This window comes from Pleurodeles waltl, chromosome 9, assembly GCF_031143425.1.
Source record: "Pleurodeles waltl isolate 20211129_DDA chromosome 9, aPleWal1.hap1.20221129, whole genome shotgun sequence".
Lineage (NCBI taxonomy): Eukaryota > Metazoa > Chordata > Amphibia > Caudata > Salamandridae > Pleurodeles > Pleurodeles waltl.
The window spans coordinates 117,995,429-118,139,607 of NC_090448.1; positions in this window are offsets into that span (position 1 = coordinate 117,995,429).

Here is a 144,179-nt window from a genome sequence, read left to right on the forward strand (position 1 = left end):
GACCTACCTCGTCATTATTCAAGAGGTAGGTCATTTTCTACTCCGTTTTTGAATTGCAAACAGTGTCATTTTAAGTGTACTACCTCAAATCATCCTACTTGCTAATAGCTAGTTGATAAGTCTTGCAATATGTGAATCGCACAACCTGATATAGGTACATATGGACCTGAGTGACAAATTTCAGGTGTAATGACTACACCTGTGCCCATACATTCTGTCAATGATCATCAGCTGAGACACTGTCAGCATACCATATTTCGCAGTTGTGGGACATCAAAGTGGGATATCCATTTTTAGTGCTACATTGTCATCATTACACACGCATGATCCCTGTCATCATGTTGGCATAGGGGGCATATATGGCTTAGGGGACCCTGCCCATGGGGCATTTGTTACCTACATACAACTGTGACACTTCTGTTATGGACCACTGAATGCACAATAATTGCTGACTGAAAATTGACCCACATGTCCATCACACAGTTAATCATTGCCCCTTGATGTACAAACCACAATATCTGTTGATGCGCAGAAGCACGAGGACATCTCCACAAAGACGCACTAGTAACAATAACATTGCCAAAGGCACACAAGGTTGCTGGAGACGTTTACCCCATGGCCCATCACGTACCCCTAGTGTACAATATAAACGCAGCAGATACCGCAGTTGAAGCTCACCTTCTGGAAAGGACAAGCCACCCTAACTCTTGGGCTTGGCAAAGATAAAGCAAGGCTGTGCGCTCAGAGATCCCATAGCAGAAAAGATCTAGAATCCTGCCTGGAGGTGTACTGATGATGTACTGGAGCATAATCTGTATCTGACTGAGACGCGCAGGTTCTATCTTCCTCTGCTGGAGACACAGAGTAGAAGGTTCTCCCTTTATAAAGCACCTGTAAGCTCCGCCCGCTGAGCCACACCCCGTCCACCCTCGAAGTAGGTAAAGAAATTCCCGGCTTTTACCAGGATGATGGATGGATGACTAAGTATTTTTTTACCCATGATTCTAATTATGTATTGTATGTGCATATGTGTGTGTACTCATGTGTGTGTGTGTATAAATATAAATATATATATGTATGTATGTGTATATGTTGTTTCTGTGCCTGGCATGTTTGTGGATCATTGCATGGCTTTTTTTTGGGGGTTGTTATACTAGATATCTATGAATTTCTGCTCTCTTTTTATCACACTTATCTACTCATCACTCTTATGTCATGTCTCTATCAAACTATCCTCCATTCTCCCTCGGACTCATCCCAAATCCCTTCGACCACTTTCATCTCCTAAATATCTCTGCCTAAGCTCTTCCCTCCACCTCCACATCTAACTCACCAAACCTCACTCTACCTCTGTGACCTCCCACACAACCCTACTAAATTCTCCTGCATTCATCTCACCCTGCTACTATGCTCTCCCTAACCCTTCCACATCCTCTTTCCCCTCCGCCCCCCTTTTATTCATCTCAAGCCTTTGGATTGAGTAAATGAAGGATAAACTCCCAACTAACACTTCTGGATTTCTTTCCTCCTCCACCCCTCCATTACTCTAGTCAATCTAACTAACAAACTCTCATATCCGCAACTCAAATTAACTCATAATAATACTAAAACTGTACTCCTTATTAAATTATACTAATCCATCACTAATTCTTGTTGGGTACCGGAGTAGCGTGCTACTCATCGAAAAGCGCTTTGAAGCCTCGTCAGGGGTAGTAAGCGCTATATAAATACGATTACAATACAATACAATAAAATACAAACCACAATATCTGAGTCACTTGTATTGCAGTGCACCAGAGAAGTGCCATTGCAATTATCACCCAATTACAAATCATGACATGGAGTATCATATGAAATGGATTAGCCACAAAATCTTGTAGTCAGGTTTAGCACCACATGATTGTTAGGGCCAGTGCATGTGCACATATGTGTGTCTATCACTCACTGGAGTGTCAGGGCAATGCAAGTTTGCAGTGGTATGACTGTTGGAGTGTCTACATGCAGGATCGGCAGCTCACTCATATAAAATGTCACACACTGTGATATGTTGTCCACACGTTTGTACAGTGATCAGACATTGAGCATATATCTCCTTTCCATGTCTTACAGGTGGACCGGCCCCCTATACCATCGGGGAAGTGGCTCGATTTGGGGACCCATACGTATCCAGTAAGTGTGAAAATGTCTGTTATGTGTTGTGTTTGCAGCTGTTGTGTGATTGTCTCTTGTGTGTTGCACTCATTGCAAGATATGATGAGCTGGCACGTGATCTGATATATGACTTGATTGGAACCAGACTTAGGTGGTCATTACAACCCTGGCGGTCGGTGTTAAAGCGGCGGTAAGACCGCCAACAGGCCGGCGGTAAAAATTTTGCAATTACGACCATGGCGGAAACCACCAACAAAGACAGCCACTTTAACACTCCGACCGCCACGGCGGTACAAACAAACAGCGCAGCGGTTACCGCCAACAGACAGGCGGGAGACAAAGTACCGCCCACAGTATCACAACCTACCAATCCACCACCTTTCCGGGGTGGATTCACCGCGGATAAAAAAACACAGCGGAAACAGGATTCCGAAGGGAAAACGCTCACCTCTGCACACCCCACGAGGAATGAGGACACCATGGATCCAGAACTCCAAATTCTCCCTGCAATAGTCTTCCTGCTCCTCTACCAGGAGCACGAACGCCGGCGGCTAAGACCACGGTGAGTAATGCACCTACGACACAGGGGAGGGGGGAGGGAAAAAACAGGGACACAGGCAACACGCAACACCCTCACCCTCACCCACTACAACACACACCACCCGGAAGAATGCAAAGACCAAAGAAAATGAGTGTAACCATTGTAATATATTAAAAGCAAGTAGGCAAAAATATATATATATATATATATACACCATTAACAAAATATACATCAAGCATAGTAGTCCAGGTAGTGCTCCATTTAAGTCCGTTGAACACTGGGCCCACACGGTATGGGCGAGGCCCACACAAGATCCCCGACCATGATGGAGAGAACACTGCTGGGGTATCGGATAGAAATACAACAGGCACCTCAGGGAGAAGGGAAGGGGGGCACCTCAGCCAGATGAGTGCACCACGCCTGATCCACGAGGGGGCTCCATGCCCATTGATGTATCCTTGGGAGTGCAAAGCCACAGTCTCTTAAGTCTCTACAGTGGGTGGTTTGCCCACTGCCATATCCTGGGGAGTGCAAAGCCACAGTCTCTCAATTCTCTGCATTGGGTGGGTTGCCCACTGTACCATCCTGGGGAGTGCAAAGCCACAGTCTCTAAAGTCTCACAAGTGGGTGGCTTTCCCACTGTTCAATCCTGGGGAGTGCAAAGCCACAGTCTCTCAAGTCTCTACAGTGGGTGGTTTGCCCACTGCCATATCCTGGGGAGTGCAAAGCCACAGTCTCTCAAGTCTCTGCAGTGGGTGGGTTGCCCACTGTACCATCCTGGGGAGTGCAAAGCCACAGTCTCTCAAGTCTCACAAGTGGGTGGCTTGCCCACTGTTCAATCCTGGGGAGTGCAAAGCCACAGTCTCTCAAGTCTCTACAGTGGGTGGTTTGTCCGCTGTTCAATCCTGGGGAGTGCAAAGCCACAGTCTCTCAAGTGGATAACAGTCTCCACTGGTGCTGGAGGGGGACTGGTGCCCAGAGTGCAGCACACACCCCGTGACGGTCCCAGTTGCATCACTGCCCCTGCCCCAAATGGGCTAGCGGTGCATTCCATGGCGGTCTTTGCCCTGTTCAGCAGTCCCTGGCCTGTTCAGCGGTGCTTGAGTTGCCAGTGTCAGACCTGTTCAGCGGTGCATTCCATGGCGGTCTTTGCCCTGTTCAGCGGTACCTGGCCTGTTCAGCGGTGCTTGTGTTGCCAGTGTCAGACCTGTTCAGCGGTGCATTCCATGGCGGTCTTTGCCCTGTTCTGCGGTCCCTGGCCTGTTCAGCGGTGCTTGCGTTGCCAGTGTCAGACCGGTTCAGCGGTGCATTTAATGGCGGTCTTTGCCCTGTTCAGCGGTACCTGGCCTGTTCAGCGGTGCTTGCCAAGGCTGTCCTTCATTGCCCAGCAGGGCTGTGGCTGGCGGTCCTTCATGGGTCAGCTGGGCTGTGGCTTGCGGGGCCTTCCTGGCCAGCAGGCTGTGGCTGGCGGTGGCCTCCTGGCCAGTGACTCTGGGGCTGGCGGTGGCCTCCTGGGCAGTGACTCTGGGGCTGGCGGTGGCCTCCTGGCCACTGACGATGGGGCTGGCGGTGGCATCCTGGTCAGTGACTCTGGGGCTGGCGGTGGCCTCCTGGCCACTGATGATGGGGCTGGCCTCCTGGGCAGTGACTCTGGCGGTGGCCTCCTGGCCAGTGACGATGGGGCTGGCCTCCTGGGCAGTGACTCTGGCGGTGGCCTCCTGGTCACTGATGATGGAGCTGGACTCCTGGCCAGTGACTCTGGCGGTGGCCTCCTGGCCAGTGACGATGGGGCTGGCCTCCTGGGCAGTGACTCTGGCGGTGGCCTCCTGGCCAGTGACGATGGGGCTGGCGGTGGCCTCCTGGGCAGCGGGGATGATGGCCGTGCTGCTCCTCCCAGACTTTGGAGATTTCTTCTGCCCCTTCCCCACCTTGGGAGGAGCCACAGCTGAGTCGACACTCCCCCCGGGACCCTTGTGAGCAGCTTTGCTGGCTGGAGCCTTCCCCCTCTCCCGCCGGGCACTGTCCAACTTCTGGTGCTTCACAAGGGGGGCTGGCTGTGCTGTGGCTCCGTGCCACACTGGCTGGCCTGGTGGCCAGTGCACTCCACATACCTGCAACAACAGGCACCACTGGTCCCGGAGATTTTTTGGCTGAGGTGCTAGTACAGGACCTATGAGTTGGATGGGGTGTGGTGGGAAATAGGTTAAGGGGGGCCAGGAAAAGTTTTTGGGAGACACTGGGACGGGTTGATGGAGGGGGTTTGGGAGTGGAGGAAGAGGTGGTGGTTGTAGAAGGTGTAAGTTTTGTGGATTTGGGTGCAGGTGCATGGGCTGGAGGCTGTCGTGAGGTGGATGGCTGTTGGGTGTGTGTGTGCCTGCGTTTGTGTATCTTCGGAGGGGGCGTCACAGACACACTGGGAGAGGATACAGGGGACGTGGAAATGGTAGTGGGGGTGGTGAGTGCTCGTGAGCGGGTGTGGTGGTGGGTGTGCTGGTGCGGGATATAGTGGCTATAGTGGTAGTGCATGCAAGTGTGAGTGTAGACGAGACTGGGAGGGAGGAGGGAGACGACGAGGAGGGGGACACAGCGGAGGCAGTGGATGTTGGTGTGTCTGTATGTGTGTGATGCTTGCGTGAGTGCCTGTGGGATGTGTGGTGCTTAAGTTTGCCTGAGCTTCCCTTGTGTGTTGTGGTGTGTGCATGCTGGTCTGATGGTGTGCTTGGGATAGGCAGAGGTACAGGGGATTGGGTCTGAGTGGAGGAAGTTGGAGGGGGGAGGCTAGACACAGGGACCATGGCTGCCATCAGTGCTGAGGCCACAGTTTGCAGGGTTCAATGAAGGACAGCCTGACCAGAAGGAATGTCCTCCAGGAATGCATTAGTGTGTTGCAATTCCCTTTCTACACCCTGGATCACATTCAAAATGGTAAACTGCCCAACAGTGAGGGACCTGAGGAGGTCAATGGCCTCCTCACTGAGGGCAGCAGAGGTGACAGGGCAGGGGCTGAGGTGCCACGGGCGAAGGTGATGCCCACCCTCCTGGATGAGCGGGCACGGGGCGAAGGCTGAGGGGCTGCTGGGAGGGTGGTGCTGGTAGGGTGGGTGGCAGCTGTACCTGTAGAAGTGGGGGGTGCAGATTTTGCCACCACCACAAGGGAGCTCCCATCAGAGGACGAGTCCGTGTCACTGGTTGCAGATCCTGTGACCGCCGTGGTGCTCCCCTCGCCCTCCGTCCCACTGGTGTATTCTGAGTCCGTGGTGCGGCCCTCCAAGGCCATGTGGGATGCAGCTCCCTCGTGCTCCGGTGCCACTGTACCTCCGCCTGATGATGCTGATGCACACAAGAAAAGGGAGACCTCAAAAAGGGGGGGACGACGACAGAAGAAAGACAGGTTGAGTGCATGGCTTACCGCTACAGTTGGCGGACAATACAGACACAACAGCCGCCTGCACTACGTCGCGCTGCTGGGCTCTACAGACGCAATTCCTGGGATATGGCCTACATGGCTATGGTCGACATCTGCACACATAGATGACACAGGGGCATGAATACCTGTACTTGCCACTCTACAGAGGTTGGGTGGGGTGCCACATGGCCTGCATTATGGAGGGGCCTAGCCTACGGAACTCGCCTTGGCCTAGGGAAAACCACAGCCCTCCTCCCCCACCCAGACACCTTCACTGCGCGCAAAGTCAGCTGAATGATGTTGTACTCACCCCCGGAGCTACATCGTTTTCCCTCAGGTGGAGGATTTGGCTACAGTGAAAGGTGACTTCTATGCCCTTGGACATATCCCCAACATCATCGGTGCCATTGATGGGACCCATGTAGCTCTGGTCCCCCCCCACAGGAGTGAACAGGTGTACAGGAACCGGAGGAGTTATCATTCGATGAATGTACAGATGGTATGTTTGGCAGACCAGTACATCTCCCAGGTAAATGCTATGTTCCCTGGCTCAGTGCATGACGCCTACATCCTGCAGAATAGCAGCATCCCTTATGTGATGGGTCAACTCCAGAGGCACCGGGTGTGGTTATTAGGGGACTCTGGTTACCCCAACCTGTCATGGCTACTGACCCCAGTGAGGAATCCCAGGACCAGGGCAGAGGAACGCTACAATGAGGCACATGGGCGAACTAGGAGGGTGATCGAACGCACCTTCGGCCTCCTGAAGGCCAGGTTCAGGTGCCTCCATATGACAGGTGGATCCCTATTCTACTCACCAAAGAAGGTGTACCAGATCATCGTGGCCTGCTGTATGCTTCATAATTTGGCTTTGCGACTACAGGTGCCTTTTCTGCAGGAGGATGGTCCAGATGACGGTGTTGTGGCAGCTGTGGAGACTGTGGACAGTGATGAGGAGGAAGCGGAGGAAGAAAACATTGACAACAGGGACTCAGTTATCCAGCAATATTTCCAGTGACACACAGGTGAAAACACATTCCTGCCTACTACAAGTACTTTCACACTTCTACCTCTATCCTGTCTGTCGTTTCAACCAGTATATGGTAACTGAGTTGTACATTTCCCTTACGGTTTCACAGGTGTGGTTTCCAACGTGTGTCATCTACTTAGATTCCTCATGGACTTGAGATGTGTGACATAGGTATGTTGACATTACATTTGAAAGAGCATTTTGACACTGAAATTGCTAATACACATTTTCGAAATCACAGACTGACTCCAGATTGTTTTGTGCTTCAAGGGTGTTTATTGAAGTGCTAAATATTGGAGGGGGGTTGTAACATGGTGAGGGGTGATGATGGAGGAATGTCCATGGCAGAGTCCAGTCTATTAGTCTCACAGGTGCATTGCCCATATGGGCATAGGAAGTGGAGCTGGGGCAGTTTAAATATGGACAGGGCGGCAAAGTGGGACAGTGGGTTTACAATCAGGGTGGTCTCATTTCTTGGCGGGGGTCTTGGCATTGTGCTCTGTCTTGTTCCTGGATCTCAGGGACAGTTTGCGGGGTGGTTCTCCATCTGCAGGGGGTGGGGTGCTGGTGCCTCCTGTCCACTAGTGCCGGCGGAGGTGGTGGGCAGTTCATCGTCCATGCTAGTGTCAGGGGCCCCTTGTAGTGCCACAGTGTCCCTCCTGGTGTTAAGTATTTCCTTCAGCACCCCTACGATGGTGCCCAGGGCGGAGCTGATGGTTCTGAGTTCCTCCCTGAAGCCCAAATACAGTTCCCCCTGCGCTGGGTCTCCTGAAACTTGGCCAGTACCATTGTCATCGTCTCCTGGGAGTGGTGGTATGCTCCCATGATGGAGGAGAGGGCCCCATGGAGAGTGGGTTCCCTAGGCCTGTCCGCCCCCTGTCGCACAGCAGCCCTCCCAGTTCCCCTGTGTTCCTGTGCCTCCGTCCCCTGGACCGTGTGCCCACTACCACTGCCCCCAGGTCCCTGTTGTTGTTGGGGTGGTAGGTTATCCTGGGTTCCCTGTAGTGGTGGACACACAGCTGATTGACGTGTCCTGGGGACGGAGGAATGTGCCCGCTGGGTGGGTACTGTGCTGGTGTTACCAGAGGGTGGAAGGTCTGTGGTGGCCTGTGACTGGGTGTGGGGAACCGACTGTCCTGAGGCCCACGATGGTCCGGGCTGGTCATCTGGATCCAGTTGGACAGAGCTGCTGTCATCACTGTGGGCCTCTTCAGTGGGTGGGGTGGAGATGTCTGGACCCTCCTGTCTGGTGACGTTGGGTAGTGGTCCTGCAGTGGTGTAAAAGCATGATTATTGCATCTGTGTGTGTCATGGTGTGCAATGGGTGGGTGACCGTGTACCCCAGTGCTAGCATTTCTGTGTGGGGGCTTGTGTGATTATGGTTGAGGGGGGTGTTATGGGTATGTGCAGTGGGCATGTTTTAGTGATGGATGTCCATGCTTTGTTGTGTCATGCAGGGCTTGGTGTTGGGATGTGTGGTTTGTGTTATTAGTACATTTGTGAAGAGTTGGAGTGATAGGGGAGGGGGCGAGGGTGGGGGTCTGTGATAGCATGCAGGTAGGGTGGGGGATATGAAAGTTAAGATTTGACTTACCAGAGTCCATTCCTCCACCGACTCCTGCGAGGCCCTCAGGATGCAGAATCTCCAAAGACCTGCTCCTCCCATGTTGTTAGTTGTGGGGGAGGAGGTGGGGGTCCTGCCAGTCCGCTGTACCGCGATGTGGTGTCTTGAGACCACGGAATGCACCTTCCCCCGTAGGTCGTTCCAACTCTTCCTGATGTCGTCCCGATTTCTTGGGTGCTGTCTCACTTCGTTGACCCTGTCGACTATTCTCCATAGCTCCATCTTCCTTGCAATTGAGGTGTGCTGCACCTGTGCTCCAAATAGCTGTGGCTCTACCCGGACGATTTCCTCCACCATGACCCTGAGCTCCTCCTCCGAGAACCTGGGGTGCCTTTGCCGTGCCATGGGGTGGTGTAGGTGATGTGTGGGGTGGTGTATGTGGTGATAAGTGTGGTGATATGTAGTGGTGTGTGGTGTTTTGTGTGTGGAAGTAGTGTGGGTGATTGTGTTGTGTGCCTGTGGATGCTTGGTAGTAGTTTGTAGTGTCTCTCTCTGGCCTTCTTTCTGTGTTTTTGTCGTAGGGGTTTGTGGGTGATATGGGTGTGTGTTTTATATTGTATTGGGTGTGTGGGAATGGTGTGTGTATGTGTATCAGGTGTGTGTATTTTGAATTGTCCAATGTGGTTGTGTTTTTTAAGAGTGTGTGTATTTTGAGCACGGCGGTGTGTACCGCCAATGGAATATCGCGGTTGAAAGACTGCCGCGTGGATTCGTGGGTCGTGATAGTGTGGGCGTATTTCTGTTGGCGTGACGGTGGATGTTTTGTTTTTGCCAGTTTATTACTGACCTTTGGTGTGGCGGACTTGTGTGGGTGTCTGGATTTTGTCAGATTTCGAGATGTGGGTCATAATAGCTGTGGCGGAATTCCGCGGCAGTGTGTTGGCGGTCTTCTGCACGCCGGTAAGCGGCTTTTACCGCCAATGTTGTAATGACCCCTAAAGACTCTCTTGTTTGTAAAATCCTGCCTTGCCCAGGCCAGGCCCCAGACACACACCAGGCGGTTAGAGACTGCATTGTGTGAGGGCAGGCACAGCCCTTTCAGCTGTGAGTGACCACTCGTCCCCTCCCTCCTAGCACAGATGGCTTATCAGGATATGCAGGCTACAACCCAGCTCCCTTTGTGTCACTGTCTAGAGAGAGGTGCAAACAGCCCAGCTGTCAAACTGATCCAGACAGGGAATCCACAAACAGGCAGAGTCACAGAATGGTTTAAGCAAGAACATGCTCACTTTCTAAAAGTGGCATTTTCAAACACACAATCTTAAAATCAACTTCATCCGGAAGTGAGTCCCAACCAAGTAGGGTCTTAGCTTCTTCAGCGCCCAGACCACTGCAAACGCTTCACGTTCTATGGCACTCCACCTACGTTCCCTGGGAAGTAACCTCCTGCTAATGAAGGCTATGGGTTGGTCTAGGCCCTCTTGATTAAGCTGTGAGAGTACTGCTCCAATACCATGCTCTGAGGTGTCTGTTTGCACAACAAACTCCTTGGAGTAGTCAGATGCCTTCAGCAGAGGCGCTGTGCACATGGCAGCCTTCAGGGCATCAAAAGCGGTCTGGCAAGTCTCTGTCTAGATCACGTTCTTGGGTTGCTTCTTAGAAGTAAACTCAATCAGGGGGGTAACAATGGTACCATATCCCTTGACAAACCTCCTGTAGTAACCACTCAGACCTAAAAAGGCTCTCACCTCAGTCTGGGTCTTGGGAGGCTCCGAGGCAAGAATGGTGTTAATTTTTCGGTGTAAGGATGCCACCTGGCCACTTCCTCCTGGTGTCCCAAGTACACCACAGAACCCTGCACTTGCTTGCCTTAATAGTGAGGCCTGCCTTCTGCGGGGCTTCTAATACTCTGCAGAGGTGTTGCAGATGTTCCTCCCATGAGGAACTAAAAACAGCAATGTCATCCAGTTATGCGGCACTGAACTCATCCAGCCCAGCCAACACCTGGTTGGTCAACCCCTGAAAGGTGGCAGGGGCATTCTTCATCCCAAATGGCATCACTTTAAATTAAAAGTGTCCATCTGGGGTAGAAAATGCAGACCTCTCCTTGGCCCCCTCAGTCAAGGCAATCTGCCATTACCCAGATGTTAAGTCAAATGTGCTGAGGTAGGTGGCAGCTCCCAACCGGTCAATGAGCTCATCAGCTCGGGGTATGGGGTGTGCCTCAGGCTTGCTGTCTGCATTGAGTCCCTGGTAGTCCACACAGAATCTGAGTTCTGGAGTGGCACCAGGTGCAGAATCCTTTGGGACCACGACCGCTGGGCTGGCCCAAGGACTACTGGAATGCTAAATAACCCCTAGGGATAACATTTTGGATACCTCATCCTTAATGCTAGCCCTGACCCTGTCATTCACCCTGTAAACATTCTGTTTAATGGGTGGACTGTCCCCTGTGTCCACATCATGTGTGCACAAGTGTGTGATCCCTGGGATCAGGGAAAACAGTGAGGCGAACTGTCCAAACACCTGCCGACAGTCCCTCTGCTGCTCTGCAGTCAGGAAGGGGGAGAGGATCACTCCCTCCACAGACCCATCTTTTTCTCCTGCAGACATGAGGTCAGGAAGAGGGTCACTCTCCTCCTCCACCCCATCATCTGTTGCAAGGAGCATGGACAGATCAGTCTGCTCAAAGTGGGGTTTGAGGCGGTTAACATGCAGGACCCTGAAAGGGTTCCTGGGAGTCTGCAAGTCCACCAGACAGGTGACTTCACTCTTGCACTCCACCACCTCATAAGGCCCAGCCCACTTCTCTTGGAGTGCCCTGGGCTCCACTGGTGCCATCACCCACACTTTTTGACCAGGTTGAAACCCGACCAGAGTGGCATTCTAGTCATACCACTGTTTCTTATTCTCCTGGCTTGCTTCCAGGTTCTCCTGTGCGAGACTCCTAAAGCGGGCAGTCTGGTTTCTCAGAGCCAACATGTAGCTAAATTAATCCAGTGGGGGGTTTACTAGGAGCTTTTTCCAAAGCCTTCTTCAACAGACTTAAAGGTCCCCTCCCAGGGAGGCCATAGATGAGCTCAAAGGGACTAAACCCAAGTCCCTTTTGAGGCATCTTCCTGTTAGCAAACAGAAGGCATGGCAAGAGGACGTCCCACTTCAGCCTCATGAGCTCTGACAGGCCCATGATCATTCCTTTCAAAGTGCAGTTGAACCTCTCAACCAGACCATTACTTTGGAGGTGGTAAGGGGTGGTGAACTTGTAGGTTACCCTACACTCTTTACACAGAGACTTCATATACGTGGATATGAAGTTGGTACCCCTATCAGATACCACTTCCTTGGGGAATCCCATGTGGGTAAAAACCCCCATCAAAGCATGACCCACCACAGGGGAAGTGATTGACCACAGAGGAATGGCTTCTGGGTTCCGGGTGGCATGGTCCACCAAGACCAGGATGACCCTGTTGCCCATGGCTGTCTTGGGATCCAGAGGCCCCACAATGTCAATACCAACCCTTTCAAAGGGGGTACTAACAACAGGAAAAGGTTGAAGGGGAGCCTTACATTTCCCCCCAACTCTTGCCACTTTCCTAACAAATTTGGCAAGACATGCAATGTGCATCTGAGTGCCTGCGCATTAGGGGCCAGTGAACGTGGTGGAGAAGCCTCGCAAAGGTCTTGTCCCACCCCAAAAGTCCGGCTAAAGGTACTTCATGAGCCAACCCCAGTAGGAAGGCCCTGAAGCACTGGGGTACCACCAGCACACAGGCTGACCCAGGCTCAGGAACCATAGGCTCACTATACAGGAGGCCATCCTCCCAATAGATCAGGTGAGATCCTGACTCCTTGCCAGCCTGGTCTACAGCCTGCTGCTGCAAACCCTCTAGAGTGGGGCATGTCTTCTGTGCTACACAGAATGCTTCCCTGGTGGCCCCCCCTTCCTGCTGCCACTGCATCAGCTCAGCGACCTCCCCCAGTTCAGCCACCTGTTCCCCTGTAGGATACAGGGCATCACCCTCAGGCTCCGCCTCCTCCCGGACAATGGGAACTTCTGGTGCCCGTTTCCCATGCTCCCTGCCCTTCCTCTTTTTGACGGTCCCCTGGGCCACTATTTTAGGCTCCAGGGGCTCTTGACCACCCTGAAAGGCTGCCATTGACCTAGTGGAAATGCATACCCACCCAGGCAGATCCAACATTTCCAAGTGTGACCTGTGTTCCACCTCCTTCCAAGGGGAATCCTCCAGGTCATTGCCAAGCAAACAATCTACAGGCATGGTTGGACTCATAGCTACTTTCACGGAACCTGAGAACCACCCCCCCATTCAAAGGGAACCTGCGCCACTCTGCACATGCACTCCGAGTTGTCCACTGCAACTCAGACACCAGGTGACTCCTCACAGTAGTCACACTGGCTCCTGTGTCGCTCGGAGCCTCCACCCTCTGTCCATTGATGGTCACCCACTGCCTGTGCTTCTTAGTGTTTTCAGGCACAAGGGTTCTCTGGACCATCTCACTGTCCCCTAGTAAGACAAGTGTCATCTCAGCTGGTTCCCACCCACCTGGAACCAACTCCTCCCAAAGCGCTACACTAGCCAAACCCTGGGATGGCACACCAGTGGGTGCTGGTCTACTCTTGGGGCATTCGGGGTCCCCCCTCACATAACCCACCTGGTCACATGCAGAACACTTACGTGGGGGTCCCACTGCCACTGGCCTCCCTTTGGAGAACCATGGCTTCTTCTCACTGGGGGGCTGGCAATCTTTACCCTGGGAATCAGTTTGGGGCCCTTTAGAGAACTCCCCCTGTTCACCCTTACCTCCCCTTTCTTCTGTGAGGCACCCTGTCCACCCTTGGCGTGGTCTCCCCTATACCTTTTGAGGACCCTGGTGCTCTCTCAGTGGTCCGCTTCCTGCGCAAGCTTTCTGGGGTCAGTCAGCTTGCTGTCAATCAGTTTCTGGCGCAGCTCTGAAAAACATAAACTGTGCAAGTGCTCCCAAGCAATCAAATTGTAAAGCCCCTCATACATTGTTACCTTACTGCCCCTCACCCAAACATCCAGTGACCTGCAGAAAGAGTCTACACAGTCCAACTAAGTTTAGGATTCCTTGTTCTTCTAGGACCTAAACTTGTCTTTATAATGTTCAGGTGTGAGACCATATCTTGTGAGTAGGGCATCCTTCATGATAGTGTAGGGGAGATTCTGAGCATCCCCTAAGGCTGTCAGTGCATTCCTCCTCTCTACCTCAAAGTACTTCCACAGACCCGCCCCCCCCAATGAGCTTTAGGGACCAGATTAATGTGGAGAGGAGACTCATACCCCTTAAACCACAAGTGTATGTCAATCTCCCTTTTGTAATCTTTCACAAGGTCTTTAGGAATGTGCACCCTCCTCTCAGGCTGCACTGTGCTGTTGCTGCCACCATCTCTACTAGACTGGCTCCTCTGACCTAACTCCTTTAAGCTAAGCTCATTAGTCAGCAGTATCTTCCTTTCCTCAAAGGCCATCCTTCTCTCCTCCATCTCTAGACTTCTTCATCTCCAATTGGTGTTCTTTCTCTGCCCCTCTGTCCTGTAACTCTTCAGGAGTCAGACCCTTGGATGACACACTGCTACCTGCCCTGGAGACTCTCTCCCTGGACATAACAGGCCCACCCACTACATCATTGTGAGTGACTTGCACCCCTTCCTCCCCTTCCTGCTCCTCATCTATGTGCCCCTCAGCTTCTTTGGCTGTCACCCAGGCACTCAGCGCCTTTTGCAGCTCCTCCTTCTTGGATGAGCTCTTAATGGGACAGGCAAAATCCTTACAAAACTGCTTCAACTGAGCCACTGTGCACCTCTCCAATTTCTCCATGTCAAAAGCAGCTCCAGCTGATGCATCTCCAGATTGAGACATGATGAAGAGTTAAAAAGTGCAAAGTTCCAAAGGCAGAAAAACAAGTTCTCAAATGAAGTTTAAAAAAAAAATTAAATCAAGAGATCAGCAAGAAGTAGAACAAAAAAGAAGTCCCAAACAGAAAAGTAAAAATCACAAGTAGTATGTGGTCACGTAGTGGTCTGGACTCAAAACAGTAGTGTACACTTAGTCACTGTATGTCAAGTACAATTACAAGTCCAATCCCATCCGCTTATCACCAATGTTAAAAATGGGGTCTTTGGTTGGCAGTCAGGTTACCCCCTGTCCAAGCAAGGATCCTCACTCTAGTCAGGGTAAAAGAGAATCACCCTCAGCTAACCCCCTCTCACCCCTTGGTAGCCTGGCACGAGCAGGCAGGCTTAACTTCATCCTGCTAGGTGTAATGTATTTGTACCTACACACACAGTAACTTAATGAAAACACTACAAAATGACACAACACAGGTTTAGAAAAATAGAGAATATTTATCTAAACAAAACAAGACCAAAACGTCAAAAATCCACAGCACGCAAGTCATCAATTCAAAACCAAAAATAGTCTTCATGTAATTTTAAACACAACACTAACGCTGTTAGTGTGGAAATGTACCTGGGTGCGTCACAAATAACCGTGCACGGGCGAGTGTGCGTCAAAAGGGGCTTGCGATGCGTCGATATCACTCACGAGCGAGACCGTGCGTCGTTTCTCCTTCGGTCGGGTCGTCGTGAATCATTTCTTCTCTCTGCAGGAGAGCGAAGCGTCCATCCGAACAGCACTCACGGGTCCGGACAGGCCTTGCATAGTTTTTACACGGCTAGCGATGTTTGCTTCGGAAATCCTGCTGAACGATGATTCGAAAAACACACAGCGCAGGTTACAATCTCACTAGCCTCCATCATCGATGCTGCGCGTCGTTTCTCCAGCCGTGTGCGTCGATCTACCAGCTGCGATGCAGGCGAGCGTCCATTTCAGTCACAAAGCCGACGGCGTGTCGATTTTTCAACCGCATCTCCGAGTTGCATCGTTATTTTCCCCGCAGGGCAGTATGTGCGTGGATTTCTTACTCTTGTTCTGTTAGCTTCTCCTTTCAGGTTCCTAGGAACTGGATGGGCACCACTTGGCAGGGTAGGATTCTCAGCAGAGGCTCTAGGTGCTGGCAGAGAGAAGTATTTGCTGTCCCTGAGACTTCAACAACAGGAGGCAAGCTCTATTTCAAGCCCTTGGAGAGTTCTTCACAAGCAAGAAGGCACACAAAGTCTAGTCTTTGTCCGCTTGCACAGACAGAAGCAGCAACTGCAGGATAGCTTCACAAAGCACAGTCACAGGCACGGCAGCTCTTCTTCCTCAGCTCCTCAGCTCTTCTCCAGGCAGAGGTTCCTCTTGGTTTCCAGAAGTGATCTAAAGTCTGTGGTTTTGGGTGCCCCTCTTATACCAATTTTGCCTTTTGAAGTAGGCTTACTTCAAAGAAAAACCTCTCTTGTTTTTTAAATCCTGCTGTGCCCAGGCTAGGCCCCAGACACACACCAGTGAGTTGGAGAGTGCATTGTGTGAGGGCAGGCACAGCCCTTTCAGGTGTGAGTGACCACTCCACCCTCCCTCCTAGCAGAGATGGCTCATCAGGATATGCAGGCTACACCCCAGCTCCCTTTGTGTCACTGTCTAGAGAGAGGTGCAAACAGCCCAACTGTCAAACTGACCCAGACAGGGAATCCACAAACAGGCAGAGTCACAGAATGGTTTACGTAAGAAAATGCTCACTTTCTAAAAGTGGCATTTTCAAACACACAATCTTAAAATCAACTCTACTAAAAGATGTATTTTTAAATTGTGAGCTCAGAGACCACAAACTCCACAGGTCTATCTGCTCCAAAAGGGAATCTACACTTTAATCATATTTAAAGGCAGCCCCCATGTTAACCTATGAAAGGGATAGGCCTTGCAACAGTGAAAAATGAATTTAGCAGTATTTCACTGTTAGAACATATAAAACACATGTGTATATGTCCTACCTTAAACATACACTGCACCTTGCCCATGGGGCTACCTAGGGCCTACCTTAGGGGTGTCTTACATGTAAGAAAAGGGAAGGTTTAGGCCTGGCAAGTGGGTACACTTGCCAAGTCAAATTGGCAGTTTAAAACTGCACACACAGACACTGCAGTGACAGGTCTGAAACATGATTACAAGGCTCCTAATGTGGGTGGCACAACCAGTGCTGTAGGCCCACTAGTAGCATTTGATGTACAGGCCCTGGGCACCTCTAGTGCACTGTACTAGGGACTTACCAGTAAATCAAATATGCCAATTATGGATGAACCAATTACATACACATTTTGTATAGGAGCACTTGCACTTTAGCACTGGTTAGCAGTGGTAAAGTGCCCAGAGTAACAAAAACAGCAAAAGCAGAATACAGCACACATCAACAACCTGGGAAATAGAGGCAAAAAGTGAAGGGAGACCACGCCAAGGATGAAATGTCTAACAAGAAGAGACAGCAGTAATGGGAAAACATGGACAGGCCAGGACATCCCCATTGCAGCGCACTTTGAGGCAGGCACTGGAGAAGAACGTTGGTGAGCCTGAGGGGGAACCTTCAAGGGCAGAGCTGCTGGGTGCTATAAAAGGCTCTAGGGAAGCATTGAAGGGAAATATTGAGTCAGTGGCAATAGAGGTGAACCTCCTGCACGCGGATTTACAAAAGGTCTCTGACAAAGTGTGAATTGCAGAGGGATCCATAGCTGAACTACAGTTGGAGATAGCCATTCTTCAGAGGTAGGTAGAGGTTGTCACATTAAAAAAAGAACCACTTGAGGAGTTAATTGAGGATGCGGAGGGTAGATCCTGCCACAATAATGTCCGTCTTCTTGGTTTTCCGGAGAAGGTGGAGGGGGCGACCACCGAGCAATTTGTAAAAAATGTGATCTATTCTAACTTGAAGCCGAAGCAAGTCTCGTCTATGTTCATCATTGAGAGGGCATATAATGCTCTTGTGGCGCCCCCTAGCCAGGAGTTCCTCCTCGTGCTACTATTGCATGCTTTTTTAATTATAATGATCGTGATTGTGTTCTACGGGCTGCCAGGAAAACTAACTCTACTTGCTTTGAAAGCCACAAGATCTCAATTTATTCCGATTATACCAGCAAGGTGCAAAACTCCGGTTAAGGTTGCCTGGAAGTCAAAGCCAAACTGAGATCCATGGGTATAAGATTTATGCTGTTATATCCTGCCAGGCTTCATGTGCTCTCTGTGGTCAAACCACATTTTTTTTATCTGCCGGAAGATGTCTGGCAGTGGCTCGGGATCTGGGACAAGGTACCCAGGAACAGTAACAGTCCTGGGAGTTTGAGGTCCTCTGAAATGGGGGGATGCAGGATCCACCCGGAGGCACAGAGATGACACTACAGTGGTGGATGGCCCTCTCTCGGCAGAGGACGAGCCACGGAGGGTGGCTTTCAAGATGATGGCACAATGGCGGTCACCTCTTATGGGTGGACGACATCTGTGGAGGAAAGTTTATGCACTCCTGATCAGGAGGGGATGACTAGGCCTCAGCCCTCTTAACTTCCTATTGGTGGTTCACGTTGTAGATTCAGGGAGGTTGTGCTCATGATTGATTTCTGCTTCAAAAAAATTAGACTGTGCTTATCCAGATCAGCCACCTTCAGCATACCAAATGTATATCCTTTTGAAATATAACTGTTGATATTTCTATCATTTTTTTTCCCTACAATCCATCAAGGTACATTACCCTGTAAGGGGATTGGTTTGAGCCACTTCCACATAGGTGGAAGGTATGGTTAAAGACGTTAGGGTTAGGCTGGGCCTCCAGACAGCATCAGTTATATTGGATTTGCAGCTAATATGTTTGTTGTGTTACTGCTCATCTGGGGGTGTGGTTCGGGTGTAAGGATTTTCAGCTATGGTTTGGCAACAGTTAAATCCATGTTTGGGTTTGGTAATACAGTGTGCATGGAGTGCTGCCAATGCAGAGGGCTGGTGTGGAGGATTTCACCTTTGCAGAACAAAATCTCTGAGGGGAAGGTCCTCAGGTGGGTTGGGAGACACGCATGCCTGTGGTAGAATTTTTGAAGGTAATAACTTGGAATGTCAGGGGGCTCAGAAGATCTGCTACACAATATAGCGTACACTCGTTTCTCCATAGACAGGGAGTGCAGTTTGCTTATCTGCAGGAACTAAATCTAATGGACGAAGAAACATGAAAATTGGGGAAGAAATGGAGAGAGCTATTTTTTACATCCATAAATTCTTCCTATGCTCGGGGTGTAGCTCCTATGCTGGGGTTCCATTTTGACACACTTACAGTGAAGCCGATGTGGAGGGTCACTACATACTGAATCAGGATACACTGGATGGGAAACCGGTAACAATCCTAAACACTTATACGCCCAAATCCGATGATCACACATTCTATGACAATGCTAGACTTGCTTGACGATACAGTGGGTGCTCCTTTGATCTGGTCTGGAGACCTTAATTGTGTACTGGATGGTGACAAGGATTGCTGCCCATGCAGGCAGGGTACAAAACCACTCATTGTGCGATCACTTAGGAGGGTAATGGTCTGTCTGGGACTTCTCGATGGTTGGATGGAGTTGCAACCTGAGAAGCTAGAATTTACGTTTCACTCGAAGACACACAACACATACAGTCATTTAGACAATTTTCTCTCTGGGGAAATCACTACCACACAAATGTCTGCAGTTAAGCACATGGATAGATTCCTTTCAGATCACGCACCAGTGTTGTTAATCCTACAGTGGGGACTCAAGAGGGGAGGGTGGTGCACATGGTTAATGCCCCCGGATTTCCTTGGGGACACTGAAGGCCGTGAAGCAATGGCATCCTCATTACAGGATTACTTAGAGCCGAATTGGGGCACCATGCAAAACAGAACAGTGGAATGGGAGACCTTGAAGGTGGTCATTCAGGGTACATGCATAGGTACTACATGTGGAGTGATATGCCAGCTGGAGGCAGAAGTTAAGACACTAGAGAATAAATTGGCAGGTCTACGAGGGGAGGAGACACGCTGTGGCACCACACATGGGGAATTGTTAAAGGCACACAGGGACATAAATGAACACTGGGATATGTTTGATAGGATGACTTTAAGGGCATATCATCAGAAGTTGCATAGGGAGGGGAATAAGTCAGGGCGCCGCCTGGCTTGGATGCTGAAGAGAGAGAGAACAAGCTTACCCCAATGTTATATATCAGAAACACCATGGGGGTTGAGGTGTCTAGTAGAGATGAGATTCTGGCTGTCTTTGCCAAGCACTTCAGGGCAGTATTTAGAGCGGGCCTGCCAGTTTGGAATGGGACCTTGATCATTTTGTGAGAGGGGTGGGTCTTCCCTGACTAAGCACTGAATAGCGACAGGGACTGGAGGAGGCTATGTCACTGGAAGAGCTAGAAGAGGTCAGTAAAGCGATGAATAAAGCTAAAGCGAAGGAAAGAGATGGGTTCCTGGTGGAATTTCTATCAGTCTTTTAAGGCTTCACTTCTGCCCAAGTTGCTGGCGGTATTCCTGGATGCGGGGGACAAGGGAATACTGCCGGACTCAATGTGTGAAGGGATAATATGCCTTGAGTTAAAACCGGGGAGAGATGCAATGGATCCCTCAGCTTACAGACCCTTAAGTATGTTAAATTCAGATGTTAAAATCCTTTGCAAAGTCCTGGTGACCAGATTGAGTGGTGTGATTCTGGACCTGGTCCATGAGGTTCAATTTGGATTCATATCGGTGCACAGCACTACCCTTAATCTGCAGCGTGTCGCACATGTTCTGCATGAGACCTCGGAGATCACCCAGGACTCCGCCTTAGAGTCACTAGATTTGGGAAAGGCATTTGACAATATTGAGTGGAATTACCTTTTGACAGTCTTACACAGTATGAACTTTGGGCAACAGTTTTGTACATGGGTGCGCCTCCTTTACACGGACCCCACTATTCGTATTGGAGTAGGGGGCCAGCTTTCTAAGGCATGGGCAGTGGGCAGTGGTACGAGACAAGGATGTCCCATGTCACTGCTCCTATTTGCCCTGGCGATTGAGCCTCTTGCGTCAAGATATGAACCATGTGGTCTCACTATATGCAGATGATGCACTGATTCATCTTAGGTCTCCAGAGGAATTGGTTCCAGTGATAATGAGACTGCTGACAATGTTTGGTAATTTAGTAGGCCTCAAGATTAATGCCGAATGTCACTGCTATTTTCCCTGGGGGGACTTAGGGGTAGGCGGGTGAATCATCTGCCGGAGATGGGGCTGCAATGTAAGTTGGAGAGTTTTCAATACCAGGGCATGTGGATTACTCATACAGAGGAGGCTCATAACCATCTTAATATAGAGAGAGTGGTTAATGGCCTGGTGAGCTCTGTTGCTTTTTGGAATATACTTCCTTTTTCTGCGATGGGTAGGGCAAGGGTTGCCTAATTGGTGTTTCTTCCCCAGCCTCTTTCATAAGCTGGATGGACTCCTGGTGTTGTTGATTTGGGTGGGACGACGTAGCAGAGACGGAGGACTGACAGATCCCAACCTACAGCTCTATTACAATGCAGCACAGTTACAACATGCTGCCAAATGGATGAAGAACTCAATTGGGTGAGAGGAGAGACTTTTTCGGGGCATGCTGGGTGGGGACACACTGCCACAACTTTTGATGAAGGGGGGAAGGTCAAGGCATCCGATCCCGCACCTGGTGAAAGTCACAGCTTTCTAATGGGAGCAGGTGGTTAAGAAGATTATACAACGAGCACCTTTAAATAAGGACCTAGCACCAATCAAGGGCATTGAGGAATGTGTGACCATGGATCTATGGCGGGAGGGTAGCTGCATTACAGCAGGGGACATTTATCCGGGTGAACGTTTTATTTCCTTTCAAGAGGCACAGAAGCAATTTGGAGTAGGACCGGGGCATTTTTTGCAATGTGTCAAACTGGAAAAGGTGGCACAGGAGATATTGTGTGATTTCCTGGAGGCTTCACAAGCTTCACAAGTATTTGTGGACTCATTAGATGGGGGAAGAGCATCACCTGATTTTGTTGTTCTACAAAGTACTTAGGTCGGACAAGCAAACCATAGAGAGTTTTGCGTGGAGCCTCTGGGAGAAAGACATGAGGGAGGGAATTTCTGATGAGGAATGGAGACAGGCCTTGGAACTGGTGTGCACCATCTCATGCAATAATAGGTTTAAATTAATGCAGTTTAATTACTTGCACTGCACCCACATGAGGCCACACATACTGAATAAAATGACTCAAACCAGGGAAGACCGATGTGGTGGCCACGTTTCTGCATTTGGCCTGGACGTGTGGTGGGTTTCAGGTTTTTTGATAAGAAGTGATCCCTAAAATAACAGCTGCTACTGGGCCGACTCTCACACACTCTCCGAAAACTTGTTTATTGGGGATAATAGCTAGACCTAAGGGGTGGAGGAAACCATGTAAGATGGCCCATCTGGGTCTGCTGTTAGCCAAAAGGAGGGTGGCTATCAGGTGGATGAGAACCTGGAGTCTCCTCCTACATTCATGGATAAAGGATGTGATCGAATGGACGGCTGAGAAGAAACAACATATGTGGTTAGAGGGCACAGATGAGGGGGTGACTGCTGAAATTTTGGCCTGGGGATGGCTACTTGAGAGATTTACAGATGGGGATTACTCTAGCTCAGATTCTCTTGCAGAATTGGAGGGGGGAGGGACAACACAGGATGCGCAACAATTGCACCGACCAAATGAGTATTGTCCTTTCGTGGGGTACTGAGCGGACTGGCTTGGCTAGAAGATTTGGTCCATGTGTGAATAATTTGCCTCATTCATTCCAGATGAAAGTATTGAACCCTAGGAGGACATACTTTTTATAACATAATCCTGAAGGCATGGATGTCTTTGCACTATGGCTCTCTTTGTGTGGCAGAACTATTTCATGGCACTGTCTAATTGCTCTGTTACATTGCATGCTGTGTGTATGGAAAATGAATAAAATAAAGTTTATGAAGAAATGGTAAAACACAGCATATTACACTCTGCACATAGCACATATGGCTTAAGTAATGCTTTTTTGTTATATGTAGCAGTAACAAACAAAGGAACTCAAGTAGATGAAGATGCCATGGGTTAAATTCAGGCATTTACTTAAAATCACAGTGAAACAGCCTGTAGTCTGTTAGCATATTATAATTCTCTGAAACACCAAGCATTGTTTTTTACACTTCACTTAAACTGCACAGTTGTAATAAATATATACAAACAGATATGTATGAGTGGGATAATGTATCCCCTGCAGTATATTGTAAGGATATTGCAAGTCATTGTGTAGTCCTATGACTTTATAGAGAAACCAAGCAACGCAACAAGATGATGGAGGGAGTGCTGAAACATTTCAAGCACTCACCCCTAGTCACAAATCGGGGTTAAATCCATTGTTCTTTTTCTCACCATGCCACCCCAGTTTGGACCCAGCCATATGCAAATTAGTCTTGACCCACTTCCCCATGGGAGCAGTCCAGCCCGAACTGCCAAGTCAAGTCCTCCCTGGACTGAAAACAAGCTTCCTGGGACTATTTTCAGGGTATTACCCCTCATCAGCCAGACTAGCTTGAATTTAGTGGCACAGTGAGTAAGGGACCCACATCTGGCCATACCCTTGCCACTTAGGGCAAACATAGCAACACAATAGGATGATGGACAGAGTACTGAAACTTTTCAAGCACTCACCCCTCTCATAGATCTGGGTTAAATCCAAAGCTTTTGTGTTTATAAAGAACGCCTGGAAAAACAAATTCCTTAATAAGGTTGTGAGATCCCCAGGTGACTTGTAATGTCTTTTTAACATATGGCAGAGGATAATATAGTCCTTATTATACATGATCACACCATCACCCATTCCACAAACCATAAACATTTGGGGCTTGATTCACCAAGTTACATTTGCATGTATACATCTACCAATGTCCTCGGTGCATATCTCCCTTTTTCTGCTATTCACTGTTTCAGAGCAGAGACCTCCACCAAAATCTAGATTTAAGACTCAATTCCTGTAACTGAATTTACAAGTATAAAGTTACAATTAGCAAGTGTTCACCTGTTTGTAGAGATCTCCCACACTTTTGCAGAGCTTTCGCTATAGAAAGAAATGTGAAATGATTTCAAAATTGTTTTTTATTGTGATAAACAAATAACGTAAAATATTTTATAACAAATAATATTAATCTATGACTACATAAAGAAATTGATAGCACTCACTGTCTTCCAAAATTAACTTTGTATTAAAGTGTAACCAACCCCCCCTGCTGGTGGCCAACCCCCAATGCGCTGCCATGCACAACATGGTGTTTGGCAAAGCAGGGTGTGGGGACTCGGGAGCTGGGTGCAGGCCGATGCAGCAGGGAGTTGGGTACAGGACCTGGCCAAGGACCTGCACACAGCTATGTGTAACAATCTAAAGAGTGCCATTTTAAATATGGGCGACACACTGGATTTGTCAAAAAACAATTAATATCTATAGTCAACATCACACATGCAGACTATCGCCCTTATTTTGAGTTTGGTCGGCAGGAAAGCCTGTCTGCAAACTCCTGACAGAGTGGCTGCCGCCGTAGTGGTGACCACTCCGCTGGACCTATTACGTGTTTCCTGCTAGGCTGACGGGCGGAAACGACCTAGCGGGAAACAGGCAGCACCATTGTCTCCAACTCGTAATTGATCCGGCGGCAATGCTGCCACTGCAGGATGCATGAGCACCTTTGTGATGTTCACTGTCTGCTTAGCAGAAAGGGAACATTGTGATGGTGCTGGGCAGAGGGACCCATGCACTGCCCATGACAAGTACATGGGCAGTGCAGGATCCCCCAGTTGCCCCATGCACCTGTTCTCCGCCAGCCTTTTCATGGTGGTAAAACTGCCATGAAAAGGCTGGTGGAGAACGAGGTCGTAATCAGCAGGGCAGCGCTGCATTTAGAGCGCCCTGTCTAATTGCGATCTTCACCACCGCTAGGCCGGTCTAACCTCCAGGGTCTTAATGTGGCAGCGGACCACCACGCCAGCAGTGGTCCCGACTGCCACCACATGGCTGGTGGTCTTAAGACCACCAGCTTCGTAATGACGTCCTATGTAGGCAACGTCCCCACCTCTCCTTTGGAAAGCTTTATGCACCTCAGGCTACATTGTAATTTCAGAGCAGCTGTGATAGGCTTTCTGGCTGAGCCACAAATCTTTATCACACTACACAGCATGCTTCATGCTACTGGTACCAAACACATAATATCCTTTATTTACTGTTCTGCACAAGCTTATTCCTCTGGCCCTTGAGGACAAGCCCATTGGTATGAGAGACAGATCTAGAGCAGGTCCTCTTTGATGAACAATGGTATTACTACTGTGCACAAACTGGTCAGATTTTTTCAAGTAGTAGACTTAGAATTATCCATTAAAAGTTCCTACAGAGGTAGTATTACGTGCAGGTTTGGCTCCACAGGTTTGGCTTCTGAACTGATGACCAATGTGCCCAGTGTGGGAGGTATGACACAGACCTTACACATCTAGTCTGGGATTGTGGTCTGATACATGCCTATTGAATCGAGGTGCAGTCTACACTTTTCCTCATGGTAGGAGAGACTCTGCTGCTGACTCCACTGACTGCCTGTCTGGAGACTTTCAAAAGGTCCAAGTGTATGCGTTCACTATCTCATCTTTCTCTTGGGTGGTGTCCATCATTTTAAACCAATTAACTCTGTCTTGTGGTATCTTTGTCTTTAAGTATTTTATAACATCCTTAAGCTTAGACTCCCCACCCTCTTACGTTCAGGCTCAACCATTGGCCAGGCCACCATGCATTCTTTTCACAAATCTTTAGGCACAATAATGTTGAACACAATATCTAAACCCTTCCAGAGAAGACCTACTCATTACTACCAGGTGGTTAAGTTCTATGCATTACAGTTGGAACCTCCACTGGTGTCACACACTTTTTTGGCTTGTTTGGCTACCATCCTGATACCTTGTCCATCACGATTCCTCAAGAAAGTTCTCTTACACCAGCTGTGTCGGAAACCATTCAACAACTCCACCAAACCCAGAAACTGATTCAACAGCATCTAGAAAAAGCTAAACAAAAATACAAAAAGCACTACGACAAGAAACATTGTGAAGTATGGCTTTCTACAAGACATATTGACTTTACGAAAAAGCACGTGTTTAATCCCAAATTCATAGGTCCTTACCCTGTCCTCCAGCAAATTAATCCAGTGACCTATAAACTGCAGTTGCCCAGGTCACTACATATTCATCCGGTATTCCATACTTCCCTCCTGAAAAAAGCAGTCCAGAAGGTACGCTCCCAACCAGCTCCAGTTCTACTACAGGGGGAATTGGAATACAAAGTTAAACAGGTGTTGGATTCCAAAGTTAGAGGTCGTAACCTGTGGTATCTAATCTCTTGGAAAGGTTACGGTCCTGAAAGTAACTCATGGGTATCTGCATCTGACATTCATGCCCCACGACTAGTGAGACATTTTCATCGTCTTAACCCAGGCAAACCAGGCCCTAGAGCACGTTTGGGAGAGGGGAGTACAGTCAACATCAGGACAGTGCGCGCTCTACGGGCGACAAAAATGCAAAAACCCAGCCTTTATGCAAGAGCATGATTCATGCATTGTGTTTATATGCAATATATTAGCCTTTTGCATTGCAGAGTTTCACCTTGAAAAACACTATTAATGATGTTTGCAATAACTGTTCATTTGCAAGGTATTGCTGCAGGCTTACTGAGTGTGTTAGGGTGTGGTCCCTTTCTAGGACCTTCTAGAAGCTTTCCCTGCAGTATGACGGGGTGTGGTTTGTGGGCTGGGCCAGACTCTATTTAAGGGAGCCAGCCCAGCTCCACATGTTCACTATTCAGAGGTCCCGGTGCAGAGCAGCAGCAACTTCCTGAGCTCCTGTTCCCGAGGCCTACCTTGATGTTCCAGGCCTCCCCTGCATTATATTGGTGATCCTTGAGCAGGGCGGTAAGGCGGAGGTCGGGCTGGGCCCCCTACCCCGTTCTCAAAGACTCTCGAGTTTTGGGTCTACTTGTGAAACTTTCAGAGTGCGCGATTCATTGTTCTCATGTAAACCTTGGCATTCAGATCGGCAACAGCTTTCGTGATCATTTCATGGCATTTGCATATTCTTGTTTGAATCTGCAGTGTGCGCAATTCATTTACCACATGTAAAACCTGATGTTCAGATCGGCAACAGCTTGCGCGATCATTTAATGGCATTTGCAGATTCTTGTTTGAATCAGCAGTGTGCGCGATTCATTTCCCGCATGTAAAACTTGATGTTCAGATCAACAACGGCGTTCACGATCATTTCATGGCATTTGCATATTCTTGTTTGAATCGGCAGTGTGCGCGATTCATTTCCCACATGTAAAACTTGATTTTCAGATCGGCAACAGCTTGCGCAATCATTGCATATTCTTGTTTGAATCGGCCGTGTGCAGGATTAATTTCTTGCATGTAAAACTTGATGTTCAGATCGGCAACAGTGTGCACGATCATTTTATGGCAATTAAAACTTTGGTGTGTTGTGCTTGTTGAGGTGCATACATTTATTCTGAGCTTCTGGATTTTCTTTGAAGATGCTTAATTCAAAATGTGGCATTCTTTGTGCACATTAAGTACCTAGTACAATTTCTATTGTGTTCCAGGGAATGTTTCAGATAACCTTTTGTCCTCATGTAAAAATTCAATGTTTGTTCTGAAACATTATTCTAGAAGGTTCTTGTATTTCTAGACAGTATGTGATATTTCATGAAAAGCTCATATGAAACATTGTAATTACCCATTCTTGATTTTTTCCAGGGACCTAGATTTCTTGAGGTCTAGTTATAGTCACTTCTTACGTTATACATGGTTACAGTATGAGAACGCTTAGAACCATATCCTATTGAAAGTCAATGTGACTATATCTTGATATTGTGGTGTTTAACCTTTTGCTTCCTACAGGTCTCCTTCCCAGCTGTTCCCTACCTAATCCCCCTTGCCCCCACTTGTACTCTCTCAGGCTCTGTGATATTTCTATCGGAGCTTTGGAGCTGTCTAGTGGTGGACATGTTGGGAACGTGGGCAGGCCCCGAGGATCTGGTCTCCCTCACAACCGCCAGTTCATCACGGACCTTTGGGCGGTGGACTTGTGTGTGTGGCTGTATAGTGACGAATTGCTATGTGTGTGTCATAATATGGGTAGCGGTAAACCACCGCGACCGCGGTATGTTGGTGGCAGTCGGCATGGCGGTAAGCCGCACTTACCGCCAATGTCATAATGAGGGCCTCTGTCTTCTAAATCATGGCACGTTTTACTACAGAAAAATGATTCCACATTGAGATAGAAAAATAGATCTTAATTTAATAAATTAACAAAGCCCGAAATGATACAAATCCAATTAGTAGAACTTGAGTTAAACATTTTCAAAGACTAACTGAAGAATAGCGCTTAAGAGCAAAAAGTACCAACTGGGGATACCTGGTCGCATGGATCTAGGACAAAGTCAAAAGTTCAAGCCAATAGGGTTGGAGTGCAGGATGGCTACAGGGTCCCAGTTAGACCAGCTGAAAAAAGTACCTTAATTCTGGTTGTGGAGCATTGTGTTGAAGATATTTTGCACAGCTGATGCACTGCATTGGTTCCGAGGTGCACCAAGACTGCGGTGCAAGGTCATCTTGTGTCATCGTTGAGGATCCCGAATACGAGGCTTGTGATGCAAAGGCTAATGTCGGGGGATGCATTGCACAGCTGAGGCAATGCATCAGTTCCAATGAGCGCTGCACTGAGATGCGATGTGGAGCATTAGCATTGTCAACTGGGCTTCTGTGGACAAGAAATGTGAGGATCTGTTTGGGGGAAACATCACCCAGCGGTGGTTCTGAAAGTGATGGATCGAACCAAAGATGTGGGATGCAGTGGCAGGGTGAGTCTGTTGCGCCGGGTGCAATACACATAGCTACGGCAGTTGAAAATTGCACCCACAGGGTCTGCAATGGAAGGTCTGAGACATGTTTAAAGGGTTGGTTAAGTGGGTGGCACAATCAGTACTGCAGGCCTACTACTAGCATTTAATTTAAAGGGCCTGGGCACATGTAGTGAATTTTACTAGAGACACATAGGCAAATTAAATATGCCAATTGGGAATAAGCCAATGTCACCATGTTTTAGGGATAGAGCCCAAGCACTTTAGAGCTGGTCAGCAGTGGTAAATCGTGCAGAATCCTAAGGCCCGCAAAAACGAAGTTAGCAAAACAGGAGGACCAAAGGCAAACATTTAGGGGAAACCACACCAAGAAAGTCAAGTCTAACAACACACTTGATAAAATAAAACTTTGAATTATTAATTGGGTTTTGTGGAATTTATTTTTGCCAGTAGAGGTATGCAAGGTTCTTTGTACCTTAGTGAAGATGTTAATTTGGATGTTTTTGCAAAGCTTTGTCGGTGGGATAGATTTGAATTCACCAAAAAGCTAAATGTAATGTAACTGAATTCTCTACCCATTTGCCTCCCCAGTGACAAAATAATATATGATGTCACATTAACTTTGCCCATAAACATCACAGAAAATTACATCATGTAACCTATGTCCTGCATGGCATCAGAGAAGGTAACTTTAATGAAAGAAATACATTATTAAGTAAATTAATAAATAAAAAACAAAGCAGATAAAGGAGATGTTTGGGTGCGCTTTGTGTGTCATCAATGGAGTTGCCATTTACTGTCAGGGTACACTCATCACCTACCTTGAATGTTGAATGACTGATTAAAGTGTGAAATTCCTAGGTTCTGTCTCAAATGTAAAGTGTGCGGAATCACATGCACAGTCACAATCTCCAATGGCCACACAAACAGAAAGGTCCAGTTACATTCTCCAAATGCCTATTCACACTCTCCAAGTGTCCAACTGCAGTCTTCAAATGCCCAATTGTAGTATTCAAATTGCAGATAGTGTCTCCCTCATTCAAGGCAAATTCTCATTTTTTCCAGAACAATAGCCTTACTTCCTGAAGAAAACAATTCATACATTTGCTTGCACAATGCACTGATATGATAATTTTAAGCAATTGACACACCTCTGCATTGCACATCTCTTCTGACCTTCAAATAGCAGCTATCTCACCACTAAGACCTTTATGAAATGTGTGCACCACATTGCTCCTCCATACTTATTCACACCTTACATTAGAATGTCATCACTAAGACATACACAGAGCTGTAGCAAAATACATATCCTGAATTGCTCCAAGCACTGGTCTCAAACTACTAACATATCCAAAGCCGCATAGTCCAATACCTCTCTGCTGGCTGACAGTTGTGTACAAGTAAGGAGGTCTGTAGAGATCTCTCACACAGCCCCTGAATAATTTGATTTGCAGTGCACCCTAATAAAACAGTTTCAAGAGTCCCTAAGTGTTCTTATGGAATACCCCATCTTAATTTGATTCTTTTCATTCTTTGATCAGTTGATCAGCTTGAAGATATTCATGCATCATTTTAAGCTGAGCTTTGCACCTACTTGTAGCCTTCACTTGTATCATTTTATTGAATATCAGCAGTTTTTGCAATACGCTTCTAAACCTAACATGCAGTATGTCATGACATCCCAGTAAAGATAGTATCACTAAGACCTCGCATAGCACCTTGTTTGTGTCTGTCTGCATGTCTGATTGAGTAACCTGCAGTTCATAGTCTACAATCCCAATATAACAGCTCGGAGGGTTAACACACCCGCCGAGTTTCAGTGTGTGACTACGTGTGTGTATGAGACTGAGAGATAAAGATGGTGGGGCTGAAGAGGTAGATTAAGTTGTCAACCCTTCTCAATTTTACTACTGGGATAGAATTTGCACGTTGGGCAGTTCCATGAAACATACGTTGATAGATCTTTATTTGCATGATTAATTAAAACTGTTGCAGTAACAAAAAAAAAACAGAAAAGAGAAAATCAGTTACACAAATGAGTCATCTATAAATAAAAACACTTTACACATACAGCCTTTTAGTAAAGTCAGTCATGATTGCAACAATCGTGCCATTAAAATGAATAGAAACTGAGTTATTGAGATAAAATCTAATTTAGGCAATTTAGTAAGTTTAGAGTGTCTTAAGACCGTGATATCCACGTGGACACAAGCCACAGATAAGAGACTGTGAACATTGTGCTGCCAGCAAGTAAAGACAGTCTGAGATATTTTAAAGGTAGTCGGGGATAATTTGGCACACTCCTTCTTCCCTGCAGAGTATCCACAGGTCCAGACATGTAGTGAAGTGGTGGTGCCTGGGGTCCACTTCTTATAGCTACTAGTGACTTTGAGGTGAAGGAGACTTCAGAGACATGTTTTTGAAGTGCACAGATGTGCTTCCCTTCCACCCTGGGCCCAGACTCTCTACAAGGGGGTATGCAGCATTTTGTGTTTAGACAGCACACAGCCTATTTGTGTGTAAGTGAGGCTGTGTCCAGCTCCTCCCTCCCCTCCTGGCCAGGATGGCCCACCAAGACACAGATGGCCCATCAAGTCAGACCAAGGGTTGATGATGTTAGATTACCAATAAACATTGTAACGCTTTATGTGCTAATGGGAGACTATCATGCACAGTTATCAGTATTTTTAACTTCTCCTGCAATAAATGGTGCCTGATATATGAAACCAGACATTTTATAAGTTGTGGAAGCCTGTGCAGTTTAGCAAATGGACATGGCACTGTTAGACTGAAATTTATGTTCCACAATGCTTAAAAAGCATATAATACAGCAGGCCAGCAGAACGTCCTCACCAGCGAAGCATGCCTTCACTGCTTGCCTACACTTTCTTAGTCCCTTAGCAATAAAGAGGGGCCTTAGTGGTGAGTTGAGTAGAGTGTTGAGTTTTCTAAGATATAACCAGCTTACCTTGTGTAGCTCCCTGAGTTCTAACACCATCATCGGCCTAAGCAATGGTCATTAACACCTTGGGTGTTTAACCTTACTCTTCTGTGGTGCCAAGTGCTCTAATAGCAAGGTTCATGTCCAGTTCTACAGTCCTCATTTTAGATAACTTAGGAGGTTGAATGGTGTGTAATCCAGCCTGTATTTCTGCATGTCAGGATACCTAATAGATTCTAAAGCAGGTGCAAAATGACTTCTTCACTATTTATTCTAATGGTATGCTTCTAAAGGGATATGCAGGCAAGAAATAAGAAAGCTGAGAGAAACTGTATTGAAGGTCAGAAAGGAATATTAAATATTTTGTGCAAGATTGCAAAATGAAAATAAATGTAAATAGTTAAGCAGTAGAGGGGCACTAGGCTGCGAGAGACAACATGGAAAATGTAGCAAGAGGGACAGATCCAGGCTTCTTTTCATTGTGTTCCTGTTCCAAATGGAGCTTTCCTCCAGCATTCACGGGTTGCAATGTTGTGGTACCCTAAAGCTGTGATGGTGTGATCAGTAAAGGTTAGTCATTTTTTGAATCCTGCATCTGTGGGGAAGACAAACTTACCTAGGGCACGTTTTACAGGACTTCCCAGCTACTTGCTGCTGCTGGCTGTCTTCCCATGGGTTTGACTCCAAAAGGGCAGTCACCTGCATAAAAAGTTGCAAGTGAGCTTTAAAGGGGATCCACCTTTATTCTGGTTGTGGGTTACTTTTTTCTTTTCTTCCCTTTTCCATATCACTATTTCTTCCTTTAGTTTCTAAATTCATCATGTCAATTGTGACATGAGGAGTTCTTCATTTCCTGTTCCTGTTTTCTCCAAATATAGGTGCTCCAGTATGAATGAAGAGTGTATCACAACACAGCTGTGTTCCTTCAGCAGTTCTTTGCTCTTGCCAACTGTTGTTTCTTTTATCTTATACTAGGAGGTATTTATCATGGAATCTTTCCTGCGCTCTGGAATCCTCCTTTTGCCCTTTAGAGTTTTGAAAGAAAATCCACAAATATAGGGGCATATTTAGGAGCCCCTAGCGCCATCGTAGCATCACTTTTCATGACGCTCCGGTGGTGCTCTGCCCTGCGTTGTATTTACAAGGTTGCATTAAGCCACTTTTGTGGCTTAACGCCACTTTCTAAATGCGGCCCCTTTACACGCAGCACTTTGCGTGGAAGGGGAGTGCAATGGGTGTTGCTATGGGCATGTCACATCAACACCTATTGCATTTTGATGCTGCCTCAGATTAACCTGTTTTTGTAAACCTGAGGCAGCACCAAAATCTAATGGCACCCCAGGGGTGACATTAGCATGGTGTAATGAGGAGAAACGCTTTCATTTTTCATGCTTTCATTTCTCCTCATTTTGCTCTTTCTATGTGTGCTGCATTCTGCAGCACACATAGAAAGAGCAAATCGACATTTAAGATTGTTTTTGTGCAGGAAGGTGTTCCTTCCTGCACAAAAACAATCTCCCCCTCAACACAGCCATCCCTGCACTATGGTGCAAGGGTTGCTGCATTGGCGCATGGCAGCAAATTTAGTGCCGGCACAGGGGGAAACACAGGGATGCACCGTACTCTAGTAAATACAGTGCATCCCTGCATTTTGAAAATGACGGTGCATGACATTGCCAAATTTGGTGCCGTGCACCATCATTTGCTAATAAATCTGGCCGATAGTGCTTAGAAACAAAGACTGCCAACTGGGGCTGTCTTGTTGTACTGGACAAGGTCAAATCTGATACGTCAGGCCCAGCAAGATGGGGCACAGATCAGATACAGGCCCCAACCTTGTACTGCTGAAAAAGTACCTTTGGTTTGAGGATGCTTTGATATCGAAGACCTTATACAAGGAGCAAAGGAGGTACTGGGCAGGTGATGCATCAGTTCTTATCCACGCAGTCGAGGATGCGTGGTCAGTGAACCCTTGGCAAATAAGATAATGCATCATTGTTGTGCTGCCCAGCTGACGTTGCGAAAACCATGAGTTGTGGCTGATAGTGATAGGTCGATTCTGAACCACACAGTTGGTGCTGCAATGACCTCATCCTCAGTTGCAGTGGAGGTGCATTGGCATTGAGCGTAGATGTGTCAGTCCTGACAGCGGTGCATGGGTTTTTGTAGGAACAGCTGCAGAACGCACATCCAAGGGCCCCGTACTGGAATGGCGCCATTTGGCAGGACAGGACTCTCAGTTGTCAGAGTCCAGAGGCTGTAGCAGGGGAGAGTGAAGTAGTTGATGTCCCGGAGACTTCAGAACAGAAGGCAAGCCAGCAAGCCCTTGGAGTCACTTTGGTTCTGGGAATATGGAGATGTAGGCCCAATCCTTCTCACTCCCAGACAAGAAGGACAACAGGCAGCACGGCAGGCACAGCAAAGAAAACTCCAGCAGAGACCAACAGAGTGACAGTCCCTTCAGCAGCACAGCAGTCCTTCTTCCTGGCAGAATGTTCTTAGGCCCAGAAGTGTACTGATTTGATGGGTCAGAAGTCCAATTCTTGTTCCCAGCCGTGCCATTGTAGTGGGGGGGCAGACTTCAAAGAGAGACCATTCAAGTGCACGAAGTCCCTGCCCCTCTTGTCCTTGTTCCAGACACACTACAGGGGGTTATGCAATCCTTTGTGAAGGCTCAGGACACAGCACATTCAGATGTAAGTATCTGCTCCTCCCTCCTACCCTGTCAAAGATGGGCCATCAGGATGTTGATGATCCATCAGTCATTTAAGGTCCCTTTCTGTGTGGGTGTCTGAAGGGAATGCACAAGAGCCCAGCTGTCACCCACTCAGACATGTATTCAGAAACAGGCAGAAGGCACTAGATGATCTAAGATCTTTCAGAATTATAATGTAAAATTCTACTTCACCATAAGTTGTGATTTTAAACTGTGATTACAGAGACACCAAACTTGGAGAAACCATCTCTTCTGAACAGGAAATTACACCTATGAAATGTAAAATGGCAAGGCCAATGTTATCCTAGGGGAGAGATAGACCTTGCAGTAGTGAAAATCAAATGTAAGAGTTGTTCACTACCTGGACACTTAAAAGTACATGTCCAACCTTTTAAATACACTGCACCCTGCCCTTAGGGTTGTACAGGACCTACCTTAGAGGTAACATATGTATTGAAAAAGAAAGTTTAGACCTGTTGAGAGGGTCAACTTTCTAGGTCAACATGGCAGCTTAAAACTGCACAGATAGGCTCTGCAATGGCAGGCCTGAGCCAATTTTAAAGGGCTACTAAAGTGTGTGGTACAATATGTGCTGCAGGGCCACCAGTAGCATTTAATGTACAGGCCCTGGGCACATGTAGTGCACTTTACTAGAGACTTAGAAGAAAGTTAAATATGTTGATTGGGGATAAGCCAGTGTTATCGTGTTTTAGGACAAGAGCACATGCACTTTAGCACTAGGTAGCAGTGGTAAAGTGTCTAGAGTCCTAAAGCCAGCAAAAGGAAGGCCAGAAAAACAGGAGGTCAAAAGGCAAAAAGTTAGGGGAAAGAAGAATGTTGGGTCTAACAACCTGTTTATTACAAGTTGATTACATTGTGTCTTCAGGAAGAAGTCACCTGTAACTCATGTAGCTCTGAAAGTTAGCTTTGAACAGTGTCTCCAAGGATTTTATGGTGGGCATAGTCAATGATTTATGCCTTGGTTATGGCAATAGATACTACATTTGAGTCGTCAAACAATATGTGTCTCAGATTGTATCACAGATCCACTCACAGTACACATCTGGTGCTAGAGAGTATGTGAACGCAATCCAAACTTTCTTAGCACGCAAATTAAAAATATATTCACTAGACATGAATGTGTAAAATTACAATGCAATGAGTATTTTAAGTCCTCAATCACTCTCATTTTCTACTTGAGTCCGCTAAGTCAGAAATACATTGAATGTCTGCTTTAAATGCCTAGTAATATTATGGCCCAGATTTAAGAGGGCCTAACACCATCTAACAACACATGGGCATAATTTTTTTTCTGCGAATGTTTCAGTAGCTGGCCAAAAACGCTGCACCAAAATTACGAAGTGGCGCAATACATGCAATGCGCCTCCTTGTCACCCCTTGCACCACATTATACCTTCGCCAGGCATAATGTATGCAAGGGGGGCGTTTCTCCGTTGGGGGGGGGCTGAAAAAATGGTGCAAAGAAATCCAAAAGATTTCCTTGTATTTTTTTCCGGTATTTTTAATTCCTGCTCAGAGCAGGCGTTAAAAGAGGGCACACTATTTTTTATAATGGGTCATTATTTACTGTTCAGAGTTAGTGCCAAAATGTTGGTGCTAACCCTGAACAGTACATCAAAAGCGTAAGAAATTCTCACGTTATTGCCCACTATCCTGCGCCATGGTGCGCCATATTTTAAAAGTGGTGCACACATGGTGGCGGTAGTGGGGCGATAAGGGGTGCAAGGAAAGTGGTGCTTCACTGGGTGCAGCACAACTTTTCTTAACCCTTTGGGTGCCCAGGACGTAATGGTTACGTGCTTGTTTGCACCGCTCGGGTGCCGAGGATGTAACCATTATGTCCTGCTAAGGGCCCTTGGGAAGAGCGCTTGCGCTCCCCCGATGGCCAAACACCCCCTCCCCTGTGCAGGGATGGAAGAGGAATCACTTCCCCTTCCACCCCCGCCCCCCGGAACCCCATGTGGCATATGATGATGTCAGCCAGCAAAAACCTCATCAGAGGCTGCCCCCATCGTGCTGGAAGCTCAGCTTCCAGTGCAGATCAGAGGAGAAATGCAAAAGCATTTCTCTGCCGATTAAGTGGAGGGGGCAAGAGAGGAATCAAAGGAAAGGAAAGGCATTTCCTTTCCTTTGATGTCTCTCTCAGCATTTCTGCTGTCAGATCACGATCCGATCGGACAGCAGAAATGCCCATTAGATACCAGGGATTTTTTTATTTTTTTATAACTGCATAAGGGGAGCGGACCCTGGGGCAAGGCCCGTTCCCCAGGGGGGCAAATTGTTTTTAGGCTTTTTCTGGTCCCCCGGGGGCAAATCGGCCTATTCTAATATGGCCGATCCGCCCCTGGGGGGGAAGGAACCACTAGGCACCAGGGATTTTTTTTTTGTTCTTTTAGTTTTTTAGATGTGGGTAGTGACCCCTTAGGCAAGGGTTGCTCCCCTGGGAGGAAAAGTATTTTTAGGCCATTTCTATGGGCCGATCTGCCCCCAAGGGGGACCAAAACCACTTTGCACCAGGGTTTTTTTTTTTTTGCGCCAATTCATGCAATGGGAGCAACCCCTTAAGCAAGGGTCGCCACCCGGGGGGGATTTATTTTAGGTAACTTATAGCCCCCCGGGGGGCAGAAACCACTTAGGCACCAAGGATTGGTGTGTGCATGTGTGTGTTTTGTTTGGGAGGCTAGCCCCTTGGGCAAGGGTCGCTCCCCATGGGGGCACATTACTGCTGGCCGGGGCAGATCGGCCTTTTTTTGGAAGGCCCGTCTGCTTCCAAGGGGTGCAGAAAGCCCACCAGAGGCCAGGGAAGATTTTTTCCAAAAATGAGGGGGCTATGGCCATACCCCTACCCCAAATAAATGGGGCCAAAGCTGTTCTGCCCACCAGTTGGTAGATGGGGCAATTAGCCCCGATCCACTCCCCGGGGTGGCAGAAAGCCTACTAGATGCAAGGGAATTTAAAAAAAATAAAAAATAATGGGACGGTGGCTACCAACCAGTATGGACATGGTTATGCCCCCACCCCAACTGAATGGGGTAACAGTCTTTCAGCTCTTCCCCGCACACTAAAACACATTATCCCATGGCAAGCAAGAGAACTTTTTATTATTTTGGGTTTTGGTTTTGCATTTGGGCCATGAGAGCTTGTCTAACTCTCAAAACCGTCCCACTTGGAATGGTGAGGGCTGCACTTTTTTGAGTTTGGGACACTGCCATTTAGAAAAATCCACAAGACCAAGACACATCTGAAAACTAAACATCTGGGTGAGTCCAGGGTGGTGTGCTTCACATGCACCCCACACCATGTTCTTACCCACAATGCCCTGCAAACCTCCAACTTTGCTGGAAATCACACATTTTTCCCACATTTTTGTGATGGAACCTTCTGGAATCTGCAGGAATTCACAAAATTCCTACCACTCAGCATTCTTACTCCATACTGATAAAAAATATGCCCCACTTGTCAGCCTAAAAACTTTTTTTTCAAACTGCCCTTATGGACCCGCTTGGGTTCCCCCTCATTTTGACATGTTTTTGGCTCTTCCCTGTCACAGGTACTTGACCACCTACACAAGTGAGGTATCATTTTTACCGGGAAACTGAGGGGAACGCTGGGTGGTAGGAAATTTGTGCTGTTATGGTGATCCCATACAAAAATGTGGGAAAAATATAATTTGTTTGCTAAATTTAAGGTTTGCTGAGGATTCTGGGTAAGAAAACACTAGGGGATCTACACACGTCACACCTCCCTGGATTCCCTCCGTTGTCTAGTTTTTAGAAATGTTTAGGTTTGGTAGGTTTCCCTAGATGGGTGCTCAGCCCAGGACCAAAAACAGAGGTACCCTCCCGGCAAAAAAAGGTAGTTTTGTATTTGATCATTTTGATGTGTCCACATAGTGTTTTTGGGCATTTCCTGTCACGGGCTCTAGGCCTACCCACAAAAGTGAGGTACCATTTTTATTGGGAGATGTGGGGGAACACTGGGTAGAAGGAAGTTTGTGGCTCCCCTCAGATTCCAGAACTTTGCAGCACCGAAATGTGAGGAAAAAGTGTTTTTTAGGCACATTTTGAGGTTTGCTAAGGTTTCTGGGTAACAGAACCTGGTGAGAGCACCACCAGTCACCCCATCCTGGGTTCCACTAGGTGTCTAGTTTTCAGAAATGTCCAGGTTTGCTAGGTTTTCTTAGGTGCCGGATGAGCTAGAGGCCAAAATCTACAGCTAGGCACTTTGCAAAAATCAGGTCAGTTTTCTTTGAGGAAATGTGATGTGGCCACATTGTGTTTTGGGGCATTTCCTGTTGTGGGCACTAATCCTACCCACACAAGTAAGGTACCACTGTTATTGGGAGACCTGGGGGAACGCTGGGTGGAAGGAAATTTGTGGCTCTTCTCAGATTCCAGAACTTTCTGTCACTGAAATGTGAGGAAAAAGTGTTTTTTGCCAAATTGTGAGGTTTTCAAAGGATTCTGGGTAACAGAGCCTGCTGAGAGCGCCACAAGCCATCCCATCTTGGATTCCCCTAGTGTTGGAAAATGGGTTATAGGTAGGGGCAGGTATGTACCTACACTTAGCAATAGGCCACTAACCTCCACTTAGGTCCAGTCAGGTCTCAGTAAATTAAACCCAGCTCAACACTTGGTAGCTTGGCAACGAGCGACAAGGCTTGACTTAGGAGACAGAGTGTAAAACATTTAAATATCACAAAAAAGTAATTAAATCAAACACAGGAAACAGTTTAAAAATCCAAAACCAATTTATAAAAATAGTTTATATTTTTATCTTTAAAATGACACAAAAACGAATAAAATCGGATAAGGGGATATGAATTCTTAAAAAATAATTGTTTTCTAGCGCCTAGAAACAAAAAGGGCCAATCTGGTCATCTGGTTGCACCTCGACTGAGGCAAATTCAAAGTTTAAGGCCGACTGCGAAGCAGCCCGGCTCGGCTACAGCCCGCGGGAGGCCCAGGCCAAAAGTTTACCTTCGGACTTAGTCGTTTTTCTGAATATTTTCTTCAGCGGGACTAACCTGCCAGTCCAATCCGACCACCTAGAACTCTTCTCTGGATACGCGTCGCGGGAGCCCTCAGTGGAGATTTTTACCTTCGGACTTAGTCGTTTTTTCGAGGTGAAAATCCTTCGACCAGGGCAAACTTGAATCTTGATCCGACGTCTTTGGAGCCCTCATCGGATACGCTGGCTGGGAGGTCCCGGTCAACTTCCTACGTTCGGACTTGATCTCTTTTTTGGAGATTTTCTTCACTGGGACGAACCTGCAAGTCAGGCCGGGTCGCGGTTGAGGCAAGCTGGCTAGAGTTGCTGCAGCGGGTTGTTCCATCTATGGAGCTTTTCCAAACTTCTCCAAACTTCTGGATCTTCTTCCAGATGTTCCTTTAAGGTTCTTTTGGGGTCCACAGCTCACCCCAAGGTTCCAGAAGCTCTGAGATGATCGTTGGGGGTGTGGACTATAACTCCCAGAATGCAGCTAGCGCAAACTCCTTTTTGGCCACTGGACAGTGGTCAGCTGGTTGGTTTCTTCAGGAGTTGGTGCAGGGGACTCTGGTTAGCAATGTTTCACCTGTAGCAAACAGGGAGTCCCTCCTTGAACCAGTTGAAGCCAGGCAAAGTCCTTCTTGCGGTGAAGCCCAAGTGTGTAGCTGGTGCAGTCCTTCAGAGTGTAGGATCCAGGTGCAGGCCAGGGGTCCGGCAGGGCAGTCCTTCTTCTCCTGTAGTTCTTCCTCGTTGGAATCTGATGGGGATCTGAGGTGTGGCAGGTCTGCCAGTTTTATCCCTGCTCCTGGGTGAAAACTGGGGGGGTCCTGGTTCTCCAGTCAGGTGCAGGGTTCTTCCCCCTGTGGTGACCACTTCCTGGGAAGTAAGGCAAAAATCAATCGCAGGGAGCATGATACCTCAAAAATCCATCATAGCTGAAAGTGATTTTTGGAGGTTACATCTGGCTGAGCCCATCCACTGGTGTGTCTAAAAATCATAAACACACCCCTCTCCTGCCCTCTCCTAATCTAATCAAGGGGGCACCTAATTGTCTAGGTTTGCAGGATGTGGGGGTGTTGCTGGGTTGCTCCAAATGTCCATCTCTGCCTTTGAAGACCAGTTTGGCAGCCCTCCCCCTTCCTGCCTGACCATCTGCTGAGGGGAGATCTCCTCCCACGGGTACATCTCTTTGTGAAGCCAGGCCACTCACACCTCATCAAGGCAGCCTGGCCAGGCTGCCAGAGGCTGGCCAATCAGAGCACAGCAGCAAAAACACGGCAGGGCTGAAGTTGGCAACTTTTCAGGTAAAGTTTAAAACTCTTTACCTGAACAAGTTATATTAAATACCACAACTGGAAGTTGTGGGATTTATTATAAAAATTAATTTGATACCAAACTCTTTGTATCAGTTACTTAAGAAGACTTTTACAATTAAAATAAAGTCTCCCCATTCTAGCCTATGGAGGCCATTGCCTACAATGAGGGAAAAACGAATTTGGCTGTTTTACCTCACCAGGGCTTATAAAACTATTTTTATAAGGTCCCTGCTTATAGTTACATGGTACCCAGCCTTAGGGGCACATAGGGCACACCTTAGGGGTGACTTATATGTACAAATAAGGTAGTTTAAGACTTTGGAACTACTTTTAATTCCAAAGTCGAATTTGCATGTAACTTTAATTTAAAAGCAGCCAGCAAGGCAGGCCTGCTTTTAAAATGACAATGGGCACCTCAGCAGTGCACCTATGGGGGCACTACCTATGCTGGGGTCCCTAAACCTCCATGCCCTACCATAAACTAGGGACTTATAGGTAGGTTAACTTTGCCAATTATAATTAGCCTAATTTGCATATCCACCTTACACAGAGCACTGGCCCTGGGACTGGTAAGCAGCACCTAAGGGGCATCCAAGAGTCAGTAACCACCAGTACCTGTTCAAAACATGTGGGGGTGACCAGGGCAAAAAGGAGGACTTTCCTACACCTAGGTGTCTAGTTTTAAAAAATGCACAGGTTTGGTAGGTTTCCCTAGATGCCGGCTGAACTAGAGGCCAAAATCCACAGATAGGCACTTTGCAAAAAACACGTCAGATTTCAATGTAAAAATGTGATGTGTCCATGTTGCATTTCCTGTTGCAGGCACTAGCCCTACCCACACAAGTGAGGTACCATTTGTGTCAAGAGACTTGGGGGAAAACAGAATAGAAGAACAAGTGTTATTGCCCCTTGTCTTTCTCAACATGTTTTCCTTTCAAATGTAAGACAGTGTGTAAAAAAGATGACTATTTGAGAAATGCACTGTAATTCACATGCTAATATGGGGACCCCTGAATTCAGAGATGTGCAAATAACCACTGCTCCTCAACACCTTTCTTGTGCCCATTTTGGAAATACAAAGGTTTTCATTATACCTATTTTTCACTCTTTATATTTCAGAAAATGAATTGCTATATACCCGGTATAGAATGAAAACCCATTGCAAGGTGCAGCTCATTTATTGGCTTGGGGACCCAGGGTAACGGTATATTGCTTTCAAAAGTCTGACATTGCAGAAAAAAGTTACAGAGTAAAACGTGGAGAAAAATGGCTGTTTTTTTCACCTCAATTTCAATATTTTTTTATTTCAGCTGTTATTTTCTGTAGGAAAACCTTGTAGGATCTACACAAATGACCCTTTGGGGAATTCAGAATTTTGTTTATTTTTTAGAAATGTTTAGCATTCCGGGATCCAGCACTGGTTTCACACCCATTTCTGTCACTTACAAGAAGGAGGGTAAAAGCATAAAAATAGTAAAAATGATGTATGTCCCAGTAAAATGTGAACATTTTGTTGAAGATGTGGTTTTCTGATTCAAGTCTGCCTGTTCCTGAAAGCTGGGAAGATGGTGATTTTAGGACCGAAAACCCTTTGTTGATGCCTGTTAGAAATGGGGTCTTTGGTTGACAGTCAGGTTAACCCCTGTTCAAGCAAGGACCCTCACTCTAGTCAGGGTAAAAGAGAATCACCCTCAGCTAACCCCCGCTTATCCCCTTGGTAGCTTGGCAGAGCAGCAGGCTTAATTTCAGAGTGCTAGGTATAAAGTATTTGTACCAACACACAGAGTGACTCAATGAAAACACTACAAAATGACACAACACCAGTTTAGAAAAATAGGAAATATTTATCTAAACAAAACAAAACCAAAACAACAAAAATCCGACATACACCAGTCAAGTTATGAATTTTTAAAGATTAAACTCAAAAATAGCACTTAGAAACAAAAAATGCTTTGATGAGGTGTTAATACGACGTCGTGACGGAGTCGTTCCCATCAAGCCGACACCAGCGGCGCCGGACACGGAGTCGCGTAGACCCCCAAGTACAGTACCTTTGGTGAAGAGTGAAAACAAGTTGACGCGCGAAGTCGGGGATCGCAACATCTGTGCGAAACGTTAAATCCGCACACTTCAAGCAGCGTCGGCTACGACGTTGTGCGGCGACTCCCACGGAGCCGCGGACTTCAGCTGGGCTGCAGCCAGTGCCAGGCCTGCGAAGGTCGTCGCGTTTCAGCGAAGATCACAGAGTCAGTTGCAGGCGGCGTCACCGGATTCAGCAGCGGAGTCGGTCCGAAGTCGTCCAAAGTTGATTTCCTTGGATTTCCACCAGCTTTCCTTTCAAGGTCCTAGGGACTGGATAGGGCTCCACTTGTCATAGCAGGAGTCTCTCCAGAGACTCCAGGTGCTGGCAGAGAGAAGTCTTTGCTGTCCCTGAGACTTCAAACAACAGGAGGCAAGCTCTAAATTAAGCCCTTGGAGATTTATTCACAAGATGGAAGGTACACAAAGTTCAGTCTTTGCCCTCTTACTCTGGCAGAAGCAGCAACTGCAGGTTAGCTCCACAAAGCACAGTCACAGGCAGGGCAGCACTTGTCCTCAGCTCTTCAGCTCTTCTCCAGGCAGAGGTTCCTATTGATGTCCAGAAGTGATCTAAAGTCTGTGGTTTTGGGTGCCCTTCTTAAACCCAATTTCTCCTTTGAAGTAGACCTACTTTAAAGTAAAGTCTCTTTTGAATGTGAAATCCTGCCTTTCCCAGGCTAGGCCCCAGACACTCAACAGGGGGTCGGAGACGGCATTGTGTGAGGACAGACACAGCCCTTTCAGGTGTAAGTGATCACTCCTCTCCTCCCTCCAAGCACAGATGGCTCATCAGGAAATGCAGACTACACCCCAGCTCCCTTTGTGTCACTGTCTAGTGTGAGGTGCAACCAGCCCAACTGTCAAAATGACCCAGACAGGGAATCCACAAACAGGCAGAGTCACAGAAATCGTATCAACAAGAAAATGCCCACTTTCTACAAGTGGCATTTTCAAACACACAGTCTTAAAATCAACTTTACTAAGAGATGTATTTTTAAATTGTGAGTTCAGAGACCCCAAACTCCACATGTCCATCCACCCCCAAAGGGAATCTACACTTTAATCAGATTTAAAGGTAGCCCCCATGTTAACCTATGAGAGGGACAGGCCTTTCAACAGTGAAAAACTAATTTAGCAATATTTCACTGTCAGGACACATAAAACACATTATTATGGGCCAGATGTATGAAACTTTTTTGCATTCACAAACGGTGCAAATCGCAAAAATCGGCCATTTGCAAATGCAAAAACGTGGTCTGCGATGCATGAAAGGCATTTGCAGACCAAAAATAAGAAATCGCAAAAATTGTGATTTTTTGTGTTGCAACCTGTTTTTGCGAGTTGCATTTTGTGATTCGGTATTTCAGTAGGAAATTGCGAGGCGCAAAATGTGATTCGCAAAATCCAAATCGCAAATTAATGCACCCAAAACTCACAAATTGCGATTTTTTGCATAATGCCATTTTGCACATGCAAAATACCACTAAGTGAAACCAGGTGGTAACCAGGTGCAACCTATATAAAGAGGCCCAGAATGCCTCAGACTCTTTTCCTCAATGGCTGCACTCTGCGTAATGGCGAGGAGGATGAGGATCTTGGCAGGTTTGAGGAGAGGGAGGAGGAGACAGGAGCGCATTTTCAGAGTGCGCATTACACTTTTTGACCAGACTGAGGAGGGAATATTTGAGAGGCATAGGTTGAACTCAGCCATGACACTTGATCTGATAGCTGAGCTACAACCCATACTGCAGCGCAGAACACATAGGACTCATAGTATCCCCACCCATGTGCAGGTATTATGCTCCCTCCACCTACTTGCCTCAGGGAGCTATCAAGGGGTCATAGCAGCAGCTGGAGGGGTCTCACAGAGTACCCTCTCTAGATTCTTCAGTGCATTTATTAACGCCATGCTGAGCAGGATACACCAGTACATCAGCTTCCCCCACACCCCACAGGAAATACAGTAGACAAAAATAGATTTTTACCAGATAGCACAGTTCCCCCATGTCCTAGGTGCCATAGATGGTACATATGTTGCAATCTGTCCACCATCAGCCACAGAGTATGTGTACCGCAACCGTAAATACCAACATTGCATGAATATACAGGTGATATGCAATGCCTCCTACATCATTACTGATCTCGTGGCCAGGTACCCAGGGAGCACCCATGATTCATACATCTTTCGCCATAGCGGCATTCACACAAGACTGCTAGCTGGGGAGTTTGGAGAAGGATATCTACTAGGTATTGTCCCTCTGTACACTGGCGCATTGATGGCGGGCTGATGTCAGATGGCTCAGTTACTCAATATACCCTCTGTCCCTTCCAGGGGACAGTGCCTACGCAGTGCACACCTACATGATGACACCCTATCTAACTCCTGCAACACCAGCAGAACGGAGATACAATGCAGCACACAGGGCGACCGGCAACGTGGTGGAGCGCACCATTGGACTGTTGAAGAGTCGCTTCCGGTGCCTCCACAAAAGTGGAGGGGCACTACAGTACAGCCCAGAGACGACATGTAGAATAGTGGCTACTTGTGCAATCTTGCACAATATAGCTACCACCAGGGGCATATCTGTAGAAATATGTGATTCTGAATTTGATGAGGATGATGATCCCATACCACCCCTACAGCCAGCAGACCGGACCAGTGCAGCAGAGGGAAGGCAAAGGCGTGCTGACATCACACACAACCATTTCAGATGTAAGTATGAATATGACAAATGCACTGACAAATGTACCTGTAGTGAGTAAATTTATTACCTTAATGTCAGGTAATGTTAGTCCAACAAATACCAACAAAAGTGAGTTAAAAAAACAAAAAATAGAAGTTCAGAGTAAAGCACTATTGCTTCATAGTGTACACATTACCCCTCTGGCCACTACAGTCACTTCTTGTGACCATGCACACCACTCGGGTGCCCAGTTGCCTCACTGGCACCTCGATTGTCTGCCTCAGTGGCAGTGCTGTGCCTGGCACTGTGCCGTCTGGTGTCCATTGCGGGCACAGCTAGGCTGCTGAGGCTGGAAGTGTCCTCCGTGTCCCCCAGTCCAAACTCGCTAGGTGTGGCTGACCTGTGTACCATGATGTTGTCAATCACATTTGTGATTTGGACTAGTCCGTGAGCCACATCCCTGCTGCTGTTTGCTGCCTCCACCTGTGCAGCCACTGCACAACTTGAAATTTGGGAGGTGGAATTGGCCAGCCTAGTGACAGCGTGACAAAATCCCCTGAACATGTTCATGAAGCGTCGCTTCTGCCTGCGGTGTCTCACCCTGTCATGGCGCAGCTCCTGACATAGTTCCCGCACAGCAGAAGTGAGCTCCCTTGTGTCCTGTGATGCCTGGACCTGTCCCTCATGCAGCTGTTCAATATTTGCATTCAGGCACTCCAGCTGGCAATGCAGGCCCCCCATGTTGGCATTATGTTGCTGCATCTGTTTGTGTAAAGCAGTGATCTTTTTATTCTGCAGGCTCTGCTGCTGCAACATAGCCGATTCCAGCCCACCAAAGAAGGAGGTTCCCTCACCTGCCTCATACACCTGTGCACCTGTGAGGTGCTGTGGTCTGCTACGAACTGGGCTCCTGCATCTGGGTACATCTGCCAGTTGGGGATGGTGTATGTTGGCCTTCCTGCTGCTCATCGGAGTCCTGACTGAGCTATGGCAGTGGCAGTGCCCTGGGCCTGCGTCGGAGTGGCGCAATGGTCAGAGACCCACTCGTGTTGGAGTCTGAAGCTGGATGGGTGTCAGTCTCCCCTACGCTGCCACATGCTGTGGCTGCTGGGCCTGGCCCACCTGCAACGACATTATGCAGCATGTCAGTTATGTTTGTTACAATTAAGGTCACACAATGGTAATAAAGGTACAGGTACTTATCTTCAATGTGTTTTGGGTTTTGTGTTCTTCTGGGTGTCGCTCTACTTAATTACATTGTATGTGCTACTTTCAGCTCTGGGTTGTGGACTGCCACTCCCATAATGCATTGTTGTGCTGCTTCTAAGATGTGGAATGGACTATATCTCACAATGTTTTACATTACTTGCTAATTCCTAAGGGGCTTTTGTGCATACACATATGGGGTTACAAATCAATATTGCACTTACCTTTGTTGGTACATGGTGTGCCGGAGGTGTCTATCTCTGTGACCCCACTGACTGCTTCAGGGAGGAGTGTGGACTCCACTAGGTCCTCTAACGGGGTGGAGGGTGACTCTGTGGGTGTGCCGCCTCCTGTGCTCCTGGCCTCCTGCAGTCGTCTTGCCACCCTCTCCTTGGCACCACCTCTTCTTAATTTCTTCTACTGAGCGCTGTGCCACTCCAACAGCGCAGATCTTTGTTTGTATGTCTGCCCAGAGTCTCCTTTTCTCACTCTCAGGCACCTGGAGTGAGCTTTTGCCAAAAAGCCGGTCATGGCTCCTGACCACCTCCTCTATCAGCACCTCCAGTTCTTGCTCGCTAAATTTGAGCTTGCGCTTTCTTTCTCCCTTCTCCTTTTCTTGGGCTGAGGTGTCCATGGTTGTTCTGGTGTGCTGCCTCCTTCAGAGTGTTGCTCAGTGTGGCTGGGCTGACTCTCTCTGGATGCTGGTTTGGGTGTGGCACCTGAAACTGCCTGGGATGACTCACTTCCTGCTTGTGATGTCATCAGGCTCCTCCAGTTGTGCTTTCTCGCAATTTCTCGCAATTTGCGATTTTCAATTACCAAATCGCGATTTGCGAAAATGCAAATTGCGATTTGGTCAATCGGCCTCGCAAACCACAAATAGCGATTTTTAAGAAATCGCTAATTCCGAATTGCATTTATGATACATGGCCTATTGCGATTCGGAAATAGTGATTTCTTAAAAATCGCTATTTGCGATTCACAAAGCCATTTCTTCATACATCTGGCCCTATATGTCCTACCTTGACCATACACTGCACCCTGCCCTTGGGGCTACCTAAGGCCTACCTTAGGGGTGTCTGACATGTAAGAAAAGGGAAGCTTTAGGCCTGGCAAGTGCGCACACTTGCCAAGTCGAATTTACAGTTAAAACTGCACACACAGACACTGCAGTGGCAGGTCTGTTACATGATTACAGAGCTACTTATGTGAGTGTCTCAACCAGTGCTGCAGGCCCACTAGTAGCTTTTGATTTACAGGCCCTGGCACCTCCAGTGCACTTTACTAGGGACTTACTAGTAAATCAAATATGCCAATCATGGATAAGCCAATTACATTACAATTTGGACAGAAATCATGTGCACTTTAGCACTGGTTAGCAGTGGTAAAGTACTCAGAGTTCAAAAGCCAACAGCAACAGGTCAGAAAAAAAGAGGCAGGAGGTAAAAAGATTGGGGATGACCCTGCATAAGCAAAAAAGTCCAACAATGCAATTTTCATGGAAAAAAAACACAAGCTGCCTTTTTTTGCTGTATTTTGGCTAATTTCTTGGTCTCCTTCAGGGCAACGCACAAACTCTGGGTACCTCTAGAATCCCTAGGATGTTGGAAAAAAAGGACAAAAATTTGGCGTGGGTAGCTTATGTGGACAAAAGGTTATGAGGGACTATGCGCCAACTGCCCCAAATGGCCAAAAAAAGGCCGGACACCTGAGGAGGAAAAGGCCTGACAGCAAAAGGGTTAAATCTGCCCCTATGTATTTCCAAAACAACACTCGAATCCAATCCAAAATAAAAAGCCCTCACTTGACCAATGCGACCACTCTCCTCGGCAGCCGCATGGCCCTACGAAGGCTTCAGGAGGACAGGATAGTTGTATTGTTCACCTTAGGTCCTCTCTTCATCCTTCTATCTTCTGCGTGGTTTTCCAGGAAACGTCTTTGCTAATTTTGTAAACATGGTAGGTGTTTTGGTATTTTTTTTACCTTTAAGCTGTGACTGTCAATTACAACTTTTCATTGTGTTTGGTAAGCAAAAATAAAATCTGTTTTGTTTACTTTAAGGACCAGCCCCACCTGTGTATCGCCTCCCTTAGCAAATCACAGTCAGGTGGGGGGTGCTGGCTCCTCTTCCTACAGCACTGCTTCTTGGATATATTCACAGTGCTGCCGTGCTTGAGGTGTGTGTGATGAATGCACAGACACACTGAGAAGATTACTGCAGGTCTCAGCTATATATAGTTAATAGTGTGCGTGTCCCGGGCACATCACTATTTAAAGCAAGAATTTACAAACCACAACCTCTCACTTGTGGCACAAGAACTGAGACCGATTGACTTTGGCAATGCTTTTCTCCCTGGGGCGTAGCTTGGTCTGTATGACTGGGAGGGTTGTGAGCTTCAGATTTGCTAACAATCACCATGGGGCATCTTGTTAAAACGCATTATATGAGAATGACGACATGAGGGGAAGTTAAGGGGCAATGGCAAGTGAAAGGAGGACAGATTGTTAGGAACATTCAAAAAACAACATTTTTCAAACTAATCAACATTTTCTAAGGTCTTCAAAACAGAGACGAGTGTTTTCGTCAGTTTGGGCATGTAAAAATCCCAGATGAAATCCGACAGACACCCCACCATTCCCGACTGAAAGCACCTGCACCCAACTATTTACTAAAGAGTAATTTTATTAAGGGGGGTGTAACATCCCAAACATCCTCCTATGAAGCTACGCCTTAGTTTTCTCCCCCAGGTACGAGATCATGCTTGGTGGACATCTTAGAATGCGTTTTCTTAATGCAAAAATACACATTCCAAGATGCCTGCACAGCATGTATGTACCTGCCTGACAGACACTTTAAAATTATTTTTCACCAATCGTAAGAAAAGCCAAAGCTTGATACTAGTCTTGTTTGCTCACATGCATGTGTATGAGCAGCCATCTTCCAATTGTTTATAAATCATCTAAAAATGCTGCATAGCAATTCAGCTGTGGGCAGAGGTCTGACTGAGGATGCTGAAGGGGCACGTGTCCGCTTCACGGAGTTACATATTTTATATGGAAAACTGGGGGTGGCAAAGGCGTGGATAGGAAGAGACAAAAAGCGAGCGAAAATATTCCCTTATGCATTGCAGTGCAGGATTTTGATGACGGAAGTGGAATGATGAAACCAATCCACTGGAAATAAAGTGAGATCAAAATGCTTATTGGGTGCAACAAACACACGTATATTGTGGAAAGGCATTAAATCAGGAGAAGAAATTGAGACAAGCCAACTGTTGACTCATGAGTAAGGGACATACACAAAGCCCTCTCTCAACCTGTGCTAGGTACAATAGATCTGTTTCCATCAGACAGCTAAATCAGTCTGTAGGCGAGACGTAAACAGAGAATGGTACCCACAAAGCAGAGTGGGAGGTGGTTAGATTGAGAGAAGGGTTACAGCCGCCACCAACGAGGGTTGCTTCTTTTTTAAAACACAACTTTCTATACTTTCAGCCATTTGTAGTTTGCGTAGTCTTTTCCTTCTGCTTTTTGTTCTTAAGGCCAGGGTATCTTCTTCTGAGGCGCAGCAAGGCTAGCTAAGGACAAGCAAGGGGAAGTCACCACCTGCTTTGGCCATTGCTACTTGATGTATGTGATCAGTGGGAAAATATTTCACACGTAAAAATATTATATTTAGAATGCGAGAAATTAAAAAGTCACACAATTTACAACTCCACTTTTTTTTTATTTCTCCAACTTTGCATCATACTAAGTTGATCAAGTCTAAAAAAAAACTGAAATATTGTGCCTGCTGCCCCTCTGGATCACTATAAGGCCACCACCTATTGCTAGTGGCTCCTCCATTGTTTCCTCACTGCCTCCTAGAATACTCTCAAATTACAGTGAGAAACTACTTCCATTTGGCACCTGTTCTCTTCAGGTTGAAAATCCCTCTATCTTGGACAACGCCCCTACTTTTAGCAGGATAATGTTAGCACTACCTCTGAAAAAAAGCTTTGTGTTGTCCCTCTAAAAGTATAATTTATTTGGTTTTCCCCCAAAAAACCTTCATTTTACATGATTTTTCACTCGCATTTAAAAAAAAATAATAATAATCATAAAACTAGAGCCTTTTCAGTGCATAGTACTGACTTGAACTCTTACTTCATGTAATTTTCAATTTCGACGCTGACTGGAAATTAACTTCTGCGTTACATTTCAACACTTCGCAATCACTGCTTGATCTGTTTTTCTGAAATCTTTTAAAGAGTTGAACTGCTGTACTGCCGAGAATAACAAGGGAATTCGCTTTCCGATCTGCTGCGAGCAGAACATTCCAGGAAACAAAAACATGCCCCTCTAATGAGCCCTTTCAAGGTCAGTGGGAGACCTGTAATAACCTTGTTAATACTGACAGCTGAACGACAAATGCCCAAGTCTCTTGGCAGAGCTGGCATTCTTCAACATCTCTTTCATTTCTCACACTTCTCAAATCCTTCTATTTGATTATACGCCTCGCTTTGTATAGGAAAGACATATTCAATCTGTTTTAATTAATACATTCCCGGTCAAGCAAGGCCACCTTTACACAGAGCTAAGAAAGGCAGACGATTTGAGGGAAGTCAGAAGACACACATTCATTTCTAATACAATTACTATTGGATTGCATTCATGGGGCTGAAGGCCATTGCACCACAGCCAAGAACAATGTTTCCACTGCTGACCTCTATCGTGACAAGACCTCTGATGTGGCTCAGCAGCTCTATCTTTTGACAAGATTAGAAACCTGTATTATAAAAAGTGCAAAATAAGTGTTTTCAGAGACATTGCCTCTTGACTGTTGAAAGCTGCCTGTCTTTTTAATAAGATTTCCTTCCTTCGTTGGTCAAGTGTTAACATCTTGCTCAGTGCCCCATGCCCATCTTCAACTCTGATACTACCTTTGAACCCTTTTCTGCTCTGTTGACCAGCCCCTTCATCACTGTTATTTACCCTGTAGTGTATAGTGTGATGGGGAAGAAGTGGAGTAACAAGTTTCTGATGGACAGTCCTACCTCTGAGAACATAGCAGTTATCTCCGAATTGTGAGTTTGTATTTGTATCTTTAAAAAACACACAGCTAGAAAGTATTTTAAATGAGGAGGGCATCAAGGAACAACTGTTTAAAAAGTGCTACATCACTGCAGGGCAAAACATTGTATAGGAAAAGCAAAATAACATGTAAGAAAGAAAATTACCCTTCTATTCCCTGCACAGCAAATGCCCAGCATATTTATTTATTTATTTACGTATTCATTTATTTATTTTGGCATATTGCATTTCAACATCCTTCTGATTTTTGGCCACATCATACAGACATGCATGCAGAGAATGTAAAGGTGACACAGATATTTAAGTTTCAATGTGCAGTTGGTCCAAATCTGTCAGCGCTCACAAGAGTTCGACGTGACTGGTTTTTGATAAAAGTTATTAGCTGGGGGATAAAGCCAACTTTGAAAATCTAAGGACATAGGGTCTCATTTAGTAGAAAGTTGCATGGCACTGCAACAAATTTGGCAGGACTGCACTGCGTTACTTCAGAAAAGCAGGTATGCTACATATTTAAGACAACACATCGCACCTAAGGTGCAAGGGTGCTTGCGTTGGCGCTAGGCAGTTCAATTTTGTGCCTGCATTGTAGGGAATTATTGTTTATGTGCAAGAAGGTGTCCATACCTGCACATAAACAATCAACAATGGCAATTTGTTACTTGCAGCACACATAGAAAAAGCAAAAACGAGGAGAAATAAAAGTATTTCTCCTTGTTGCGCCATTCTGAAACAGAAAATGGTACAGAAAAGGCTGTACCCTCCAATCAGAACAGAAGGAGGTGCTGAGGAGGGTCGCCAGGACAATATAGGATGTGGAGCCAGTGTCAAGAAAGTTGGAGGTGGGTAGGCTGCAATCAGTCCCACAGAACACTGGGAGCACGCATAGACTGCACTACACATGCTATACCAGCAAACATTTTGAGTATTGTATTGTACAGTATTGGTATTACAGCATTTATATAGAGCTTTCCACCACTATGTGGGGCGTGAAGCATTTGACTACATGGGTAGCGTGCTTCATTCTATTGGGTATGTGGTTGGAAGGATGGTGTCCTATGTGGAAAGTGTTTCCAGGTCATGCATGATGACCAGAGAGGTGCACTTATTGTATTATGGGACGCTGCTCATAGCATGCACGGTGAATGATGAAGTGTGAGCCAGATGCACAGTTTTGTGATTTTCAGTATGGTGGTAGACTTGAACAGCTCTGCATGTTCCTTTAAGTTATTTCATATGATATAGTCTGCTTAGTTGGTTACTGCACTAGATTGTCCAATCTGAGATTGTGGGTATAATTGTGGTCCAGAGCTGGCATGGATGGAGGAAGAGGGAAGTGGAGAGGTTTGTTGGAATGGGCATTTTTATTATCATTTCATGTCTTGGTTGACTTTGTGAAAGAAGCAGTCAGCTTGTATAGATACTATGTGGGTCCTGCATTGGTTGGACTATACTAAAGACCCAGCATTGTCCAGCAATGTGTGATAGATTTCTTAATTCCATGCCTTTTCATTTGGAAATGCTTGTTGTTTGGCTGTCCTATGCTGGTGATGGTAACCCTACTAGGAGATATGTTTTATGTGTATTTAAGAGGTAAACAATTCAATTTGCTGCTGACTGCTTAGTATTATTTTGGGCCGTAACTCTTATACATGCAAGTATATACCGATATAATGACATAGCAAAACATAGGTCAGTGCTTCTTAGACTAACCTCTCGCGCAGGATATAGGCCCCCGAGTAGGTTATTAGATATGCCGACTCACTGAGGGTGGCATAAGGCAAGAGGATAGATCCCATGGGGCAGTCGCATGGTTCCATGCAGCCCTGGATCTGTGGAAAACTTGCAGGGTATCTGCACTGTTTCCTCTCTGGGGAAGTGAGACAGCGTTAGCAAGGTCCCCATCGCTTCCAGGCTCAAGTCTGGCAGCAGGCTGGTGGTTGGAGGTGGCGCGGTGCTACGCCAGGAACCGCCCGGAAAAGGGAATGGATGGCAGCAAAAGGTGGACTCTTCGCTTGAGGGCAGAAAAAAGCCAGGGCAGATGGAGACTGGCACGGTCAACAGGGAGGAGGAAGGAAGAGCAGGGAGCGGTCGAGGATCAGGTACTTCTCTGATGTCATATTGGGAGAGGACCCTAAGCAGTAGCAAAGGAACTAAAAGTCAACCAATCAAGTTGTGCGAGGTGGGGAAGAGAGCAGTTGTTATTCCCAATAACAAATTAAAAATAACCCCCTCGCTAAGATCTTATTTCAGGGTCTTTCCCTCACTTGCTGGTAGCAGCATGACTCGAGGTACAGGTGAAGAGGATGTCGAAGAGAAATCCCCTCCCCCATTCCCTATTGAGAAAGAGAAAGAAGCAAAGGTGGACAAAGGGGCAGGGGAGAAGGCAGAGGCAGCGAGAACGGAGGAAGCTGGAGGGGTTGATAGGAGTGGGGGAACCCCTAACCATGATTTTCATGGTCATAAGGAAGAGGTTTTAAGTAGGGTTATCCAGGAGGAGCGGCAGGTATCTATCTAGGTCTCTTTGGAACACACAATGGGTCCAGCCTCCACAAATGCCACCCTGGAGTCAATGATATTGGGTCTCTTGGAGGAGTTTAAGAAATGTTTCACAGTTTCTGAGGCAAATCAGATAGAAATTAGAGAAACTTGGGATACCCTCTAAAATAAATTTGATTTATATCCACAAGGATTAATGCGTTTGAAGACTTGTGGAAGCTGTGAAAAAGGATCTTATAATAAATAAAAAGGAAATAACGGCTGCTGAAGAACAGGGATCAAGAAGTTCAGGATAATCTGAAACGGCTAGAGAACTCCACACGAAGGAACAACTTGTGAGTCTTAAAAGTCCTGGAGGGGGCAGAAGGAGAGAGTCTAAAGGTGTCTGTGGCCTCTCTGATTAAGGATGCAGTGCAAATAGAGAAAAGTGTGCCTGTTTTAATGAAAGATATCCAGAGGGTGCACAGGGACCCCTTCCAGATAAATCCTAGCAATTAGAAGCTGAGGAAAATTGTGTTGAACATCCAGACATATGCTCTAAAGGAGAAGATTTTGGGGCATCCCTTATAAAGGAAATTGTTGAAAATAAAGGATTTCTCCTTTGAAATTAGGTCTGATTTGTCTAGAGCAAACCTTAAACAAACAGTGGGAACTAGGGAGAAGGCTGGAGGAAGTTTACAAATTGAGCCTTTCTGCACAGCTTCAATTCCCAGCCATATTGCGAGTAATGTGCAGTAATAAAATATATAATCTGAGGGACTGTAGGGTGGTGAATGAGCTATTAGGTGAGATAAAGGTGAAAAACTCGGAAGGATGAGAGACTGCTCCCTGGTAGGTTGGGTCCCCTTACAGGTGCACTAAAATTCAGTCAACATTCAGCCCAAGCAGGGAAGAGTTCTCCAAGGGAGGGAGGGGGTTTTCACAAATGTTTGGGGTAGGGAGGCCCAGGGTGGGGAGCATGTGGGAAATAAATATTAAAATCCTCATTCATCTTGTTGGATATAGTAGGGGCAGGTGTGGCAGGGAGTATGGGTATGGGTAGTGTGGACGAGAACCAGGGGACGGGCAATACTAGGCTCAGGTGTATGTCATGGAATGTCAATGGGTTACACACTAAAGGTAGGAGAGATAGGATTCTGCAGTATATAAGAGATTACCCAACTCAGATAATAATTTTGCAGGAAACACATCTATCCAGATCAGAATGTGAAGAGCAGTTTAAATTTCAGAAATTGGTCCAATTATGTGTATGCATGAACCATGATTGTCACACAAAAGGGATAGGTACTCTAGTTAATCAGTAATTAAGAGCGATTGTGTTGGGAGCACTATCAAATAACCTAGGGAGGTGGGTCACAGCTAAGCTCCAAGTAGAAAATAGGGCATTTTAGGTAGTTGGATTTTATGGCCCCGATTGCAATGATACTGACCCCCTATGTTCGGTGTTTCAGGGTCTGCTAGATTTCTCTGACCCAGTAATCATGGCAAGAGATATATCTGGACAATATATTGGATAGAACAGTGAAGAGTAGAATAGCAGGTCACAGGCATAGCTGAAAAAGATGATGAAAGTTTTGGGGCTGTGTGATATTTGGAGACACAAAATGGGAAACAGCATGTTTTCTCATTCAAGAATAAAAAACACGGGCATGCTTCCCAGATAGACTACTTTTTGGTGGACCAGGTACTAACGGTGTTAGTGGATGAGGTATTGTATTGTCCAGCTCACCTATCAGATGATTCAGTGGTGGTGTTAACAATTAGCCTACTCCTGTAGGAGGAAGAGAGTAGATGGACGTTAGACCAGTCACTGTTGTGATGTAGTTTTGCAGTTTGGAAGGCGGCAGATGATATCTTTCAAATTAATGTGGGATCAGCCCATATCACGCTGGCTTGGGACTGCTTTAAAACTTTTATAAGATGCAAAGTTATGAGTCTCACAAGCTTTAGGAATTGGAAGTACAGGGCTGAAGAGAATGTGATAGACTAATAAGAGCTGGAGAGGGAAAAAAGAGCAATTAGACTAAATGTTGAGGCAACTGAGGTTGCAGCTTGAGGAAGTATTGCAAGGCAGATTGAGAAGGAGGTGGGAAGCAAGAAGATTTGCTAACTTCGAATATGGGGAGAGTGCAAGGAAGCTGCTTGCATGGAAATCTAAGATGGATCAGGTTCATAACGCTATAAGGAACATCACTTATGGACAACAAGGGGAGAGGTGGACTAGTGCTGCGAACATTAGGAAGGCTTTTCAGAATCATTTCGCAGAATTGTATATGGAGGAGAAAATAGTTACAGAGGAAGGGGTGTGGGAGTGGTTAGGAAGGGATGCTATACCCAGGTAAGGGTTGGAAGAGCAAGTTTATTTGAATGAAAAGGTTTCACAGGGTGGAATGGGGGTTATAAAATGAGTAAGAACGGGAAGGCCGCAGGGCCGGATGGCATCCAGATGGAGTCGAATAACGTATTAGGGGAATTTGTAACCCCGGTTATGGCGGCTTTGTTTGCAGAGATTTTTGATAAGGGGGAGCAAGTACCTTTATCCTGGAACGAGGCTGTTATCACCCTGAATTTGAAACCAGACAAGAGCCCATTGCGCTGTGAATCATATAGGCCACTTTCTCTGCTGAACAGCGATTATAAAATATTTGCATAGGTAATGGCAGACAGACTGACTGTGGTGATTACAGGGCTTCTACTCTAAGATCAAAAAGGTTTTACTAAAGGTGCATGTATTCATGAACTAACCTTTAATCTAATAGGGGTGATCGACTTTGCTACTACACACAAGGTACCCTGGCAGTTATCACATTGGATGCTATGATTTCTTTCAATAGGGTTTACTGGGTCTATTTGGGCACAGTTTTAAAACAGTTTAACCTAGGAGAAAATATTGCAGGTCAATCAATCAGATATATCAGGCCCCGTCTGCAAGTACTGATAAATGGGAAACTAACTGCACCTTTTCAAGATAACTAAAGGGACAAGGCAGGGACCCCCATTATCTCCATTGTTGTTCAACATTTAAATCAAACCTTTAGCCGCAAGGATAAGACAGGATTTGTTTATCTCCCCTTTCAACTGCTGTGGTTGGGAGGAAAAAGTCTCTCTCTATGTGGACGACCTGATGGTGTATACATCGGATGTCCACACACCTCTCCCGGTTGTCTTGGGCATTGCAAATATGTTTGGGGAAGGGTTAGGATATCACGTAATTGCAGGAAACACTGAGGTTATCGTATGGAATCAGGGGAAGGAGGGAATGCAATGCAAACACGAAATTAGGTACATAGGTATTAACATTTTACAAGATATCAATCAGATCCCTGTGGTTAACATGGAAAAAGCTGTCATGGATTGCAATAATTTGATGCAGGGGTGGATTCATCTTCCTTTGTAAATTTTGGGGAGAGTTAGCTTGGTTAAAACAATGACCCTACCCAAAGTGAGTCTTTTGTTCAACGCAATTCCACTCTGAATGAGGAATAGTCAGGTAGGGAAGCTGCAACAAGCTATCAATTCTTTCATATGGGCTTGTAGGGGGCCCAGGATATCATGGAAGAAATTGCGTAAAAGGAGAAAAAAGCGGGGTCTAGCACTACCAGATATACAATATTACTCTTGGGCTTTTCAGCAAAAGAATGTGAGGGTACTTCCTTATTTGCGATTTCTTAACCACATGTATCAAGCATTTCCTAAATGCGAATTGGGCATTTAGGAAATGCAATTACCACCAACAAAAGTTTGGTGGTAACCATGTGCAAATTTTAAAAATGCATTTTAAATGCATTTTTTAAATTGACATGTAGCGCACACATGCCCCTAAGGCATGTGTGTGCTTCACATGTCCGTAAACATATTTTTGGGGTGCAGCATAGGGGGCCTTAGGCCCCCACCACCCTGGGATTTGCACTTCCTAAATTGCGAAGTCCTAACTGGAATTCGCAATTTAGGAAATGCAAAACCATTCGCAGCAGGCCCATAGGTGCAAATAGATTTGGATTCTCTATTTGCGATTCGGTAATAGCATTTGCGAATTTTAAGAAATCTCTATTACCGAATCACAAAAATCATGCATACCATTTTGCATTTCTTAAATAGCGATTTCTTAAAATTTGCTATTTAAGAAATGCAATTTGGTTTTTTGATACATCTGGCCCATAGAGTACTATAGTTTTTGGGCACCAATTTGAGATTCCCCAGGAACCCCGAATTGTCATCGAGATAAGCTGGCTGTCTCAATCAGGAAGGTGGGTATAGAGTTCTGAGGGAAGCTCTTTAGGGATGGGTGCTTAGGGCCATATGTACCAACGCATTTTCCCATAGACACAGAATGGGTAAAATCCTTTGATACATCTGGCCCTTAGTCCCTTGGGAGGAAATGGACAAGAAGACTCAAGTGGCATTGTCCAGGATTGCATATATACACCTGAAAGGGTGGTCACAGAGGAGTCATGTGAAAATAGGTCTGTCAAATCATCTGGAAGAGAAAATCATGTGGAGCCAACCCCCAACAAAGGCGGTGTCTACCTGGTATTGGGATATTCCGGAGTCAGTAGAGAGCGATTTTAATTTGGCGCAAGATCTCTGGGGAGCTTGCATACCAAAGGTGGAACTTCAGGAAAGGTGGATAAACTCGATGCGCATGCTGTATCTGGTGGTTAAACCCACTGTGCTAAGAAGAAATCACATTTTTGTTATTCATAGAGCATTTATTTCACAGTATAAGCTGCTAAAATGAGGAAAGGACAGATGGTGTTGTACACTAATTGTGGGTTTGAAAACGCAACTGATATTCACATGTTTATGGAATGCCCAGTAATATACTCGTTTTGGCAGGAAGTGACAAGGTCACTAACAGCTGTTGTGGGGGAAGAGATTAGGATAAGCCTCCCGCTAATCACTTTCAGCATGAAGGAAAGGTCTGGGACATTGGATACAGATAGGCAGAAGTTCATTTTCTACTGCATACTTATAGCAAGAAGGGAGATTTGTTGGAAGTGGAAGGGAGAATCACCCCCATCATATACTGAATGGTTGGGAGCCCTTAGACATTTCATGAAAATGGACACAGCGGTCAGAACTTTAAGAGCTAAAAAAGTTTGGACACCATTAGACGAGTGGCTGGTCAAACAGTAAATCCTTGTCCAATGATTACAACTATCTTCCTCTTGCTGCAATGATGTAGCAGCGTTCCAATGGGGTTGGTTCAGGGAGGAAAGGTCTCCCTGGCTATCATCCATCTACGCTAATGAGAGGATGCCCAGGTGGTGATTTAAGATGATTAAGATGATTTGGAGGCTGAGGTGAATGAGGGGCAAAAAAAAAAGAAATCAATAGTTGCGTTGTTTTAGCACAAAGTACCTGGTATGTGTGAAAAATGAAGCCGCACAGGCGAGCATGCATCGGAATGGCAAGCGATGGGCTGATTCTTTCTCCACCGGGTAAGCGTTGGGTCAGGTTCCATACAAGCAGCCATGTGCCTGTGTGGTGATGTTGAAGATTTTGATGCCCAGGGACCATGCATGCAAATTCCAGATGCATGGCAGTGATGAATCCGCACTGAACTGGCGATGAGTCCATTTCATCGGTGCTCTGTTGATTTTTTAGTAACTGTGCAGACACATTAGCGATTTTTCAGCTGCTCAGCTCCGGTGCATGGATTTTCTCTCTGGTTCTGCCTCTCCTTCCAGGGGCCCAGGTACTGGATGTGGCACCACTTGGCAAGTCAGGAGGTCTCAGCAAGAAAGCCCAGTTGCTGGCAGATGAAGTCATTGATGTCCCTGTGACTTCATAACAGGAGGCAAGCTCAGTCCAAGCCCCTGGAGAATCTTCACAAGCAGGATTCACAGCAAAGTCCAGTCTTTGTCCTTTTTAAGGCAGAAGCAGCAATTACAGGCCAACCAAGCAAAGCACACACAGCAAAGGGGCAGTAGTCCTCCTCTAGCTCTTTAGGTCTTCTCTTGGCAGAGGGTCCTTTTGATCCAGAATTGTTCTAAACGTCTGGGGCTTATGGGTCCACTACTTGTACTCCTTTCTGCCTTTGAAGCTGGCATACTTCAAAGGAAAGTGTCTGTTGTTTACAACATCCTGCCTTGCCCAGGCCTGGCCCAAGACACACTCTAGGGGGCTGGAGACTGCATTGTGTGAGGAGAGGCACAGCCCTTTCAGGTAAAGGTGTTAGGTCTTCCCTCCCTAGTCGGGAAGACTCACCAGAATATGCTGGACAAACCTCAGCTCCCTTTGTGTCACTGTCTAGAGGGAATTCACAAACAGCCCAACTGTCAGTCTGACTCAGACGTGAATTCCACCGGAAGGCAGAGACATGGAATGGTTAAGCAAGAAAATGTCCACTTTCTAAAAGTGGCATTTCCAAACAGGTAATCTAAAAAACAACTCTACCACAAGATGTATTTTTCAATTGTGAGTTCAGCAACCCCAAATTCCATATCTCTCTCTGCTCCCCATGGGAAACTGTGCTTAGAAGATATTAAAGGCAGTCCCATGATAACCTATGTGAGAGATGGGCTTTACAATACTGATAACTCAAATTTGGCAGTAGTTCACTGTCAGGACATATAAAACACACCAGTCCATGTTCTACCTTTTAAATACACTGCTGCCCATTGTGCTACCTAGGGCTCACCTTAGGGTGAATTTCATGTCATAAAAGGGAAGGTTTGGGCCTAACAAGTGGGTACACTTGCCAGGTTGAATTGTCAGTGCAAAACTGCACAGACAGACACTGCAGTGGCAGGTCTGAGACATATTTACAGGGCTACTCATTTGGGTGGCACAATCAGTGCTGCAGGTCCACTAGTAGCATTTGGTTTACAGGCTCAGGGCACCTCTAGTGCACATTACTAGGGACATACTAGTAAAACAAATATGCCAATCAGGGATAACCAATCATAATTACAATTTACACTCTAGCACTGGTCAGGAGTGGTAGAGTGCTCAGAGTACCAAAAACCAGCAAAAACATAGTCAAGCACACAGTCAAAAATAAAGGAAGCAGAGGCAAAAAGACAAGGGAAACCATGCCAGGGATGCCAGGCCTAACATGTCTTCTCGTCCAGCTGAAAGTGGGGAGAACTACCCAACCTCATTGGAGTTCTTTTCAATAAGGTGGAAGAATCTGGACAGACAATCAGCATTAGTGTGTTCTGTACCAGGGTGGTATTCCACCATAAAGTCCATTCTCTCTAGGGAAATGGACTACCTCAACAATTTTTGGTTGTTACCCCTCATCTACATTAACTATCTGAGGGGCCTGTGGTCTGTCTAAACCTGGAAAAGAGTCCCAAAGAATTAGGGTCCTAGCTTCTTCAGTGCCCGTACCACAGCAAAAGCTTCTCTCTCAATTGTGCTCCATTTATTTTCCTGGGGAGTAACCTCCTGCTAATGAAGGCTACAGGCTGATCTAGGCACTTTTTGTTTAGCTCTGAAGCGTCAGTCTGAACAACGGATTCCTTGGAGAAGTCCTTCCCTTCAGCACTGGTGCTGTGCACATGGCTGCCTTTAGGGCATCAAAAGCGGTCTGACAAGCCTCAGTCCAGGTCAGTTTCTTGGGTTTCTTCCTGGAAGTCAGATCTGTCAAGGAGGCAACATTGGTGTCATACCCCTTGACAAACCTCCTGTAGCAACCTGTGAGACCTAAGAATGTTTGCACCTTTGTCGGCGTCTTGGGGGTGTTCCCAATCCAGAACGGCATAAATTTTGGTTTATAGAGGGGCCACCTGACCACTACCCACCTGGTGTCACAGGTTAACCACAGATCCCTTCCGTATTTGACACTGACTAGCCTTAATAATAAGGCCTGTCTTCTGCAGGGCCTTCAACACTTCACAGAGGTGATACAGGTTTTCCTCCCAGCTTCAGCTGAAGACTGCAATGTCATCCAGGTAGGTGGCGCTGAAATCTTCTAGAACAGCAAAGTCTTGGTTGACCAACCTCTGAAAGGTGGCAAGGGCATTTTCCAAACCAAAGGGCATAACCCGGAACTGGTAGTGCCCCTCTGGTGTTGAAAAAGCTGACCTATCTTTGGCCCCATCAGTCAAAGCAATCTGCCAGTACCCAGGTGTTAAGCCAAATGTGCTGAGGAACTTGGCAGCTCCTAGCCGATTTATGAGCTCATCAGTTCGGTGGATTGGGTGTGCGTCTGTCTTAGTGATGGAGTTGAGTCCAATGTAGTCCACCCAGAACCTAAGTTCAGGAGTGGCACCGGGGGCAACAGTCTTTGAAACCAAGACCACTGGGCTGGACCCAGGACTGCTAGCGAACTCTATCACCCCTAATACTAGCATATTGGAAAACTCATCCTTGGTACTGGCTCTAACCTTGTCAGTCACCTGATAGCTCTTATGCTTCACAGGTAGACTGTCCCCAGCGTCCACATCATGTGTACATCATTTGTAAAACAAATGAGTGACCCCAAGGGTCGAGTTAAAAACAGCGAGGCAATCTGTCCCAGCAACTGATGACAGTCCCTCTGCTTTTCCAGTGTCAGTGTTGAGGAGAGGTTCAACCCCTCCACAGACCCATCTTTGTCTTGGGCAGACAAAATGTCAGGAAGAGGTTCACTCTCCTCCTTATATCATCATCCGTTGCCAAGAGCATGGTCAATTCGGACCTCTCAAAATGTGGTTTGAGGTGTTTCACATGTAGGACCCTTCAAGGGTTCCTAGGAGTTTGCAAGATCGCCAGATAGATGGCATTACTCTTGTGCTCTACCATATCAAAAGGCCCAGTCTACTTGTACTGAAGAGAACGAGGCTCCACTGGGGCCATGACCCACACTTTCTGGACAGGTTGAAACTCAACCAAAGTGAAATTCTGGTAGTACCACCATTTAATGTCCTCCTGGCTGGCTCCTGGGTTCACCTGAATGAGTTTCCTGAAGAGGGTAGCCTGGTTCCTAAAGGCCAGCACGTAGCAAAATATGTCCTGGGGGTCCTAATGGGAGCTTTCTCCCAATCCTTCTTCACCAGACTCAGAGGTCCTCTCACATACAGCAGCTAATAGGGGCTAAAACCAAGTCCCTTCTGCAGTACCTCCCTTGATGCAAAGTGAAGGCATGGCAAGAGGACTTCCCACTTATACCTCATTAGTTTTGACACACCCATAATCATGACTTTCACTGTGTGGGTGAGCCTTTCGACCAACTCGTTTCCTTGGGGGTGATAAGGAGTGGTGAACTTGTAGGTCATCCCACACTCCTTCCTCAGAGACTTCATATTGGTAAATATGAATTTGGTACCCCGGTCAGATACCACCTCCTTGGGGAACTCCATGTGGGTATAAATCCCCATCAATGCCCGGCCCACCACGGGGGCTGTCACTGACCTCGGAGAGATGGCCTCTGGGTACCGGGTGGCATGGTCCACCAAGACCAGGATAAACCTGTTGCCCATGGCTGTCTTGGGGTTAAGGGGCCGTACGATGTCAATTCCCATCCACTCAAAAGGGGTGCTGACAATAGGAAATGGTTGGAGGGGAGCCATACATCTTCCCCCACTCTTGTCACTTGCCTGGCAAGTCTGACAAGACCTAAAATAGGTGTCAGAGTGAGCCTTTAGGGCCAGTAGAAGTGGGCAACAATCCTTTCAAAAGTTTTGTCCTGCCCCAAATGTCCTGCCAAAGGTACATCATACGTCAGCCCCAGCAGAAAGGTTCTGAAGTGCACAGGTACCACCAGCACAGGGTCTGCCCCAGGCTCAGCAACCTTAGACTCACTATACAGCAGGCCATCCTGTCAGCTTGGGCACCTCCCCAGTTCAGCCATGTGTTCCCCTGTATGCTCTGCGGCATCCCCCTCAGGTTCAGCCTTCTCCTGGATCGTGGGAGCTACTGGGTGGGTTTCCTGTGCCCCTTGCCTTCCTCTTCCTGGCAGGCACCCTGGCCACTCTTTCAGGCTCGAGGGCCTTCTGATCAGCCTGACTGCCTGCAATAGAGCAGGCGGTCATGCATGCCCACCCAGGCAGACCCAACATCTCGAAGTGTGACTGGCATTCCACCTCAATCAAAGGGGTATCCTCTAGGTTGTTACCTAGCACAGAATCAACAGGCATGGTTGGACTCACAGCTACCCTAAAGGAACCTGAGACCCTCACCATTCAAAGGGAACCTGCGTCACCTGACACAGGTGCTCTGAGTTGTCTACAGCAACTACTTGGTGAGCCACGTTGGGAACCACTTGCTTTTCAGACACCAGATGACACCTGACAGTAGTCAAACTGACTCCAGTGTGTCTTAGAGCCTTCACCCTCTGTCCATTGATGGTCACCCACTGCCTGTACTTCTTAGTGTTCTGAGGCACGAGGGTCCTATGCACCATCTAACTCTCCCCTAGTGAGACAAGGGCCATCTCAGCTGGCTCCCAGCCTTCTCCTGGAACCAACTCCTCCCCAATCGATACACTGGCCAAACCCTGTAAGTGTGTACCAGTGGGTGCCAGTGCCAGGGACCCTTGGGATCTCCCCTCATGTGATTCTCCTGATCACATGCATATCACTTATGGAGACCCTTCTCTGCAGGTTTCCCTGTCGAGATCCATGGCTTCTTCTCACCTGTGGTATGGCGATCCTTACCCTGCGAACTAGGTTGAGGTCCTTTTGAGAACTCCTCCTGTTTACCTCCCCACTTCTTCTGATGGAGACCCTACCCACCCTTGGTGGAGTCTTCCCCATACCGCTTTTGGCCCCTGGTGCTCTCCCACCAGTCTGCCTCCTGGGCAAGCTTTCTGGGGTCAGTCAGCTTTATTTCGATTAGGTTCTGGTGCTGCTCTAGAAAACAAAGATTATACAAGTGCTCCCATGCAATCAAATTGTACACCCCGTAATAAATTGTTACCCTTCCCCCATCCATCCAGTGCCCTTCAAAAAGAATCAACACATCCCAACCAAGTTTGAGAATCCCCCTTCTTGTAAGACCAGAATCTTTCCTTGTTCTGCTGTGGAGTGAATCCATATCTAGGGTGTAGGGCATCATTCATTGTAGAGTAGGTGAGCCCCTGTGGATCCCCCAGGGCTGTCAAGGTGTCTCTCCTTTTTGCCTCAAAGTGCTTCCACAGACCGGCCCCCCAGTGTACCTCATGGACCAGGTTCATGTTAAAGGCTGACTCATACCCCTTAAACCACAAGTGCATGTCATCCTCCCTCTTATAATTTTGGAATGTACACTCTCTTCTTAGTAGTGGGGTACTACTGCCACCATCTGTGCTGGACCTGCCCTTCAGATCCAGCTCCTTTAAGCTCAGCTCAAGAGCTAAGAACATTTTTCTCTCCTCCAGGGTCAGTGGTAATTTCTGTGCCTCTGCCACTCTATCCAGTCTGGACAATTCCAGCTTTAGCTTCTCAAGAAGCTCCAAATTATGCTTTCTCTCTACTTGTCTGTCCCCCAGTTCCTCTGTTTCAGACCTTTAGAAGAAACAATGCTGCCTGCCCTTGAGGCTCTCAATCCAGGCAGGTCCAGGTTATCCACCAAATCACCATGCATGCTCTGTACCTCCTCATCCACAGCCATATTCTCCTCTGCTGTGTTCCCCTCAGCCTCCTCTGCTGCCAACCAGGCACTCAGCACCTTTTCCAGCATATCCTTCTTGGTGGAGCCATTGTTTGGACATTGGAATTCCTTACAAAATTGCTTAAGCTGATCCACTGTGTAATCCTCCAATTTCTCCGTCTCAAACACCACTTTTGCAACAATTGCTGATGGCTGAGACATGTTTGTGGACACCGTTCAAAAAATGATGCAAAGTTTCGAAATGTAGAGAGATTCCAAAATGGACAAAAAGAAAAAGCAAAAGAAATCCAAGAGAAAAAAAAAGTATGTGATTGCATAATTGTCTGCAATAAAACAGTAGTGTACACCAATCACTGTATGTCAAGTCCAAATACAAGTCCTATCCTCACCGCTGATCACTAGGGTTAGAAATGGGTTCTCTAGTCGGCAGTCAGTTTACACCCTGTCCAAGTAGGGATCCTCACTCTAGTCAGGGTAAGGGAGATACACAGCTCAGATAACCCTAGCTCACCCCCTTGGTAGTTTGGCACAAGCAGTCAGGCTTATATCAGAGGCAATGTTGAAAGTATTTGTACACCAGTTTAGAAAAATAGCCAATATTCATCTAAATCAAACTAGACAAAAATAACATAAATCAAACAAACACAAGCAAAGATATGATTTTTTAAAGTAAAAAGAGTCTTAATCCATATAAATCAATAGATGCATTGTTTTAGAACAAAGTACATGGTATGCGTGCGTTCGTTGGAAAAGTAAGCGCTGCCTTAATTGGAAGTGAGGACTTGCGTCGATTCTTTCACTACCGGGTAAGCAATGCGTCATTTTCTGGACCATCAGCCTCGGGTCAGTGCAGTGATGTTGAAGATTTGGATGCCCAGGGATGATGTGTGGAAAATCCGTATGCATGGGAGCGATGAATCTGCGCTAAGCTGGTGATGTGTTGATTTCAACAGTGCTACGTCTATTTTTCAGCCGCATTGCAGGTGCTGTGTCGATTTTTCTGCCACTCGGCTCCAGTGCGATTTTCACTCTGATTCTGCCAGTTTTAACTTCCAGGGACTGAATGTGGCATCACTTGGCAAGTCATGGGGGTCTCAGCAGGAGAGCCCAGGTGCTGGCAGATGAAGACTTTGATGTCCCTGAGACTTCTTAACAGGAGGCAAGCTCAGTCCAAGCTCTTGGAGAATCTTCAAAAGCAGGATACACAGCAATCAAGTCCAGTCTTTGTCTTGCTTAAGGCGGAAAGCAGCAACTGCAAGCCAACCCAGCCAAGCACACACAGCAAAGCGGTAGTACCCCTCCTCCAGCTCCTCAGCCCTTCTCCTTGGTAGAGGTTCCTCTTGATCTAGAAGTGTTCTAAAAGTCTGAGGTTTTGGGTCCACTACTTATACTCAGTTCTGCTTTGAAGTAGGCAAACTTCAAAGGGAAGTCTCTCTTGTTCACAAGATCCTGACTTGGGCAGGCCTGGCCCCAGACACACACCAGGGGGTTAGAGATTGCATTATGTGAGGACAGACATAGCCCGTTCAGGTGCAGGTGTCAGCTCCTCCCGCCCCACTCTGACCTAGGAAGACTCATGAGGACACCAGTACATGTCCTACCTTTTAAATACACTGCTGCCCATGGGGCTACCTAGGGCTCGACCTTAGGGTGACTTACATGTCATAAAAGGAAAAGTTTGGGCTTAACAAGTGGGTACACTTGCCAAGTCGAATTGGCAGTGTAAGACTTCACACACAGACACTGCAGTGCCAGGTCTGAGACATATTTCAGGGATACTCCTGTAGGTGGCACAATCAGTGCTGCAGGCCTCTATTAGCTTTTGATTTATAGGCCCTGGGCCTGATCAGGTGTTTGCCAGAGACATCACCAGTTGCCGGGGCTTTGGCATGATACCACCGACCCAAATGAATAGGGCATTCCCTCTGCTCCTTGTAGAACGCCTCCCTGGTGGGACCGTCTTCCTGTAGCCACTTGTATAGCTCAGGAAGATTCCCCATTTGGGCCACATCCTCTTCTGTAGGCTCCTGGTCAACCCCCTCAGGGTCAGCCTCCTCCCAGACCAGGAGCAGGGTTTTTCATGCCTGTTGTCCTCCCTCCTCTTGGCATGTTGCTGGGCCATTCTTCCAGGCTCCAGGTACTCTGACCCCCCTTTTGGGCTGCCATGGACTGCGTGGTCAGACACACCCACTCAGGCAACCCTAATATCTCCAAGGTGGACCTGAGCTTCACCTCCTTCCAGGCTGTAAGCTCCAGGTCACTGCGAAAAAGACATCCACAGGCATGGATGGACTCACAGCTACCCTCAAGGAACCTGAGACACCCCCCCATACAAAGGGAACCAGAGCCACTGGCTAGTGGCTCTCACGGTTGTTTATTGCAAGCACTAGGTGGAACCCATTAGTGACTACCTGCTCTGACGAAGCCAGGTGACACCCTATAGTTGTCATGCTGGCTCCAGTGTCTCTCAGAGCCTCCACCCTATGCCCATTAATGGTGGCCCACTGCTGGCACTTCCTAGTATTACTAGGCATGTGGGTTCTTTTCACCAATTTTCCATCACCCAGGGACATTGGGGCAACCTCAACTCTCAAACCCCACCCGACTGTGACAGTCTTCTCCCCGAGCACTACACTAGCCAGCCCCAGTGACTGCCCACTAGTGGGTGACTATTCCCGCTTGGGGCACTTGGCATCTCCCTTGAAGTGTCTTTCCTGTTGGTGCGCAAAGCACTTATGGGGTGCCTTCCCTGCAGACCTACTGTCAGGAAACCATCTCTTTTTCTTCTAAGTAGAGGGATGGGAGTTCTCATAGGATGAACAATTGTGGGTCCTTTCAGAGAACTCTTTTGTTTTTGTCCCCCCTTCTCCTTCTGGTGAGGACCCCTGACCACCTTGGTGGTGATCACCCCTAGATACCTTCCTGATGACCTTGGTGCTGACTTAGTGGTCTGTCTCCTTAGCAAGCTCTCTGGGGTTATAGAGATTACTGTCAGTAAGACTGAACATGCTCTATTTTACAGTCATGTTATCCAGCCCCTAATAGCCCTTGACTTCACCTTGCCCTTCACCCAACCATCCAGTGTCTTGCATAAAGAATCAACACAATCTGCCACGGTCTATTTGGATAGCTTTTGACTGTCTCTGACCTTCTGCCTGTACTCCTCTGGGGTCAAACCATATTTTATTATCAGAGTTTCTTTCATGGGAGGATACCTCAATCTGTCACCTGCATCTAAGACCAGTAGCATGTCCCTTTTCTCACTAGGGATATGCCTCCACAGACTAGCCCCCTTATCCTCACAGGGATCATGTGCATCGGCAGGGCAATCATATAAACCTCAAACCATCTCCCTGTCTCCTTTCCCACCAGAAAGTCAGACACTAGACCTTTGGGAATGTGGACCCTCTTGTCTCTAGCCGATACTGCTGGACAGAGCCTGGCTGGCCTTAATGTCGACTACGACCACAGCTAATTGGGGCTATTATTGTAAAACTATTATGTGAATGATATAGCATTGATTTTTGCTCATGTCTTTAAATTGTTCATTACCATCGAAGCACATCAGCTGTTTTGTATATATTTCACCACTGCACCATTCATGAGCACTTTCTTCATCTACACATTAAGGGGCATATTTATACTCTGTTTGCGCCGAATGTGCGTCAAAAATTTTGACGCACAATCGGCGCAAACCCTGCACCATATTTATACTTTGACTTTCGACCCCGCGGGCATCAAAATTCCACCATGTGCGTCATTTTTTGGAAGGGGGAACCAGCCTTGCGTTAATCATATGCAAGGTAGGCGTTCCCTTCCAAAAAATGACTTTAAGGCCTGTGCCCCTTATTTATACTCTGGTGTCATTTTGACGCACATGGGGGGGGTGGGCCTTAAAAAACGGCGCACAGCCTGATGGGCGCCGTTTTTTAACACCTGGGTCAGGGCAGGCGTTAAGGGACCTGTGGGCTCGGAAGGAGCCCAGAGGTACCCTCCCCTGCCCCCAGGGACACCCCCTGCCACCATTGCCCACCCCAGGAGGACACCCAAGGATGGAGGGACCCATCCCAGGGAAGTAAAGGTAAGTTTGTGTAAGTATTTTTTTCCGATTTTTTTTGTGGCATAGGGGGGTTTGATTTGGGCCCCCCTACATGCCACTATGCCCACTATGCCCAATGACCATGCCCAGGGGACATAAGTCCCCATTGGGCAAGTATGGCCATTGGGCAAGGGGGCATGACTCCTGTCTTTGCTAAGACAGGAGTCATGTCAATGGAGATTGGGCGCAAAAAAAAATGGCGCAAATCTGGTTTGATGCCTGAATTTTGCCTCAGACCTGACTTGCACCATTTTTTGACACACAACCCCCATTTTCCCATACGCCAGCTAACGTCATTCCATAAATAAGGCGCCCGCATGGTGCGTTGGAATGGCGTTAGCCGTTGGTAACATTTTTGACATACAACTGCGTTGGCGCAGTTGTGCGTCAAAAAGTATAAATATGGGCCTAAGTTCATTTACCCCATTTTGTACTTTGAGAAATGTTGCTGCTGTTGTCTAATTTTAAACATTAATATAAATATGCATATGGGTTCTCCCTTTCTGTGCATTTTATTCTTTTTGTTTTTTTCAAATATGTTGATGAATGATCCCTGTTGAGACATTGTTGTAGATACTTGGTCGTAATGTCAAATACCTTCAGACTCATGAGCCAACATAAGTTTTTCTTTAATCTATAGCCAGTTTGTTCTGCTCTGCTTCCAGTTCTTTCTTTCTGTTTTCATTGCCAGCTTTTTTCCTCTAAGGCTTTCTCCTTCTCCAATTCCAACTTAGCCAGCTCCAACTTGAACGTCCTCTCTTCCTGCCTGTCTTCCAGCTCCCCTGTGGACTAGCCCCTGGAAGAGATCCAGGTCTCTGCCCTGAGAAAAATATATCCAAACTTGGTAGTATGTTACCCCCTACGCAACAGGTCGCAGTCCAAGACCCTCCTGTGGGCCTTGGACTCCAGCTCCTACTTATAATACAACTCTGCCTCCTCATCTGCTGGGGACTGGAGGACCTCTCCCCATGCTTTCAAGGCTTTTTTGAGCTCTGCTTTTTTAATGCTCCTCTTAGCAGGCAACCCCTTATCCTGACAAACTCCTTGAGCTATGCCATGGTGTAGCTCTCCAGGTTGGCCAACTCAAACTCCATCTTTGCGGGAAGAGGTCACAAACACACAGCCAATAGAGTAAAAATTACTCTGGAGAAAACAAAAATGCCAATTAGGAAGAATTGACTCAAATTGGTTTTAGATGTGGAACAGTGGTGACCTCTTTATGAGCTAGTTAGCATTACATTTGCACCACGCAATGTGGTGCAAGAGCAACACAAACCTTTGGATTTATGAAGCCATGCAAGTCCACTTTGCATGGCCTTGAATGGCTCCATAAAGTCTGGACTAAGGCAACACAGCTTAATTCGCTGCATTGCCTTACTCTGCCATGGGAAGGTATTCCATGAGCTTTGTGTCGGTATTCCAATGCAAGTCTCATGTTTTTTTACATATTCTCAGTTTTATCAGAACTGCTAAACCTGGGAATGCGCCAGAAAGGTACACCTTCCCCAAGGAAGTGTAATGAGAAGAAATATCTTTATTTATCCTTGTTACTTCCTCTTTCTATGTGTGCTGCATTCTGCAGCACATATAGAAAGAGGAATATGCCTCAGGAATATTTATGTGCAGGACGGTGCCCCTTCCTGCACAAAACAATCCTGCTTGCATTGCTGGGACCCTGACACCAGCAATAGTGTAAGGGTGCCTCTGTTGGCGCTAGCCTGTCAAAAGGACACCAGTAAGGAGACAGAGGTAGGAGTGTACCATATTGTATTAATTAACTGCTTGTTTACACCTAATGTAAAGATTTTCAAGGCCTGGGACAAGGAAAATGTTTTTAGTCCGTTCTTCAGGAAGTGGACATATTTGATACTTTTTAGGACACGTTGATGCTTCCTTGCTTGAGGCACCCTATACAATGTCATAACAGTGCATTGTTGTGGGATCAGCAATGTGCCTGTTCAACGATCTCTTTCAGCTGGTTGGCTGAAGATATAGGACCATATTTATACTTTTTGACGCAAAACTGCGCCAACGCAGTTTTGCGGCAAAAAAATTAGCGCCGGCTAACGCCATTCTGAAGCGCCATGCGGGCGCCGTATTTATTGAATGACGTTAGCCGGCGTTAGCCGCCGGCGCCGTCTGGTGTGCGTTAAAAAAAACGACGTACACCAGGCAGCGCCGGCGTAGGGGGATATGGAGCTTGGGCGTCAAGAAATGGGGCAAGTCAGGTTGAGGCAATTTTTTCGCCTCAACCCGATTTGCGCCATTTTTTTTCACTCCCAACCCCCATAGAAATGACTCCTGTCTTAGCAAAGACAGGAGTCATGCCCCCTTGCCCAATGGCCATGCCCAGGGGACTTCTGTCCCCTGGGCATGGTCATTGGGCATAGTGGCATGTAGGGGGGCACAAATCAGGCCCCCCTATGCCACAAAAAAAAAAAAAAAAAACACTTACCTGAACTTACCTTAATGTCCCTGGGATGGGTCCCTCCAGCCTAGGGTGTCCTCCTGGGGTGGGCATGGGTGACAGGGGGTGTCCCTGGAGGCATGGGGGGGCACCTCTGGGCTCCTTCAGAGCCCACAGGTCCCTTAACGCCTGCCTTTTGCAGGTGCTAAAAAAAGTCGCAAAAGCGGCCGTACGTCATTTTTTTTGACCCGCCCACTCCCGGGCGTGATTTTTGCCCGGGAGTATAAATCCCACGAACATGCCTCAGAGTCGATTTTTTAGACAGGAACGCCTACCCTGCATATAATTAACGCAAAGTAGGTGTCCATGCTAAAAAATTACGCTAACTCCATGGACTTTGGCGTTAGACGGGTCTAACGCCAAAGTATAAATATGGAGTTAGTTTTGCGTCGAAATTGCTTCAAAAAAAACGACGCAATTTCGGCGCAAACGGAGTATAAATATGCCCCATAATTTCTTCACTTAAAAAAGAGGCAATTGAAAGAGTGAAAGGATTACTTTGCTTGTGGCCTATGCCCTGCAATATGGTAGTGTATGCGTCCATGTGAAATATGCATCTCAGTGAGACTATTTCAGTGTTTGGCAGACGCATGTACTCCGCATTAAACGGTATGCTTGGCTGCTATTGCTGACCACCTGTGGCTGATTCAAACGTGTGATTATGCAATTCCACATCCATTAAATGCATCCACTCAGGAGCCTGTGCTCTTTCACTCCTTTGACCATACATGTCCTTTTGCTCATGTGCAAAACAATAGACTGGAATGAGGCTCAACTGAGATGGCATGCTGTGCAAATAGCAATGGACTGGGATTTGTCCAGATTAATTACCTGTACCTGAGATTAATTTAAACATCTGGCCCATTAGTTTTGTTTTTTTGAGTGAGGCACTCTAAGTGTAACAGACGTACCACGTTGCAGGTTTTATTCTCACTATGCCATTGGACTCAAGCTGCCTTCCCCTAATGAGGCCCAAAAGTCCTAAATAGATCTCCCATTTGGAGGGGTTTCATCCTAGTAGTTTAAGCTGGAATTTTCCTATTGGGGCAGGGCCAACACTAATTTTCATATTGCAGTTCTCTGGCTAGCGTGGCATATTTGTCAAAGGAATGATGGACTGGAATGTTGCCCATAGAAATTATGATTGGCTAAGATTAATGCAAGCATTCCACCCATCATGTTTTTCTGTTTGAGCAGGGCCACTGCCATTGTGGGGGCTATCTGATTCTATGTGTCTGTGCCACTCAAGGTAGCAGGTCCCCACATATGGATTAACCCCCATGAAGCTACACACCAACCAATGTCATGTCACATTTCAGCTGGAAAGTGTGTGCTTGCCTGTCTGTTTGCTCGCTGCAGATGAAGCAAAAGAGATATCTATTGCAGAAGAATTAACCTTGTAGTCTGATTCAACATTGTGGATACAATGAAAACTTTAAAATATCAAAGGAATAAAAAATGTGTTTGTATGTATTAGGTACAATGCAGGGTCTACTGTAGGAGAAACCATGAAACACAGCCTTTTAGGTGAGAATTGGGAGAAGTTGTTGACTGCCAGTTGCCCCAGTTGTCAGTCATAGGGGCAAGATCTATAGGGCACCTTATTCTGCCCCTTCCATGTAGATTGTAAGTCATAACAACTGCCTAAGAATGATGGAAAAAGGAAAAGAAACCGAGGGGTAAATGTATCATTCTTTCATGCAACACAACGCAGCAAGCCATCTTACTGCGCTGCGTAAAAGAGAAAGGGCATAAATGCACTGTAGCACCATTAAACGGGTCATTACTGTCCCTTCCTATCGCTGGCGCAAGTTTCGCTGCCTAGCATCAATGCAAGCACCCTTGTGCCTTGGTGCAACTGTGCTACATTAGAGGTAGGATTATTGTTGCTCAGGAAAGTACACCTTCCTGCACAAAAACAATCCTGACTGGCAGTTTGCTCTTTCTACGTGTGATGCAAAAATGAGGAGAAATAAACATACTTCTCCTTGTTACACCTCAACTGGGGAGGCAAAGCATTTTGACACATTCCCAGGTCTGCTTCTGACGGTAATTCTGGGAATGCGTCAAAATACATGGGTGGATACATGGGAGCACTAACGCTCAACCTGTGGAATGCCTCTCTGTGGCATAGTAATGTATTTGCGCTGCCTTATATTACTCTAGATTTATCAAGCCAAGCAGGGCCACACAAGGTAACCTTGGGTGGCTTGATTAATCTCACTTAGGTTTTGCGTCACTCTTGCTCCCCTGTACGTGGCACAAAGGTGACGCAATACCTTGATAAATCTGGCCCTGAATTTAGAAGGGAAAAGAGTTGCTATGTACATTTAGAAAAGTCTGAAATCTCATAAGCAGATTTTTATAACTTATTGCAATGTTCATAGCTTTTTATTGGCCAATAAAATCCACCATCCATGCAACAACATGAAAGTGATGGATTATTATGTTTGTTCCTTATTGAATCCTTGTACTTTTAAGCAATCTAGACAATAATTGTGCTTTGAAAAGTAATATTATTTTCTGGCTTTTCACATTTTTAATAAAATATTAATTTAGGGACTTATCAATTTACAACTTCTCACATTAAAAGATAGGCCGATCCTATTTTTTTATGTGCAGAGTTTTCCACCCCAAATTTGGGGTTTCTGTAGTAGTAAATGTACTATTATCTTGTTCTTTGTGAATAGCAAAAAACTACGAAAAAAATGTAAGTGTAAGTTTCCCTTTGTGAATCACACCCCAAGAGTCTTACTCTAAAATTTGATTAGGGAAGTAAAGCTCACTTGCTTCACTCACTTGTTCTATTCAATTTGAGGTAGATATTATTTTTCTGCTTTTATAGCCAACACCTCTAGGTAGAAGTAGATGTGTCTGCCCATTAGTGACAAGCATTACTAAGCTAATATTGGAAAAAATCTATGTTCATGTGCACCATTATACGTTCACAGATAAAAATGAAATTGCATCACTTTTGTCCAATTCACCCGTTATGAACTCTAGATCAACCCTGTTATAAATCGGATCTTTGGCTGGCAGTAAGGTTACTCCCTGTCCAAGCAAGGACCCTCACTTTGGTCAGTGTAAAGAAGAATCACACTCAGTAAACCCCTGCTCACACCCTTGGTAGTTTGGCACGAGAAGGCAGGCTTAACTTCAGAAGCAATGTGTAAAGCATTTGTACCAACACACACAGTAATACAGTGAAAGCACTACAAAATGGACACGACACCAGTTTAGAAAAATAGGTAATATTTATCTAAATCAAACAAGACCAAAACAACTAAAATCCAACATAGACAAGTTAAGATATTAATTTCTCAAAAGAATAAGGCCCTCATTACAACCCTGGCAGTCAGTCTTAAAGCGGTGGTAACACAGCCAACAGGCCGATGGTAAAAAAAATGGGATTACGGCCACGGTGGAAACCGGCAACATAGACAGCCACTTTAAAGCGGTAGCAACAAACACCGCAGCGGTCACCACCAATAGACAGGGGGAAGACAATGTACCGCCCACCCTATTATGACAGGCCACCTTTTCCGGGGCGGTTCCAACGACATCAAAAGTATGGCAGAAACAGTACACTGAAGGGGAACCACTCACCTCCTGACACTCCACGAAGAATCAGGACGCCATGTAGCCCGAACTGCAGGTACTCCCCATGTTGGTGTATCTACTAATACACCAGGAAGTAGAAAGAAGACGACGATGACGGTGAGTACTGCACCTAGCACACAGTGGACGGGGAGGAAAAAGAGAGTGACACACACGTGCAACACCCTCACTCCCACCCTCACCCACAACACCATACACACTAACACATCCAACAACATTACAGATACACCCGTCACCCCTTGGAAGAACACAAGGACAAAAGGAAATGAGGTTAACCAGTGATATTTTGGAACATCGAATTAAAAATCCTAGTATATACAAATATTTACATTATGTACAGAAGGCCGTACACTGTCCCTTGTAAATGTCTGTGGACCAGTGGGCCAAAAAATCACGGGTGAAGCCCACGCATGACACCTGCCTCAAAACGGAGAGAACACTGCAGGAGCATCAGGTCAAAAAAACACAGGCACTCAATGGGAAGGGGAGGTGGGACACCTCAGCCGGTGGATGGTACTATGCCACTGCTCCTCGAGGGGGCTCCACACCCACTGGTTGGTCCTGGGGAGTGTAAAGCCACAGTCTGTCAAGTGGGTGGTTTGCCCACTGCTTGGCCCTGAGGAGTACAAAGCCACAGTCTCTCAAGTGGGTGGTTTGCCACTTCATGGTCCTGGGGAGTACAGAGCCACAGCCTCTCAAGTGGGTAGTTTGCCCACTGCTTGGTCCTGGGGAGTGCAAAGCCACAGTCTCTCAAGTGGATGGCTTCTCCACTGGTTCTGGAAGGGGCTTTGTGCCCAGTGTTCTTCATCCTGCCAAGGATTGGGGGAGTGGATGTATCTCTCCACTGGTTCTGCAGGGGGCTTTGTGCCCAGTGTGCTTCATCCTGCCAAGGATTGGAGGATTGAATGCATCTCTCCACTGGTTCTGGAGGGGGCTCTGTGCCCAGTGTGCTTCATCCTGCCAAGGATTGGGGCTGAGTGGATGCCTTTTTCCACTGGTTCTGGAGGGGGCTTTGTGCCCAGTGTGCTTCATCCTGCCAAGGACTGGGGCTGAGTGGATGCCTTTTTCCACTGGTTCTGGAGAAGGATTTGTGCCCAGTGTGCTTCATCCTGCCAAGGATTGGGGGAGTGGATACATCTCTCCACTGGTTCTGGAGGGGGCTTTGTGCCCAGTGTGCTTCATCCTGCCAAGGATCAGGGGAGTAGATGCATCTCTCCACTGGTTCTGGAGGGGGCTTTGTTCCCGGTGTGCTTCATCCTGCCAAGGACTGGGGCTGAGTGGATGCCTTCTTCCACTGGTTCTGGAGGGGGATTTGTGCCCAGTCTGCTTCATCCTGCCAAGGATTATGGCTGAGTGGATGCCTTCTTCCACTGGTTCTGGAGGAGGCTTTATGTGCTGCACCTGGGTGTCTGAGCCACAAGATGCGAAGGGAACAGGTAGCATGATATTCCATGGAGGCAGAGCCACACTCCATCCTGCGGCAACTTAGGCTGCAAACTGCTTGTAGTGCCAGTGCTGGTGGTGGTGCCTCATGTGGTGTGTGCAGGGTGCCCACTGGGGATGGTGCTGATGTCCAATGTAGTGGCACCGGCTGGGCACGTGGCAGTGCAGGTGGCGGTGGCTACAGTGGTGGCTGCGGCGGAGATGCTGCCGGTGCTGCCCGTGGTGCAAGTGGCTGTAGTAGTAGAGGGAGACACCAGACCATCTCCAGCAGCCTCATATGGTTGATCGCTGTGGTGCATGCTGGTGACTGTCATTATGGCATCAGTGGTGCAGGGGGTGGTGGAAATGGTGGGCCAGGTGGTGGTGCAGGTGACAGTTGTTGCGGTGGTGCTGACAGTGGTACAGGTTGGTGGCAAATCTGGGGAAATGGTGGTCACCAGCCCCTCACCAGGAGGCTTCGTGCCCTGAGGTGACTTGCCCTCGCTTTTGTGTCCATTCCCCACCTTGGTAGTCGCTGCTGGGACCTTGGCACTGTCCTCTTTGGGTTTGGATGAGGCCTTGCTGGGTGGATGGTGCGACTTTTTCCTGCGGCATGCCGACCCCTTCTTGATCTTGGCAGGTGGCGGACGCGAGTGGTCTTTACCATCTGGAGGTGGCACACTGGCAGCCCTGACGGGTGCCCCCTTCGATCCTTCCGGACTTGCAGGGACTACAGCAGACACTGATTTGGTGGCTGAGGTGCTGGCCTGAGATCTAGACATCCTTGCCCTAGGGGAAGGATGGGGGGAGGTGAAGGGAAGAGGTCAACGTTAGCTTGGAAAAGTTTTTTAGACACCCTGGGACGGGAAGATGCAGTGGGTGTGGGAGTGGAGGAAGAGGTTGTGGTTGTAGGAGATGGAAGCCTGCTGAGTTTGGGTGAAGGTGCATGGGCTAGAGGCTGTTGTGAGGTTGATGACTGTTGATTGGGTGTGTGCCTGCATTTTTTTACTTTGGGAGCAGGGCTCACAGACACACAGGGAGAGGACACAGGGGACGTGTGAATGGTTGTGGGGGTGGTGATTGCTCATGAGGGGTGTGTTGTGATGGGCGTGCTGGTGATGGAGGCAGTGGCTGATGATGTAGTGCATGCAGGTGTGAGTGGAGATGATACTGGGAGGGAGGTGGAGGAAGAGGAGGAGGGAGACACAGTGGAGGAAGTGGATGTTGGTATGTGTGCATGGGTATGGTGCTTGTGTGAGTGCCTGTGTGATGATGTGTGGTGCTTCTGTTTTCCTGAGCCACTTTTGTGTGTTGATGTGTATGCATGCTGGTCTAAAGGTATGCTTGAGATAGACTGAGGTCGAAGGGATTGGGTCTGGGTAGTGAAAGTTGGAGGAGGGAGGCTGGACACAGAGACAATGGCTGCCATCGGTGCTGAGGCCAGAGCCTGAAATGCTCTCTGTTGGGCCGCCATGCCAAAATGAATGCCCTCCAGGTATGCATTTGTTTGCTGCAAATGCCTCTCGATACCCTGGATGGCATTCAGAATGGTTGACTGCCCAACAGTGAGGGATCTCAGGAGGTCAATAGCCTCCTCACTGAGGGCAGTAGGGCTGACTGGGGCAGGACCTGAGATGCCTGGGGCGAAGGAGATCCCCACCCTCCTGGGTGAGCGGGCACGGGAAACACGCTGAGGGGCTGCGGGGAGGACGGTGCTGGTAGGGGGGGTGGGGGCTGTACCTGTTGTTGGGGTGGGCACAGAGGTGTCCGCCACCGCCAGGGAGTTTTCATCAGATGAGGTGTCGCTGTCACTGGTCTCCCCTCCTGTCCCCGTCACGGATCCCCCTTGCCCTCCGTCTCACTGGTGGCTTCACCCTCCGTGGATTTACCCTCATGGGCCATGTGGGATGCAGCTCCCTCCGTCACCGGTGCCTCTGCTCCTCCGCCAGATGATGCTAATGCACAGAAGAACAGGGTGACAAAACAAGAAGGGGGGATAGACACACATGGTCAATGCCAGCCACATGGTCAATGCCAGCAACCGTTGGCGTACATGACACACACTGAGCTGCCCTATGCACTAGGCCATGCCCAACCACTCACTAAGGTAGTCACCAGCCCATGGGGTACAATGCCTAACACCAGCACCTGCACACCTGACACCCACAGGACCCTGCACAGTAGTAGTTGGACACTTGTCCCATTGGGGTAGGGGTGCTAAAGAAGCCTTCAAACAAGGGATCTACCCTGGCATGATCACCCTGGCCTAGGGGCACCTACAGCCCACCTCCCCCAGCCATCTGGTTCCTAAAGCACGGAAAGTCAGCTTTCTGAAACTGTACTCACTCCCTTGTGGCTGCTGTGATGCCCTCAAGCACCCATCCAAGTCCGGATAGGCCACCCCCAGGATGCAGAACATTAGGGGGGTCATGGTGCGACGGGTACCCCCTCCACATTGGGAGGCCAGCACCAGCTGGGCCTCCGCCATCTTCTTGGTACAGTGGCGCAGGTCCTCCCATCTCTTGCGGCAGTGGGTGCTCTGCCTGTGATAGACCCCCAGGGTCCGCACCTCCTTGGTGATGGCACACCAAATACCCTTCTTCTGTTGGGCACAGACCTAGAGGGTAAAGACAGTGGAAAATGTAATTACTCACCCGTCCGGACCGTCATACTCATTGACCACCAGTACCCACCCATGCCCAGATGCACATACACTGACCACCTCTCATGCAACAGTCAGGCTAGGACACCTTAGCACCCCCCAACATGTGGCTTAAATCCACACCATTACAACCAGGCATTGCCCACGCATCATGCTCACAGTGTACTCACCTGTTTGTCTGGAGGACTGTAAAGTAGCGTGTACTGGGGAGGACCCCATCCACCAGTTTCTCCAACTCCTCCGCAGTGAAGGCAGGGGCCCTTTCCCCAGACACATGAGCCATTGTCGCTTCCAGACACAGGTCACAGCAGCACTTGCATTGTAGGTCCTCTCCTGTTGAAGGTCAGGTATCAAGTGAGTGAATGGGTAGAAAATGGCAGTGACATCCACTGGTGTGTATACCGTCACCACCGGCATACATTGCCATTGGCACCTGGAACCCATATGGCCCAATGATAACTAATGGGGAGTTGTGCGGCGGACTTTGACCGCCTACCGCAACACTGCACAACACCAGCACAGTTACCTCATTTCCCCTTGTCACCCCTCCTCACAGGTCAGGCAGCCGCAATTTCAGGGGGGCACATGGCATGGCACCTAACTGCATCACAGCACATATTTGCACATATACTGACTCTCGACTTCACACACTGCTTCTGTAACATTAATTCAGACACAGTTGTGCTATCTAGGTGGTAAATGACCTTCTGCTCACCGTCCTCCTCCATAGGCTACAACCGCTGAGGTAGATGATGAGATGGCGGCATCCTCCGGTGTACAGACCCCTGGCAGTTCTGTCGACAATGGAGGACAGACACATTATAATCACATGCAGACTTGATCGTGCCACAATCCAAAAATTGTGTGACCAATTGGAGCCAGACCTGATGTCAGCTATCTGCCAGCCCACAGGTATCCCCCCTCTAGTGCAGGTCCCGTCAGTGCTCCATTTCCTGGAAAGTGGCTCCTTCCAAACTACAGTGGCCATGGCTTCAGGGATGTTTCAGCCAATGCTCTCAAATGTGTTGCCTGCCCTGCTGAAACATATGCACAGCTACATCGTGTTCCCCCAGGTGGAGGATTTGGCCACAGTGAAAGCTGACTTCTATGCCCTGGGACATATCCCCAACATCATTGGTGCCATCGATGGTACACATGTGGCATTTGTCTCCCCCCCCCCACAGAAAAGAACAGCAGGAATAGAAAAAGTTATCATTTAATGAATGTGCAAATGGTGTGTTTGGTGGACCAGTACATCTCCCATGTGAACGCCAAATATCCTGGCTCTGTGCATGACGCCTATATCTTGAGGAATTGCAGCATCCCTTATGTGATGGGCCAACTTCAGAGGCACTGGGTGTGGCTAATAGGTGAGGTCAAGGTCCCCACACAGTATGAGTAGGTGTCTGGGTATGGGGTTGTCCCTAAGGGTTAGTTTGTGTCTCACAATTGTCCCTCAATATTTGCAGGTGACTCTGGTTACCCCAACCTGTCATGGCTACTGACACCAGTGAGGAATCCCAGGACAAGGGTAGAGGAACGTTACAATGAGGAACATGGGCGAACTAGGAGGATTATTGAGAGGACGTTCGGCTTCCTGAAGCCCAGATTCCGGTGCCTCCATCTGACAGGTGGCTCCCTGTACTACTCACCCAAGAAGGTGTGCCAGATCATTGTGGCATGCTGTATGTTGCACAACCTGGCACTGAGACGCCAGGTGCTTTTTCTGCTGGAGGATGAGCCTAGTGATGGTCTTGTGGCAGCGATGGAGCCTGCGGACAGTGATGAAGAGGAGGCAGAGGAAGAAGATGTTGACAATAGAACAAAACATTATCCTGCAGTACTTCCAGTGACACACAGGAAAGAGATTGTAACTCTTCACATTTCAGTATACTTTAGGACATTGTACATGGCAGCCTCTTACCCTCAGTCAATGGACACTGTCTGTTCCCTTTGGGTTTCCTTTTTTCAGATCTGTGTACCCCATTCAGGCTTCTGCTATGTGTACTGCTGCCCAACAACGGTCATACATTGGTATAAGTTAATGAACATATACCTTGCAATGCTTTGCTAATGTTGTACCACTACATGTTTGAATCATCAGACTGACTCCTGATTGGTATTTGTTTCAAGGGTGTTTATTTAGGTACTAATAAGTATAGGGGTATGTGCAAGGGGCTGGGGTAATAGTGGAGGAAGGTCCATGGTAGAGTCGAGTCTCATGGGATCACAGGTGCATTGTCCGAGGGGGCATAGGAAGGGGAGCAATAAAAGTTCAAGTTGGATAGGGTAACTGAGTGGGACAGCAGGGTGACAATCAGGTGGGTCCTATTTCCTGGCAGGGGTTTTGAAAATGTTCTCTGTCTCCTGCCTGGACCGCAGGGACCGTTTGCAGGGTGGTTCTCCTTCTGCAGTTGTGGGGTGCTGGTGGCCTGTTGGTCCTGTGGCAGGGCCTCATGTCCACTAGCGCCGGCGGAGGTGGAAGGCTTTTCCTCGGTTTGGCTAGTGTCAGGGACCCTTTGTTTTGCCACTGCCTCCCTCGTGACCTTGCCCATACCAGCCAGCACCCCTGCTATGGTGACCAGGATGGTGTAGATTTTTGTGAGGTGATCCCTGATCCCCATGTACTGTCCCTCCTGCAGCCGCTGGATCTCCTGAAATTTGGCCAGTACTGTGCCCATGGTCTCCTGGGAATGGTGGTATGCTCCCATGATGTTTGAGACTGCCTCATGGAGGGTTGGTTCCCTGGGCCTGTCCTCCCCCTGTCGCACAGCAGTCCTCCCAGCTTCCCTGTTGTCCTGTGCCTCTGTCCCCTGAACCCTGAACCGTGTGCCAACTGCCACTGACCCCCGTTCCTGATCGTCCTGGGTTTATGGGGTTGCCTGGGGTCCCTGTAGTGTCAGACACACTGCTGATTGATGTGTCCTGGGGACAGTGGCATGGGCCCGATGGGTGGGTGCTGTGGTGGTGTTTCCTGAGGGGGAAGGCTCTTTGGTGGTTTGGGACTGGGGCAGGGTAACCGACTGTCCAGAGGTCCCAGATGGGCCAGGTTGGTCATCGTGATCCAGGTGTGCAGATCTGCTGTCATCACTGTGGGCCTCTTCTGGGTGGGGGACTGGCTGTAGTTGGCACCTCCTGTCCGGTGACGTTGGGTAGGGGTCCTGTTGGGATGCAAATGCATTGTTATTGTATCTGTGTGTGCCATCCTGTGCAGTGGGTGTGTTTCTCTTATAGAATTGTGCTTTCCCTGTCGCCTTGGCCTTGTGTGATTGCTGATTGTGAGGGTTGGTTGAGTCTCTCTACTGGGCATGCTGTGGTGATGGTTGTCCATGCAGAGCTGTGATGGGTGTCCATGCATTGTTGTTGCATGCAGGGCTTGGAATTGGAATGTGTGGGTTGTGATGGTGGGGTGGATGTGAGGTAATGGAGTGATGGGAGTGAGGGTACGGTGGGAGTATGTGATAGCATGCAGGTAGGGTGGGGTGATAAAGTAGTAAATATTTGACTTACCAGAGTCCAGTCCTCCTGCTACTGCTGCGAGGCCCTCAGGATGCATTATTGCCAAGACTTGCTCCTCCCATGTTAGTAGTTGTGGGGTAGGATGTGGGGGTCCACTGCCAGTCCTCTGTACTGCTATCTGGTGTCTTGATACCACGGAACGCACCTTCCCCCGTAGGTCGTTCCACCTCTTCCTGATGTCATCCCTGGTTCTTGGATGCTGTCCCATGGCATTGACCCTGTCGATGATTCTCCGCCATAGCACCATCTCCCTTGCAATGGACATCTGCTGCACCTCTGATCTGAATTGCTGTGGCTCTACCCGGATGCTTTCCTCCACCATGACCCTTAGCTCCTCCTCAGAAAATCTGGGGTGTCTTTGAGGTGCCATGATGTGGTGTGAGTGATATTTGTGAGGTGATGTGTGGGGTGATGTGATGGGTGTATGATGTGATGTGTGGGGTGATGTGTTGGGGTGGATGATGTGATGTGCGTGAATGGTGTATGAGTGATGGTGACTGTGCCTCTGAGTGAGTGTGTGCTCTTTGATTGTCTCTCTGTGCTTGGTCCCTTTTTTTTGTTGTAAGGGGTTGTGGGTAATGTGGGGGTGTGTTTTATAGTGGTATGAGTGTGTGGGTGTGGTGTGTGTATGTGTGTGTATTTTGAATTGTCCACTGTTGTGTGGTTTTGTAAGTGTGTGTGTATTTTGAGCACGGCGGTGTGTACTGCCAATGGTTTATCGTGGTTGAAAGACCGACGCGTTGATTCGTGGGTCATGATACTGTGGACGTATTCCTGTCGGTGTCGTAGTGTGGGTTTTGCAATCGCCAGTTTATCACTGACCTTTGGTCTGGTGGACTTGTGGGGGTGTCTGTATTGTGGCGGGATTCTCTGTGTGGATCATAATTCCCGTGGCGGTTTACCGCCATGGTCAGTGTATGGTGATGGCCGTCAGCACGGCAATAGGCGGCATTTACCGCCAGGGTTGTAATGAGGGCCTAAGAGTCTTAATACTTAGAAAACAGTGAGAATGCTGATGTTACAGAAAGTACCTAGTTAGTGTCAGAAATAATGCAGCACAGGCGAGTGTGTGTCAGAAAAGGCAACAAGGCGTTGATTTCTTCCTCATCAGGGAGGCCTTGCATCATTTTCTTTTCTGGTCGCATTGACAATGCATCATTTTTCTTTCTCTCAAGAGAGCGATGCATTGATTTCTGGATGTGGCATCTCAGATACGCGTAGTCGGGTTGTCTTCGACACCCAGGGACGATGCGTGGAAAATCTGGTGGGACGCATCAGGAAACCATGCTGCGTGGGGTTTGCGGTGTTATCTGCCTCCATAAGTGGGAGCTGCACATTGTTTCTCCAGCCACAATGCATTGATCTCCCAGCCGCGATGCAGGTGGAGCGTCGAGTTCAGCTGCAAACCCAGCGGTGTGTCGTTTATCAGCCGCTTTGCAGAAGGTGCATCGAAAATTTCCCCGCAGTGCCCTGTGCGTGGATTTTCAGTTCTTGCCTGTCAACTTCACTTTTTGAGGGCCCATGGACTGGATAGGGCACCACTTGGCAGGGCAGGAGTTTCAGCAGAGAGACCAGGTGCTGACAGAGGAAGTCTTTGCTGGCCCTAAGACTTCAACAAGAGGAGGCAAGCTCAGTTCAAGCCCTTGGAGATTCTTCTCAAGTAGGAATGCACAACAAAGTCCCCTTTCACGGGCAGAAGCAGCAACTGCAGGACACCCAACAAACCACAGTCACAGGCAGAGGCAGCACTTCTCCTCAGCTCTTCAGCTCTACTCCTTGGCAGAGGTTCCTCTTGAATCCAAAAGTGATCTAATTTTCAGGGGGTTTGGGTCCACTACTTATATCCTTTTCTGCCTTTGAAGTAAGCAAACTTCAAAGGAAAGTCTCTCTTGTTTGAGAGATCCTGCCTTCCCTAGGTCAGGCCCCAGGCCCCAGACACACACCAGGGGGTTGGAGACTGCATTGTGTGAGGGCAGGCATAGCTCTTTCTGGTGTGAGTGACCACTCCTCCTCTCCCTCCCAGCACAGATGGCTCATCAGGATATGCAGGCTACAACCCAGCTCCCTTTGTGTCACTGTCTACAGGAGAGGTGCAAGCAGCCCAACTGTCAAACTGACCCAGACAGGGAATCCACAAACAGGCAGAATCACAGAATGGTTTAAGCAAGAAAATGCCTACTTTCTAAATGTGGCATTTTCAAACACACAGTCTAAAAACAACTGAAGGAAAGTGCCACTGTTGGCATTGTTACCCCCCACTTTTTGCCTAGTTTTGATGCCAACTTTGATTGAAAGTGTGCTGGGATCCTGCTAACCAGGCCCTGGCACCAGTGTTCTTTCCCAAAAACTGTACCTTTGTTTCCACATTTGCACAACCTTGACATACAGTTAAGTCCCTTGTAATATATACCCCTGGTATCAAGGGCCTTGTGGCCAGGGAATGTCCCTAAGGACTGCAGAAATTATTATACCACCACCCCTCACCAAAGAGGTGTACACTGTCTTGCAGCTTGTTGGTGCTGGTGGGGAGAAAAAGACAAAGTCGACATGGCACCCCTCTCAGGGTGCCATGCCCATAAACCACTGACTGTGGTGTAGGTAAGTCACCCCTCTAGCAGGCCTTACAGTCCTATGGCAGGGTGCACTGTATCATAGGTGAGGGCATAGTTGCATGAGCAATATACCCCTACAGTGTCCATGTCCATTCTTAGACTTTGTAAGTGCAGTATGGCCATATTGAGTATTTGGTCTGGGAGTTTGTCATTACGAACTCCACAGCACAGACAGGTTTCTGACCACATGGGGTGAGAGCCTTTGTGTACTCTGTGTCAGAAATAAAGCCTGTCCTGGGTTGAGGTGCTTCACACCTCCCCCCTAAAGGAACTGTAACACCTGCCTGTAAGCCTCAAGGGCTCAAGCCTCAGAATACAGTGCTCCAGGGTACTCCAGTTAGTGGAGCTGCCCGCCCCCGGACAAAGCCCCACTTTTGGCAGCAAGTCCGGTGGGAAAATTAGGGAAAACAGGGATGAGTAACCACCAGCCAGGACCACCCCTTAGGTGTCCAGATCTGAGGTGACCCCCTCCATGCAGAATCCTCCGTCTTGGTTTGGAGGATAGGGACCCATAGGATTAGGTGTGTGCCCCCCTCCCCAAAGAGAGTGGGCACAAGAAGGGTCTGCCCTCTGACCCCTAAAATGCCCCTATATCTAGGATTTAAGGGCCTCCCTGAACCCAGCTCACTAGATTCCTGGGGCCCTGACAAGAAGAAGGAAGACTGCTTAGCTGAAACCCCCAGCAGAGAAGAAGGAAGATGACAACTGCTTTGGCCCCAGCCCTACCGGCCTGTCTCCTGCTTCAAGGAACCTGCAAAAGACCAGTGACGCATCCAATGGGACCAGCAACCTCTGCCCAACTCCAGAGGACTGCCCTGCACCCAAAAGTACCAAGACCTCCTGAGGCCAGCGGCTCTGTCTAAGAAAAACCAACAACAAAGGACTCCGACCTCACTCCGGATGCATGAGTCTTTACCCCTGTGCACCCGACGCCCAAGGCCCCTTTCCAGGTGATCCACCCAGCAAAAGAGGGTCCCCAGGTGGTTGCGAGCAAGTTCCCACCCTGGGTTGACCTCTCCACTCCTCCATAATGAAGCCTGCAGAGGGAATCTCGAGGACCCCCTTCACCGCGAAGCTCCGGATAAAGATATCCGACGCCTAAAGACACACTGCACCCACAGCCCCCAGGCCTTGAAGAAACCAACACCCAGTGCAGCCACATTCAGCAGGTGACCATCCAACCTGTCCGACCAGTGGTGTGCCTGAGACACCCCCCTGTAACTCACCTGCAGCCTCTGAGTGACCCCCGAGATCTCCTCATAGACCAGCTTTGGAAACCCGACATCCTGTTTGCACCTTGCACCTGGCCGCCCCTGTACTGTTGAGGGTGTGTGTTTGGTGCCTTCTTGTAGCCCCTCCAGTGCTCCTTCAATTACCCCTGGTCTGCCCTCCGAGCCACGGGTATTTACCTGCAGGCAGGCCTGATTCCGAGTACCCCCTGTTTCCATAGGAGCCCACGTTAAAATTGCTCATCTTTGACCTCTGCACGACCCCGTGTTGCTGGTGGTGGGTGTTTGGGGTTGACTTGAACTCCAACCAGTGGACTTCCTAAGATGGGGAGACTGAAACTGTAAGTGTTGCACTTACCTGTAAACCAATCTAACTTTTCTTCCCCCCCCAGGAACTGTTTCTGGAAATTGCAGTGTCCATTTTTAAAATAGACAACTGCCAATCTTTCAAGAACTATATTACTTACCTCTTTCAAGTACTGTTGATACCTGTTTAAAATAAAAATCTTTTAAGGTACTTACCTGCTACTTGAATCTTGTTGTTCTAAAAATAAATTAAGAAAATGTATTTTGCTAAATACAAAACATTAGTCTGGAGTACAGTCATTGAGTGTGTGCTTCTTCTATTGTCTCTGTGTGTACAACAAATGCTTTTCACTATCCTCTGATAAGACTAACTACTTGACCACACTACCACCAAAGAAAGCATTAGTATTATCTACTTTAGCCTTTGTTAAGCCTCTGGGGAACCCTTGGACTCTCAATACATGACATTTTGATATAGAATATACAGCACCAGCTTCCCACAACAACCTTTATCAAAAGATGCATTTTTAAATTCTGAGTTCAAAGACCCTAAATTCCACCTTTCTATCTGCTCCCAAAGGTAACCTGCACTTTGATAATATTTAAAGGCAGCCCCCATGTTAACCTAAGAGAGAGATAGGCCTTGCACAGTGAAAACCGAATTTGCAGAATTTCACTGTTAGGACACATAAAACACATTAGTATATTTCCTACTTAAAACATACACTGCACCCTTCCCATGGGGGCTACCTGGGGCCTACCTTAGGGGTGCCTTGCATGTATGAAAAGGGATGGTTTAGGCCTGGCAAGTGGGTACACTAGCCAAGGTGAATTGGCGGTTTAAAACTTCACACACAGAGACTGCAGTGGCAGGTCTGAGCTATGTTTACAGGGCTACTCATATGGTTGGCATAACCAGTGCTGCAGGCCCACTAGTAGCATTTGATTTACAGGCCCTGGGCACCTCTAGTGCACTGTACTAAGGACTTACTAGTAAATCAAATATAGCAATCAATGAAAGCCATTTACACATACATTTTACATAGGAGCACTTGCACTTTAGCACTGAATAGCAGTGGTAAAGTGCCCAGAGTATCAAAAGCAGCAAAAACAGAGTCCAGAACACATCAAAAACCTGGGAAACAGAGACAAAAAGTTAGGGGAGACCACGCCAAGGATGCCAAGTCTAACGAACCCCGCCACAGTAATGTGTGGTCAGGCAGGCTTAAAGATTTAGGTCTGAGGTTACTGATTGACAGGTCACAGGTGGGGCAGCACTCTGAACAATCCCACTGATAGGCGCAGTAACACCACAATGGTCCCAGGAGGCTGGCCACAATAAAGCACATATGGCTGGAGGGGTAGGCACAGGCCCAAAACACCATAAAGTAAGATGTTGCATGTAGTTAGAAACATATCCAATCAGAACACTGCGTGTGCCTTTCATGCCGGACATCTGGACTGGCCCTCATTTTGCCCACACTAGGTCGAGTCCCACCTGCATTTGTTATCAGAACCTCATTTAAGACTTCAAGACAACTGCTTACACTCTTGACCAAAAAAGGAATGGTTACATTGTTTTTGTTACTCAGAAAAATGTATAAAACACCACTCAGAACAATTTTACATTGAGACAGTCCTCAAACACTGTTTCTGTAACTGTTCTCCTGGCTGAAGTGTTTAATTAAACCAACTGTTCCTCTTTTGCCAAACGCCTCTTGTCTTTTGCTTTTTTCAAGGTAAATTTACATTTGAGCAAAATGTATGTAATGCAAGAGCTGCTTGCAACTGTGGTGCCTGGCTAGGTGTTGTTACACTCAATGTATAAAGAGCGATACGAGGAAGACTTTGATTTGAAATGTGGCCTTATATTAATCACACATGTGAAATCCAGCAATATACTGGCAGATGTTGCACTGCGGCACTCCTACAAATGGAAATGTATTAGTACCACTTTTAAACATTTCCCATTAAAGGTATTTAAACAGCTGGAATTTGGATACATAGAAATTATTCTCATATGCAGTTCAGAAAAGAGAAGCAGAGTATATTGCTAGAAGTAGCCACCTGAAGATTAACATCTTGTCACAGAAGGAATATATTCTGCCCAGTATGGAAACTTGAAAATTAGAAAATGGGCACTTATTTCATCTGGAGTGATACTGATTGATGGGTGGAGGTGGGGAGGGCAGGGGCCAGTTTAGTCACTAACATTATCAGGAGAAGTCACTTGTTCTGTGGAATACTATCACAGAGTGATGCAGAGAATAGAGGTTGGTGGGGAAGTGGAAAGCAGAATGTCACTGTCAGAGAGGCTAATCTGTATTACCCATCAGCTTCAGATGCTTTCAAACAACCTTTGCCTCTTTAGTTGAACTGCAAGAACCATCCTAAGAAGTCTATGCTTACAAAGACTGCTTAATGGCAGACTGACATTTGCTAAGAGTTATTTTATGTTATAATTAGGAAATTCTCTGTTGTCCATACCTCCTTGTTTGCAGTTTTGTTTGACCAGGTGTCCGGCAGACATTTTGCACCTGCAGCCAGTGATCCTTTGCCATAGGTTTGAATGTGTTCTTTCTTTGTCCCCCATGCCTCCTTGCTGTTGCTGCTGCTGATTGACCATGTGGCTGGCAGCCATTTTGTCCATCCAGCCAGTGTCCATTTGCCATAAGCTTGTATATGTTCCTAGTTTGCCAAGCCTTCTTGTTTCTTGTTTATTGTTTGACCATGGGGCTGGCAGCCATTTTGTGCATCCAGCCACTGTGTCTTTGCCATAGGAATGCAAACAAACAGCCTTTATTAATAATCATTTATTTTCAGTTTCTATTTTAATTTTAATTTTTATTTTCTAGATTTTTATTCTATCTTTTGTTGTTGCAATTGTTTATTTTGTTTTTTATTTTAATTCTTTATTTTATGTTTTTATTTTAATTGTTTATTTTAGTATTTATTTTATTTTTTAATTTTCAATTTTAATCTTTTTAATGTCTCTCTGTTATTTCTTTTAGTTGTTTCACATTGTTTTTTATTTTTAATTTTTAATTTTACTTTTAATTAATTCTGAATTTTGCCTTGATCCATCGAGCAACATCCATTCCTCCATCTATCCGCCAGAGATTCACAGCCACACTACAGCATTCGGTTTCTTTAGGTGCATAATAATTCCATTTCCTTCTGGACACCCTGGCTGCTGAGCACAGCAGACAAATCAGCATAATTCATTTTTTTTAATGATTATTCTATTTTCCCCTGGCCCACCTTGCTGATATATGTTTTTTAAAGGAATATTCTCTTTACCCATACACCTCATTATAACTACTACAAGTGTCCCCTCTGAATTAAAACAGATGAAGATAAAGCAAAGAGCTATATCTGCATGTTGTGCTTCCTGGTCTGAAAATAAATTTTATGGTGTGGTGGTGTGGTTTGACTTTACAATTTTTGATAAAATTGGTATTTATTACATAAGTAACCAACCACACTAAGATTGTATTTGCCTGTACTATTTCAACCTGCAACAATGCCATGTTTCACTAACTACATGCTTTTCTTGCTTGGTTGCTTTTAGGTATGCAAGAGAAGAGACCTCACATCACCGGCAGTACTGCCAAAAGGAAGACCTTGCAGGTACTTTGGACTTCCAAAATATTCCGCTTGTGCACCTAAGTACCACTGCCAACTTATATCTCAAGATGGCCCCAAGGAAAGCTTTCCACCAGTGGTGTGCCAACCACAGCCTTTTTTGGGAGGCGTGTGCCTGCCACACTGGCCTCAAGGAGGAACCTGGGAGAAGCACTCCCGTATCAACAGCACCACCCCAACCTGAGTCCAAGACTAAGGCTCTCAATATGACATTGGCTATAAATACTGAATATTGCTGCGGTGACTGCTGCCAACATACTGCTGCGGAGGTGAACATCCATCAGCCAGATTATGACAAATACACAAAAACCGACAGGAACCAGCCACAACCACAAATCCGCCAGACCCACTGAATACGATAAACTGTCGCAACTACCACCCATACCGTTATGCCACCAAAACAACGCCCTCCAAATAAAGACCCACGAACCACCACAGCGGATATTCAACGTCGGAAAACCATTGGCGGTGCACACAGCCAAGGCAGGAATGGCCACCTGTAGGAAGGTAGCCTCTTTCTAGCCTTGTTACCCCCACTTTTGGCCTGTTTGTGAGTATATGTCAGGGTGTTTTTACTATCTCACTGGGATCCTGCTAGCCGAGGCCCAGTGCTCATAGTGAAAACCTTATGTTGTCAGTATGTCTGATAAGTGTCACTGGGATCCTGCTATCCAGGACCCCAGTGCCTCTGAGGGCTATTTAGGGTCTCTCCTGTGGGTATCTCACTAGATAACGAATGCAAGAGCTCACCAGAGTTCCTCTACACTTCCCTCTTTGACTTCTGCCAAGGATCGACCGCTGACTGCTCCAGGACGCCTGCAAAACTGCAACAAAGTAGCAAGAAGGCTACCAGCAACATTGTACCACCTCATCCTGCCGGCTTTCTCAAATGTTTCCTGGTGGTGCATGCTCTGAGGGCTGTCTGCCTTCACCTTGCACTGGAATCCAAGAAGAAATCTCCCGTGGGTCAACGGAATCTTGCACCTGCCAACGCAGGCATCAAACTTCTGCATCACCAATCATCTGGGTACCCTCTCATCCTGGCGAGCCTGGTCCCTGGAACACAGGAGCTGGGTCCAAGTGTCCCCGACAGTCCAGTGGCCCTTCTGTCCAAATTTGGTGGAGGTAAGTCCTTGCCTCCCCACACCAGACAGTAATCATGTGTACTGCTTGACCTGCAGCTGCTAGGGCTTCTGTGCACTTTTGCAATACTTCCTTTGTGCACAGCCTAGCCCAGTTCCCCAGCGCTCCGTCCTGCATTGCCCAACTCGCTGAGTTGGACTCCGACGTCGTGGGACCCTCTTTTGTTGCTCTGAGTTGACCATTGTCCTCAGTGCCTGTTCAGGTGCTTATGTGGGTGCTTCTTGCTTCTGCATGGGTCTCTCTGTTGCTGAGTGCCCCCTCTGTCTCCTCCTCAAAGGGGTGACCTCCTGGTCCTTCCTGGGCCCTGGCAGCACCCAAAATCCTTAACCACAACTCTTACAGCTAGCAAGGCTTGTTTGAGGTCTTTCTGCATGGAAACAACTCTGCATCCTCCAGCACGCCGTGCAACATCTTCTGACCAAAGGAGAAGTTCCTGGCACTTTCTGTTGTTGCAGAATCTTTGGCTGCTTCCACCCAGAGGCAGCCCTTTTGCACCTTCATCCGATGTTTAGTGGGTTCCTGCCCCCCCAGACACTTGCGGGACTCTTTAACTTGGTCCCCTTCCTTTACAGGTGCTCAGGTCCAGGAATCCATCTTCAGTGCTTTGCAATCAGTTGTTGTCCTTGCAGAATCCCCTATCTCGACTTTACTGTCTTTCTGGGGTAGTAGGGTAACTTTACTCCTACTTTTCAGGGTCTTGGGGTGGGGTATCTTCGACACCCTTAGTGTTTTCTTACACTCCAAGTGACCCTCTACACACTATACTAGGCCTGGGGTCCATTCGTGATTCGCATTCCACTTTTGGAGTATATGGTTTGTGTTGCCCCAGGCCTATGTCTCCCTATTGCATTCTATTGTGTTCTACAGTGTTTGCACTACTTTTCTAACTGTTACTTACCTGATTTTGGTTTGTGTGTGTATATTTTGTGTATATTAGTTACCTCCTGAGGGAGTATATCTTCTCAGATACTTTTGGCATATTGTCACTAAAATAAAGTACCTTTATTTTTAGTAACTCTGAGTATTGTGTTTTCTTATGATATAGTGTTAAGTGATATAAGTGGTATGGTAGGAGCTTTGCATGTCTCCTAGTTCAGCCTAAGCTGCTCTGCTATAGCTACCTCTATCAGCCTAAGATGTTAGAACACCTCTAATCTACTAATAAGGGATAACTGGACCTGGCACAAAGTGTAAGTACCACAAGTTACCCACTAAAAGTCAGGCCAGCCTCCTACACCACCCAAATACAAAAAAAGACAACATTGGCCAGAACAAAAAAAACAAGCCTGACCCAGTTATACACACCCCACACACCCTCCAACGGCACTATAAAACACACACCCAGAATACCCACAAACATGAGAAGACCTCCACAGTTTGCCACGTCACTCCCAGAGACAACTGTACACAAATACCACAACTACCCATTCATCCATCATGCACCACACACCCCACCACATCACACATTACCCTCTGCACACACACCACACAACACCCACGTCCCCAGAAAGGCACCCCGTTCCACTGATGAGGAGTCGCGGGTCATGGTGTAGGAAATAGTTAGGGTAGAGCCACAGCTGTTAGGAGCACAGGTACAGCAGATCTCCATTGCCAGGAAGATGGAGCTATGGTGGAGAATCATGGACAGGGTGAACGCCATTGGACAACATCCACGCACAAGGGACGTCATTCAGAAGAGGTGGAATGACCTACCGGGGAAGTTGCATTCCATTGCAGCAAGGCACCAGCTCGCCATCAGGAGGACTGGAGGTGGACCCTCACCTCCCCCCCCACAGCTGACAGCATGGGAGGAGCATGTCTTGGCAATACTGCATCGTGAGGGACTCACTGGAGTAGCCGGAGGACTGGAAACCTGTGAGTCACCATTTACAATCTATCACCCTCCATACCAGCATGCGATCTCACCCCCTCACCCTGACTCCCTACATCCCACTTCATCTCACACAGTGCACCACCACAATTACCACACATAAATGGCAACCCCTGCATGCCATACACACTGCAGGCCCATCCCTTCCAGCTCTGCATGCACACCCACCACCAATGCATGCACAGCATGTAGAACTACCAATCACACAATCCATCACCACACACTACCAAAGGTGGGAGGATAACACCAATATCATTGGGAAAGCTAGGAATGCAGAATCTGTCACAGACAAGTACCCTAATACATCACTTACATCCCCACAGGTGCCACAGCCAATGTCAGCAGCAAGGAGGTGCCATGGCTACCCAGTACCCCACCTGAAGATGCCACTGATGACAGCAACGTAGGAGGTCTGGATATGGATTACCTCTCTAGCCCATCTGGGAACACTGGTCTGTCGGCTACCCCATCCCACAGCCAGTCCACTACAGAGCCCCCCTCTAAATCTAGCACTACAGCAGGCAGCCAACGCCCCCAGACCTCTGTCCCCAGGACAGGTCAATCAATAGTGTGCCCACCTGTAGAGGGACCTGAGTCGAGACCACACAGGCAAGACAATGAGGGTCCTGGTGTCAGTGGGAGTGGGCACACCGTTCAGGGGGCCAGGGACAGTCGGAGGACAGCTGTGTGCCACGGGGAGGACAGGCCAAGGGAAAAGACTGCCCAGGAGGCACTCACTAATGTACTGGGGGCATACCAACAATACCAGGACAGGATGGGTCAGGTTTTAAACATCATGCAGGAGAACCAGCAGCTGCAGGAAGAACACCACCTGGAAGTCATGCAACAATTGCAGGCCTTGAATCCCACCATGGCCTCCATTGCAGGGGGGCTGGGTGACATGGCCAACATCATGCAGGAGTATACAGCACACCACCGGGCCCCTACCTTTAGCCAGTGTACTGACCAGCCCTCCACATTTGCTGCAGCTAGTGGACTGGAAGCTCTGCCACAGGACCCTCAGGCCACCAGCACCCCGCTGCAGAAGGTGAACCACCCCCAAACATTCCCTGCGACTCAGAAAGACACCATAGACAGTTGCAAAGACCAACCCCACCGCCAGCCCCTCCTGAATGTCCCCCTTGTGTTCCACTGCAACACCATGTCCACTTTGAACTGCCATTGCTTCTCTTCATATGCCCTTTGGACTCTGGACCTGGGTACAAACAGACTGGGCCACTACACTGGACATTTCCCAACCATCACCCCACCCTATTGCACTTTGCATTGTATACCTAATTTAATAATAAACACCCTTGGACACAACTTGAGCAACAGTGCTTTATCTGAAGGAAATGTACAATGTATTGAACCTTAGTGAACTGCATGATCCTGTGCAAATGTCCTGTAATGTGTTTGTCCATCCTACATATGTGTCTCAACAGTCTGTACACATCACAGCATTACACGGTTGTAACCACACCAACATCTGCAAAAAGGGAAGGCATAGGCGGTATTCATTTGGAATGCATATATACTATAGCCACATAGCACAACACTAAAATGGAGAAATGTATAGCCTGAGTGTCATTGGAAGTACTGCTGTATGATATGCGTCCTGTTGCCCTCCTCCTCACTATCCTCAGTGTCCACTGCTGCCACAGCTGCATTGTCAGCCCTCTCCTCCTCAAGATAGGGCACATGGCGTCTGAGGGCCAAATTGTGCAGCATGCAGCACACTACAACAATCTTGCAGAACTTCTCAGGGGAGTAGCATAGGGATCCACCTGTCAGATCAAGGCACCTAAATCTGGACCTCAGGAGACCGAAGGTGTGTTCAACAAACCTCCTGGTATGCCCATGAGCATCACTGTACCTATTCTCATCCCTGTTCTCAGATTCCTAACAGGGGTCAAGAGCCAGGTCACGTTTGGGTAGCTGGAGACACCTGGAAAAAGTGAGGGACACACATTAGCCTTGAGCAAAGGCACGGGGTATGACTCCGGTAGGCATACAATGACAATCATTGGGAGGGGACTCAGGCGCACCTATTAGCCACACTCTGTGCCTCTGTAGTCATGCCATCAGCTGTGGGACGCTGCAATTTCTCAGTACAAAGGCATCATGCACGACCCAGGATACTTGGCAGTGACGTGGGAGATATACTGGTCAGCAAGGCACACCATCTGGACATTGAGTGAGAGGAAACTCTTCCTATTCCTGTACACCTGTTCATTGGCCCTGGGGGGCGACTAAGGCAATATTGGTGTTGTCAATGGCCCCAATCACGTGTGGTATGTGCCCCATAGTGTAGAATCCAGCCTTCGCAGTGGGCAAATCATCAACCTGGGGGACTGCAATGTAGTTGCACATGTGTTTGAGCAAGGCAGCCAAAACACTTGCAAATACAATCGTAAACATTGACTGTGACATTCCTGCAGCCAAGCCCACAGTCACCTGGAAAGAACCTGTTGCCAGGAAATGGAGCACTGACAGTACCTGCACAAGAGGGGGAATAACTGTAGTGCAGCGGACAGCAGGTAGCACATCAGGCTCCAATTGTGCACACAGCTCTGTGATTGTGGCCCTGTCCAGACAATAGGTGAGTATGATGTGCCTGTTCTCCTGTGTAGCCATGTCCACAAGGGGTCTGCACACGGGTGCTTGCCTCCTCCTCCTATTCCTCCGCAGTTGTTGGTACCGAAGTGATCCAAAAGTAAAAAAGAAGTGACAACAGGACCTATGGACCCACAACCTCAGAGTACACAGAGCATATATGTATGTTGGACACTAGAATTGTCTAGCTGTGTACAGTCGACACCAATGACGCACTTTTAAATCTAGTACATGAGTACTAGCAGTAGGAAATGGCAACTGCCTGTCTTGTATGCAGGGACAGGTGGAAGTGACCTCACTCCGCGGGCGTTAGGCGTCATAGCGGAAGGCGGTCTACACTGCCATGCAATTCCTCATTGGCTAACATGGGGATCTACGGAGTACAGGAACCATTGATGATCAACACCAGCAGTGATCACCACCGCAAATGTGACTGCCATTTTCTTCCCACTACTTCACTCGATTCCTGACTCTCCACTGGACAACATCTCCACTACGTGTGTTGCTGTGACCTGTGTCTGCTGCCTGTCATGGCCCATGCTACAGGGGAAAGGGTCCCACCCTTCACGTCGGAGGAGATGGAGAGGCTCGTAGATAGGGTCCTACCCCTGTATGGGCAGTTGTATGGGCCTCCAGACCAATAGGTGAGTACATCATGGGTATGTTGCAAGCCACAGGCTGCATGTAGATGTATGTGTGTGCTGGCAGTGTGTCATTTGGGGGGTATGGCTGCAGGCAATGTGAATGAAGAGGTGCAGGTCATGTGTGTGACTGATAAGGGGCAAACGGTGTGCGTAGGCCATATGTGTGACAGGCTGGATTGTATGATTCATGGTGTCCCTCTGTCTGTCTTAGGGTCCATAGCTGGCGGAGCACCCACTGCAGGAAACGGTGGGAGGACCTGAGACGCTGGGCCCGGAAGACTGCAGAAGCCCAGCTGGGGACATCCTCCCAACGAGGGAGGGGTGCCCGTCTGAGCCTGACCCCCCCTAATGGCCCGCACACTGGCAGTGGCATACCCAGAGCTGGATGGGCACTTGAGCACAGCAGCCACAAGGGGGTGAGTACAGTGAGTGTGACATTCGTCATTTTTTTACTGGCATGGGATTTGGATGCAAGGTTCTAGTCAGTGGATGACCCAATATGGTAGTTTAGACATTGCTGCATGGTCCAGCTTAGGTATGTTGGGTGGTATGCATATTTTAAATTGCTAGGTAGCTAGATTTCCATGGCAGATAAGGCTTAGTTGGTCCCAGTAGGTAGCAGATGTCAGTGTTTGGCTCCTACCTGCTGTAGTACCTAGCCAATGGTATGCCAGTGTGGTCCATAGTGCCCATTCTTAGTCCCAGTGAGTGATAGTGATGTGTATGTCATCTGTGCTATTGGTGCTGTGATTGACCCTGTGCTCCCTTTCTTTCTCCCCCCTCTCTCCTTTTGTCATCCTGTCCATGTGTGCATTAGCATCACCTGCCAAAGGAGCAAGGGCACCGGCAAGTGAGGGAGATGCAGCCCACAGGACCAAGGAGGCTGAGTCCACCGACTCCGAGGGCACCAGTGAGGGTGAGGGGAGCACCAAGGGGGGCAGGAACTGATACAACTGACTCTGATTCCTCCTCCGATGGTAGCTCCCTGGTGGTGGTGGACCTCTATGAGACCACCCCAGCTACAGGATCTTCCGCCAACCCCCGTACCAGTACAGCCCTCCCAGTAGCCACCCACCCAATTGCCCGTGCCCGCTTGTGAGAAAGTAGCCTCTTTCTAGCATGGTTACCCCCACATTTGGCCTGTTTGTGAGTGTGTGTCAGTGTGTTTTTACTGTGTCACTGGGATCCTGCTAGCCAGGACCGCAGTGCTCATAGTGAAAACTCTATATGTCATTGTGTTTTGCCTGTCTCACTGGGATCCTGCTTCTCAGGACCCCAGTGCTCATAGTTTATGGCCTAATGGGAGTGTTGTCTGTAGTGCTTAACTGTGTCACAGAGGCTCTGCTAACTAGAACCTCAGTGTGTATGCTCTCTCTGCTTCCAAATTAGTCACTATAGTTTAGTGACTTCATTTACCAATTCCAATTGGCACATTGGACCCCCCTTATAAGTCCCTAGTATATGGAACCTGGTACCCAGGGCATTGGGGATCCAGGAGATCCTTATGGGCTGCAATATTTCTTTTTCCACCCACAAGGAGCTCAGACAAACCCTTTCACAGGACTGTCATTGCAGCCTGTGTGAAATAGTGCACACACTATTTCTCAGCCTTTTTCACTGCACTTTAGTAACTTATAAGTCACCTATATGTCAAACCTTCATTCACTGAAGGCTAGGTGCAAAGTTACTAAGTGTGAGGGCACCCTTGCACTAGCAAAGGTGCCCCCACACTGTCCAGGGCCAAATTCCCGGACTTGGTGAGTGCAGGGACACCATTACATGTATGCACTGCTTATAGGTTAATTCCTATGTGTAGCTTTACAATGGTAACTCCGAATATGGCCATGTAAGGTGTCTAACATCATGGAATTGTCCCCCCATTACAAATTTGGTATTTGGGAGCCAATTCCATGCATCATGGGGGCTCCACCATGGACCCCCAGTACTGCCAAACCAGCTCTCTGAGGCTTCCACTGCAGCTACAGCTGCTGCCACCTAACAGACAGGGTTCTGCCCTCCTGGGGTCTGAGCAGCTCAATCCCAGGAAGGCAGAACAAAGCATTTCCTTTGGGAGGACAGTGTTACACCCTCTCCCGTTGGAAATAGGTGTTACAGGCTTAGGGGGGTAGCCTCTCAGAGCCTCTGGAAATGTTTTGAAGGGCACAGATGGTGCCCTCCTCCATAAGCCAGTCTACACCGGTTCAGGGACCCCGAGTCCCTGCTCTGGCATGAGAATGGACAAAGAAAAGGGGAGTGACCACTCCCCTGTCCATCACCACCCCAGGGGTGTTGCCCAGAGCTCCTCCAGTGTGTCCCAGACTTCAGCTATCTTGTTTTCCAAAGTGTGGGGACACTCTGGAGGCCTCTGAGCGGCCAGTGCCAGCAGGTGATGTCAGAGGCCCCTCCTGATAGGTCCGTACCTGGTTAGGAAGCCAATCCCCCTCTCAGGGCTATTTAGAGTCTCTCCAGTGGGTTTCTCTTCAGATTCTGCTTGCAAGTTTCCATCAGGAATCCTCTGCAACTACTGCTTCATCCTTTGACCTCGGATCACCCGCAGACTGCTCCAGGAACCGCTGTAACTGCAACAAAGTATCCAGAAGGGCTAATTCGACTCTGCAACTTGAGCTCCAGCCAGCAACTGCAACAGTTTCCATGTGTGCACACTCAGGGGACTCCTGTCTTCACCCTGCACCAGAAGGACCGAAGAAATCTCCCATCGAGTGATGGAGTCACTTCCCTGCTTCAGCAGGCACCTTCTAAGACGACAACCGGTTCTCTTGGACTCCTCTCCTGGCAACGAGCATGCTCCTTGGAACATAGGTGGTGGACCCCTTCGACACAGAGGGGGTCATTCCAACATTGGCAGTAAAATCAGCTTACCGCTGTCAGAAGACCGCCAACATACCGCCGCGGCCGCGGTAAACCGCCACGGTCATTCTGACCCACAACAGGCAAACCGCCAAAATACAGACATCCACAAAACTCCGCAACACCAAAGGGCAGCGAGAAACTGGCGATGACCAAACCTACACCGTCACGCCAACAGAAATACGCCCACACTATCACGACACACAAATCCACGCGGCGGTCTTTCAACCGCGGTATACCGTTGGCGGTACACACCGGCGCGCTCATAATACACACACACACTTACAAAACACAGCCACATTGGACAATTCCAAATACACACACCTGAGTCACATACACACACCACTCCCACACACCCAACACAATATAAAACACCCACCCACATCACACACAAACCCCCACTGCTACAGAATCGGGACCACGCACTGAGAAATAGAGATCTGAGCACCCTGACGCGCATTTTACTTTCACCCAGAAATATTTCCACGCACAACACACCAATACACATCACCACAAAATCCACCCCACACATCACCCACACCACCACATGGCACCACAAAGACACCCCAGGTTCTTGGAGGATGAACTCAGGGTCATGGTGGAGGAAATTGTACGGGTAGAGCCACAGCTCTTCGGGACACAGGTGCAGCACACCACCATTGCCAGGAAGATGGAGCTATGGAACAGAATAGTCGATAGGGTCAACGCTGTGGGACAGCACCCAAGAAATAGGGACGACATCAGGAAGCGGTGGAACGACCTACGGGGGAAAGTGCGTTCAATGGTATCCAAGCACAACATCGCGGTGCAGCGGACTGGCGGCGGACCCCCACCTCCTCCCCCAGAATTCACAACATGGGAGGAGCAGGTCTTGGCAATCCTGCATCCTGAGGGCCTCGCAGGAGTATCTGGAGGAATGGACTCTGGTAAGTCAAATCTTAACTACTTCATCCCCCCCACCCCACCAGCATGCCAACTCATACCCCCACCCTCACCCCCATCACATCCTGCTGCTTGCAAATGTCTCCCCATCACAGCCCACCCATCCTAACCCCAAGCCCTGCATGCGACCACAAAGCATGGACACCCATCAACAAAGCATGCCCACTGCACATACCCATCCCCCCCAAACCACCGTCACAAAAGCCCCCACACGGGAATGCCAGCACTGGGGTACACGGGCACCCACCCATTACACGCAATGGCACACATAAATGCAATAACCATACTTTTATACCTCTGCAGGACCCGAACGCCACGTCACCGCGCAGGAGGGTCCACAACTGTCCACTCCACCCCCAGAAGAGGCCCACAGTGAGGACAGCACCTCTGTCGACCTGGATCTAGATGACCAGCCCGGCCCATCGGGGACCTCTGGACAGTCGGTTCCCCTCAGACAGCCACAGCCCATAGCAGACCTTCCCCCATCTGGTAACACCAGCACAGCACCCACCCAGCGGGCCCATCCCTCTGTCCCCAGGACACGTCAAGCAGCGGTATCTCCACCACTACAGGGCACCCAGGTTAACCCACCACCCCAACAACAACAGGGACCTGGGGGCAGTGGTAGTGGGCACACGGTCCAGGGGACAGAGGCACAGGGAAACAGGGGAACTGGGAGGGCTGCTGTGCGACAGGGGGGGACAGGCCCAGGGAACCCACTCTCCACGAGGCCCTCTCCTCCATCATGGGAGCCTACCACCACTCCCAGAAGACGATGGCGACGGTCCTGGCCAGGTTTCAGGAGATCCAGCTTCTGCAGGAGGAACAGTATTTGGGCTTCAGGGAGGAACTACGAAACATCAGTTCCGCCCTGGGCACCATTGTAGGGGCTCTGAATCAGGTAGTCACCACATTGCCGGACACTGTGGCCCCACAAAGGGCCCCTGACACCAGCATGGACCAAGAACTGCCTACCACCTCTGCCGGCGCTAGTGGACAGGAGGCCCCGCCACAGGACCAACAGGCCACCAGCACCCCACCCCCTGCAGAAGGAGAACCACCCCCCAAGCGGGCCCTGAGATCCAGGAAGAAGACAGAGTAAGATGCCAAGACCCCCGCCAGGAAAGGATACCTCCCTGATTGTCATCCCACTGTCCCACATTGACACCCTCCCCATCCTTATACTGCCCATGCTTCACTTTCAACAGGCATTTGGACAATACACCTGTGATACTAATAGTCTGGACTCTGCCATGGACAATCCTCCACCATCACCCCTCACAGATTTGCAATCATCCACCAATATAGAGCACTGAAATAAACGCAGTTATTGCACAAAACAATCAGGAGTCTGGCTGTGAGTTTGTACAAATGTATTAGACAGTACCGTGCCAAAAATGCATATTTACATTGTGATGCCAACATACCACTGTCACACAGCTGTAGTCCATGGGGAAACAAAGCAGATGTCACGCAGTGGGGCCCACATCTCTGAAATTGGAAGGGAAAGTCACAACTCAGTTACCATACACTGGGGGAAAAGGTCAGACAGGAGAGAGGTAGTAGGGGTTAAGTATATGTAATATGCCGGGTTGGAATCTTACCTGTGTGTCATTGAAAATACTGCTGTTTTACTGCGTCCCTGTTGTCTATGTCGTCCTCTTCGGCTTCCTCGTATTCACTCTCCACAGGCTCCACAGCTGCTACAACACCACCATCTGGACCATCCTCCTGCAGAAAAGGCACCTGGCGTCGCAAAGCCAGGTTGTGAAGCATACAACAGGCCACGATGATCTGGCACACCTTCTTTGGTGAGTAGAATAGGGATCCACCTGTCATATGGAGGCACCTGAACCTGGCCTTCAGGAGGCCGAAGGTCCGATCAATCGCCCTCCTAGTTCGCCCATGGGCCTCATTGTACCGTTCCTATGCCCTTGTCCTGGGATTCCTCACTGGGGTCAGTAGCCATGACAGGTTGGGGTAACCAGAGTCAGCAATTAGCCACACACGTTGCCTCTGGAGTTGACCCATCACATAAGGGATGCTGCTATTCCGCATGATGTACGAGTCATGCACTGAGCCAGGAAACTTATCATTAACATGGGAGATGCACTGGTCTGCCAAACACACCATCTGTACATTCATAGAATGATAACTCTTCCTGTTTCTGTACACTTGTTCACTCCTGCTGGGGGGTACTAAAGCCACATGGGTCCCATCAATGGCACCTATGATGTTGGGGATATGTCCAAGGGCATAGAAATCACCCTTCACTGTAGGCAAATCCCCCACCTCAGGGAAAACGATGTAGCTCCGCATGTGTTTCAGCAGGGCAGACAACACTCTGGACAACACCTTGGAAAACATAGGCTGGGACATCCCTGATGATATGGCCACTGTTGTTTGAAATGACCCACTTGCAAAGAAATGGAGCACTGACAGCACCTGCACTAGACGGGGGATTTCGGTGGGTTGGCGGATTGGTGACATCAGGTCTGGCTCCAGCTGGGCACGCAGTTCATGAATAGTGGCTCGGTCAAGCCTGTATGTCAGTATGACATGTCTTTCCTCCATTGTCGACAGGTCCACCAGCGGTCTGTACATGGGAAGATTCCTCCATCTCCTCCCATGTCCCAGCGGACGGTGCCTATGAAGGACAACAGCGAGCACAGAGTCAATCAACCCACAGGTACGTAACCACAGCTTGCACTAAACACGATTCCCAATGCATTGAATGGCTTGTATGAGTGTTGATGCAAGGCCTAAGTATGTGTGACACAGTAAAAAGTAAGCCATGTGGGACCTTGAAATGGCGGATGCCTGACCTGTGAAGTGCGACAATGGAATGTGAGGTAAATGCGCTGGCGTGGCACACCGTGGCGGTAGGCGGTCAAAGACCATGGCGCAAAGCAGCATTGGTTAACATTGAGCCCTATGGGTCTCAGGAGCCAATGACGATGTGCGCCGGCGGTCGCGGTACGCGCCGCCGCGGCCGTGACCGCCATTTTCTATCAGCTTAATCACTCGATACCTGATCTTCGACAGGAGAGGACCTACACTGCAAGTGCTGTTGTGACCTCGGTCTGGAAGCGACGATGGCTCATGCGACTGGGGAAAGGGCCCCTGCCTTCACAGCTCAGGAGTTGGAGAAACTTGTGGATGGGGTCCTCCCCCAGTATGCGCTACTCTACGGTCCTCCAGACCAACAGGTAAGTACACTGAGGCCATGCTTAGTGGCCAATGCCTATGTTGAGTGGGGTGGATGAAAGATGGTGGGGAGGGGAGCGATTGAGGCATGCATCAAACGACGGATGAGAGCATGTGCCACATGGCAAGGGTAGGGATGGGGGGCCAGTCACATTGAGGGTGCAGAAGGTGATGACTCTTTTTCTTCCCCTGTACATTTCACATAGGTCAGCGCCCACCAGAAGATTGATATTTGGCGTGCCATCGCCAAGGACGTCCGGACCCTGGGGGTCCACCAGAGACAGGGCACCCACTGCCGGAAGAGATGGGAGGACATCCGACGCTGGAGCAGGAAGACGGTGGAGGCTCAGCTGGGGATGGCCTCCCAACGTGGGAGGGGTGCCAGTCGGACTTTGACCCCCCTGATGTTCCGGATCCTGGCGGTGGCCTACCCCGATTTGGATGGGCGCGTGAGGACATCACAGCAGACACAAGGGGGTGAGTACACTTTTATTCTGGTGACTTTGCGTGCAGTGGAGGTGTCTGGGTGGGGGAGGAGGGCTGTGGGTCTCCCTAGGCCAGGGCGAGTTCTGTAGGCTAGGCCCCTCCATAAGGCATGGCCCTTTGCCACCACCCCCCACCTGTGTAGGGTGCCAAGTACAGCTATTCATGGCCCTGTGTCATCTATGTGTGCAGATGTCATCCATAGGCTTGTAGGCCATGTCCCACGGATTGAGTAGTGGACCCCAAGTGCGCGGCGTAGTGCAGGGGGCTTCTGTGTCTGTCCTGTCCGCCAACAGTGTCGCCAATGCATGCACTCAACATGTCTTTATTTTCTTCCCCTCCCCTTTTTTGTATTTTTCCTGTTCATGTGTGCATTAGCATCATCAGGCGGAGGAGAAGTGGCATCGGAGCACGAGGGAGCTGCATCCCACATGGCCATGGAGGGCCATGCAACGGATTCCGATTTCACCAGTGGGACGGAGGGCGAGGGGAGCTCCACAGCGGGGACTCAGGCAGACATTAGTGACACAGACTCGTCCTCTGAAGGGAGCTCCCTTGTGGTGGCGGCAACATCTGTGCCCCCCGCAACAACAGGTACAGCCGCCACCCAGCGCACCAGCACCGCCCTCCTAGCAGCCCCTCAGTGTTTACCCCGTGCCTGCTCACCCAGGAAGATGGGCATCTCCTTCACCCTAGGCACCTCAGGCCCTGTCCCAGTCACCCCTGCTGCCCACAGTGAGGAGATCATTGACCTCCTGAGGACGCTCACTGTTGGGCAGTCTACCATATTGAATGCCATCCAGGGGGTCGAAAGAGAGGTGCACCAGAGTAATGCATACCTGGAGGGCATTCATTCTGGTCAGGCTGCCCTTCAGCGATCGTTCAACACTCTGGCCTCAGCACTGATGGCAGCCATTGTCCCTGTCTCTAGCCTCCCCCCTCCAACTTCCTCCACCCAGATCCTATCACCTGTACCTCTGCCTATCCCAGACACACCATCAGACCAGCCTGCACGCACCTCAACACCCAAGGGAAGCTCAGGCAGACATAAGCACCACACATCACACAGGCATTCACACAAGCAACATCCACATACAGACATAACAACACCCACTGCCTCCACTGTGTCCCCCTCCTCCTCGTCTCCCTCCTCCCTCCCTGTCACGTCTCCACTCACACCTGCATGCACTACATCTTCAGCCACTACGTCCATCACCAGCACACACACCAGCACCCCCGCACACGTGCAGTCACCACCCCCACTGCCATTTACACGTCCCCTGTGACCCCCTCTTCCAAGATACACAAACGCAGACAGCCACCCACCCAACAGCCATCCACCTCACGACAGCCTCCAGCCCAAGCACCTGCACCCAAAGACACCAGAATTCAAACTCCTACAACCACATCCTCTTCCTCCACTCCCATACCCACTACACCTAACCCTGCCATTGCTCCTAAAAAGCTTTTCCTGTCCAAACTTAACCTCTTTCCACCAACTCCCCCACCCCGTCCATGTCATAGTACTCCAGTAAGCACCTCAGCCACCACAAAACCGGGCCCTGTCATGACAGTCTGCCATGGACTATGGAGTCCCCCACCCTCCAGGGCAGCCAGTTCAGTACGGAGCCAAGGCACGGGTAGCCCACCCCCGGAGAAACAATCAAAGATAGGCAGTGGCCGGCGCAAGAGGGTCAAGACACCAGGCACAAAAACCCCTACCATGGCTCCGGCAGGAGGTGTGGAGACAGCAGTCACACCGCCCAAGGTGGGGAAGGGCCACAGGCGATCAGGGAAGGCTGGGAAGGTCAGCACGCCCGACAAGACCGCCATCAGCCCAGCTGGCCAGGAGGGCCCCACCAGCCCCATCCCAGGTGGGCAGGAGGCCACCAAAATGCCCGGCACTGCAGCCCAGGAGGGCCCCGCCAGCCACAGGACAGATGGGCAGGAAGGCACCGCCAGCCACAGGAGAGGTGGCAAATGAGCTCAATGCCATGGCCAGATCCGCTGATCTGGGCCCTTCATGTCAAGCACCACTGAACTGGGCACCGCTGGCTCAAGCACAGCTGAACTGGGCCCTTCATCTCAAGCACCGCTGAACTGGGCCCTTTATCTCAAGCACCGCTGAACAGGGCACCGCCGTCTCAAGCACCGCTGAACTGGGCCCTTCATCTCAAGCACCGCTGAACTGGGCACCGCTGAACAGGACACCACCGTCTCAAGCACCGCTGAACTGGGCCCTTCATCTCAAGCACCGCTGAACTGGGCTCTTCATCTCAAGCGCCGCTGAACTGGGCACCGCCGTCTTAAGCACCGCTGAACAGGGCACCACCGTCTCAAGCACCGCTGAACTGGGCACCGCCGTCTCAAGCACCGCTGAACTGGGCCCTTCATCTCAAGCACCGCTGAACTGGGCCCTTCATCTCAAGCACCGCTGAACAGGGCACCGCCATCTCAAGCACCGCTGAACTGGGCCTTTCATCTCAAGCACCGCTGAACTGGGCCCTTCATCTCAAGCAACGCTGAACAGGGCACCGCCGTATCAAGCAGCGCTGAACTGGGCCCTTCATCTCAAGCACCGCTGAACTGGGCACCGCCGTCTCAAGCACTGCTGAACAGGGCACCGCCGTCTCAAGCACCGCTGAACTGGGCACCGCCGTCTCAAGCACCGCTGAACTGGGCCCTTCATCTCAAGCACCGCTGAACTGGGCCCTTCATCTCAAGCACCGCTGAACAGGGCACCGCCGTCTCAAGCACCGCTGAACTGGGCCCTTCATCTCAAGCACCGCTGATATGGGCCCTTCATCTCAAGCACAGCTGAACAGGGCACCACCGTCTCAAGCACCGCTGAACTGGGCCCTTCATCTCAAGCACCGCTGAACTGGGCACCGCCGTCTCAAGCACCGCTGAACAGGGCACCTCCGTCTCAAGCACCGCTGAACTGGGCACCACCGTCTCAAGCACCGCTGAACTGGGACCTTCATCTCAAGCACAGCTGAACTGGGCCCTTCATCTCAAGCACCGCTGAACAGGGCACCGCGGTCTCAAGCACCGCTGAACTGGGCCCTTCATCTCAAGCACCGCTGAACTGGGCCCTTCATCTCAAGCACCGCTGAACAGGGCACCGCCGTCTCAAGCACCGCTGAACTGGGCCCTTCATCTCAAGCACCGCTGAACTGGGCACCGCCGTCTCAAGCACTGCTGAACAGGGCCCTTCATCTCAAGCACCGCTGAACTGGGCCCTTCATCTCAAGCACCGCTGAACAGGGCACCGCCGTCTCAAGCACCGCTGAACTGGGCCCTTCATCTCAAGCACCGCTGAACAGGGCACCGCCGTCTCAAGCACCGCTGAACTGGGCCCTTCATCTCAAGCACCGCTGAACTGGGCCCTTCATCTCAAGCACCGCTGAACAGGGCACCGCCGTCTCAAGCACCGCTGAACTGGGCCCTTCATCTCAAGCACCGCTGAACTGGGCCCTTCATCTCAAGCACCGCTGAACAGGGCACCGCCGTCTCAAGCACCGCTGAACTGGGCCCTTCATCTCAAGCACCGCTGAACAGGGCACCGCCGTCTCAAGCACCGCTGAACTGGGCCCTTCATCTCAAGCACCGCTGAACAGGGCACCGCCGTCTCAAGCACCGCTGAACTGGGCCCTTCATCTCAAGCACCGCTGAACTGGGCCCTTCATCTCAAGCACCGCTGAACAGGGCACCGCCGTCTCAAGCACTGCTGAACTGGGCCCTTCATCTCAAGCACCGCTGAACTGAGCACCGCCGTCTCAAGCACCGCTGAACAGGGCCCTTCATCTCAAGCACCACTGAACTGGGCCCTTCATCTCAAGCACCGCTGAACAGGGCACCGCCGTCTCAAGCACCGCTGAACTGGGCCCTTCATCTCAAGCACCGCTGAACTGGGCACCGCCGTCTCAAGCACTGCTGAACAGGGCCCTTCATCTCAAGCACCGCTGAACTGGGCCCTTCATCTCAAGCACCGCTGAACAGGGCACCGCCGTCTCAAGCACCGCTGAAGTGGGCCCTTCATCTCAAGCACCGCTGAACAGGGCACCGCCGTCTCAAGCACCGCTGAACTGGGCCCTTCATCTCAAGCACCGCTGAACAGGGCACCGCCGTCTCAAGCACCGCTGAACTGGGCCCTTCATCTCAAGCACCGCTGAACTGGGCCCTTCATCTCAAGCACCGCTGACCAGGGCACCGCCGTCTCAAGCACCGCTGAACTGGGCCCTTCATCTCAAGCACCGCTGAACAGGGCACCGCCGTCTCAAGCACCGCTGAACTGGGCCCTTCATCTCAAGCACCGCTGAACTGGGCCCTTCATCTCAAGCACCGCTGAACAGGGCACCGCCGTCTCAAGCACCGCTGAACTGGGCCCTTCATCTCAAGCACCGCTGAACTGGGCCCTTCATCTCAAGCACCGCTGAACAGGGCACCGCCGTCTCAAGCACTGCTGAACTGGGCCCTTCATCTCAAGCACCGCTGAACTGAGCGCCGCCGTCTCAAGCACCGCTGAACAGGGCCCTTCATCTCAAGCACCGCTGAACTGGGCCCTTCATCTCAAGCACCGCTGAACAGGGCACCGCCGTCTCAAGCACAGCTGAACTGGGCCCTTCATCTCAAGCACCGCTGAATTGGGCACCGCCGTCTCAAGCACAGCTGAACAGGGCCCTTCATCTCAAGCACCGCTGAACCATGGGCGCCAGGGGCTGGACCGCATCTTAGTCGGGCAGGGCTGCACGTACCAGTCTGGGCACCAGGCCCCACCCAGAACCAGTGGAGACTGTTATCCACTTGTGAGACTGTGGCTTTGCACTCGCCAGGATTGAACAGTGGGCAACCCACCCACTTGTGAAACTTGAGAGACTGTGGCTTTGTACTTCCCAGGATTGCACAGTGGGCAACCCACCCACTGTAGAGACTTGAGAGACTGTGGCTTTGCACTCGCCAGGATGTAACAGTGGGCAAGCCACCCACTGTAGAGACTTGAGAGACTGTGGCTTTGCACTCCCAGGATGGCACTGTGGGCAAGCCACCCACTGTAGAGACTTGAGAGACTGTGGCTTTGCACTCCCCAGGATTGAACAGTGGCCATGGAGGCCCCTCGTGGATCTGGCGTCGTGGACTCATCTGGCTGAGGTGCCCCCCCTTCCCTTCCCCCTGAGGTGCCTGTAGTTTTGCTATCTGATGCCCCTGCAGTGTTCTCTCCATTGGAGTCAGGTATCTTGTGTGGGCTTTGCCCATGTGATTTGGGCCCAGTGGCCCACGGACAATACATGCTACAATGCTCAGACTTGTACATTTATGTATATAACAGTTTTTGACGTAGAATTATATTTTTAAGCCAGTAATACAATATATTCCTATGTTTAGAGTCATTTGATTTTGTGTTTGCATTCTTCCGGGGGGTTTAGGGGGTGTCACTCTGATGCGTTGATACGCATTGATGTGTGTGTTGTAGTGGGTGAAGGTGAGGGTGGGTGTGTCGCGTATGTGTGTACCCGTAATATTTTCTCCACCCCCCTCCCCTGTGTCGTAGGTGCAGTACTCACCGTTGTCTTCTGCGCCGGCGTTCGTGCTCCTGGTAGAGGAGTAGGAACACAATCGCTGGGAGTATGTGGAGTTCGGGTTCCATGCTGTCCTGATTCCTCGTGGGCTGTATGGAGGTGAGCGTTTTCCCTTCGAAGTCCTGTTTCTGCCGTGTTTTTATCAGAGGGGCTACCGCCCCGGAAAAGGTGGCGGATTGGTAGGTTGTGATAGGGTGGGCGGTACATTGTCTTCCGCCTGTCTGTTGGCGGTGACCGCCACGCTGTTTGTTTGTGCCGCCGTGGCGGGCGGTGTGGTAATGTGGCGGTCTCTGTTGGCAGTTTCCGCCAGGGTCGGAATTCCATTTTTTTACGCGCCAGCCTGTTGCGGTTTGGCCGCTGGTTTAACACGGACCGCCAGGGTTGGAATGACCCCCAGACTGTCTTAAGGTCCTGCTGCCAAAATGTGGAGGAGGTAAGAGCTTGCCTTCCCCGTTTGCGACAACACCCGTATGCACAGCGTCATCTTCACCTCCTGAGGCCTCTGTGCACTATTTGCAAGAATCCTTCATGCACAGCCTGGCCTGGCACAGGTCCCCATAACTCTATCCTGTGACACTCAACTTGCTGAGTTGTTCTCCAGCCGCGTGGGACCTTTCTTTGTAGTGCTGCAGCAACCGCAATTTGCACCTTCTTTGTCCCGGTGTCCTGGGACCTCTGTGGGTGCTGCCTGGTCATCTGTGGGTTCTCTCCAGTGTTGGGAGCCCCCTATGCCTGTGAGTTGAGGCCCCCAGGTCCCTCCTGGGTCCAGGCAGCGCCATTTTGACGCAATCCGCAACATTGCTTGAACCAAGGCTTATTGGATGAATCCAGCTCTGCAACTTGCCTGCATCCAACATCTCCACGTGGGACTTCCTTTGCATCATGCAGGAACCCTCAGTCATCTTCTTTGGTGCTCTTCTGCAGACTTCTTAGAGAATCCTATTTTGCACCATCTTCTAGGTTGGCAGGGGCTCCTGTCCTCCCTGGAATCTTCTGCGACTTCTGGACTTGTTCTCCTCTCTTTGCCGGTCTTCAGGTACAGGAATCCACCTTTTGTTGCTTGCAGTCTTGCCTGGTTCTTGCAATAACTCTAATTACGACTTGTAGTGTGTCATAAGGAAACTTGCTGTATTTTACTTCTACTTTTCTGGGCTCTGGGTTGGGGTATTTTACTCACCTTTGCGGTTTTCTTACTGTTCCAGTGAGTCTCTACACACTAGGGGGAATTCGTGATTCGCATTCCACTTTCTTAGTATATGGTTTGTGTTGACCCTAGACCTATTTCTTCCTATTGCATTCTATGGTATTTTCTATTGTTTGCACTATCCTATGACAGTTTACTTACCTAATTTTGGTGTCTAGTGTATCTATTGTGTATAATACTTACCTCCAGAAGGTGTATTGCCTCTAAGATATTTTCAGCCTTGTGTCACTAAAATAAAGTACCTTTATTTTTGGTAACACTGAGTATTGTCTTTTATTGTGTGTTAGTACTGTGTAATCATAGTGGTATTGCAGGAGCTTTGCATGTTTCCTAGTTCGGCCTAAGCTGCTCTGCTACAGCTACCTCTAACAGCCTAAGCTGCTAGAACACTACTACATTTCACTAATAAGGGATAACTGGACCTGGTATAAGGTGTAAGTACCCAAGCCAGGCCAGCTTTCCACACCGTTTCCCCAGGAGGGTGGGCCTTTCCTTTGCCCCAGGCACCTCAGATCCTGCCCTAGTCAGCTCTGCTGCCCTCAGTGAGGAGGCTATTAACCTCCTGCGATCCATCTCTGCAGTGCAGACAACCATAGTGAATGCCATCCATTGGCTGGCATCCCAGATGCAGCAATGCAATGGCATCTTGGAGGGCATTCACGGTGGCTTGGTGGCCCTACAGAGATCGTTTCAGGCTCTGGGCTCCTCTCTTATGGCAGCCAGTGTCCCTGTTTCTTCCGTCCCTCCTCCAACTAGCTCTTCCCAGTCTCCTCTACCCAACCCATCCCAAGCACACATTCTTATAAGCATGCAAAAAAAACAATAGACAAGATGTGCACATACAAACACAGGCAGCACACTTTAGTCCACAAGCACGCACACGGCCAACATAAAGCTGCACACACAACAGCAGACACTGCCTCCACTGTTTCCCCCTCCTCCCTCACAGTCACATCAGCACTCACACCTGCATGCACAGTATCAACAGTCCCAGATCCTGCCACCTGCACAGCCTTGCTGACAGTCACCACAGAAGCAGACCTGCAGACATGCACCCCACACACCACATACGCAGACACCACCACATCATCCATCCACACGTCCTGTTTGACCTTCCCCACCCAGTCTGCCCCCTCCAAAGACACACAAATGCTCCCACTCAGACCTCCAACAGCCATCCACCTCACACACGCACACTGTCCATGCACCTGCACCCAAGTCCAGCACACTACATCCTCCGACAACCACTCCCTCCACCTCCACTCCCATACCTCCTCTCACAACCTGCCCCATTGGTCCTAAGAAGCTTTTCCTTTCCCGCCTTGACCTCTTCCCTTCCCCCATCCTGCCTATAAGAGAAAAGTCCCACCCCCCAGCCTAGCACCTCCATCACAAAATCGAGCCCTGTTCCTCCCCCTGAAACTTCAGCTACCACTAAGGGGCACAAGAGTGGCACTCCGGCCCCCTTCCCCAAGCCCACACCTCTACCCCCTAAAGGCAAGGGCAAGGACCCGCCCCTCCAAAAACCAAGCACAAGGACCCCCTGCAAAAAAGAAACCCCCACCCCCTGAGGCGCCTGCGTACTGTTACCATGATGCCCCTGCCCAGTGGAGTGACTGGGCTGTCGAGAGTCAAGTTGGGGCTTGGACGTTGCCTTGTGGCATTGTGCTTCACTTGGACTGGCCCATGGCCCTATCTAAATATTTACATTTCAAAACTTGAGTTCACCATACCCAACGTATTGCAGTGGTTGGACCAAAGGTATGTGTCCTGGCATTCTTTCCTCTAATTTCTCTACAGATGATTCTGGGTGTGTGATATGTGTGTAGAATGTGTGATGTGTGTGTGTCACTTTCCCCTCCCTACCTTGTGTGCTAGACGGCTGTACTCACCGTCATCGTCTTCGGCAGTGTTGGTGCTTCTGGATGAGAATTGCGTGGTACAGCATCGGGAAGACTTCCGGGTCTGGTTCCATGGTGGCGGCGGATTCCTCTGTGTCGCTGGAGGTGAGTAACTCCTTTTATATGATGGGTTTCTGCCAGGCTTTTGGTGGCGTTGCTAATGCCCTGGAAATCCTTGCGGTCTGCTATGTCATAATATGGTGGACGGATCCTTGTCTCCTGCCTGCCTGGAGTTTGCTACTGTTGTGTTCAATGGTTGTACCGCACTGGCGATTGCGGTGGTACATTGTCTGTCTATGGGAGGGATCACCGATATGGTCATAATTTACTGCTGGCCTTGTGGCAGTGCTACCGCCGCATGGCATTCAGATGACGGCCAATGTCATAAAGACCACCCAAGTCTGTTGTTGAGGCAGCCACTGCAATCATGGTGACGCTGTGATGTAGAATTGGATTTGTCCCTTTAGCAAAGCAGTGCCCAATCGTTTCAGGAAACAGAGCAAAGTGGACAGCAGCCAGTCAACAATAGCAGATCTTACCAAAGTTGGAGCAGGACAGGAGGTCAAGCTTCCTGTTGAGCAAGAACCTCCTCTTTTAGAATGAATGGCTCCCAGATTTCCAGCAAAGGAAGGGTACTACTCCACCATCTTCTCTAAGCACCACTTCTGATGATGATGATAGGGACATGGAGTGAACCCAGGCAGAGTCCAGGAGACCCCAGGAGAGACAAGGGAAAATAAAAGTTCCAGAAAGTCTTGGACTCATAGAAGGGGATGATGATAATGAGGATGATGGTGATAAGCTAGTCATTGTGGAAGCTGGCACAGAGGTGTCCAACATTACTATTAGGGGTGGGTGGTGAACTCCGCTCCACTCTGCCAACTGGCAGCGGAGCAGAGTTCGCTGACACTCCATGCTCATGTGTCTCTTCTCAGCTTGATGTCAACTTCAGCAATTACAGTGCTTACTCTTGTTCGGCTGGACCAAAATTTCTGGGGCAGCATAGATGTTTTTCCGGCACTGCTAGCTAATGAGGAATGGAGAACAGTAGGTGGCTCAGAACGGTATGTTTTGTATCCAGCTCAGAGGGGGAGGTAGACTTAGTCCCTCATTGAAGGAAGAGAATTACCTCTGGTCCTGCTCTATAGGGGAAGTGTGTTACATAGTCATTCAAGCTTTGCAAAATGCCGAAATTGTAAACCCTGTAGGTGGTGGACAGGGGGGCAACCCAGACTTTAGGGGACTGGGCCTGGGTGCTGCTCCAGGCAAAGTGGATGAGAGTACTGGGAGCAAAGGGGTAAATCTGTATATGTGAATGACCCTGGGCTCTACTTAAGGACTGACTCTTGGGCACAGCTCAGGTGAGGGACGGTACTCCAGCTCAGTGAAACTGGCATAAACGAACATCCCCTGGGACCTTATCACCTTAGCCACAGAAAAGGATGAACAGAGGGGGTGGCCTTGCGAGAATTCTGGCCAGTGATCATGGACAAGAGGAGATGTCTGCTGTCAACAACCCTCTTTCTGGTTGTAAAACTGGAACCTCTGCATTCCGCGCACCTCCAGGGGACAGGGATTTTCACCACAGCTTCATAGAACCGGCAACATATATTATTCTTTAGTTTTGATTTCCATGAGCAGCAAGGCTTTGTGCAGGGAAAGAAAGGGTGACCTCCACCCAAACTAGGCAGATTATGTAAAATTTTCAAGTGGAACATATAGAACCTGTCTGCTCTGGTGAAGGGGGCAGAAGGAAGATGCCCCCTCGTAAAAGCAGCCTGAAAATATGGTAGTGCATTCTTTTCTCTGGAAGGTGAAGCCAAGACTAACCCGGACAAAGCATGAATAAGGGGTGTTCTGGCAAGTGGGCATCCTGAAAGCCTTTCAGGGAAGCAGAAACATCAAAGTATGAATTCCCCACCACACTCCTCTGTCTCACAGGCTGCCCTACGTCCATGTCAGCAGACTTGTGTGTGAAAGGTAAGGTGCCCCCGCTGAAGCCTTCTTGGTGTCAGATCTGTGAGCCTCAGCAGTCTAATCTGAAGACTCACAGCTCTGGTGTGCAATGTCACCTATGCGAACCACTTGAAGCACTTGTTATCATCCCCCATGCCTTCAAGATGAAACTGCTTGAAATCAATTGCTAGGACCATGCGGCAATGGCATTCCACAGCACATGGAGCCCAGGAGAATTTTTCTGAGATTTTACATAACTCAGTGGAATTCCGCAAAGTAGAACTCTGCGAGCTTCGCCCACCACCAATTACTATCCAACCTGCTCTGAGGGATGTGGCACAGGCAGCTCTGCCAGCTCCCATATTTGTAAGGCACCTGCAGAGATCTGCACCAACCCATAACTCAGTAGAAATATGCACTGGAGAGAGGCAATCAACACACCCACCTACCTCCAGTCCTTCTTCTGGCATTGGCACTGGCCCAATAAGAAAGAACTTCTCCCCAGTTTGGGACTTTTTTACGATTAGCAAACAGGATGAGAAAATTGCAATATGCTTCATTTTCCACGTGAGTGTTCATTGAGGTAAGCTTGGTTCACATTATGGCACTGGAAGCCAGACCACCCATGTGAAAAATCATTACACAATCCAGTGGAAGGACCACATTATAAAAAACTGCTTAATGTGGTTGCAGTGGTGAAGTTGAGGAGAGTCAGTAAACATCAACTGCAACTGGTCAAATCATGGTGGAAGGGGAGGAAGAAAAGGATGACATCTCACACAAAGCAGCCCTTTCCCCAGCGGTGCACCAGAGTCACCCGCCTCAGTGACCTCTCAATGGCACAGGAAGACTCAGAGTCAGATGGAGACACCATGGCATACGGTGACTGTACCACAAAGCACATTGAGTCTACCATCACCTACATCTCAAAAATGTCACCTGTGTCAGTGGCCCTACAAAAGAAGAAAATCCATGCTAAAATCATGGGCATGTTTAGACAGGAGGGGCCCTAGAACCGCAACCACCCAATAGTACGTTTCTACAATTGGAATCTGGCAAAAATGTTAGAGCTAGACCTCCTCCCATTTTTCTTTTGTGGAAGGAGTGGGATTCCTAGAGTTTGTGACAGCAATCTGCCTGAAATGAAAGGTTCCTAGACGGATCTATTTCGCCAGAGTTGCTGTTCCAGTGCTGCATCACGATGTGCTGCAATTGGTTGGGCAAGCTTTGCGGCAAAGTGTTGTCCACACTATCCACCTGATGACAGACATGTGGACCAGATGTCAGGAAACGGATTACATGTGCATCACTGCACACTGGATCTCTTTTGTGGGAGTAAAAAACAAGCTATCTAGAGGTCTTGGCCCTGAAGAAAGATTTTAGAGCATTTGGTGGCATGCAACCGCAGGCATGTTCGCCATGAAGGAATCACACACAGCTGCAAACAACTTGGATGAATTTAATAGCAAGGTGTCTGAATGGCTGCTACCCAGAGGTCTCTAAATTGGATTTGTTACCATAGAAAATGTCAGTAACATTGTCAAGGCCATGGCAGATGGTGGTTATTTCAGGGTCTTGAATTTGGGGCACTGAATCAACCTGGTTGTGTAAGACTTTCTCAAAAAAGAAGACGTAGGTGGTCATTATAACCCTGGCGGTCGGTGTTAAAGCGGCGGTAAAACAGCCAACAGGTCGGCGGAAAAAAAAAATGGAATCACGACCGTGGCAAAAACTGCCAACATAGACAGCCACTTTAACACTCAGACCGCCACGGTGGTACAAACAAACACTGCGGCGGTAACCGCCAACAGACAGGCGGAGGACAGTGTACCGCCCACACTTTTACAACCCACCAATCCGCCACCTTTTCAGGGGTGGATTCACCACGAACAAAAACACGGCGGAAACAGGACTTCGAAGAGAAAACGCTCACCTCTACACACCCCACGAGGAATCAGGACGCCATGGAACCCGAGCTCCAGATTCTGACAGCCTTTATCTTCCTGCTCCTCTACCAGGAGCATGAAAGCCGGCGGCAAAGACCACGGTGAGTACTGCACCTACGATACAGGGGAGGGGGCAGGGAAAAAACAGTGACACACACACGCAACACCCCCACCCCCATCTTCACCCACTACAACACACATGCTAATACATATTGATACATAACAGTTACACCCCCACCACCTCCTGGAAGAATGCAAGGACAAAAGGAAATTAGTTGAATAATTGTGATATATTCAATTACATACATCAAAAATATTTACAAATACATACATTTATACTATGTACAATTATATACACCAAGAACACAAGTCCAAGGGATCCCACCATTATAGTCTGTGGATCACTGGGCCCAAAAGGAATGGGCGAGGCCCACACTCAATACCCGAACAAGACAGAGAGAACACTGCAGGGACATCAGTTAGAAATAAAACAGGCATCTCAGTGGGAAGGGAAGGGGGGGCACCTCAGCCGGTTGAGTGCACGACACCAGATCCATGAGGGGGCTCCATGCCCACAGTTCACTCCTGGGGAGTGCAAAGCCACAGTCTCTCAAGTCTCTACAGTGGGTGGTTTGCCCACTGTTCAATCCTGGGGAGTGCAAAGCCACAGTCTTTCAAGTCTCTATATTGGGTGGGTTGCCCACTGTTCAATCCTGGGGAGTGCAAAGCCACAGTCTCTCAAGTCTCTACAGTGGGTGGTTTGCCCACTGTTCAATCCTGGGGAGTGCAAAGCCACAGTCTTTCAAGTCTCTATATTGGGTGGGTTGCCCACTGTTCAATCCTGTGGAGTGCAAAGCCACAGTCTCACAAGTCTCTACAGTGGGTGGTTTGACCACTGTTCAATCCTGGGGAGTGCAAAGCCACAGTCTCTCAAGTGGATAACAGTTCTCCACTGGTTCTGGAGGGGGCTTTGTGCCCAGAGTGCTTCATCCTGCCAAGGATAGATGTAGTGGATATGATACTCCACTGGTTCTGGAGGGGGCTTTGTGCCCAGAGTGCTTCATCCTGCCAAGGACTGAGGTAGTGGATGTCTTTCTCCACTGGTCTAGGAGGGGGCTTTGTGCCCAGAGTGCTTCATCCTGCCAAGGACTGAGGTAGTGGATGTCTTTCTCCACTGGTTCTAGAGGGGGCTTTGTGCCCAGAGTGTTCGTCCTGACAAGGACAGAGGTAGTGGATGTCTTTCTCCACTGGTTCTGGAGGGGGCTTTGAGCCCAGAGTGCTTCATCCTGCCAAGGACTGAGGTAGTGGATGTCTTTCTCCACTGGTTCTGAAGTGGGGCTTGAGCCCAGAGTGCTTCATCCTGCCAAGGACTGAGGTAGTGGATGTCTTTCTCTACTGGTTCTGGAGGGGGGCTTTGTGCCCAGAGTGCTTCATCCTGCCAAGGACAGAGGTAGTGGATGTCTTTCTCATCTGGTTCTGGAGGGGGCTTTGTGCCCAAAGTGCTTCATCCTGCCAAGGACTGAGAAAGTGGATGTATCTCTTCACTGGTTCTGGAGGGCGATTTGTGCCCAGAGTGCTTCATCCTGCCCGTGGCGGACTCAGTAGCGTCGGAATCATTGGCGCTCACTGGCCAGCGGTGCTGCTGGCGGCGGTGTTCTGGGCAGTGGTTCAGCTGGTGGCAGTCTTGTCCTGGCCTGCGGAGCTGCTTGCGGCGGTGTCTTGGGCAGCGGTTCAGCTGGTGGCAGTGTCTGGGCAGTGGTTAAGCTGCTGGCGGTCCTGTGTTTGGCAGCGGGGCTGCTGGCGGTCGTCTCCTGGGCAGCGGGGCTGCTGCTGGCGGTCCTGTCTTTGGCAGCGGGGCTGCTGCTGGCAGCCCTGTATTTGGCAGCGGGGCTGCTGGCGGTCGTCTCCTGGGCAGCGGGGTTGCTGCTGGCGGTCCTGTCTTTGGCAGCGGGGCTGCTGCTGGCGGTCCTGTCTTTGGCAGCGGGGCTGCTGGCGGTCATCTCCTGGGCAGCGGAGCTGCTGCTGGAGGTCCTGTCTTTGGCAGCGGGGCTGCTGCTTGCGTTCCTGTATTTGGCAGCAGGGCTGCTGCTGGCGGTCCTGTCTTTGGCAGCGGGGCTGCTGGCGGTCGTCTCCTGGGCAGCAGGGCTGCTGCTGGCGGTCCTGTCTTTGGCAGCGGGACTGTTGGTGGTTGTCTCCCAGGCAGTGGGGCTGTTGACGGTCTTGTCCGCCGTGCTGATCTTCCCAGACTTGCCGGTTTTACTGTGCCCCTTCCCCACCTTGGATGGTGTTGCAGCTGTCTCCACACTCACAACTGTACCCCTGGGATATGCTTTGGTGGCTGATTTATTTCCCCTCTTCTGCCGGGCACTGTGCAACTTTTTATGCTTGAAAGGGGGGGGACTGTTCGTGCTGTGGCTCCTTGCCACACTGGCTGCCCTGCTGCCTGGTGCACTCCATAATCCAGTGACTACTGGCACCACTGGTCCCGCCGATGTTGTGGCTGAGGTGCTAGGTTGGGACCTGGATAGTCGGGCCCTAGGAGACTGAAGGGGTGGTGGAGGTGAGGGAAAGAGGTCAAGGCTGGCCAGGAAAAGTTTCTTAGGAACACTTGGACGGGTAGCTGGAAGGTGTTTGGAAGTGGAGGAAGAGGTTGTGGTTGTAGGAGGTGTACGTTTGCTGACTTTGTATGAAGGTGCATGGGCTGGAGGCTGTCGTGAGGTGTATGGATGTTGGGTGGGTGTGTGGCTGCGTTTGTGTGCCTTTGGAGATGGCCTCACAGACACACTGGTAGAGGACACAGGGGATGTGTGACTGGTAGTGGGGGTGGTGACTGCACATGAGCGGGGTGTGGTGTTGTGTGTGCTATTGATGGACGTAGTGGCTGAGGATGTAGTGCATGCAGGTGTGAGTGGAGACAAGACAGGGAGGGAGGAGGGAGACGAGGAGGATGGGGACACAGTGGAGGCAGTGGATGTTGTTGTGTCTGCATGTGTGTGATGCTTGCGTGAGTGCCTGTGGGATGTGTGGTGCTTATATTTACCAGAGCTTCCCTTGTGTGTTGAGGTGTGTGCATGCCGGTCTGATGGTGTGCTTGGGATAGGCTGAGGTACAGGGGTGTGGGTCTGGGTCGAGGAAGTTGGAGGGGGGAGGCTAGAGACAGGGACAATGGCTGCCATCAGTGCTGAGGCCAGAGTCTGAAAAGCTTTCTGAAGGGCTGCCTGACCAGAGTGAATGCCCTCCAGGTATGCATTGGTTTGTTGCAACTGACTCTCAACACCCTGGATGGCATTCAAAATGGTAGACTGCCCAACAGTGAGGGACCTGAGGAGGTCAATGGTCTCCTCACTGAGGGCAGCAGGGTTGACTGGGGCAGGGCCTGAGGTGCCTGGGGCAAAGGTGATGCCCACCCTCCTGGGTGAGCGGGCACGGGGCAAACACTGAGGGGCTGCTGGGAGGGTGGTGCTCGTGGAGGGGGTGCTGGCTGTACCTGTAGATGCGGGGGGCACAGATGTGGCCGCCACTGCAAGGGAGCTCCCATCAGAGGAGGAGTCCGTATTGCTGGTGTCAGCTCCTGTCCCCGCCATGGAGCTCCCCTCGCCCTCTGTCCCACTGGTGAATTCGGAGTCCATAGTGTCAGGGCCATGTGGGATGCAGCTCCCTCCTGCTCCGGTGCCACTGCTCCTCTGCCTGATGATGCTAATGCACACAAGAACAGGGAGACCACAAAAAGGGGGGGGAGACAGAAGAAAGACATGTTCAGTGCATGCAATACCGCTACCGTTGGCGGACACGACAGACACAGAAGCCCCCTGCACTACGCCGCACACTTGGGGTCCACTATTCAATCCCTGGGACATGGCTTACAAAGCTATGGCTGATTTCTGCACACATGGATGTCACAGGAGCCTGACTAGGTGTAGTTGGCACTGTAAACAGGTGGGGTGGGGTGCCACAGGGCCTGCCTGAAGAAGGGAACTTAACTACCAAACTCGCCCTGGCCTAGGGGAACCCACAGCGCACCTCCCCCACCCAGACACCTACAATGCGCGCTGAATCAGCTGAATGATAGTGTACTCACCCCCTTGTTGCTGCTGTGATTGCCTCAAGCGCCCATCCAACTCCGGGTACGCCACCGCCAGGATCCTGAACATCAGGGGGGTCATGGTGCGATGGGCACCCCTTCCACGTTGGGAGGCCATCCCCAGCTGGGCCTCCGCCATCTTCTTGCTCCAGCGGGGAATGTCCTCCCATCTTTTCCAGCAGTGGGTGCTCCATCTGTGGTAGATCCCCAGGGTCCGGATTTCCTTGGCGATGGCACGCCAGATGTCCTTCTTCTGGTGGGCGCTGACGTACAGAAATTGTACAGTGGCCCGCATCCCTACCCTTGCCATGACGCACATGCATTCACCGTAGTTTCATGCACGCCTCATTCTCACCCCCCCTATCTTTCATCCACCCCACTCCACACAGGCATTACCCATACAGCATGCTCACAGTGTACTTATCTGTTTGTCTGGAGGACCGTAGAGTAGCGTGTACTGGGGGAGGACCCCATCCACAAGTTTCTCCAACTCCTCTGTTCGGAAGTCAGGGGCCCTTTCCCCAGACACACGAGCCATTGTCTCTTCCAGACTGAGGTCACAGGAGCACTTGCAGTGTAGGTCCTCTTCTGTCGAAGATCAGGTACTGAGTGATTGAACAGAGAGAAAATGGTGGTCACGTCCACGGCGGTGCGTACTGTCACCGCCGGCGTACATCGTCATTGGCTCCTGGGACCCATAGGGTCCAATGTTAACCAATGCAGAATTGTGCCACAGTCTTCGACCGCCTACCGTGACGGTGTACAACGCCAGCGCAGTTACCTCATATCCCCTTGTCCCACCTTACAGGTCAAGCAGCCACCATTTCAGGGGCCCACATGGCATTATTTTTGACTGTGTCACACATACCTAGGCCTTGCCTAAACACTCATACAGGCAAATTTAGATTTATGAATATTTTCAGAGTAAGCTGTGTTTACGTACCTCAGAGTTGGTTGACTCTGTGCTCGCTGTTCTCCATAGGCACCGTCCACTGGGGCATGTGAGGAGATGGCGGCATCCTCCGGTGTGCAGACTGCTGGTGGACCTGTCGACAATGGAGGAAAGACATGTGATCATCACCTACAGGCTTCATCGTGCCACAATCCAGGCACTGTGTGCCCAGTTGGAGCCAGACCTGATGCCAGCTATCCGCCATCCCAGAAGAATCCCCCCTCAAGTGCAGGTGCTGTCAGTACTTCATTTCCTAGCAAGTGGGTCTTTTCAAACAACAGCGGCCATAGCATCAGGGATGTCCCAGCCTATGTTTTCAAACGTGTTGTCCAGAGTGTTGTCTGCCCCGCTGAAACACATGCGGAGCTACATCGTTTTCCCTCAGGTGGAGGATTTGCCTACAGTGAAAAGTGATTTCTATGCCCTGGGACATATCCCCAACATCATAGGTGCCATTGATGGGACACATGTGGCCTTGGTACCCCCCCCCGTAGGAGTGAACAGGTGTACAGAAACCAGAAGAGTTACCTTTCCATGAATGTGCAGATGGTGTGTTTGGCAGACCAGTACATCTCCCATGTTAATGCAAAATTCCCTGACTCAGTGCATGACACTTACATCCTGCGTAATAGCAGCATCCCTTATGTGATGGGGCAACTCCAGAGGCACCGGGTGTGGCTATTAGGTGAGCACATGGACCCAAATCAGTGGGAATAGATGTCTGGGTCTGTGGATGTCCCTATGAGTTGGTGTGTGTCTAACAGTTGTCCCTCGCCATTTGCAAGTGACTCTGTTTACCCCAACCTGTCATGGCTATTGACCCCAGTGAGGAATCCCAGGACAAGGGCAGAGGAACGCTACAATGAGGCCCATGGGCGAACTAGGAGGATTATAGAGCGGGCCTCCTGAAGGCCAGGTTCTGGTGCCTCCATTTAACAGGTGGTTCCGTATTCTACTCACCAAAGAAGGTATGCCAGATTATCGTGGCCTGCTGTATGCTTCACAACTTGGCTTTGCGATGACAGGTGCCTTTTCTGCAGGAAGATGGTCCAGATGGAGGTGTTGTGGCAGCTGTGGAGCCTGTGGAGAGTGAAGACGAGGAAGCAGAAGAAGAGGACATCGACAACAGGAACACGATGATCCTGCAATACTTCCAGTGAGACACAGGTAAGAAGACAACACTGCCTGCTACATCTAATTTAAATCTAATACCTCTCTACTGCCTGCCATTTTCACCCAGTGTATGGTCACTGAGTTGTCAGTTTCCCTTACGATTTCACAGATGTGGGTCCCACTGTGTGACATCTGCTTTGTTTCATCATGGACTAGAGCTGTGTGACATAGGTATGTTGACATTACATTTGAAAGAGCATTTTGGCACTGTAATTGCTAATACACTATTTCGAAATTACAGACAGATTGTTTTGTGCTTTAAGGGAGTTTATTTAAGTGCTCAATATTGGAGGGGGTTGTAAAATGGTGAGGGGTGATGGTGGAGGAATGTCCATGGCAGAGTCCAGTCCATCAGTCTCACCGGTGCATTGTCAAAAGGGGCAAAGGAAGTGGAGCTGGGGCATTTTAAGGATGGACAGGGTGACAAGGTGAGACAAATGGATGACAATCAGGGTGGTCTGTTTTCTTGGTGGGGGTCTTGGCATCATTCTCTGTCTTTGTCCTGGATCTCAGGGACCGTTTGCGGGGTGGTTCTCCCTCTGCAGGGGGTGGGGTGCTGGTGTGGTGGTCCTGTGGCGGTGCCTCCTGTCCACTAGCGCCGGCAGAGGTGGTGGGCAGTTCATCGTTCAGGCTAGTGTCAGGGGCCCCTTGTTGTGCCACGGTGTCCCTCCTGGTGTTGGCGAGTTCCTTCAGCACCCCTACAATGGTACCCAGGGTGGAATTGATGGATTTGAGTTCCTCCCTGAAGCCCAAATACTGTTCCTCCTGCAGCCGCTGGGTCTCCTGAAACTTGGCCAGTACCGTTGCCATCGTCTCCTGGGAATGGTGGTAGGCTCCCATGATGTTGGAGAGGGCCTCGTGGAGAGTGGATTCCCTGGGCCTGTCCTCCCCCTGTCACACAGCAGCCCTCCCAGTTCCCCTGTGTTCCTGTGCTTCTGTCCCGTGAACCGTGTGCCCACTGCCACTGCCCCCATGTCCCTGTTGTTGTTGGGGTGGTGGGTTAGCCTGGGTTCCCTGTAGTGGGGGACACACTGCTGCTTGACGTGTCTTGGGGACAGAGGTATGGGCCCGCTTAGTGGGTGCTGTGCTGGTGTTTCCAGAGGGGGGAAGCCCTGTAGTGGCTCGTGCCAGTGTGAGGGGAACCGACTGTCCCGAGGTCCCAGATGGGCCGGGCTGGTAGTCTAGATCCTGTTGGACAGAGCTGCTGTCATCACTGTGGGCCTCTTCTGTGGGTGGAGTGGACATGTCTGGACCCTCCTGTCCAGTGACGTTGGGTAGGGGTCCTGCAGGGGTGTAAAATCATGATTATTGCACCTGTGTGTGCCATGGAGTGCAATGGGTGGGTGACCCTGTACCCCAGTGCTTGCCTTCCTGTGTAGGACCTTGTGTGATGATAGTTTAGGGGGGTGTATGGGTATGTGCAGTGGCCATGCTTTGGTGATTGTGTGTCCATGCTTTGGTATTGCATGCAGGGCTTGGTGTTTTGGGATTGGTGGTTTGTGATATTGGGACATGTGTGAGGAGTAGGAGTGATGGGGTGAGGGTGAGGGTGGGGGTATGTGATAGCATGCAGGTAGGGTGGGGGATGAAGTAGTGAAAGATTTGACTTACCAGAGTCTATTCCTCCAGCTTCTCCTGCGAGGCCCTCAGGATGCAGAATAGCCAAGAACTGCTCCTCCCATGTTGTTAGTTGTGGGTGGAGGAGGTGGGGGTCCGCCGCCAGTCCTCTGTACCGCAATGTGGTGTCTGGAGACCACGCAACACACCTTCCCCCGTAGGTCGTTCCACCTCTTCCTGATGTCATCCCGTGTTCTTGGGTGCTGTCCCACTGTGTTGACCCTGTCCCTGATTCTTCACCATAGCTCCATCATCCTAGCTATGGAGGTGTTCTGTACCTGTGATCTGAATAGCTGTGGCTCTACCCGGATGATTTCCTCCACCATGACCCTGAGCTCCTCCTCAGAGAACCTGGGGTGTCTTTGCGGTGCCATGGGGTGGTGTGGTTGATGTTATGTGGGTGATGGTGTTGAGTGCCTGTGGATGCTCGTTTGTAGATAGTGGTGTCTCTCTCTGGCCTTCAGTCGCAATTCAGTCGCAATTGTTATCGTAGGGGTTTGTGGGTGATGTGGGTGTGTGTTTTATATTGTATTGGGTGTGAGGGAGTGGTGTGTGTATGTGTATCAGGTGTGTGTATTACGAATTGTCCAATGTGGTAGTGTTTTGTAAATGTGTGTGTATTTTGAGCGCAGCGGTGTGTACCGCCAATGGAATACCGCGGTTGAAAGACCGCCACGTGGATTCGTGGGTCGTGATAGTGTGGGCGTATTCCTGTTGGCATGACGGTGGAGGATTTCTTATCGCCAGTTCATCACTGACCTTTGGTGTGGCGGACTTGAGTGGGTGTCTAGATTTTGGCGGATTCCGACCTTTGGGTCATAATGACCGTGGCGGAATTCCGCTGCCGCAGTGGTGTGTTGGCGGTCTTCTGCACGGCAGTAAGTGGCTTTTACCGCCAATGTTGTAATGACCCCCATAGTCAGCAATATACTGACCACCTGCAGACGAATCTGCATTCATTTCAGCCATTCTTTTAAATCCTGGAAACAGTTGTGAATTATTCATCGTGGTAACAGAGTACCAGTTAAAGCCCTGATAAAGGATGTACCAAAACGTTTTAAATCAACCTATTATATGTTTCAAAGTCTGTTTGAACAGTACAGACAAATTAATGACTATGCCTTTCTCAGTTGGAATTTTGTGAGTAACTTTGCACATGAATGGATGATGACTTCATGATGAATGTTTAGATAAGTGAGTGAGTTTTTGAATGTATTAAAAGGGCTAGGATAGTGCTTGGGAGCAAGGGCTAAGTGGAGGGAGACACTGCAGCTGTCAAGGGAAGACTGGTGAGGCTGGGGCAACCATGTGGGCGAAAGGGCCACCATATGAATTAAGAATAAAAATAATAATTATAATAATAATAATAGTAATTAACTAAGGTACTAGGGCTTCTACTCTTGAGGTAGACTTCTAAAGTCACTTGAGTTGTCCAACAGTTTTTTCATGGCACCTTAGTCGCGGGTATGGAATATAAAGAATATAAAGAAACATGTGGCTTAGTGGCCTGCTCCAGCCTGCCTAACAAATGTGTTTTCAGTCCCTGAGATCAGTCAGCAGGGGCAGGACTCTGTAGCTTGAGACAGTCACAGAGCTTGGAGATGAAGAATCATCATTGATGGATTGTGCTCTACTGGTGTGCAGTTAGTGGCCCAGCCTATACTGCCAAATAATAGGAGGGAGCATCTGTGACACGGTCACACATGAGGCAAGGCAGGTTTGTGGTAGAGCAAGATATAAGGGAGGGGGATGCTACAACATAGTTCCAGTTGCAAACACCATAGTCATCGATGTAGCAGTGTGATGAAGGTCAGGCAGACATTTTCTGCAAGGACATAACGATGTGTGTTAAAGTCACTAATGCAGAAGCAGCTTTAAAATTATGCTAAACACATCATTTGTAAGTGCTGTCAGGCTAGGCAATAGCCCACTCCTTTGCTCAGTAGTTAGTTGCTTGCAAAATTGAGGGGCATATTCACAAAAAAGTGGCACATCAGTCGCAATATGCCACTTTTTTCGCTTGCCCCACCACCACTTAACAACACCATGGTTGCGCTGTATTTACAATACGGCGCACCACTGAGGTCATTAGGCCAATAGCGTCATTTTTTTTACATTATTGTGCTGCTTTGCTGCACTAGTATAAAAAATGTTGACACTAGTGCAGCAAAGCACCAAGGCCCATTGATTTCAATGGATGTGTCATTTTAATGCCTGCTCTGAGCAGCATTAAAAATGATAGGAAAATGGTGCAGTGAAATGTAAATGTCATTGCGTCATTGTTGTGGGCCTCCTAATGGGGGTACAGGCATAATGTGGCACAAAGGGTTACAAAGTGTCTCAATGCTTGCAGTGCGCCACTTTGTAAATCTGGTGTGGGTAAAAGGCCACTTAGCACTGCCTTAGAGTCAAAAAATGATGCTAAGGCAGTGCAAGGGGCTTGTAAATATGCCCCTTAATTTTCTGAATCGGATTAAAGAGCTGTTCTTCATTGACATGGTTGTTATGCAATCCAGACTACAAATGTATTGTTACAAAACTGAAGCAAAAAGCTACAAGTGGCTGTGCCAAGTTTTTGGGGAACCAGGGTAACAAGCTTGCTTTTGGCTTTAGTGAGGCAAAGATATCATCATTTATTTGTGCATTTATAACATGTTAACCTGCAACATGCTTAACCATTACCTATGTGTGTGCACATGTTATTTTACATTTGGAGTTATTGAATCAAGTGATTTATATGTTTTCCATTACCTATAACTGGGATTTGAGCATCTCTAAATTGAATTGAGTGGGCATGGGAGTAGGAACTTGTCAGACCTGGTCATTTTTGCAGGGCCATCCCCAAACGTTTTGCCTTCTTCCAACTATTTTTTCTGACCTGTTTTTGTTGGCTTTAGGACTCTGGGCACTTTGCCACTGCTAACAAGTGTTAAAGTGCATATTCTCTCTGTTAAAATTGTATTGGTGATCAGTGGTGAGGAAAGGACTTGCATTTGTACTTCACATACAGTGATTGGTGTACACTACTTCCATATCACAGACCATTACACAACCACATACTGATTTCACACAATCATATCTCAGTCTGGTGAGCCTTCAGCAATTATTGCAAATGTGGTGTTTGAGCAGGAGAGGCTGGAGACCTATATAGTGCCTCAACTCAAAAAGTTCTGCAAGGAGTTCAGGTGTCCTTTTAAAGGCCTCACTAGAAAGGAGGAGTGGGTAATGGCACTGACGGCCTGGTTGGCAGCCAAGGAGGCTGGTGAGCACACTGAGATGGATGGTGTGGACTTGGAGAGTCTACTTTGTGATGTGAAACAACAGGATCTGCCTGCGGGGAAGGGACCATCCAGGGAAGGCCTCTTCCAAGGGTCTGACACTAGAGGAGCTGGAGGACAGGTGGGAGGCGAGGAAGTACACTTTGGAGCATCAAAAACTTAGTCCGTAAAGGAGGGAAAGAAACTGGCCAAAGAAGTAAGAAAAATGACCTTGGCTCATGAGTCGAGCTTAAAGGAGCTGACTTGAAAGGCAAGGCCAGCACAGATGGTGGCAGCATTACACCATTTACGTAGTCTTTGCAGGGGCATTCCTTGCATTCTAATCACCTTAAATTGTTCCAAATGTCTTAGATACGTAAGTCCAGAAGAGCTGTTCGCTCCTACGCCTATTTGACAGTCAGACTTTGGAATGCATTGCTGTTTGCCCTTAGAAGGTGTACTTTTGGAAATGGCCTTCAGAAAAGGCTTAAAATGTTTCTTTTTGACCTTGCTTCACAGAAGTGTTAACTCCTTCCCACGGACTTTACAATTTGACATTCTTTTCTGCTAGAACCCGGACACCTTTTTAAGGTAGAAGCACACTTTAGAAATGTATTGTATTGTATTGCAGTCTGAGAGAAGGGTGCACCTACCCAAGAATCTAGGAAAAGAGTATAGTAAGGAGGATGACCTACGCAGGTGGTTTCAGGGCTATGAAGCAGCTCTCCACACGTACAGGGTCCCTGATAGAGATTGGGGGACAGGTCTATGGAACTACTTCACAGTGCAGGGGAGGGACACCTTGTTGGCACTAGGGGCAGCACGAGAGTTTACCTACACTACCATGAAGGATGCCCTTATCACTAGGTATGACTTGACACCAGAGTGTACCGAAGGAAGTATTGTGAGAGTTCTGAGTTGCCAAGTGGTGCCAAATCCAGTTCCTGAGCCCTAGGGAGTGAGGTCTGCTGTATCCAAGAAGAAACAAACACATTGACTCCAGAACGACTTTGGAATGGGTGCCGCTGTCCGACTCCGCACCGCTGCCTGCTCCGGAGCCATGGTCCATACTGAGTGCAAAGACTGACCGAAGCCACAGGTCTGACACTGCAGCAGCACCTCTGAAGTCCTGCCACGGAGTGAGTCCTGAGTGCCGTGTAACTAGCATGCGTGACAACAGACTCCGCCACAGCACCTGTGGCCCCGTGGTGTGATTGTGACACCGCTAAATTGACGCCACTCATCTTTACTTGCTGGATTCATCGACCCAGCCGGATTGTAAGGAACTGACGTCTCGCCACCAACACCACATCACCACCCCTGCAACTGTAAGGAACCGACACCTTACCTTCCCTGTCTAGTGGTAAGGAACTGATGCCTCACCTCCCTAGTAGCAGTAAGAAACTGAAGCTGCACCGGCTCCAGTGAGGCCTCTTTGTTTCCTCGTTTTCTAAGGTACTGTGCGACTCCATGACCGGCCAGCACTCCCTTGTGAGTGGCGTCAGACTGTTCGGAATGGCTCCCTCAAGATGTTGTGATAGACCCAGATGGTGCAATTGGGTTTCTAAGTGCTATACTAAAATTAATTCTGTGAAAATACGCATCATTGCTTGTGTATGTTGGATTTTTGTTGTTTGGGTCTTGTTTTGCTCAGATAAATATTGGGTATTTTTTTTAAACTGCTGTGGAGTACATTTTTGTTTTTACTTTTATTGTGTGTGTGTGTGTGTTTCTTCTGAGATAAGCCTGACTGCCTGAGATAACCTACCAAGTGGGTGGGCAGGGGTTATCTTAGCTGGGTGACTCCTTTACCCTGACTAGAGTGAGGGTCCCTACTTGGACAAGGCGCAAAACACTGCCAACTAGAGACCCCATTTCTAACAGAACTTCACTCCATATTGAAAATAAATAGTTAATTTCTATTTACTGTACTTAACTATCTTTCTGTTTCGGGCAGCAGAGAAATTATGTTCTCATTAAAAATGATATTTTGTCAGCCAACTGTGTGAAGGCCATATTTGCAAATAATTGTTTTTAATATGATTCTCAGCACCTGCACAGCATGGGAAGCAGAGGAGGTGAATACTCTTTTGCGAGATATTGTGAAAGCCGCGATGATGGAAGAGTCTGGCATTGTACGATCTGTGAGAAGAAGGCCTACACCAAGTACAGGAGTAACACTGATTTTTGAATTGGTTCTTATTCAGTGGGATCCTATGTAATATATCACTTTGAATTGATTTCATTTCTTTAAGTATGCAAAGCTGAGTTAGGTATCAGGAGACCTGCCCCAGTCCACCTTTGCAGGTGGACGTCCCCGTTCCCTCTACTGTGACCCAATCATCCTTATATTTCTACTTATAGTCTTACTTTCTAGAGCAAGTACACTTCTCCTTTTTTTGATTGGAACCTTCAGTTGATTCTACTTTTGATGCAATGTTTTCAGACACCAGCTGGTTTCGAAATTTCCCAATTCACCCACAACTTTAGCTTAGCCTTAGGGAGTTAGACTTATGGAAGTGGAATTTTATTTTACTTTGCATATGCTATCTTTAATAACATGTACTTACATTTGCAAAACTGAATTGCCTGGAATATATTCATGTGTACTTTATCCAGGTGACTATTGGTTTATGCTCAACTGATTTGAGATTGTAACTTAACTAATTTGCTAACACCTATCATGCAAATGAAGGCTTCATGCTTCACCTATACAACAAAGAACATTAAGCATGTGATCACTAAGTAAGATTGGCAAAAATTGACTGAGGGATTTCATCATCATCATTGTCATTTTCTTAGAGCACGTAAGGCCACTAGACAACTAAGAGCTGTAGGAAACTCAAGTGAGATATTGAAAAAACAATGTCTTTAGTGGTTTCAAAAAGGAAGCAGCTGATGAAGTCATAATTCCCTAAGGAGGGTTTCCCATAATGCACCTGTAGTGCCCAGAAAGCTCTGCCTTTTCCACGATAGTGGAATCAGAAGGCAGTTCTTGGCAGACCTTAGTGTCCTCAAAGAATGGTGTAAAGAGAAATTGCATGCCAAATAATTTTGTGCCCAGCCAAACAGGGCCGTCTGAGTTAAAGTGAGGGTTTTGAATTGAGTTCATGTCACTACTGGAAGCTAGAACATTGCTGTCAGCACTGATGTGGCTTTTTGGCACATTGAGAACTGCTCTTGCCACAGAATTCTGCAGCACATGTCAACTTTTTTAGGTCCCTGCATATCAGGCAATTTCTATAATTTAATTTAGTTTCTATCATAGCTGTAGCTATACTTGTCCTGTAGAAAGTACTGTAATAGGAAAGACAAATTTGCTTAGGAGCACAAAAAGATACATGTAAGATTGAATAATTTGGTTCAGTAGACTATCCATTATTAAATTTCCCTCAAGGATGACTCCCCTAGGTCTTAACCTCATATTTAACATGGATTTCGACTCACTTACTCAAAAGGAGTGGTGAAAAGAGCTATAATGGGCAAGCCAGCAGTTTGTTCCCAATACTAAAAACAGAATAGGGAAGTAGAGGAATTTACTTTGCTGGTCTGGTGGATATACAGCCTGCCATATTTAGAGATTTCTGCCTGTCTAGTGGAGACATCAATGCCTTCATACAAGTCACCACCACTGCAACTCCTTTGAAGGGTCTGAAATCTTGCTGAGCAACAGCCAATTTTCATTTGGCCACTCGGCAAACTATTATTTAACTAAAATAAACTTCCAAAGCTGTAAGTTATTTCTGTAAAAAAAAAAAAAACTAATGGCTCTGACACACTGTACGTTTTCTACAAAGATCTGGGGGAATTATTAGCAGCTCTAGACCACCAGGGTTTTCCTAGAGGTCAGAACAGAAGGAAGTACATCAAAACATCTGCCCAAAATAAGGCAATAGTCTGAAGTACTTACATTGACCACCCCAAATCTGTCAGCCTGTCGCTGTAAGGTTTTCACTAACAGAGCAAAGAAACATGGCACATTCAACAGTAAATAGAGCAGGTGGACTATTAATTTGATGTGTAGGGTAATCTGCCACAGTTTGTGGCCGAGTACTGTTAGCGCAGGTGTCTTAATACAAAATATTAATGGGTTTTTATGTATTTTGAATATTAAGTTTATGTAGAAAATTTAATAACGTCGAAAACTATTGCACGCATTTGAAAATGTGATCAAGAAGAATGGCCACCAATGTTAACGAACTGTACTAATCAATGATTGAATATTATGAAATGTTGAATATATGTTAGACTAATGCATTAATATGTCATAATAAGGGTTATGAATTTAGCTTTAGCTTTATTAATTGTAGGCCTTAACTTAGCAAGTGTCTTGGCCTACTTTGCCAGGACTCATGTAAAAGGTATATTTCTTAGCGTTAATTAAAAATGCTGACAAAGTGAATTAAACTGTGAAATGTCTATTGTATTGTTTAGACGTGCTCATAACGGAAGATTTTTGTGTGAACTGACTGCTAAAAGATGATGTTCTTGCTAATGCAACATTTTATGTGTAATATGTGTGAGACTGACTTTCCCAGGACAAGAACAATGAAGATACTGGCTAGAGTAGAAGCTGCAACAATATTGTTACCTGACAAGTCGGATGATGAGGACATCGCAAGAAGAACCAATCAACCATATGAGAACGGAGAAATATTAGACTTCATTGAGTTGGGATAGTAGTTTTATTGGACAGAGTGTGAACATACGATTAACTGACCAATAGGGAATTAGGGGATAGTTTAGGTAATTTTAATATCACAACACTGCAGAGAGAGAAGACCGGTCATTCGGACATTCTGCCCAGGCCTTCATGCAGTCATTCTGACTAATATTTTACTGACCGAAGGGTTAATATTTTCTTATGCATCTTTACTACAGACATGCTTAACTTTAATACTCTGGCCCTTTTACATTTCTGATGCTGAAGCTTGATGCTTTGCTGATCGACTGATGTCCCGAGGACGAAAACTGACTCTGGTTTTCTGATCCACCCTGAGGAGAGGTATTTTCCGAATTGTGATTACCATGCATATTTGCTTTTTCATTCTAGGTACTAACTGTGCTGTTTTGATAGAGCCATAGTTAGACTTTTTTCCAAATTTGTGTTCCTAAATTGTTTTGCATGAAGCCCAACATGCTGATGCTAATTTGACATTAGTTAAGAATCCTCACTTATGATGACAGGGACTAATGCTTGATGAATTTCTCTGCTAAACTTCATGTACTTCATTTTATTGACACAACTGACTTTGTTATTGATTTGCACCATAACTCTAGAATGTGTTGTAGTTCAAGCTTTGATTAGATTGCGTTTCTTCTGCCACTTTGGACAACCAGTGTTTTTTCTGTAAGTGTTTCATTTGATATTGAGATTAATCTACATGAACTTAGTACTGTTAATAAAGGGAAATAAACATTTTAAACTTTTACTAAAGGTGTGGTTATTCATGACTGAAAGGTCATGGTACGTGACAATTACTGACTCCATTGATTATTGATTTTATTGATTACTAATGATTATTGTGTATTGATTATTGATTATGTACTGGAGCTATGGAAAGAACATCTTAACTGCAAGTCAAAAGGTTCATCGACCTATTCACGTCCACTTGTAAGTTTACTTATTAAGGTTAGGCGCGCTAACAGTACGAGACTACCCTGTCTACTAATATGTAAATGAGAATATCATTTTTTTCTGGATTCAAAGCCAACTTTCATCACCCCCGTTTTAATAGACACAAAACGACTGCTATCTTCTGATGATCTGCCATCAGATAAGTAAGAAGGTGAAATACAGGTTGTGTGTCCTCTGCATAGTTTCGAAAACTAAACCCCAGGTTGTTCAACAGCGTGTGCAGTGGCTGAACACACATATTGTAATTGTATTTATATAGTGCTTACTACCCCTGGCAAGGTGAGGAAGCACTTTTCAGCAAGTAGCACGTTACTCCAGAACCCAAAAGGATTAGTGGTGGATTTGTATAGGGCAATGCGAGTGCAGTATTAGTTTTAAGAGGTATGAGTTAATGTGAGCAGCTGAAAAAACAGAACTTTGCTTCACACCACATTGATTAGCTATATCACGTCTGACAAAGAATCTGATTTCGGGGCCAGTGCCATTTATGTTAGCCTGCCCAGCAGAATGGAGATATGAAGATTGTCAAACGCTCAATTGCAACAGCATCAGAAGAGATGGATTCACAAAATCTACACTATTCAGGAATGAGGACTACACATCTAGCAGTGCTGTCCCTGTATCTCTATCCATGTGGGACCCAGACTGTTTGTCACCTGAAAAAACTCAATCGGAGTATCACTTTGTATTCTTTTTTAGCCTAACACCACCTTTCTTCATTTCTCATGCACCTCTGTGAAGACCTCCCGCCTCAAGTGAAGAGCGTAGAGTAGCTACTCAATTTTCTATCTCTGCTGAGCAGTTGAGATTTATAAAGTGAGACTGTAAAACATCTTCAATGAGATTTAGAAAGGTCCTCGCGCTGCTGCCAAGAAAGTTATTGGAAAAAATATTCCCCCTTTTCAAACCAAACTACACTGATAGTCACTATGAGTCCTCCAATTTCTAGATAGTGAGTCAGAAGTGAAAAACTGTTCATGCATTTGAAGCTGTTTGAGCAAATTGTATGCTTTATCTGAAAAGTCACATGGCAACTGAGCACACTGGGCAATTTGTCATTTAAATACTGGACAATGAGTCTTCGCTTCAATGCATGCATTATGCTGTCTCAAACCTCAGTAATGGCATTCCCTTTATGGTGCATCCCCTTTAAAGGATGCTTTTCACAAAACTAAATGAACGCTTTGCCTACCTTCCTCATGTTCGGTGCTTTGTAATGACAAAAATACCTAACATACACTTTTCAGCATGCACATTGTAAGAAACACCGAGTGCTGTGTGTGTGGCTGAAAGGAAAGGGAGCATCACCTGCAGAAACACAAAGAGGGCTGGTGGCCACATCTTAATGAATCAAAAGTAATGCAGATACGCATGCCAACATACAATAAACAATACATTAACTGTTTTTCATTGTGGGATTGAATATTAACCATAAAATAACATATCCTTTAAGCCACAAGTTAATTCTACTACTAAAACCTGTTTTGGGATATTGAAAACTCTGAAAAAAATATTTCCCTACTTACAAGAGAAGCTCAGAATTACAATGTCTCTTGCCTTGGTAATCTCCAAAATAGATTACTATAACGCATTATTGCTTAATATTGACAAGCTTTCACTTAGTAAACTTCAACTTATCCAGAATACTGCTGCTCGTCTAATACTTAGGGGGTCATTACGACCCTGGCGGCCGGCGGTAAGTTGGCGGTAACACCGCCAACAGGCTGGCGGTGTTCCGCCAGCTATTATGACCGTGGCGCAATAGCCACAGCCATACCGCTGGCCCCTCCACTATACTGCCAGGCTTCCGCCTGGCGGTCATAATCCCCAGGGCAGCGGTGCAAGCACCGCTGCCCTGGGGATTATGAGTCCCCGGCCGCCAGCCTGTCCGTGGCGGTAAACACTGCCATGGAAAGGCTGGCGGTAAGGGGACTTGGGGTGCCCCTGCACTGCCCATGCACTTGGCATGGGCAGTGCAGGGGCCCCCAGGCATAGCCCCGTCGCGCATTTCACTGCCCGAATTTCGGGCTGTGAAATGCGCGACGGGTGCTACTGCACCCGCTGCACATCAGCATTGCCGTCGGCTCTATTACGAGCCGCCAGCAATGTTGATGTGACTTTTCCGCTAGGCCAGCGGACGGTAACACTGTTACCGTCCGCTGGCCCAGCGGAAAAGTCATAATAGGGAGCCAGGAATACCGCCTCCCCCTTAATCTTCCTGGTATAGCTTTGGCCAGTGCTATTTTGCGGCAACTACACTGGTTACCTGTGAAGAAACGTATTGCCTTTAAGACAATATGTTTGACACATAAAGCTTTATATATCAGTAGCCCTGAACTTTTGAGATCGGAGCTTCACTGGTACACCCCAAGCCGTCAGCTTAGATCTGCAGGCTCCAACTTGGTTCATGTGCCACGAACCCATAGGGCTAGATGGGGTGACAAGGCATTTACGGTGGCCATGGCTAAACACTGGAATGTGCTTCCTCTCATGATGAGAAAAGAACACAACTTCTTGGCCTTCATAAAGAAGCTAAAAACTTGGCTCTTCCCACAGTAGCTGTGACTATTCCCTCTCTACGTTTTCTGTTTCTCGTGGCTCTCTCACTCCTGTTACTTAGCGCTTCAATGCCTTGGCCGGAATGCACTTTATAAATATCAAATACATACATACATACATTTAAAATATTTTGTTCAAAATTTAATGTTGTTTATACATAATATCCTTAATTTTAAAGTTATGTATTTGTATACTGGAGAAGGAGGTGCGAAATAAAGAGGGAATATGGAAGTGAGAAACTACTCTGACATAATCAACATCATAAATGACTCAGGGTAACCACAAACCACTCTGAATGTCAATCTCTTAATTACCGAGAAACTGAAAAAATCAGGCCACGATGAAAACAAGAAATTACGGTTACGACAGGCAGAGGTAAAGAACACAGGGAACTCCAGCAACATCAAATGGATTGAAAATACAACTCTTGTAGGTATTGAATGGTATACGAAAAGAATAAAACAAAGAGCATTTTCAGGCTAGATGACACTATCCCAGGAATGGGTCCTTGTAGCAAGTTTGCATTTCTGCATAGTAAGCCCAGATTTCGCTATTTTTTCAGAACTCTATTTTTGATGGTATTTGGACGCTGTGCATAAGTGCAATGCTGTTCAATGCCACAATGCAGGTGTTCTTGACCTACTTAGTATTGGAAAAATGTATTTCTCCCAACAGGTCTTTTTAACTTGCCTGTAAAGCGATAGTAGATGGCCGTTAGATCTGTCAGCCTTATGCTGAAACCAAGCTGATCCCCCTAGATTTTTCTATGGTTTATAAATAAAATGTTTGTCTGTGTTGAAAATAACTAAAGTAGAGAATAAGGGGGCAGATTTATGGAAAGTGGAGCTGCACAGAGTGCACCTCAACTTTCCCTGCGCACCTTAGCACCCCTCCTCCCACCACCATGTGTGTGCTATATTTAAAATAACACCATGGCGCGGGGAAGGGAGCAATAGCGTAATTTCACATGATGATATTGATGTACTCTGCAGGAGTAGCGCCAACATATTGGCGCTACTCCTGCAGAGTACATAGGACTCCATTCCAAAGAATAGAAGCCCCATTTTAATGCCTGCTCTTGAGTAGGCATTTTTCTGGCTCCCCTAACGGGGGAAAGCCCTTTTGCATACATTATGCCTGGCACAGGCATAATGTAGCGCAAAGTTTGCAAGGTGGCGCAATGAATGCACCGTTTTTACAAATACTGAACCGTAGTCGAAGACCATAGGGTGATTTGGCAACATCCTCATCACAAGTAGTGACAAAGCCCACATGTATGGCCTGTTAATGAAAGAGCTTCTTCAAATATTAGTGTATGTGTTTTGGGTGGATGTATAGGCTAGTTTATCTTATGTTTAGGGCATCTTTGGCCATTTGTGGCTTTAATACCATGTTATGTGTATGGGGTAGTTTAAGTTTCGCCTTCTGGGTGGTTTATATGTAGGCTGTGAGAGGGGTGAATGAGTACCTGAAATGACAAACATTTAGTCAGTTTTAGGACTCGGAACCATACAGATTGTGCATGTCGTGTGCTGTTGGTGTAGTGTGAAATGTGAGTAAATGTTTATGGATGTGACATTTTGGCGACAACATCTCAGACAACTACCTGACTTGAAACTGTGTTGTAGGCATGATAGAGCCAGGGCTTGTGTATGATGAGTACTGTTGCTGGGATGTGTATGTTCTATCTTCAAACGTCTGTTGGATCTGTTGGCATGGTTGCCCAGAAAGAGAGAAAAATAAAGAGTGGCAAAACATTTAACTCAACCACAGATACAGAGATTCCACAACAGTCATTTTGTTAGGGACTTTAAACTTTGCCTAAGATGATATTTAGAATTTGGTGATGCAGGTCAACCGGCAAAAATAGTCAGAAGTCACATCCACTGTATTTAGAATATACCCATGGCTGCACACTCTAAATAAGGTAGGCTTTCCACCTGCCTATTTCTTGAGGGTGTTCCTCATCTATCAAACTGTATACACTCCAAATATAATAAGTAAATATATTCGCCATTGAATGCTTTAATTCTGTTTATGACTCAACGTAGACAAACACAGCTGACATGCAGGACCTTCCTGCTGGGCAACGGTGCCCAGGTTCCCAGCCACCCAAATGTGTTGCTGTTCTGTAGCTGTCCCGTCTCTCCTTCGCTGCATCTCTGACATGGCATCTGTGAGCATCCAATGAGTCTGGTGGTTAAAAGGCTGACATGAATGGATGGAAAGTTGATAATAACACAATGCACCCCAGCACATTAAAATGTCATCAAAAAGTAGGCACACATGCTTGCATACAAATAAGAACACGCATGTGCACCCTAAAATGCACACAGACAAAAAAACATGATGACATTTTCAGTGGTGCAAGAACTGTGCTTGAGAGTCTTGTCATGTTCCTTCTATGAAGAAACAATAAAAATAAATAGTTGTGAACAAGGAAAAAATGAATATATGCCTTTCCCCTTATATCAGGATGGGAAAGAGATAGATACAGAGCTAGGGGATAACCATTATATGTAAGCTCTGTGAAATCACATCATTTGACCGTCTAAGAAACATGTAATTAATGCAAGAAAAATGAGTATTTCTTCATGCCATGTCTATTTAGAATTCTGCATGAAATTTGAGATCTTGCAGTGCTTTCACCGTGGAACAGCTATGTTGACCCTCTATTTGGATATATATTTGACGTTGCATACCTACCTCTCACACCAGTCGTCTGCCCACTTTGTCGTGAGCGAAAGCTATGTGCTGTGTGTGCTTGCACACAGGAAGCTCTCAGGATATCAATGTCTCATCATGTAATGTACATGATCACCCACTTTGGGAGTAGCAACTGGAGTTTCCAGAGTCCAGCTCCAGACTGTAACTTTGTAGCAAAATGGATTTTGTCTATTTAATCCACCCAGATTGTTTTACTCTTTGATTACCTGGTTTTGGATTTTATATTGTGGGTGAGTCTCACTACTTGAATCTCACCCACAGTTATTACATGATGAATGGACTGTGTGTGTATACTAATAGCATCTGACTTTTAAGATAAGGCCACTAGCATAAGGGCTACTTTGCAGTTTACATTTGAACACATGTGTGCAGGCTGCGCATGTGAGACTATCGTAATGCGCAGCCTGGCAATTGTACACAGGAATCTCACCAAGTTTAGATGTTGAACTTGGGTAAGCTTTGTAATATTGAAGGGCACTCATAAGTAAGGTCAGTAGGGTATACTGGATTATCCTAAGTGTCATTGTATTATACATACGGGGTAAAGTGCAGTTTCGCTTAGTTTAGGACTAGAAAGTCGACTGAGGTATCCTGGGGTGAAAAATTTATGTCAAGTGTGAATATGCAAGTGACAAAACCTACATGTACACCTTATGTTAAGCGTCATCCAGAATTGTCATAGTTCTTTGTTTCAGCTCAGGATCACACTTCAGGCTTTTTGTCACTAAGGCCCTCTTTGTGACCCTGGCGGATGGGGGAGAAGTGGCGGTAATATCGCCAACAGGCCGGCGAGAAAAAAAAATTTGAATTATGATCATTGCGGTTACTGCCATGGTCATCCGCCACTTCTCCACTCCGACCACTGGGCTGGAGATTTCGGTATGGCTGCTGGCGGCTCTCCGTCCGAAAAAGGATGGTGGGCTGCCAGCAGTCATAATACGCCACGCGGAAAACCACCTGCACTGGCGATCTTCAGCACGGCGGTTCCTCAGCGGTCTTCAAAGAAGACCGCCGAGGTCGTAATGAGGGCAAAAGTATTTAATTTGTTCCCCAGTGGAGGGAACAAAGACCTCCCCACACAAAAGAAGAAATTAACAGTGCTTCACTCTTGTGGACAAAAGGGGGGATATAATCTGCATTTGGTATTAGCTACTGTAGCAAGACTGGTTCAGCGCAGGATGACTGAACAAAGGAGAGAACCCCAACACAGGGAACCAACACAACAAGGTGCTCCCCTTTGATGTTTTGGTAGGATAGTCCATGGCAGAGGAGATGCGCACAGATACCACTTGATGTCATCATATTGGATAGTCCCAGCATGCTGCGCAGGAGGTTTGAGACAGGGGCAGAGGGGTGATGTGACAACATAGGACTGGCCAGGGGTGCGTGGCTTCTAATAAATTCCACCTCCCTTAAAGGCTGTTGCACAAAGGAGATACCGAGTTGGACACTGGATTTAGAAGGCGGCAACACCATAGGCAGCTGGACAGACAATCCCCCGATGGTCTAATGGACTAAGGACTATTCCTTCAGCTGATCCTTAGGATCAGTGGATCAGTGTTGCCACTGGAACGGTGAGACTGGTTTCCGTACAACCCCTAAGGAACAGTTAGGGGAAGACTTGGACTTCTGTGCACCAGCAAGAGGAGGGGAGTGCCACAAAGCATAATAGAAAAGCTGGTTTAGGGAGCCAGTGGTAGCAGCTCCTTGCAAAGTGTGCCATCTTAGATGCTTGCTGCAAACACTCCAGGTGGTTAGGGCTTCCCACCAGGAGCAAAATTAGCCCAAGATCACCAACAGGTTGCAATAAACACTGAGGTAAATGATTTTTCCTTTGTCCTGGCTCAAGAGAGAGAGTGTGTCGGGCTCTGCCCCAGGTTTTTCTAAAATACCCCTAAGATGGGTGAGTGCCCCGGATTTGGATCAAGCTTCAACAATTATTAATGTGCTGGCAGAGGTCAAACATGGGGCCCCCTTCCACAGAGCCCTGTGAGGCCCAGGGACCCCATCTCCTGAGCCAGCAAATGAAAGAATGGAGCCCAGGACTCCATCCCTGGGCTCCAAAGGCAAGGGAGGAGTCTGGAGACCCACAACAGTGGATCCAAAGACCAGCATTTGAGATTGGGGCCCGTGACCCCATCTCCGGCCTCCACTGCTGAGAGAGGAAAGGGGGCACTGTTGCAACCCCTACCTGTGCAAGTCCCTGTGGGAAGGCACAGCCATCACAAGATGAGCACCCGGCCAGCACTGAGAAGGCAGGGAGAAAGAGATTGCCAGCTCTATGCCAGCAGGCAACAGAGCCAGCCAGACTGGGAGCTGGCCTGGCAGCACTAGAGAGGGCTGCCTGTTCTGTCCCAACAAAAAATGCATGTAGGAGTATCCTGGGTTGAACCGGTCACCCCCAACAAAAAAACTAAAAGAAATCAGAAAAAGAGAAAATTGTGGGGTGTAAAACCCAACGCAACAAAGAAAAGCTGCACCTGAAGCTGCTCATGTGGCATTCATCGTTCCACAGAGGGAGTGCCCTACATTGTCCTATGGGGGTTTGTTTTGCATAAAGTTTATTCCCTTGTAGTGTTCTACAAGTACAGGAGGAAACCACGCACCAAAGGAGACTTTTGGGGGACTGTAGGAGTCACACTAGCCACCCAAGGAATCAAAAAACAACCCCTAACTTTGCAGGGTCAAGAAATCTGTGACCCCCACAAGGTTTCAAGCACTCCTCAGGGTGAAACGTTTGTACTTCATCCTGAGACTACAGGGACTGCTAGTGGCCGGTCTTATGGCTGCATGTAGTGTGATCTGAATGTGTATAGGAAAGACACAGAAATGTTAAATTTTCTTGACAGTGCTTTATTTAAAACTGTATTGCTGACAATGATTTATGATAAATGTTACAATGGTTTATTAATGATAATGGTTGCATGCAAAAGCATGGTTACTGAATTTCACTTATTGAGAGATGGTTACCTGTCTTATTTGAAGTGACACCCTCCTATACTGTAAGGTGAAATCTAGTATAGGTGGGGCTGTACTGTGATTTCTTGGGACCATGGCCCAGTTGGGGTTAAATATCATTTCAGAATGTCACCAAAGGCAATTTCACCAACCTTATGTATATTTTTGGAAATTACTGCTTAGTATTGAGTAATTTGTGTGTAATAAACGCCCTTTCCTTTTCCAAAACAAAAGCACAGACTGGAGGATTATTTATGGAGTGTTATTTTTGCATATCATCAAGTGGCGATTTCTAATCTACATCACCTGCCCTGAGTAGGCCTTTAGCTGCTCTGCTTTGTTATCCCTGAGAATCAAGAGCTGTAATAGGTTGGTTGATTCCAAGTGATGGGGTATTGTGGACTTATTACGTGTGTGGGTCTCACATCCTGCACAACTAGTATTCCAGTTTTGTTACAATATTATTTTGCTTCTTCTGCTCTGTCTATTGCTTGCTTATCATTATTGATTCTCTTTATGTGCTGGTTTTGCTCTTGTTTAGTTCCTTTTTATTCTTTTTTTTGCCACTGTAGTAATTGGAAAACCATAATAATGGGACAGTGGAGTTTGCACATCCCCAAACCATGAAACATTTTTTTCAGAGTGGCAGATGGCAACATTAATTCACTATCAGCGTACATACCTGCTGAGGGTATGAACATCTTACATTACAAGCTCACAGAGCCAAATTCCATCATTGGTTGAAGTGGCATAACAACAGCCCTGCAGCACCCATAGTGCAGGGGCCCCTGAGCTCCAGGAGGCTCCCTTCAGCACAGTACCCTATGCATGGGCAGCAGGCCCCGTACTGGGTCCAGGGGGACCCTCCAGATACATTGCATGGGGACCCCCTCAAGTTTTGTTACTCTGCATTTTGTTACGCTACAGATTGATGGGCATACATAATGGAATATGAAGCTAACCTCATGCAGTACTTCAGTGCTGAGGTAAAGACAACAGATTTTAAATCATGGTTAGAATTTATTCATTTAATAATACAATTCATAAGGACGTCACTAACATAAATGCCAGATTGCATCACCCCACCTTACCCTCTTTCACAACCTGTATGACCTGCCCGATCTGACCTTCCATTAACACAGATGGCTTTGTACTTCCCTCCCCACCGGCAAATTATGTATAGTCCGCCATTAGTGACAGCCTACCCTCTCCTCCCTCTCTGAATGGTCACTTGAACTGTACCACGTAGCGGGTGAGAAAATCACCTATAAGTTCAATGATCAGTCACACATTTTTGAAGCCACATGGGGTCCTTTCATTGCGCGTTTTGCAGCATCATTTGACTGAGTCCCCTGCTTAGCAGGGGGTCAGATGTACCATACTAGGGAACAGGGTGCGAGGTCACATGGATCAGAAGGATAAAGGGCCACTACCTGGATGTATGTGCACCACTGTAGGTTCTTTAATGCAGCAAGGGTAACAGAACAGGGCCCCATAGAGACAGTTAGGGTCTGCAGCATATCTTGCTGAAAACGTACCCTCTTTGTAGCTATAGTTTAGTGAGTAGCTTTACATGGAATCTGTTCTCTTTAGAAGTGGTACTCAGCGGGACATGAAATTGGTAGTTAGCGATATTTATGTTACATGCAG